This window comes from Bos javanicus, chromosome 2 (genome assembly GCF_032452875.1).
Source record: "Bos javanicus breed banteng chromosome 2, ARS-OSU_banteng_1.0, whole genome shotgun sequence".
Taxonomy (NCBI): Eukaryota; Metazoa; Chordata; class Mammalia; order Artiodactyla; family Bovidae; genus Bos; species Bos javanicus.
This window is the reverse complement of record NC_083869.1, coordinates 111994424-112130842: the sequence shown is the minus strand read 5'-3', so window position 1 is coordinate 112130842 and position 136419 is coordinate 111994424. Positions and strand designations below refer to the sequence as shown.

Here is a 136419-nt window from a genome sequence, read left to right as displayed (position 1 = left end):
AATATGCTATCTAGGTTGGTCATAACTTTCCTTGCAAGGAGTAAACAAGCTCTGAGCTAATATGTATACTCCTCTTTTTGCCTGGAAGTGTAGTTTAATGCAAGAGAACTATGTGGGCAAATGTTCAGTGATTACATATGGAAGCAGTGGTAAATGTGGAAAACTCCCTATTCCAAGAAAAATGATTTCCTGTGTTGCTTATGGGGGGCTCAGATAAGCAAATAACTCCACTGCCAAGGGCTGAGATGGGTGACACCATTTATAAAAGGATTCAGAGAAGGGAGACAGGAATAGGGGACAAACATTCTATTCATGAATTTGTTAGTCATTGGAACTAATGAGATTTGGGTGCCATTTTGTTTTAAGTTTTTAAAAATTTTTGGCTGCCCTCTGCGGTAGGTAGGGTCTTAGTTCACCAACCAGAAATCGAACCCTGTCCCCTGCATTGGAAGCACAGAGTCTTAATCATTGGACTGCAGAGAGAAGTCTCTCCATTTGTCTCTTGTTCAGTCACTAAGCCATGTCTGATTCTTTGCGACCCTATGGACTGCAGCATGCCCGGCCTCCCTGTGCCCCACCATCTCCCGGAGTTTGCCCAAGTTCATGTCCATTGCACTGATGATGCCATCCAACCATCTCATCCTCGGTTGCCCTCTTCTCCTTCTGCCTTCAATATTTCCCAGCATCAGGGTCTTTTCCAATAAGTTGGCTCTTCACATCAGGTGGCCAAAGTACTGGAGCTTCAGCTTCAGCATCAGTCCTTCCAATGAGTCTTCAGGGTTGATTTCTGTTAAGATTGACTGTTTTCATCTCGTTGCTGTCTGGGGACTCTCAAGAGTCTTCTCCAGCACCACAGTTCTAAAGTATCAATTCTTTGGCATTCTGCCTTGTTTATAGTCCAGCTGTCTCAACCGCATGTGACTGGAAAGACCATAACCTCGACTATACGCACCTTTGTCAGCAAAATGATCTCTTTGCTTTTTAACACATTGTCTAGGTTTGTCATAGCTTTCCTGCCAACAAGCAATCTTCTAATTTCCTGGCTGAAATCACCATCTGAAGTGATTTTAGAGCCCAAGAAGAGGAAAACTGTCACTGCTTCCACATTTTCCCTTTCAATAGAAAGCCATGAAGTGATGGGATTGGATGCCCATGATCTTAGCTTTTTTAACATTTAGTTTTAAGCTGGCTTTTTTCACTCTCCTCCTTCACCTTTATCAATAGTTTCTTTAATTCCTGTTTGCTTTCTGCCATTAGAGTGGTATCATCTGCATATCTGAGGTTGTTGATATTTCTCCTGGTAATCTTGATTCCAGCTTATAACTCATCCAGCCCAGCATTTCTCATGATGTGCTCTGCATATAAGTTAAATAAACAGGGTGTCAGTAAACAGCCTTGTTGTATTCCTTTCTCTGTTCTGGACCAGTCAGTTGTTCCATACAAGATTCTAACTATTGTTTCTTGACCCGCATACAGGTTGCTCAGGAGACAGGTAACATAGTCTGTTATTCCCATCTCTTTAAGAGTTTTCCACAGTTTGTTATGATCCACACAGTCCAGCTCCAGGGCCAACTCAGGGGCCCAGGCACCCCTCACCAGGTCCCAGACCAACTATTGCTTGCCCAAGGGCACCATGAACAAGGTGTACATGAACATGCCCATGAACGTCATGCTCAACTCCCAGCAAGCCAAATCGTGCCCCATCAGGGGCAGTACCTGCCTTCCCGCTTCGCAGGGTACACCATGCAGCCAGACTCAGTGCCCATCACCCCGGTGCCCCTGTTCCTGGACGGGCTGCAGACGGGCTACCAGCAGATCCAGGCTCCTTTCCCTCACACTAACGGCAAACAGAAGATGTACCCAGTGGTGACCATTTAACACAGAGTGTGGCCAGGGTCCTGGACAGAAAGAGGCAATCGAGAACTATGGGCTTGGGAAGGATTCCAGCCTGGAAGTCTGTACTTGTCAGTGTTGTTTATGGCATGGTTCTGTCAGATGGCTTCATTTTCACCCAAACTGTATGAAAACATCTTTCTCCAAATGAGTGTTTCTAGATATGTTTAGGGCTTCTCTGGTAACTCAGCTGGTAAAGAATCTGCCTGCAATGCAGGAGATACCGGTTTGATTCCTGGGTTGGGAAGATCCCCTGGAGAAGGGATAGGCTACCCACTCCAGTATTCTTGGGCTTTCTGGTGGCTCAGATGATAAAGAATCTGCCTGCAATGTGGAAGACCTGGGTTCAACCCCTGGGTTGGGAAGAACCCCTGGAGGAAGGCAAGACAACCCACTCTAATATTCTTGCCTGGGGAATCACCACGGACAGAGGATCCCAGTGGGCTACAATCCATGGGGTCACAAAGAGTTGGACACGACTGAGTGACTAAGCACAGCCCAACACACAGCCAAAGGCTATAGCATAGTCAATGAAATAGAGGTATATGTTTTTCTGGAATTCCCTTGTTTTCTCTATGTTCCAGTCAGTGTTGGCAATTTGATCTTTGGTTCCTCTGTTTTTTCCAAACCCAGATTGGATGTCTGGAAGTTCTTGGTTCACATAGTGCTGTAGCCTAGAATGCAAAATTTTGAGCATGACCTTAGGAGCATGGGAGATGAATGCGATTGTCCGGTGGCTTGAACATTCTTTAAATACTGCCCTTCTTGCGAATTGGGGTGAGGACTGACTCTTTCCAGTCCTGTGGCCACTGCTGGATTTTCCAAATTTGCTCACCTATTGAGTGTAGCACTTTGATAGGGTCATCTTTTAGGATTTTATATAGCTCTGCTAGAATTCCATTGCCTCCACTAGCTTTATTGATAGCAGTGCTTCCTAAGGCCCATTTTGTTTAGAAAGGTAAAAGAAGTAAGGTTTTTTAAAAATAAAATTCTAGCTCTACCAGAGTCCTCAAGGCCTGCCTCACTTGGGACCAAGATATTCTCCAACTGATTTTGGACACACACAGCAGAAAATGTCATTGAGCAGTAGCAGGGAGCAAGATTTTAGTTCCCAGACCAGGAATCCTAAACCATTAGACCACAGAGGCCAGCAGCTAGGGTCTGGATCCCTAGTCCATGCCTGCCTTGTCAAGAAAGAATTCAGTCGAGGAAGCAGAAGGTAAGGAGAAAAGGAAGAAGTATATTGGTAAAGAAAAGTACATGCAGAAAGATCCACAGGCGGACTCAGAGAGACAGTCACGCCTTTGGGAAGTTTAACTCCTTTATATTGTTCTGTCCCTAAATCGTGTCCGACTCTGTGCAACCTCAAGGATTGCAACTCGCCAGGCTCCTCTGTCCTCCATTATCTCCCGGAGTTCGCTCAAATGCATGTCCATTGAGTTGGTGAGGCTATCTAACCATCTCATCCTTTGCAACCCCTTCTCTTTTTGCCTTCAGTCTTTCTCAGTATCAGGATATTTTCCAATGAGTCAGCTCTTTGCATCAGGGGCTCAAAGTATTCAGTTCAGTTCAGTTCAGTTGCTCAGTCGTGTCCGACTCTTTGTGACCCGATGAATCGCAGCACACCAGGCCTCCCTGTCCATCACCAACTCCCGGAGTTCACTCAGACTCACGTCCATCGAGTCAGTGATGCCATCCAGCCATCTCATCCTCTGTCCTCCCCTTCTCCTCCTGCCCCCAATCCCTCCCAGCATCAGAGTCTTTTCCAATGAGTCAACTCTTTGCATGAGGTGGCCAAAGTACTGGAGTTTCAGCTTTAGCATCATTCCTTCCAAAGAAATCCCAGGGTTGATCTCCTTCAGAATGGACTGGTTGGATCTCCTTGCAGTCCAAGGGACTCTCAAGAGTTTTCTCCAACACCACAGTTCAAAAGCATCAATTCTTCGGCGCTCAGCCTTCTTCACAGTCCAACTCTCACATCCATACATGACCACAGGAAAAACCATAGCCTTGACTAGACGGACCTTTGTTGGCAAAGTAATGTCTCTGTTTTCAATGTGCTATCTAGGTGGGTCATAACTTTCCTTCCAAGGAGTAAGCGTCTTTTAATTTCATGGCTGCAGTCACCATCTGCAGTGATTTTGGAGCCCAGAAAAATAAAGTCTGACACTGTTTCCACTGTTTCTACTGTTTCCCCATCTATTTCCCATGAAGTGGTGGGACCGGATGCCATGATCTTCATTTTCTGAATGTTGAGCTTTAAGCCAACTTTTTCACTCTCCACTTTCACTTTCATCAAGAGGCTTTTGAGTTCCTCTTCACTTTCTGCCATAAGGGTGGTGTCATCTGCATATCTGAGGTTATTGATATTTCTCCTGGCAATCTTGATTCCAGCTTGTGCTTCTTCCAGCCCAGCGTTTCTCATGATGTACTCTGCATATAAGTTTAATAAGCAGGGTGACAATATACAGCCTTGACGTACTCCTTTTCCTATTTGGAACCAGTCTGTTGTTTCATGTCCAGTTCTAACTGTTGCTTCCTGACCTGTATACAAATTTCTCAAGAGGCAGGTCAGGTGGTCTGGTATTCCCATCTCTTTCAGAATTTTCCACAGTTTATTGTGATCCACACAGTCAAAGGCTTTGGCATAGTCAATAAAGCAGACATAGATGTTTTTCTGGAACTCTATTGCTTTTTCCATGATCCAGCAGATGTTGGCAATTTGATTTCTGGTTCCTCTGCCTTTTCTAAAACCAGCTTGAACATCTGGAAGTTCACGGTTCACGTATTGCTGAAGCCTGGCTTGGAGAATTTTGAGCATTACTTTACTAGCATGTGAGATGAATGCAATTGTGCAATAGTTTGAGCATTCTTTGGCATTGCCTTTCTTTGGGATTGGAATGAAAACTGACCTTTTCCAGTCCTGTGGCCACTGCTGAGTTTTCCAAATTTGCTGGCATATTGAGTGCAGCACTTTCACAGCATCATCTTTCAGGATTTGAAATAGCTCAACTGGAATTCCATCACCTCCACTAGCTTTGTTTGTAGTGATGCTTTCTAAGGCCCACTTGATTTTACATTCAAGGATGTCTGGCTCTAGATGAGTGATCACACCATCGTGATTATCTGGGTCATGAAGATCTTTTTTGTACAGTTTTTCTGTGTATTCTTGCCACCTCTTCTTAATATCTTCTGTTTCTGTTAGGTCCATACAATTTCTGTCCTTTATCGAGCCCATCTTTGCATGAAATGTTCCCTTGGTATCTCTAATTTTCTTGAAGAGATCTCTAGTCTTTCCCATTCTGTTGTTTTCCTCTATTTCTTTGCATTGATTGCTGAGGAAGGCTTTCTTATCTCTTCTTGCTAGTCTTTGGAACTCTGCATTCAGATGCTTATATCTTTCCTTTTCTCCTTTGCTTTTCACTTCTCTTCTTTTCACAGCTATTTGTAAGGCCTCCCCAGATAGCCATTTTGCTTTTTTGCATTTCTTTTCCATGGGGATGGTCTTGATCCCTGTCTCCTGTACAGTGTCACGAACCTCATTCCATAGTTCATCAGGCACTCTATCTATCAGATCTAGGCCCTTAAATCTATTTCTCACTTCCACTGTATAATCATAAGGGTTTTGATTTAGGTCATACCTGAATGGTCTAGTGGTTTTCCCTACTTTCTTCAATTTCAGTCTGAATTTGGCAATAAGGAGTTCATAATCTGAGCCACAGTCAGCTCCTGGTCTTGTTTTTGTTGACTGTATAGAGCTTCTCCATCTTTGGTTGCAAAGAATATAATCAATCTGATTTTGGTGTTGACCATCTGGTGATGTCCATGTGTAGAGTCTTCTCTTGTGTTGTTGGAAGAGGGTGTTTGCTATGACCAGTGCATTCTCTTGGCAAAACTCTATTAGTCTTTGCCCTGCTTCATTCCGTATTCCAAGGCCAAATTTGCCTGTTACTCCAGGTGTTTCTTGACTTCCTACTTTTGCATTCCAGTCCACTATAACGAAAAGGACATCTTTTTTTGGGTGTTAGTTCTAAAAGGTCTTGTAGGTCTTCATAGAACCGTTCAACTTCAGCTTCTTCAGTGTTACTGGTTGGGGCATAGACTTGGATTACTGTGATATTGAATGGTTTGCCTTGGAAATGAACAGAGATCATTTTGTCATTTTTGGGATTGCATCCAAGTACTGCATTTCAGACTCTTTTGTTGACCATGATGGCTAATGCATTTCTTCTGAGCGATTCCTGCCCACAGTAGTAGATATAATGGTCACCTGAGTTAAATTCACCCATTGCAGTCCATTTGAGTTCGCTGATTCCTAGAAGGTCGATGTTCACTCTTGCCATCTCTTGTTTGACCACTTCCAATTTGCCTTGATTCATGGACCTGACATTCCAGGTTCCTATGCAATATTGCTCTTTACAGCATCGGACCTTGCTTCTATCACCCGTCACATCCACAGCTCGGTATTGTTTTGCTTTGGCTCCATCCCTTCATTCTTTCTGGAGTTATTTCTCCACTGATCTCCAGTAGCATATTGGGCACCTCCTGACCTGGGGAGTTTCTCTTTCAGTATCCTATCATTTTGCCTTTTCATACTGTTCATGGGGTTTTCAAGGCAAGAATACTGAAGTGGTTTGCCATTCCCTTCTTCAGTGGACCACATTCTGTCAGATCTCTCCACCATGACCCACCCGTCTTGGGTTGCCCCACGGGCATTGCTTAGTTTCATTGAGTTAGACAAGGCTGTGGTCCTAGTGTGATTAGATTGACTAGTTTTCTGTGAGTATGGTTTCAGTGTGTCTACCCTCTGATGCCCTCTTGCAACACCTACCATCTTACTTGGGTTTCTCTTACCTTGGACGTGGGGTATCTCTTCACGGCTGCTCCAGCAAAGTGCAGCCATTGCTCCTTACCTTGGACGAGGGGTATCTCCTCACCGCCGTCTTTCCTGACCTTCAACGTGGGATAGCTCCTCTAGGCCCTCCTGCACCCGCACAGCCATGGCTCCTTGGATGTGGGGTTGCTCCTCCCGGCTGCCACCCCTGCCCCTGGCGAGGGGTAGCTCCTCCTGGCCGCTGCCCCTGGCCTCCAGTGTTGGGGCGTGGGGTAGCTCCTCCCGTCGGCAACAGTCCCTCCAATGAAGACTCAGAGTTGATTTCTTTTAGGATTGACTGGTTGGATCTCCTTGCAGTCCAAGGGACTCTCAAGAGTCTTCTCCAACACCACAGTTCAAAAGCATCAATCCTTTGGCACTCAGCCTTCCTTATTGTTCAACTCTCACACCCATACATGATTACTGGAAAACCATAGCTTTGACTACATGGACCTTTGTTGACAAAGTTTCTGCTTTTTAACATGCTCCCTAGGTTTGTCATAGCTTTCCTTCCAAGAAGCAAGCATCTTTTAATTTCATGGCTGCGGTATATGGGGACAGTTTCTTGGGTCTTTGTCTTCCTTTAGGCCAATCATCTTGTTCTGTCCCCCTCTGGCTAATTTGTCTTAAGATACTCTCATGAGCAGAGCACTCACTCCTCAGCCAAGATGGATCTTGACGGGAAGGCTTCTGGGAGGAGCAAGCCTGGCATTATTCTGACTTTTGACCCCAAAGAGACTTTCTAGCATGTGTAGTGTCTCCCTTGCCCCAAGAAGTGGGGGGAGGGAGAGTGGTGATCCCTTAATCGTTTACTCAAACAGGGTTTTTTCCCTCTTTGTTCTTGCCTTGACTGTTATCTTAAGGTGTTTACAGGAGACAAAGACTGTCTACCCTGTTTCTGTTGTTATTTCTATTTTGAAATGCAAACAGGAGGCTGATGGTAAATGCGTTACCTGGAGCCCTCCTATCTCCCCTCTCAGAAAAAGCAAACAGGAGTCTAATTGTAAAAATTCAGCCTGAAGCTCAGGTCTTGGTGTCCCATGAGATGCAAACAGGAGGCCAGTTGTAAAAGTGGAACCTGGAGGATCTCCTGCCTGACAAATGCTCTGCTCCCTGGTGTGCTCCAGCTCCACCTGCCTCCCTTCTGTCCCTCCAAGCACTCATCTGTTCTCTCCCTTCCCCTTTACCTGGCAGGTCCCCTTTCAGCCCACAGGTTAAATGTCTCTTCATCAGAGAGTCTCTCCTTTTATTCCTCTTCTAGGTAGATTCCCCATTACACTCTGGTCTCTGATTTTATCCATCATAGAACTTATCACAATTTCCAGTGATAATGTTTTTGCTGGTATACTGGTTACTTTCCATTCTCTACTAGATTATGATCCACTGGGATGCTGTCTCTTTCATCCAATGAGGCTTATGCACCTAACTCAGTGCCCAGCACATAGTCAAGTCGCTCTGTCGTGTCTGACTCTTGGCGACCCCATGGACTGCAGCCTACCAGGCTCCTCCGTCCTGGAATTTTCCAGGCAAGAGTACTGGAGTGGGGTGTCATTGCCTTCTCCAACTAGTAGGGGCAAAGTACAGGATAGTACAATTGGGCTTAGCAAAGAAAGGAATGGTGGCGTATTGATGTGGTGCTTGTGAATAAGGAAGTGACTCTGGGGCCTTCACAAGCTGTGAGGTCTCTAATCATTTATGTTAGAAAGTGAGGGGTAGTTTCTACCTTGCCTTTGGAGTGCTCTTGAGGAGAGCCTCCTATATGGAGCATTCCAGACAGAAGTGAACTGAAAAATAACTGCCTTTGTGTGTGGATGCCAGGACAGAGGGCAAACTCAGAACTCCAAATTTTCTACTGGTCTTGGGGGACAGAAAGTTTGAATGAGATCTTTGTTTTTGCCTAAGAAATAAATCACAAACTTTTAGTATCAACAAGAACTGTTTTTTTTTTTTTTTTAATTTATTGGCTGCACTGCACAGCCTGTGGGATCTTAGCTTCTTGACCAAGGATCAAACCTGCTCTGCCTGCATTGGCAGCACGAAGTATTAGCCATTGGATGCTCAGTCATGTCTGACTCTTTGTGACCCCATGAACTTGTAGCCTGCTGGGCTCCTCTGTCCATGAGGATTCTCCAGGCAGGAATACTGGAGTGGATTGCCATGCCCTCCTCCAGGGCATTTTCCCAACCCAGGGGTGGAACTCAGGTCTCTCGCATTGCAGGAGGATTCTTTACCATCTGAGCCACCAGGGAAGCCCAGGGAAGTCCCCCAAACAGTTAATTTTTTTGAAGCACCCTGATGCTGGGAAAGATTGAAGGCAGGAGGAGAAGGGGACAACAGAGGATGAGATGGTTGGATGGCATCACCGACTCAATGGACATGGGTTTGGATAGACTCCAGCAGTTGGTGATGGACAGGAAGGCCTGGCGTGTTGTGGTTCATGGGGTTGCAAAGAGTCAGACACGACTGAGCGACTGAACTAAGCTGAACTGAATTATGTACCAGGGGCTTCCCAGGTGGCTCAGGGGTAAAGAATTGCCTGCCAATGCAGAAGACATATGAGAGTTGGGTTCAGTCCCTGGGACAGGAAGATCCCCTGGAGGAGGAAATGGCAATCCCATTCCAGTATTCTCTACCATCTGAACCACCAGGGAAGCAGTCAATCCCAAAGGAAATCAACCCTAAATATTCATTGGAAGGACTGCTGCTAAAGCTGAAGCACCAATACTTTGGCCACCTGATGTGACGAGCCAACTTTCTGGAAAAGACCCTGATTCTGGGAAAGATTGAGGGCAGGAGGCGAAGGGGGTGACAGAGGATGAGATGGTTAGATAACATCACTGACTGAATGGACATGAATTTGAGCAATTTCCGGGAGAGAGTGAAGGACAGGGAAGCCTGGTGTGCTGTAGTACGTGGGATCTCAAGGAGTCACAATTTAGTGACTGAACAACAACTGGTATTTTTGCCTGGAAAATTCCATAGACAGGTGAACCTGGTGTGCCAAAGTTCATAGGGTCCCTGAGAGTCGGACACGGCTTAGTGATTGAAACAGCAACAACTATGTACCAGGCACCACACTAGATATTTTTCAGGTACGATTATTGTGGTTCATGGTCACAACAAGACTGAATTGTATGTTGATGTTATATCTCCATTTACAGATGAGGAAACCGAGGCACAGAGAAGCTAGGCAATCAGTCCAAGGTGGCAGAGCTAGTGTGTGGTGAGACCAGGACTGAAATCAAAGCCTGTAGTAGAATCTGAGCCCTCACTCTAAGCCCTGGAACAGAGATCCTGAGACTGCGTTTCTCTAGGCAGGGGAGAAGTAGCATGGGCTCTTCTCACTTCTGTGCCACCAAAATTTGGAGTTCAGTGGCTCTAGTGAGCAGGGCCAGAGTTCTCACAGCTTCCCACTGCAGGACCTTTCTCATGGGTTTGAGTTCACCCTTCCCATCCTTGGGACTCTGACCCATGTTTAAGGTAGAGACTGCATACCTCAGTCTGAAGAAGGGTATGAATGATGTGTGCAGGACTGGGAAGCCTCTTCAGAATTGTGGTTGAGGGCTTCCCCATGGTCCAGTGGTTAAGATTCTGAGTTTTCAACACAAGGGGTGCAGGTTCAATCCCTGGTTGGGGAACTAAGATCCCACGTGCCATGTGGCATGGCAAAACAAAACACAGAATTGTCCTCTAATGCACTGGAAGGTTTGGAGTTGGGGATGAAGGGGACAAGACTAAAGAAAGGCTCAAGTCTGGATAAAACACGTGCTGGGGGCTGAAAGATCACCTTAGTGGAAAGATGATGGTCTTAGAAGCCACAGTTACCCAAATCTGAACCCCAGCTCTATCTGCACTTTACCACTGAGGGGATGTTAACAATTTTTCATCATTCTGAGCCTCAGTTTCCTCATGTACAAAGGAGAGATAACAGCATACACAATATCTGGAGCAATCTCAGTACTTTTCAAAATGTGTGACCAGGGTGGAAACAAAATGAAATAAGTGTGACCAGAGAGGAAATGAGTAGCCAAAGAGGAAAAGCATGTGGTTTAAGAAAATAGATAAAGAAGGGACTGAGCCTGCATAGAAAACCTCACCACTGAATGAATTCCGGCTAGTTGTTTGCTTCACCCAAGTCTTAAAATCCTAGATCAAAAGGGCAGTATGTTTATATTAAAGACAAAATTAACAGCCATTATCTAGTACCTACTAACACTATTTTTAGAGTACTGACCCATAATAGAAAAAAGCCAAGTGATTGACAAGGGCATAATTTCCAAAATGTACAAACAGTTCACACAAATCAACAAGAGCAGCAGCAGCAACAAAAACATCCCAATCAAGAAATGAGCAAAAGACTTGAATAGACATTTCTCCAAAGAAGACATACAGTTGGCCAATAGGCAGGTGAAAAGATACTCAACTTTGCTAACTATTAGAGAAATATAAATAAAAACTACAATGAGGTATCACCTCACATCATTCAGAATGGTTATCACTAAAAACCTACAAATAATAAACGTTGGAGAAGGTATGGAGAAAAAGGAACATTCCTATATTGTTGGTGGGGATGTAAATTGGTGTAGCCACTATGTAAAACAAAATCTAAATGTATAATCCTGAAATCCCATTTCTGGGCATACATCTAGAGGAAACTCTTATTCAAAAGGATACATGTACCCCAGTGTTTATTGCAGCACTGTTTACAATAGCCAAGACATGGAAGGAACCTAAATGTTAATCAACAGATGAATGGATAAGAAGATGCGGTATACATAAACAATGGAATACTACTCAGCCATATAAAAGAATGAAATAATGCCATTTGCAGCAGCATGGACGGACTTAGAGATTATCGTACTAAGTGAAGTAAGTCAGATAAAGACAAATATCATATGATATCACTTTTATGTGGAATCAAAAATGTGATACAAATGAACTTATTTCCAATGAACTTATTTGCAAAACGGAAATAGACTCACGAACATAGAAAACACACTATGAGAAAGCAGTGGAGGGATGAACTAGGAATTTGTAACGAACAGATACACACCAGTATATATAAAATAGTTAAACAACAAGGTCCTACTATATAGCACAGAGAACGACGTTCACTATCCTATAACAAGCCATAAAGGAAAAGAGTATGAGAAACGTAAATTCCCTGGTGGTCCAGTGGTTAGGACTCTATGCTTTTACTGCTGAAAGCCTGGGTTCAATCCCTGGTCAGGGAACAATATCCCACAAGCTGTGAGGCACTGCCAAAAATGAAAAAAGAATACACACACACACACACACACACACACACACACAATGAATCACTTTGCTGTATACCAGAAATTAACACAACATTGTCAATCAATTATACTTCAATAAAAATGCAATTATAAACATATAACCCATATCAATGGATAACTGTATTAGATAAGGCAATACATTTAAACTCTTCCACTGATATCACAGTAAGCAGTTAGTAAATGTTAATTATTATTATTATTTAAAAAATCCAGCATGTAATTAAGTATTTTGATGGCATAACATTATAAGGACAGAAATTATAAGGCAGAAAACCTGATCTCTTTTAACAAAGGAGGGAAAGCATTCTCTCACAAGTTCCTAAATGCAACAGACAGTGAGCTGACATTTTCTTAGGTGATCATCTCCCCTGTGCATTGACATCACTGACCCTAAACACTCTTGAGACCATGTGATCACCCAAGTCCTGCTTGTGTGTGCAGACTGTTACTCTGCCTATTGCTTGAGTTTTGTGTGAAAGTCAAGTGTGGCTTGCACTGCTGGGGACAAGCTGGCTGGAGACACGGAGCTACCATTCCATCCCACTCAGCTCTTTCCATGGCTTTGAAATATGCTTAAAAAAATTTTTTTTTTTCTGTGAAACATGCTTTTAAGAAGGCACATCAGACTTTGGAAAAGGTGTTTTGATCAGTAAGGAAATAAGTCAGCTTTTAAATAAAGTTAATGCTGGACTTCCCTGGTGGTACACTAGTTGAGGGGCTCCCCCATTGCTCAGCAATAAAGAATCGCCTGCAATTCAGGAGATGCAGGAGATGAAGGAAACTTGGATTTGCTCCCTAGGTTGGGAAGATCCCCTGGAGGAATGCGTGGCAACCTGCTCCAGTATTCTTGCCAGGAAAATCTCATGGACAGAGGAGCCTGGTGGGCTATGGTCCACGGGGTCACAAAGAGTTGGACACAGCTAAAGTGATTGAGCATGCACGCACAGTGCTTGAGAGTCTGCCTGCCAGTGCTGGGGACAGGAGTTTGATTCCCTGGTCTAGGAGGATTCTACATGCCCTGGGACAATTAAGCCCATGGCATGTAGACATGCCCTGGGACAATTAAGCCATGCAACAACTACTGCAGCCTGCATTCTAGAACCCGTGCTCCAGAACAAGAGAAGCCACTGCAACGAGAAGCCTAGGCAGCAACGAAGACTCAGCCCAGCCAGAAATAAAAAATAAATAAATTAATTAAAAAAGATAAAGTTAACACTAATTAAATTAACTACTACTAGTAGCAGCAACTGTAATTATTGAGTGTGAACTTTTTAATCCTATGCTCAGTCACTCAGCTATGTCCACCTCTTTGTGACCCCATGGTCTATAGCCAGTGTCTTTAGTGAAAGTGAAAGTCACTCATTCGTGTCCGATTCTTTGTGACCCGATGGACCATAGCCTGCCAGGCTCCTCTGTTCATGGAATTCTCCAGGCAAGAATACTGGAGTGGGTACCCATTCCCTTTGTTCCAGGGGATTTTCCCAACCCAGGGATTGAACCCAGGTCTCCTGCATTGCAGATGGATTCTTTACCATCTGAGCCACCAGGGAATCCTAATTTCCTATGAATCCCTGGAGGCATGACAATGGTTATCTCCATTTTGGAGATGAGGAAATAGAGGTGCAGTGAGGTTAAGCATCTTGCCCAAATTCACCTGGTCTGCACTTAGGGCATCTGATTGCAGAAACTCCTCCTCCGTAAGACAATCCTAGCACATTTCCCTGGGCCATGTTAACTCTCCACTCTTTCCCTGTCCCTACTCACTTGAGGACTAGGTGATTCTGACTCTTCATCACCCTTCCCACTCCCTGCCTTGGATTTTGAAATCATTGGCTTTGAGGTTCAATCCCTTGCCCAACATATACATGGATCTAATGATTCTGAAGGCATGCTCATCCTACACATGACCATAGGATTACCTGGGGAGTTAGACTAAATCCTACAAAACCAAAGGTTGTTGCTTATCAGGAACATCAGGACTAAGGATTCTGCAGTGATATGAAATTTAAATATCAACCATGGAGTCCAGTATATTTCACAGGAGACCGGCAATGATGATGGGCTTCCCTGTTAGCTCAGATGGTAAAGAATCCACCTGCAATGAAGGAGACCTGGGTTCAATCCCTGGGTCTGGAAGATCCTCTGAAGGGAATGGCAACCCAATCCAATATTCTTGCCCGGAGAATTCCATGGACAGAGGAGCCTGGTGGGTTACAATCCATGGGGTTGCAAAGATTCGGTCATGACTGAGTGACTAACACTTGCACTTGGCAATGATGATACCACTGTGGCATTAAGCTTCAGTGAAGGCCCCTCCTCCCCAGTTATAAATCTGCCCCCAAACAACATATCTATGCCTTAGGCAACTCATCAGCATCACCAGTGGATATCGTGAGTGGCCACAAGAGCTTCCTGGAGCATGGCAATCGTTTGAGCATTCAGAATTCCAAAGTAGGGTGGGAATAAGTAAGGAGAAAATGGTGGCATAAGTCAGACAAAAGTGCAGTGCTGTTGTCAGGAATTATGCCAATCCTTTGAAACCAAGGCAAGTCTCTGAACATGACTGGAGGATCAAAGGACAGCTCTCAAGGAATTGTTTCAAAGGCTCTTGAGCTTAGTTGGCATCCATTACACTGACATATTCTGCACTTTTAATCGTAATTGTAACTGCCAGCCAATGTCAAGTTGTATCCGCATTCCATTTTCTTTTCTCCTTCAGTGAAGCAGTGATAACCATCAGCCTACTTTAGTTGAAGTATCTTGTATTTGACCAGATTAACAAGATGAGAAACCCAGGAACTACTCCTCCCATTCCATTTATTTTTACTTTAGTTAGCCTTTAACCAAATTACCATTATGATTAGAAAAAAAGAATAACCTTATTCATTTCCTGACAAATCTTCTTTGATGACATTAGTAAGTCATTTATTCCAAAGATTCCAAAGTCAGATTCCAAAGATTACTTTTAAGAATTCAATAGCTATCAGGAAGCATTTTGCTTAATCTCTCACACACACACACAAATGCATACTTTGTACCTTTTTTCTTTTCTAAAGACAATCTGGAAGTTACAGTGTGATAAAGAAACATTTGAATAGTATTAATCAATAGATATTAATATATCATTTGGTTAAGTACCATTAAACCTCTGAGGCAGAGATGCAGGTAACCACAGGGATATTTTCCTCATTCTTTAATAAGTTCACATTCTCAGGGATTTGCAATGTCTGCACGAATCCTTCAGTATGTCAAGATGGGATGTTAGAGCAGCCCACTCTTAGTGATATGCACGTAGCTATGCTTTTAAAGCCCATTTGTGGTCTCTAGAGAAAATAGATGTAATTAACTCATGGAGGGACCAATAGGGCTTGGCAGTCCAAGACTTTCCCCGAAGAGGGAGGAGCCTACTCAAAGTACCCCCACCAAGAACTTGTAGGGGTGACGGTGAACCTACAGCATCTGACTTTCTGGCTTTCCCATCTTCCTCAAGGATCTGTCCCAACCTCACCACAGCTCTGGCTCTGGAGTTCACACCCTCTTTCTATAAATCCCTACGGCATGAAAAACATGTTGGAAACACACTTATACAGAAATGGAAACAACTTGAAAGTTTGTGTACTGCTTTCTCAGTAATCAATAAAAGACATTACCTGAAGGAACTGCTTGTGGAAACTTTGTTTTCATTGGAATATGTGTGTGTGTGTGTATGCACATGTGTGTTAATTCACATGCATGTCAGTAAATTAAATCACATTCACACACTGAATTTCTTGGCCAAGTTACAAGTTTCTCTTCAGATCTCAAAAAAGACACTTACGGTCCCACTTGATTGGGCATCCAGTTTGAACAACTCCTTCTGGCAGCATGTCCTTATGCCTTGCAGCCAAATACCTTTTCAAGTTTATCTCTTTCAAGGACAGCTTTGTTGCAGCCACACGCTGCTAACCTTTTCCACTGCTCCCCCTCCTGACATCCTTGCCCCTGCTATAAAAACATCAATAGATTCTTGTTGTCTAAAACTGAAACAGGAATTATTTGACTGACATTGTGCTGTGCTGTGCTTAGTCATGCCCGACTCTTTGCAACCCCATGGACTGTAGCTTGCCAGGCTCCTCTGTCATGGGTATTCTCCAGGCAAGAATGCTGGAGTGGGTTGCCATGCCCTCCTCCAGAAGATCTTCCCAACCAAGGGATCGAATCCAGGTCTCCTGCATTGCAGACAGATTCTTTAGCAGCTGAGCTACCAGGGAAGCCCTTGACTGACATTAGTGCCCTTCAAAAATTGGTGCAAAACCACACTAGCGGCTTTGAAACACTATCTTAATTCACACCACATCTCAGCTAAACTTGGAAGTGAGTGTGAAAATGAGAGAGGTCCAGACACTGACTTGGGTAAGTTAATGCTGTTTTCTCAGTAGCATCTGACTCTTTGTGATCCCATGGACTGTAGCCTGCCAAGCTCCTCCATCCATGGGATTCTCCAGGTGAGAATATTGGAGTGGGCTGCCATTCCCTTCAGGGGATCTTCCTGACTCAGGGATTGAAACTGTGTCTCTTAACTCTCCTGCATTGGCAGGTGGGTTCTTTACCACTAGCATCATCTGGGAGACCCCAACCTTGTTTAAACTGAACTTTTATTTTATTTATATATTTATTTATTTTAGACTGCTTGGGATCTTGGTTGCTGCAAGTAGGCTTTCTCTAGTTGCAGGGAATGGGGGCTACTCTGTAGTTGTGATGTGCGAGAGCTTTTCATTGCAGTGGCTTCTCTTATTGCAGAGCAGGGGCTCTAGAGTGAGAGCTTCAGTGGTTGTGGAACAAGGGGTTAGTGGCCCTTCAGCACATGGGATCTTCTTGGACCAGGACTGTGTTTGCCACATTGACAGGTGGATTCTTAACCACTGGACCACCAGGAAAGTTCTGAAATTTATTCTTAATTCAAGAGTTACCTGGGGTGTTTTTTACTGGTGGGAATGTAGACCAGTATAAACTGGGACACTCTTTTTTGATGGATATATAGAGAGAGGCTTCAAAAGGTTTATTCTTTTGAAAAATAGTTTGAATTTTATGAATTTATCCTGATGTAACCAGAAACTTGGAGAAAAATTGTATGTACAAGGTTTCCATTGTAATATTCATAAGAAGTGGAAACAATCTCAGTATTTAGTTGTAAGGACTTAGATTTCTAGAATTTCATGACGGGTTTCTTATAAGGGACTAGAACATGAATAGCTCAAGAATGGACTATTAAGTATTATGTATTTTTCATTAATTTTTTTTTTTTTTGGCCCTGTCTTGTGGCATGTAGGATCTAAGTTCCCAGACCAAGGATCCAACCCATGGTCCGTGCAGTAGAAGGGCAGAGTCCTAATCACTGGACCAGCAGAGAATTCCCTGTGTATGTGTGTGTCTAACTAGAAGTTGATATTGAGAGATTCTCACAAAATAATGTTACATAAAAATGTATTACCAAGCTTCCTGGTTGAAGCTTGCATCATCTCTCACTTGAAACATTGTAAAGACCACTTAAGTCTCTTTGAATCCTCTTTTGTCTGCCGCCCATGCGGCTGTCCAAACCACAGCAAGTGGGATTGTTAATAAACATCTTTAAGCCACAATTTTGGCCCTTGTCTACTTGCAAGCCTTCAATGGCTTCTCATTTCTTGATTTCATATGCTGCATCTTTAATCCCGCCTCCGAGGCCCTGCGTGTGCTCAAGCTTCTTTGTCCAGTGCTCTGAAGCTCCATCGGCTCCAGGACCCTGCGCGCTGTTTCTTCCGTTCAGCTGCTTCCTTCACGCTGGCTTCTGCTACAGGCCTCAGGCCTCATCTTATACCTCCCTTCCTCTGAGAAACCTTTCCTGACTCATTTACTCCCTGAATCATCTTACCCAGCCAAACGGTGACAACCAAACTGGTTCAGGTAACTGCAAAATTCAGGCTTGATCTGAGACTCAAAAAGTGTCATGAGGACCTGATTATCGTCTTGTCTCTTGGCCCCCATTTCTTTGGTGATGGCTTCAAAGAGATGTTCCTTCTTCATGGTGCTAAGATGGCTGCAATGGCTCCAGCTTCCTCCTTGAACTTCAAATCTAGTGGGAAAAGTGGATATACTTCTCCAAGAGGATTCCAATTAATACCCCAGAATTCAGTCTTGATGGCTTGGGTTACTTAACTCCAAGCATATGCCTGTTCCAGGACCAATCACTGTCTCTGTTGGGGAAAAACACTCTGATCTGCCAGGATGCTCTCGGGCCATGTGCTACTCCTGAAGCGAAGAGTTATGTGTATGTTGGGTCTCCAAACCAAAACTGGGATTTCAGGCAGCAGGGAGAATGGATCCTGGAGAGAAAAGTAAATGTCTGTCAGGATTTCTAACGTGTTTGCATAGCACTTTTTCTTTTTGATAATTATATACTAATGTATGTTATTTAAAAAAAATTATCTTCCCTATAGCACTGCATACTCATCTTGAGAGGGACCATTCATATCTTTCCCCCTGCCTCACTGTTCTATGCCCAAAGGCCAACACAATTCTTGGCACAAAGCAGATGCTCAATTAATATTTGTTCAGTAACTGTTGCCCTCAGCCCCCAAAAAAGCCCCAAACAAGAAAACAATCAGTAGAATATAAAAGAGTACATATGGTAGGATTCTCATTTTTGTTTTAAAAACTAAATTTTGCTCTGTCCTCTATGCCTGTAAAATGCAAATCTAACAGGAAATACACCAACTATAACAGTGGTCATTTCTTTTTAAAAAAAAAATTAATTAATTAATGCATTGTACATTGGCTGTGCTGGGTCTTCGTTGTTGCTCAAGGGCTTTCTCTAGTTGCAGTGAGCAGTGGCTATTCTCTAGTTGCTGCTCTAGTTGCTATTCTCATTGCAGTGGCTTTTCTTGTTGGAGAGCATGGGCTCTAGGGTGTGCAGACTTCAGTAGTTGTGGCGTGCAGGCTTAGTTGCCCTGCTGCAGGTGGGATCTTCCTGGACCAGGGATCGAACCCATGTCTCCTGCATTAGCAGGCGTATTCTTAACCACTGAATCACCAGGGAAGTTCCAACAGTGTTTATTTCTTGATGGTAAGATTAGGAATGAGGCTTTAGAATAACACTCTCCTATATTTTCCAAACCTACAGTGAACCTATATTATTTTTTAACTGAAAACGTTTTGAAAATATTCTTTAGAGATACATTGGATAAGGTTCTTTTATTTGGAATAAAACTGTCCAGTTTTGAAAAGAGAAGAAGTTTTCTAAAAACATAAGGTCACAAGTTTCCCCATGACAAGGTGAATTCCTAGACAATTCAGAGGGGATTACTGGGGATGTTGATTGCTTAAGACACTAATAGGAACACACTGAAGAACAGCGGGGCTTTAGTCAAATGCATGCTGCCATGGAGGAATTGCACAGGCTGGCTTTGAAGCTGGCTTCTTCTTTGTTCCTTCTATATTGTAAAACTAGCAGTTTGACTTTTCTCAATTTCCAGACAGTCAGTATTCTCGTTTATGGACTATCAGTGTTTTACTTTATTATCATGTCCTTGATTTGTAACGCCACCCCCTTCCTCTTCTGTGAACCTCATGGTGGCTTTTGTATTCTCTGTTCTTTCTGTTAATGTGCAGTTATAGAGTCATCTGAGAAGTGAAACTCACAAATCGAGTTGATCTAATACCAGGGCTTTGTGCACAGAATTACACGAATCAGCTCACAGACGACCTGATCTGAATCATGTGTCACGTACCATGCTTTCTGGCTTCTGCTTATGACAGCAGATTTAGAATCAAAGGCACTTTCAGGACCATCTCCCCAGTAAAGCATCTTGATTTACAGGGCCTCTGGGTACTCCCTGGGATTGGCCTTCTTAATAGTAGACCTGCTGTGAAGGTCAAAAGGGAGCAAAGATGGGCTAGGGAAGTCAAGACTCAAAAATGCATGCTATTCCACTACGACCCATGGGTGTTCTGAATAAACATTGTTTATTCCCCAGTGTGTGTCCTGTGTGGCTCTACCAGGTATGAGGCTTCAGTAGGAATCAACTTGAACCTCAGTGCCTTGATTCCAGGCTCAGTTCTGCCTCTGATTAGCTGTCTGTGCTTGGTTTGATCTCAATGCCTCTGAGATTCAGGCTCTCATCTGTACAGTGGGCAAAGAACTCCTTCTTTTGGAGGCTGTTTGAGGGCCAGATAAGACCACTTATGTAAAGTGTCCAGCCCCAAGAGTGATTTAGGGTGTGGAGGGAAGAACATTAGTGAGAAATAGCCCAGGAGAGCATCCTCTGCCCCTCTCAGCAAGGTCATGTGGGAAGACAGACAAAGGATGCTCTGATTCTCAAACCAAACTTTTCCTAGTCTGGGCCACATAGTAAGGGAATTTTCTTCTGCTTTTATCTTTTACTTAACTGTCATGACAAGAGCATCAAGATTTCTTTAGCTTTAAGCCTCACCTTTAGCATTCCCATCTCTTTCCAATGGCAACAATATCCTTAAAGCAGAAGCTTTGCAGAATGGGCAAGGTGAATGGGACAGGGGTGAGCCCTGAAGTCAGATAGCAAGCAGGAGGCACAAAGTTTAGACTGAAGCCCAAAATGCCCAAGATAGGAAGAAAATGAACCTTGGGGGTAGATTTTGCTTAGAAAACAGCTCTTCTAAATTTACAGTAAATTGCAGATCCTCTGTCAGGAGGCAAACTCATCCCATAGCCTGGGGTTTAATTATTTCTTAAATAATCCTCTTCTAGAGTACTCGGAGAAGGCAATGGCACCCCACTCCAGTACTCTTGCCTAGAAAATCCCATGGACGGAGGAGCCTCGTAGGCTGCAGTCCATGGGGTCACTAAGCGCTGGACATGACTGAGCGACTTCACTTTCACTTTTCACTTTCATGAATTGGAGAAGGAAATGGCAACCCACTCCAGTGTTCTTGCCTGGAAAATCCCAGGGACGGGAGAACCTGGTGGGCTACTGTCTATGGGGTCACACAGAGTCGAACACGACTGAAGCGACTTAGCAGCAGAGTACTCTGGGCAGATGCCACCACACCAGGGGTGGAAGCCATCAGGACAAGGAGGCAGTGAGCTTGTTGAGAATTTCCAGGTTTGAAACTGTAATCTTGGGGGTTTTAGTAAACGAGTTGCCTTAAGGTAGGAAAGACCCATTGCCTCTTGCTCACCTTTTGACCTCCTCTCACTTAACTCCAGCCACAGAGGTTTTCTTTGAGATCTTTGAGAAGGACAATCCTTTTTTTTTCCCCTTCTTTTCTTCAGTGCACTGACATCTCACCTCCACATCTCATGTCACCTCCCTGGGGGAAGCCTTCCCAGGTGCCCCAGCTAAATAACTGTAGCTTCCCCTGTTCCTGTCCAGCAACCTGTACTCATCTTCTTGGTAATGTTCTCACCTACTTAGTATTCATTACTTTGTAATGATTTATTTACTTGTTTATTATTTGTTGAGCCAAAACAGATTATAAGCTTCCGAAGAAAGTATCTTGCTGGTTCCCAGCTGGATCCCCTAGTCTCCTTGTGTAGGGCTCTGATTAATGTGGCTTCAACAATGCATGGACGTGGCTTGCTGTTTTTCAGTTGCTAAGCCACGTCTGACTCTTTGCAAACCCATGAACTGAAGCACACCCAGCTTTCCTGTCCTTCACTACCTCCTGGAGTTTGCTCAAACTCATATCCACTAAGACAGTGATGCCATCCAACCATCTCATCCTCTGTTGCCCCTTCTCTTCCTGCCCCGAATCTTTCCCAGCATCAGAGTCTTTTCCAATGACTTGGCTCTTCACACCAGATAGCTAAAGCATTGGAGCTTCAGCATGAGTTCTTCATGAATATACAGAGTTGATTTCCTTTAGGGTAAACTGTTTGATCTCCTTGCTGTCCAAGAGATTCCCAAGAGTCTTCTCCAGCACCACAGTTTGAAAGCATCAATTCTTTAGTGCTCAGCCTTCTTTAAGGTCCAACTCTCATATCCCTATATGACTGCTGGAAAAATCATAGGTTTGACTGTGGGACCTTTGTTGGCAAAGCAATGTCTCTGCTTTTTAATACGATGTCAAGGTTTGTCATAGCTTTTCTTCCAAGGAGCAAGCGCATGAGGGATATGGAGCTTATATCTCCAGGTTACCTGGGCTGGATCACACCGTACAAGGCAGATCTGAGGATTTTTACCAGTTTTGATTTCCAGAAACCACTCAGGCAAAGGTTCTTAACCTTTTCAGGGTCACAGATCTCTTTAGGTATTTGGTAAAACCAACCGACTCAACCAAAAGAACATAAAAATGCACTCAAAAACACGACGTACAACTTAGGGTTTGGAGACTTCTAACGCCCCAGGTGGCAACTTCAGGCTTAAGAAAAACCAAGGGGAGAAGAAGAAAGATTAGGAAGTCCACGCCGGAGTCTTAGGAGAAAGTTCTTAAAATCGGGTCTGCTTAAAATGACCTATGTTCTTGGATTGTACACACACATACACACACATACGAAGAAAAAAAACAACTCGGTGGCAAGAGATCGCTTCTGGTTCCGGCTCTACCAAATGCTTCCTCCCTTACGTGGTTCAGGAGAAGACAACCAGTGACACTTCCCGCCGCAAGTGTCTGGGGAAATCTCTTAGCCAGGTCTGTTCAACGTTTGCGGAATGAATGAAATCACATTCACGGCGCGGGTGAATCAGAAGAGTAGTTTCTTTCGCGCTCCCCGCGCAGGGTTCCTCAGTGCGGAACCCGCAGAGCCCTTGGTGCTCCGCGCACCGCAGGTCGGGCCGGATGCCGAGGTCTGCGCGCAGGTGTATTCGCACCTAGGGCCGCCCGCGCGGCGCGGAGCGGGGCGGAGCCAGCTGAGGCGGGGCGGGGCCATCGGAGGCGGGGCGGGGCCATCGGAGGCGAGGTGGGGCGGGAGGAGAGAGGAGAAAGAAGGGAGTCGGGAAACTGGGAGGAGAGGGGGGAGAAAGGAGGGTGAGAAGTGATGAGGAAAGGGGAAGAGCAGGAGGAGGGAGAGGAGGAGGGGAAGGAGGGAGGTGCGGCGGGTTGGGGGAGGAAGTGCGGTAGGGAGGGAGCAGGACGAGCGGGAGGGGAGGGAGAGCTGCGGCGGGGGGCGGAGTCTGCAAACTTTCGCTTCGAGGGCATTGTGGGAAGCAGCCATGGTCTGATGTGGGCGCCTCACCTGTCAGCCGCGCCGGCTCCAGCGCTCGCGTCTCGCCTTCGCGTCCCCCGCGCTCGTCCCTCGCCGACCGGGGACGGCGGCGGCCCGGCCACCATGGTGAGTGCGGGAGAGCTGGGCGGCGGCGCGGACCCCAGCGGGTGTGTGCGGGCGCCCTCCCCAAGCACCTGCCGCGCCGGGCCGGGCTAAGGGAGCAGCCTGGTCGCGCCGCGCGGTCCCCCACCCCGCCATCCCGACCCCGGCCCGGGACACCAGGGACTCCAGCTCGGGTCCCTCGCGGCCACGGGGCGCCGCTGCTTCATTCATTCGACCGTTTTTGCTGAGTGCTTAGTCTGTGCCAGGCGCGGTGCCAGGCGGCGGAGACGTCGTGGGGACCCGGTGGAGCCCTGGCTGTTGGCGGCTTATCTTGTAGGAGGAGGATGTGGAAGGAGGGAGATGAGTAATAGACCAGTAAAATCGAGATAACTTCCGAGAGTAAGTGCTGTGAAGTCTCAAGTACAACCGGATGCAGGGATGGAGAGGCAGCTATAAAAGAGGGGCAGGAAGCGAAGGCCTCCTTGAGGAGGTGACATCTGAGCTGTTGGAAGTCCTAGGGGGGCATTGCAGGTAGTGGGAGCAGAGAGAGCAAAGGCCAGAGAGGAGGAACCCTTGCTTCTAGTGGGACAGGTAGTCAGGTACCAGATAAGACATCCTCATAAGCCCAGTTAAGGAGTTTGGATTTTATTCCAACCGAGTGGAAGGGGACCAGTGATCCAGGTGAGAGACCTGGTTGCAGTTGATGGAAGCAATAGCTTCAAGCACCTCTCGATCTTGCCTTATGTCAGGGTAGTTTTTTTTTTTTTTGAGTATGCGGTGGCCTGAACAGCACTGAGTTCCACTTCCCCAGGTGAGCTCACTTCCCAAATCAAAGGAGGAACAAAAGTGACCACACTCTGCACTTGAGTACCCGCTGCAGGTGGAGCAGGAAGGCCCCGAGGGTTACAAAAGTTGATGGACAAGGAGGGCAGCGGAGTGCTGAGCTCCTGGTCCAGAAGATCACAGATGGTGGTTTCTAGGTTTGGCTGCATAGACTGGAGGTGCTATTGTTGTTTGTTGAGGGTTCCTTGTAAATACAGCATGGTGCAAAAAGGAACCTGTAAATAATGGAGCAACTCTTCTGGCTTGCTCAGGTTTCCCAAGGAACACAGTGACGTATGTGCAGCACACTGCATCGTTTGCCTCATGAAGAATGGAATGAGGCCCTGGAGTTTGTGATCTGCAAAAATCTTCCATCCAGAAAGCTGGTACAAGTTCTGGACAACACTTACAGTGGAGTTTTATTTTTTCTTGCTGGTGTCAATGATGAGTTGATCAAAAATGTGCAGTTTCCCTAGTTTTTCATCAGACCTTGCCCAATGGGAGATATTGATGTTTTTGAGTACTTGTGATAACCAACTCTACCTTCTACCTTCATGATCTCAGTTCTTGCAACAAGCAACCAAATGAAAGTATTATGCTCTTTGCATTTTACCTGCTCTGGCCTGTCCCAGCAACATGGCCTTGGATCATGCCTTGACCTCTCTATGCCAGTTTGCTCATTTATAAAGTAGAGATAATAACTGATTCTAACTCATAAGGCAGTGGTTCTCAAAGTTTGGTCTGGGTACACTTAGGAGTCCCCAAGGTTTTTTAGAGTCCAGAAGGCCAAAACTCTTTTCATAATAACACAAAGGTATTATTTACCTTTTACACGTTCATTCCTACATGAGTATACATGATGTTTTCTTAAGGTTAACCTGACCTGGGAGAGTGCAGCAGAGTGAATGCAAAAGCAGTAGACCAGTCCAGCTGTCTTCTATTGAGCCAGACTTTAAGGAAATTTGCCAAAATGTAAAACAATGCCAATCTCCCCTTTTTTTTTCCTTTGGAAAATATTGTTACTGTTCATATAAGAGTTTCTGTTAATGTGTAACAGGTTGATTATAGTTTTTAAGTGAATTAATAAGTATCTAAATTTTTTCTGTACTTAAATTCACAATACAGTAAACATCAATACAACTTAAACAAAAAGTCTTTGGGGCTGAATTTTAAAAAATATATATATACATGTTTTGCTTTGTTGTTTCATTTAATTAATACCTTATTTTTATTATTTGGGGCTGAGTTTTTAAGAGTGAAAAGAGTCCCAGGCAGGTTCTGTGCATGAATGCAAGTGAAAGCTGGTAGACCAGCTTTGCCCATTGTAAGTGCTCAGTGACTGTCACTTCTATCTTTTATTACTGTCATGTGGCAGAGAAGCATAAGTGGCCCTCCCCTTTGCCCAGCATCTCTAGGCTTTTTAGTGAGGATTGCTTTGTTTTTCTTCTGCTTCGTTCCTGACTCTTGCTGCTAGGAAACTGGAAGATGCCAACATCATCCCGCTGGTACCTACACACAGAAAATGGTCCTTCGTTCCACTGGGCCAGTGATCTAGATTTCAAGGGCAGAAGTTTCATACACTTTGCATCTAGGGGCAGTGCTTATAGGTGGGTAGTTCTGTTTGCATCAACTTTGTACGTTTGTACCCTGCCTTTGTTTTAGAAATCTCTATCTTGGGAAATAAAGCTAGGGTTATTGTGTTTTCAGAGATCCCCACTGGCTGTGAGCCCAGTGCACTTAAACACTTAACTGGGGAGAATTTACTATTGCATGGTTGCCAGTGTTGATGGAAGAAGGAGGATTTTAAAACTTTGCTCCTTTATGTATTTGTTTTCCCTTGGACAGAGGAGCCTGATGGGCTATCGTCCATGGGGTCACAAAGAGTTGGACATGACTTAGACCACCACCATCACCAAGCAGATATCAGTGAGGATTTACAGGGTGAAGTTTGAAAGGCTTTGGGAACACCCTTAATAAAAATGCATGTGGACTTTGTTTTATGTAGTCATCATGCTTCTGAAAAGTTGAGGTAACTTTTAACATCACATTGTGAACAAAATTGGGAAATTACCCATTGAAAGAATCTCGTGGTGACCCTTTTTGAAACATCAGTAAGCACCTTCTTGTGTTGCAATTCCAATTCTCATAATATATGTTATTATCTAAAGTAAAATAGACTTATGTTAAAAAAAAGTCAAGGATTTTTTTATGTGATTTTGTTCTTTGACTTGAGAGAGATTCCTTCCCAAACTGAACTGTAAAATTATTCCTTTATCAGAATTCATGTTTGAATCAGCATAAGTCCTTCCTTTTCCTAAATAGGGTAATTCCAAGCTTCCATGTGCATCATAATCTCGTTGTATTACAGAGAAATGGGAACAGTGAAAAGGAGTTGCCAAGAGTAAGGGTGGAGATATCTAACTCTGAACCTGGAGACCCTGCTGTGAGTCCCTCTCCCTACCCGATGTATCATTTTTATTGTCTCAGGTTTAAATAAATTGTAACTAGCATGTATTGTTGTTTTGGTTGGTGGTACATATCTACAATGGAATATTTCTCAGCCACTAAAAGGAATGAAATTACATCATTTCATTCCTTTGGCATGGACTAACGGCATATACATTCCATGGAATTCTCCAGGCCAGAATACTGGACTGGGTAGCCTTTCCCTTCTCCAGGAGATCTTCCCAACCTAGGGATTGAACCTAGGTCTCCTGCATTGCAGGCAGATTCTTTACCAGCTGAGCCACAAGGGAAGCCCAAGAATACTGGAGTGGGTAGCCTGTCCCTTCTCCAGGGGATCTTCCCAACCCAGGAATTGAACTGAGGTCTCCTGCATTGCAGGCGGATTCTTTACCAACTGACCGATGACGGAAGCCATAGCTTTACAGCACTGTAAAGCAACTATCAGTTTAGTTCAGTTGCTCAGTCGTATCCTACTCTTTGTGACCTTGTAGACTGCAGCACGCCAGGCTTCCCTGTCCATCACCAACTCCCAGAGCTTGCTCAAACTCATGTCTATCGAGTTGGTGATGCCATACAACCATCTCATCCTCTGTCATCCCCTTCTCCTCCTGCCTTCAGTCTTTCCCAGCATCAGGGTCTTTTCCAAGGAGTCAGGTCTTTGCATCAGGTGGCCAAAGTATTGGAGTTTCAGCTTCAGCATCAGTCCTTCCAGTGAATATTCAGGACTGATTTCCTTTAGGATTGACTGGTTGGATCTCCTTGCAGTCCAAGGGACTCTCAAGAGTCTTCTCCAACACCACAGTTCAAAAGCATTCTTCAGTGCTCAGCTTTCTTTATAGTCCAACTCTCACATCCATACATGACCACTGGAAAAACCATAGCTTTGACTAGACGGACCTTTGTCAGCAAAGTAATGTCTCTGCATTTTAATATACTCGCTAGGTTTGTCATACCTTTTCTTCCAAGGAGCAAGCACCTTCTAATTTCATGGCTGCAGTCACCATCTGCAGTGATTTTGGAGCCCAAGAAAATAAAGTCTCTCACTGTTTCCATTGTTTCCCCATCTGTTTGCCCTGAAGTGATGGGACCAGATGCCATGATCTTTGTTTTTTGAATGTTATAATGTTTGAGTTATAAACCAACTTTTTCACTTTCCTCTTTCACTTGCATCAAGAGGCTCTTTAGTTTTTCTTCACTTTCTGCCATAAGAGTGGTGTCATCTGCATATCTGAGGTTATTGATATTTCTCCCAGCAATCTTGATTCTAGCCTGTGCTTCCTCCAGCCCGGCATTTCTCAAGATGTACTCTGAATATAAGTTAAATAAACAGGGTGACAATATACAGCCTTGATGTACTCCTTTCCGGATTTGGAACCAGTCTATTGTTCCATGTCGGGTTCTAACTGTTGCTTCTTGACCTGCATACAGATTTCTCAGGAGGCAGGTCAGGTGGTCTTGTATTCCCATCTCTTGAAGAATTTTCCACAGTTTGTTGTGATCCACACAGTCAAAGGTTTTGGCGTAGTCAATAAAGCAGAGGTAGATGTTTTTCTGATATTCTCTTGCTTTTTCTATGATCCAGCAGATGTTGGCAATTTGATCTCTGGTTCCGCTGCCTTTTCTAAATCCAGCTTGAATATCTGGAAGTTCAGGGTTCATATACTTTTGAAGCCTGGCTTGGAGAATTTTGAGCATTACTTTGCCAGCATGTGAGATGAGTGCAATTGTGCGGTATTTGAGCATTCTTTGGTGTTGCCTTTCTTTAGGATTGGAGTGAAAATTGACCTTTTCCAGTCCTGTGGCCACTGCTGAGTTTTCCAAATTTGCTAGCATATTGAGTGCAGCAGTTTCACAGCATCATCTTTTAGGATTTGTAATAGCTTAACTGGAATTCCATCACCTCCAGTAGCTTTGTTTGTAGTGATGCTTCCTAAGGCCCACTTGACTTCGCATTCTAGAATGTCTGGCTCTAGGTGAGTGATCACACCATTGTGGTTATCTGGGTATGAAGATCTTTTTTGTGTAGTTCTTCTGTGGATTCTTGCCACCTTTTCTTAATATCTTCTGCTTCTGCTAGGTCCATACAAAAAAAAAAGGCAAAAAAAAAAAAAAGCTTTTTACATCTAAATAAAATTCCAATTTGAAGGTGAGGAAGCCTCTTAACAGTAATGACCGCACTCCTCTGAGTGTGATCTGACTGCTGGCAAGTACCTACTGTGGGTAGAGGGCTTGGGAATAGACACTCTGTGATGTTCTGTTTTCCCAAGAGGGTTCATCTACAATAGGCCCTTCTCATGTGTCTCCCAGCAACACCAATGAGACTTGTGTTTACCCCTCACTGGGATTGTTACTTCTGAATTCCCATGACTGGTTTTGTGACAAATACTGTCAACAGCTTACAATTTTTGTGTGGTATTTTATTAAAAACAGAGGGAAGGAAATGGTCAGCTGATTGTGTATTTGTCGCAAATACACAGCTGCTTTTAACATCTGTCCTTTCAGGTTCCATGAATTATTTTATTACAGATTAAGACATAAGGATAAAATAACCCCTAACACAAGTAAAGAAACCTCCTGTGGAAACTTCCCTGGCGGTCCAGTGGTTATAACCCTGTGCTCCCTGTGCTGGGGAAATAGGTTCAATATCTGGTTGGGTAACTAAGATCCTACATGGAAATAAAAAAAAAAAAAAAAAAAAAGAATCCTCCTGAGTCCTCAAAGATTAGCATTCCTTGACATCTCTATAAATCGTTCCTTCAATTTTATTTTCTCGTTACTACGCAGAGATTCTCCCGGTGAGCTGAGGCTTCCCTGAGGTTCCTTCTTTCCTGGAGTCTATCTTTGCGTCTCTGACAGTCTCCCTTTCTGGTGTATCTAGTTTTACTCTGATGGAATTCTTTCCCCAGGAGAAATTCCCTTTCCACGGTGTGAAGCCCCCAAATCCTGTGATGTTAAAGAATGCACACAGAGATCAGAGGCAGACGCCCCTAAAATCCTCTCTGAAGTGTACTGAGCTGTCTTGCCAGCATTCTGAGTAGCTAGAGAAAATGAACTTCTTGCTAACATGGAATAACTTAAGAATTTTAACAGTGGAAAGGGGGTACTGAAAATTGTTTCGATTAGAAATGAAATGCGGCTGACCATTATGAGGAAGCTGGCCTTCAAAAAATCTCCCACAAAGTCCAAAGTCTGAAAACTTCCCAACAGGAAGAACTGGGTTCTAGCTCTCTCTAAATGGTTTTTGAAAACTGCCTGGGGAAAAAGAATATGAGCACTCATGAGTCCCTCAGTGTGATAGAGTATAGACCTATATTATATTCAGTCGAGAACACAGGCGTGTGGGATTCTGTGTTTTATGTCCTTGTATCTTCTCTAGCAGGGCTTCTGGGCTGGTAAGAATGGTGGGTGTGTGGCAAGGTTCAGCGGGCAGTGAGATGCTCCAGGAGTCTTCCTTCCATGCAGGGCCTATTGAGGAGGAACTAAAGTCACATGTGGTCTGCAAACTGTGGTGCGTCTGCCCTTTGTATAACCACCCTTGTCAAGGGGGGGACTTCTAGAGATAAAAACAATCCATCCAGCTCATTGTAGATTAAAAGATTTTTTTTTTTGCATTAAAACATCAATGTATTTGGGTCCAAGATACAAAATTCACATAAACTTTAAAAATAAAACCCTAAGAGATAGCTTGTTTCTGACTAGTTTGTTGTTGTTCAGTCACTAAGTCATGTCTGACTCCTTACAACCTCATGAACTGCAGCTTGCTAGGCTACCCTGTCCTTCACTATCTCCTGGAGTTTGCTCAAACTCATGTCTGCTGAGTTGATGGTGTTATCTAAGGATTTCATTCTCTGCTTCCCCCTTCTCCTCCTCTCCTTAGTCTTTCCCAGAATCAGGATCTTTTCCAATGATGAGTCAGCTCTTTGCATCAGGTGGCCAGAGTATTGAAGCTTCAGTTGCTTAAGGCTAACCCTCCAGGTCTCACACACCTACCTGCCTTTTCTGCTATTACAGTTATTTGGGAAGAGAAATTTGAGACAGTGTTCTAAGGCAGATGTCTGAAACATCTTTTCTGTAAAGGGCCAGACTGTAAGTATTTCAGGCTTTCTGGGCCCTATATAGTCTCTGTCCCTATTACCCAGCCCTTCTGTTGCAGAGTGAAAGCAGCCATGGACAAGAGGCAAATGGCTTTGATTGTGTTTTAATAAAGCTTTATTTACCAAAGCAGGTGGGAGAGCCAGAATTGGCCTGGAGGCTGTGGTTTGATCTGTAGACTCACGTCCTACCTCAGGTTCCATTAATTCACTCATGTGTGTAGTTTCCCTTTTTGGGACTGCACTGCAAGACGTGCAGAACTTCCCCAACCAGGGATTGAACTCGTGTACTCTGCCTTGGAAGCACAGAGTCTTAATTACTGGACCACCAAGAAAGTTCATTCATGTGTATATTTGACAAATATATTGAACACCTGCCCTACGACAAGCAATGTTTCAGGCAGGACTAGCTATGTAATTTTTGGTGTGTGTGTGCGTGCCAATTCACTCATTCTTGTCTGACTCTTTGTGGCCCTTTGGTCTGTAGCCCACCAGATTCCTCTGTCCTTGGGGATTCTCCATGCCAGAATACTGGAGTGGGTTGCCATGCTTTTCGCCAAGGGATCTTCCTGACCCAGGGATCAAACCTGCATCTCATGTCTCCTGCTTTGGCAGGCAGGTTCTTTACCACTGGCGCCACTTGGGAAGCCCATAATTTGTGGCACTCAGTGAAAAATGAAAATGTGGGAGCCCTTGTTCAGAATTTATTGGAAATTTCAAGATGATGTCTGCAGAGCATTAAATCAAGGATGGTGCCTTTGTGAACCTATGGCCCCAGTGTCCACAGAAACCAGCCCTGGATCTGGGCCACAGAAGTTCTATTGAATAACCCGGAAACTCTCCTGGAGGCCACTTTCTGGGTAGGGTGGTGGGTGAGGGGAGTTCTGTAAGCTTTTTTAATATATATTTTATATCAAGCACACAGAAGAGAGTTATACTCCCAAAGCATTTGTTCGTCATCATCTCATTTTTACTTCGTGAAAGTTGTAGGTGTTTCCCAGGCAGGTGGCGCAGGGACCCTAGCAGTGTTGGTTTTGGTGGCTCCGTCACATCCTGCCACCCTGTCCCTTCTTGTCCTGAGGTGGTGGGGCCGTTCGTCCAGCTGCCTCACACTGCGCTTGGTCACTTCCTGTACACGTTCTGGCTGGATGGAGAGTTCAGAGCCATATCTGTGCCCCCGCATCTGCTGTAGATTAAATCCTCAGGTTAGTGCTTCTACTACTGATGTCACGTTTGCATGCCCGTGGAGCCCTGGGCGCAGGATGCCATGTCTTCTCTAGCCCCTCCCAGTTCTGCCTGATTGTTAGGTGTAGTGTCACTTGTCAGCTTAGATCCTGTACATTATTTCCCCATTTGTGTGAAATCAGGACACACATATGCCTACATACAAATAGCAAACTTCCAGAAGAGTATGCTAGAGACACTGATTGTTTTGGGGAAGAACTTTTAGCATCTGGTGTTGAAAAAGATTCCCTTTTTATTGTGTTCTGTTAGATCCTTTAGTTTTTTTATATTTGAATGTAATACCTTTTAAATTATATGAAATGTGACTTCAAAAATATTTCCATTTATATTACTTCTTCAGCAAAACTCTATTTTTCCCTGTGTTTTATAACTTCTTAAGCTTGGGTGTGTCTGGAATTGGGATGGAAGCAGAATAAGTTTCCTTAAAATACACACACATGGACACAGATGCATATACACACACATACATGTACACACACATGCGTGCACACACCCAGACACTTTGTTCTTTTCTCTTTAAGTTGGGCTCTTGGCCAGGCTTCCAGGACCCCTCTTTTTACCTTGCATTTGAAGGAGAATTGAGAATAGCTGAGGGGAAAAAAAGTGATCCAGCTTTCTCACTGAAATGACTCTGAAAGCTTCTGGTAATAAGATAAAATATTTCCAGTCACTTCAGCAGACGGAAGCATTAAAGCACAGATATGTTTGTCTGATGGTCTCGGGTTGGCCTTGGTGGAACGTTCTAGCAAGATTGAGAAGTCTTGTCTCTGAAAGAGTCAGGAAGGATTAGTCGAGGCTGGAACCAGATTCAGATGATCAGGGGATAGTTCAGCCCCCAGTTTTAGTGTCTGCTGCCCATTCACAGCTTCCCTTGGCTTCCTTAAATATCAGGGCAGCAACTTTTCCTTATGCAGGTGAAGCTGCTTTAGGCCTGAAATAGATAAACGTTCAAGTGTCAGAACTTCCTTGGGCTTATATACATGTTGAGCTACACGTTCCTGTGGGGGTGACATGCATACAGCGTTTCAGGAAGGCTGTCTGCATTCAGTTCTGAAGGCAGGTGTGGGACATGGGTGTGATGTGGTTGGAGGAGAATGTGCTGAGGCACCCAGCCTTGGACCCGTGTGTGCAGGCTTCGTAATCTGGGTTGCTGTGCTCTTTGCTGTTGTAACTGGGCCCACTTCCTAAATTTCCCTGAAGATTGAGTGAGCCAGTCCAATCCTGGCACACATTCCATCAGTGGTAACCAGGATATTTTTAAAAGAAATAGGAAAAAGCTAAGGAAACACTTAAAAATAGATTGCAGAGACTGGGGAGGTGGGAGAAGGTAAGGGCTGTGCGTGTGCGCGTGCTTAGTCGCTTCAGTCATGTCCAACTCTTTGCGCCCCTGTGGACAGTAGCCTGCCCAGGCCCTCTGTCTGTGGGATTCTCCAGGCAAGAATACTGGCTACTGGAGTGGGTTGCCATACCCTTCTCCAGGGGATCTTCCTGATCCAGGGATTGGACTTGGCGTCTGTTATGTCTCCTGCATTGGCAGGCAGGTTCTTTACCACTAGCGCCATCTGGGAACCCTTGAAGGTAAGAGTCACTGTACAATGATATCATATTAAAAATGTGGTTCTAAACTCAGTGTAGGACTTCCCTGGTGGTCCAGTGGTTAAGACTCTGCCTTTCAATGCAAGGGACGAAGGTTCGATTCCTGGTCAGGGAACTAAGCCTGCATGCCACAGCTACTGAGATGGCACTCCACAACCAGAGAGAAGCCCATGTACCACAACTAAGACTCGACACCACCAAAAATAAGTAAATAAAAAACAAACAAACAAAAACTCAGTGTATGTGTCTGAAATAAGTACTTGCCCTCAGTTTCTTTGTAAGAAGACAAGTTCTCGATTCTAAGTGCCCTGAGTATGAGTCCTACCTTTATAAGTGTGTTTGGCCTCAAGGTTTGGATACCTTAAGAATTCAGAAAATCGAGCCTGTGTTGACAATCTTTGCCAAAACTAAAGGGAAAGAGGGAGGCTTGACTGTATAACAAAGCAGGTCTGTCTCTCAGATTGAACCCAAACTTTTAAAAAATATGATGGTTGTACCATCTCTTAAATTTTGTTCACAACTGTCCACATGATTGTCAAGGTAGAAAGGCCCTGGGGACAGACTTTTAATGAGTGCTGAGTAGGCTGCAGCAGGAAGAAAAAAGATGGTCCTTAATAAACGTTTAAGTGGTCATTACCATGCAGGGCGCTGAGTTTAGCATAATGATAGCCTTCTGAACAAAGTTGTTCCTGACCACAAAAAAATTCACATTAAGCAAGATCAAATAAGCATCACTATGAAATATGAATAGGGTCCCAAGTTGTTAATGTTTCATTCAACTTCAAAGTCATATTGAAAATTGCTTGGACGTTCTCCTCCCTGTTCCTAGGATCTTTTTTCTCCTTGAATGATTTGAAACAGAACCAAAGGCCTGTCTGCCTATCCGAGAGACTTCAGGAGAGAATCTAATTAGGAACATATTGACTGTAAGACAAAATTTAACTACTGATAGGTATTGTTGATAGACGCTAAGTTGATTACTCTGTCAAGAGGAAATGATAAATGAGAAAAGAATACATGAATCACTTTTCAGAGTTTTTTTTTTTTTTTCTTCTTTGTCTGTTAATCCTTGTGTTCTTAACTGGGGAGGTTATTAGAAAAGAAAACCCCGCCAGTATCTGTTTCTTGATTCCAAGAAACTTGTGGTGTTGGGAAGAAATTTCTTGCGTGCATAGCAAACCTAGATGAGTATGCTGCTGCTGCTGCTGCTGCTAAGTCGCTTCAGTCATGTCTGACTCTGTGCGACCCCAGAGACGGCAGCCCACCAGGCTCCCCTGTCCCTGGGATTCTCCAGGCAAGAACACTGGAGTAGGTTGCCATGTCCTTCTCCGATCCATGAAAGTGAAAAGTGAAAGTGAAGTCACTCAGCCGTGTCCGACTCCCAGTGACCCCATGGACTGCAGCCTACCAGGCCCCTCTGTCCATGGGATTTGCCAGGCAAAAGTACTGGAGTGGGTTGCCATTGCCTTCTCTGAAATGAGTATGGGAATATATAATTAAGCTCTAAAGTATGTCATTCAGATTACATAATTGCTGCAGGAATTCTGTGGAGGAGGACAGGGGAGGGGCTCATGGGAGAGACAGGTGTGGGGCTGAGGCTGGAAAAGCAGGTGACCCTGCCATTAGCTTTTCAGGAAGACTGCATATCTGGTATATATGTGAGTGGGAAAGGGTTAATAAGGAGACAACACAGAAAGGTAGTATTAGGAAATTGAAGTCCTGGAGGAGGGCTTGCTGAAGGTCTGCCACAACAAACTGGTTTCTTATTGATTGTCCCATCTCTAACTCTGCCCTCTAGTCACCCCTGCTAAGAAATTCTTTATCCAGTATTATCAGAATGACGTTTCTCATGTAGGGACTTTCCAGAAAACGAAAATGGATGAACTTTTTATTTTAGAGTTAAAAAAAATATCTTCCTTAGGTGTTTAAGGAAATGGGTCAAAAGTAGCTTGAGGCTTGTCCAGAGTCAGGAGGAACCTCACTTCACTTAACTGCATGGTTTTGGAGGTGACTTGCCTTCTTAGCAGACAAGAAACAATGTTACTGAAGTTGCAAGTGTGTTGCAAGGGATGTGTGTATATGTATTAATATTTTGTCTCTGAATAGGCTAGTGTCCTTGTGTATCTCTGAGAACCCATCTGCTGTTACCTTTCTTCATTACTTTAATGAATGTTTTGAAAATGAAAGCTTATTTTCTTTAACTTTTTATTTTGTATTGGAGTATAGCCTATGAACAATGTTGTGATAGTTTCAGATGAACAGAGAAGGGACTCAGCCATACATATACATGTATCCACTCTCCCCCAAACTCCCCTTCCATCCAAGCTGCTGCATAACTTTGATTAGAGTTCCATGTACTATACAGTAGGTCCTTGTTAGTTATTCATTTTAAATATAGCAGCATGAATTTGTCAATCAGCGATATGTGAACCGTGAACTTCCTGATGTTCAAGCTGGTTTTAGAAAAGGCAGAGGAACCAGAGATCAAATTGCCAACATCCACTGGATTGTAGAAAAAGCAAGAGAGTTCCAGAAAAACATCTATTTCTGCTTTATTGACTATGCCAAAGCCTTTGACTGTGTGGATCACAATAAACTGTGGAAAATTCTGAAAGAGATGGGAATACCAGACCACCTGATCTGCCTCTTGAGAAATTTGTATGCAGGTCAGGAAGCAACAGTTAGAACTGGACGTGGAACAATAGACTGGTTCCAAATAGGAAAAGGAGTACGTCAAGGCTGTATATTGTCACCCTGCTTATTTAACTTATATGCAGAGTACATCATGAGAAATGCTGGGCTGGAAGAAGCACAAGCTGGAATCAAGATTGCCGGGAGAAATATCAATAACCTCAGATGTGCAGATGACACCACCCTTATGGCAGAAAGTGAAGAGGAACTCAAAAGCCTCTTGATGAAAGTGAAAGAGAAGAGTGAAAAAGTTGGCTTAAAACTCAACATTCAGAAAATGAAGATCATGGCATCTGGTCCCCCCACTTCATGGGAAATAGATGGGGAAACAGTGGAAACAGTGTCAGACTTTATTTTTCTGGGCTCCAAAATCACTGCAGATGGTGACTGCAGCCATGAAATTAAAAGACGCTTACTCCTTGGAAGGAAAGTTATGAACAACCTAGATAGCATATTCAAAAGCAGAGACATTACTTTGCCAACAAAGGTCTGTCTAATCAAGGCTATGGTTTTTCCAGTGGTCATGTATGGATGTGAGAGTTGGACTGTGAAGAAGGCTGAGCGCCGAAGAATTGATGCTTTTGAACTGTGGTGTTGGAGAAGACTCTTGAGAGTCCCTTGGACTGCAAGGAGATCCAACCAGTCCATTCTAAAGGAGATCAACCCTGGGATTTCTTTGGAAGGAATGATGCTAAAGCTGAAACTCCAGTACTTTGGCCACCTGATGCGAAGAGCTGACTCATTGGAAAAGACTCTGATACTGGGAGGGATTGGGGGCGAGGAGAGGGGACGACAGAGGATGAGATGGCTGGATGGCATCACTGACTCGATGGACGTGAGTCTGAGTGAACTCCGGGAGTTGGTGATGGACAGGGAGGCCTGGTGTGCTGCGATTCATGGGGTCGCAAAGAGTCAGACACGACTGAGCAACTGATCTGATCTGATCTGAAACTCCCTAACTATCCCTCCCCCCTTCACCCACAACCATAAGTTAGTTCTCTAAGTCTGTGAGTCTCTTTCTGTTTTGTAAGTTCATTTGTATCATTTATTGTTAGATTCCACATATAAGGGATATCATACAATATTTCTCCTTCTCTGACTTAACTTCACTCAGTATGGCAATCTCTAGGGCCATCCATGTTGCTGCAAATGGTATTATTTCATGCTTTTTAATGGCTGAGTAATATTCCATTGTATATACGTACCACATCTTTTTTTCATAGAAGCATTAGGCAAACATCACTAGAAAGACAGAAGAGCGTGGTGCTTCGAAGGACTGTTGGGACTGGAAGATAAGGGACTTTGGTTCCTGTACCCAGCCTTGCGAATAACCATGACCTTTATTTACCAGATTACCTAACTCTTTGGAGACAGTTCTCAGCTGTTACATGAGGTGAGCATGGGCCTGAGAAAGAATCTTAAAAATCCTTTCTGGCTCTCACAGTTTGTATCGAGCTACAAGATAATTGTTTGTCTCCCCAAACCCAGTATACATTATTTTCTGCATGTGTCAGATTCAGAAGCAAGGCTGGCCTTATTCTAAATCGTTGATCCATATGTTCTTATGTTGCTGATGATCAGGATCTGGGCTTGTCTTAAGTGCAGCCCGCAGGTGGGGTTGTCATGTACCATGAAGGTGCAGCAGCTGTACCAACAGAGTTCATGTCACTGTATATGGAGTCATTGCACTGCTGGCCCATCAGTTTATGTGTGTGTTTTAGGAACAGGAGTAAGTGCAGTTTGGGCTTCAATCAAGTCAAGTGTGAAAGAAACACAGCATTATTATTTTGCTATAGGTACATATTTACTGAATACCAACTGTGTCCTATACTTGGAATTGGAGATGATTAAGAGAGAAGAGACAGAAATGATTATGCATCTGATTCCACAGGGAGGGAAAATGTATAAATAAAGCAAGTTGCATGCTACCCTGAAGTATGGATTTCTTTTAAGAATGTTGAAAATAGAGATGTAGTCGGGAAAGGACAAAGTACATGGGGAAGTGTAAATTTTATGGGCGATTCTGAAAAGGTGTTATAGGCTTGGTTTGGTGAAGAGTGTGTTTCAGGCATTGGGAAAGGAGGAGCTGGGGTGTGAGAAGGATCCTAATAAGATGTGTTTCAGTTCCTGAAAGCAGATTGGTGCGGCTGCCTGTGGGATTGGGTGTGGGGCACACACACGCACACATACTGAAATCTCCTAGAAACCTACTCCCTTAGAAAAAGTGGACGCATTTGGTGGAGAATGTTGAATGACAGAGAAGATTTGCTTCCTGTCATTTGTCAGGAGGACAATCCAGAAAGGTCTGGCTTTTTTTTGTTGTTGTTGTTGTTCAGAAAGATTTTAAAGTGAAATATAAAGTTTTATGTTCATTTTCTTTCATATGAGGTAAATTGAACACCCACGCCCATATCTCAGAAAAATTTGAATCTATCTTTTGTAATTTTTTTCACTTCCTCTGTATTGAGATGAACCTCCTGATCATGAGCTTCGTTGTTGGAACAATGTCAAATTGCTGTAAATTTTTTTTTTTGAAATATAACTGACATATAATAATATATTAGTTTTAAGTCTATAGCATAATGATTCAGTATATGTATAAACTGTGAAATGATCACTGCAATAAGTCTAGTTAACATCCGTGGTCATTTTTTAAGGAAAAACTATAATAATCATTATATTTTTAGCAAATATTTATAGCATGAATGCTTCCATAATATACTTCCAACTTAGAATTATATTCTGTGCTAGAGTCTTGGGTATGGAAGCTAAAAATTGGGCCTTGAAAGAGTGACCAAAAAAAAAAAAAAAGACACAAATTCTTATGGGGTTACACAGAGTCGGACACGACTGAAGTGACTTAGCAGCAGCAGTAGCAAGATAAGAAAATGGAAATGGAAAAGAACTTTTCTTTACAAAGCATCTTTTTTCTTTCTAATTTTTTTGAGGTATAATAGACCAAAGCACCTTGGGGTGGTATTTTTTTTGTAACATGCTTGAAAGATCTATAATTAAACATCAGTTTTACCACCAACTGCCATATTTATTTATGGGTGCCAGAGACTTTATAGTTTATTTTGTTGTGATACATTGCTAAAATTAGGTTAGATTTCTGAATTTGAAGTAACTACTTAAAATGTTGGACAAGGGAAAGAAATGAGAAAATAGAGTGTGCTTTTCTTTCATTGCCTATTTCTCTACCAGGTGATGTAAAGAATGGTTATTTCTTGCAAAAGTGACCCCCAAATATCTTTTGCATCCTCCCCTAAAAAAATTTCATGCTATTTGGTAGATCTAATGAAAAAAGAAACAAGTGTTCAAAATTGAAGATGTTAAGTCCATCTTCAGCCCTCTCTAATGGGCACATGACTAATTGCTATGACCCTAAGATGGGCCAGGCCAGCCCTGGGTGTGGTGTGGTGTTCCCTGAGCTGTGTAGGGAGCTGGAAACCACCAGGTAAAGAACAGGTGTACTCTAGCAATGCATATTTATTTATTAATACTGCCCACCCTTACTCACATCACATTATAAGAATAGAAAAAGGCCCTAAATATAATGAGATTTGAGCAGAAGGCCAGATTCACTATCATTGTAATTAGCCCTGAAATTACTCTGTTGGCAATTAAAATAGATGTAAACTATTTCCCTGTGACTGAATCTGTGACCATTAAATAATGTCTCAAAGCAGCTGATGGTTTTTAGAGTTTTCTGGGATAAGAATCCTTTCAAAAATCTGCTAAAATTTCTGGACTTTTTCCTTAGAGTGATGCTCATAAATCCAAAATATATTTTTAGGAAGTCTATCAGTACCCCTTTCTCTTCCAGATTATCCCTAGACGTAGGACATTTCTTGTCAAGCTATAGAGTTCTATGTGAATTCAATACCTAGCTCTGCCATCTATAGCTTGATCACTCCAGGAAAGTCTTCTAAGTGTCAGCAATGTAATTTATTATTATGATTATTATTATTGTCTTCAATGTTGGTACATCACCTTGGTATGTGAATTAATGCATATAAACGTGCCCAGCATTTTGCCTGCCATGCAGTGGGCCATTTTTACCGATAAATAAAATTGTCATGTAGAATACTGCACTCATATTAGTTGGTCAGCAGGTTCGTGTCTCCTTGGAGGAAAGACTCCCAGGTAAGTTAGAAGATGATCAGAAGATTTTGTGGGGATCTTAGGACTGGAGTAGCAAGAGTTGGAGCACCAGTGCCAGTGTCTCCAGTGTCATCTGACTCATAGCTCTTGCATCTGTCTCCCCTTGAGGTAAAGAAGTCAGCAGCAGACACTCAAAGAGGCCAGATGAGACACCTTTGCTCCTGGAGACGTGTTCACAAATTCTTCCAAGTTGTCTTCTTTTTTTGAGGCCTGTAAACAGGCGCTGCTGTGAAGAGAGCCTTCTTTAGGCAGGCTACTGTAGAGAAGATCCTGGAGCCACGTTCTAGTTGTCATTCCAACCATGTCGTCCTCTGACCATACCACAGTTATGTTGACTGGAACGTGTCTTCTGCAGAGGAGTAATCACGCTGCCTATGGGCTATTTTAATTGCCAAGTTGGGGGATTGCATGTAGTCATTTGTGAGCAGTCTGCAGTACTGTGGATTCTAGTGTCATGCATCTATTTAACAGAGACTCCAAAGACTTGTGCAATGTAACAGCAGTCCTGTCTCCACTGTACATATATGTAGATTGCCTTCAATTGTGTGGATGATGGGAAGACCTTAGGCTCTACAGTCAGGTCTGGGTTGGAATCCCTGTTGTTTACTATCCTTAGCGCTCAGTCGTTAACGTAGGTATTATGGCACGTCTATCCATGGCCTTAGATGAACTCTCACTGTCTGTTCACTGCTGGTGATTATCTCGATTGTGATGGCTTGTGGCTGCTCACATTTCCTGCTTCTCTTAGCAACGCTGCATGTTCATGCCTGGCGTTGCCCAAAAAAGGGCCATTGGATCTGTTGATGTGCTCTGACAAATGACCAGCTGAAGTAATTTTTTCAAATGTGTGAGAATGGAAAAAAAATCATCCACTCTCTGTCATGGAGATTTATCATAGAATATATTACTTACAGGGCTTCCCAGGTAGCACTAGTGTTAAAGAACTGCCTGCCAATGCAGGGACACAAAAGACGCAGGTTTGATCCCTGGGTTGGGAAGATCCCCTGGAGGAGGGCACGGCAACCCTCTCCAGTATTCTCACCTGCAGAATCCCGTGGACAGAGGAGTCTGGCGAGCTGCAGTCCATAGGGTCACAAAGAGTCTGACACTACTGAAGCCACTTAGAATGCATGTACACATATTACTTACATCCTAATTTAAGCGATTAACCTAGCTCATGACAAAGTTCATTGTGGTGATATTATGTTCTATGGAATGTGGAGTAATGTATAGATAAAAATGGTTTATGTACTTGGGTTATTTGCCGTGGAATTTTGAGCATTTTAGATTTTAGTTGACAAGGACCCATTGCCTTAGTTTTTCTTACAAGGTTCAAATGCTAGGTTGGTTTTACAATATATGCAACATTCATCTTAGGTTCATTTCTACCTCAGTCCTTAGGAATTTGAAGTTAGTTCATAAACTAGGAGGGAAAGTGATTGTTACCTGTGAATCAGACCCTAAAGAATCATTACTTGAATCTGTCTAAAATTTAACCCAGTCTCTTTGTTTCCTTTTGGATTATACCCAAAATCAATCTGGGATGGTTTCTCCAAGAATTAGTTCCTTCAGACTCTTCCTGTCAAAAACAATGTGTCCTATCCTGGAGGCCATGGCTGGAATTTACCAACCAAGGAGAACCAATGACTGTTACAGTGCAAAAGAGTCTCATAAGTTTTGCAGAACTCATGGTTCTAGAAAACCATAGGTTCTGGTTTATAGAACACTGATACTGACTTTCAGAATCAATGGTATTGTTCTAACTCTGTCTATCCTATTGGTAGAATGAATTAAAAGTACAAAACTCTGAGTCAAAAGCCAAATCTCATTCTTTTAAAATAAAGATCAGGTCTGTTATTATTGTCAGCCTGGTATCTCCTCTACAGCCTTAGGACCCTTATAATTTTTTCGTTTAGTGTATGAGCCTCGTTTTGATTGAAGTATAACTACATTTGAAACATGAAACTATATATTTTGCAAATGGTGGTTGTTTCCATGATCAGTGAGAATTTTGTTTGTAATATTTGGTAGGGTCATTGGAAAACCAGAGGGTTGCCATGCATGCCCTCCTCCAGGGGATTTCCCTGACCCAGGGATTGAACCTGCATCTCCTGCATTGCAAGTGGATTCTTTACCACTAAGCCACCTGGGCTTCCCCCAGTATTTCGTAGTGTCATTGGAAAATCAGCCCTGGCCACATGCCCCTGATTATTGTGGCTAGAGAGAGGCCAGGGATGGTTTAAATGTTACCTTACAAATAGATTCAGTTTCAGAATTAGGTGATGTCTGAGAAGCAGAAAGCCCAGCCTTTTGTTATTTTTGCCTCTTTGTTAGCAAACTCCGTTCTGATGGGTGTGGTCTCTGCTCCTAGGCTGTGGACTAAACAGTGCAGAACAGAAAACGAGTCACAGGGAGCAGCTGCTTCCCATTGTTAATGGACGAAAGAAGGAACAGAGTGTGAGACACTGAGTGATGCCAACCATGTACACCGTGGTCTTGTCTCTGATTTTTCTTTGACTTGCTCAGCACAGTCTTGCTCACAATGAGAGTCACAAAGGGTCAGAGCCTGGGGGACAGAGAGGGCATGAAGCCCAGGCCACTTCCATATTCTAAAGCCACTGGCATGTGACAAAATGAAAGTGTCCAAACAAGGCTATAAATATTGTGGCACTCTTTCAAGCCTTATGCTTAACAAGATAATACATGCAGTGTTCATAAAATGTTGTGCACTTTCACTGTGCCATTTGCAAAGTATTTTAAGAATTTGTAAAAATGTATTGATTCACTGTGTATGCCAGGATCTTGAACTGGTCGTGGGACACAGGCTTATAGCCATACAAAGAATGTCTCTATCTTTCAGCCTCACTGGGGTTTTTCTGTGGCAGCCTGAGTGATGCGTGATTCTAAATCTGAGATGCTTTGTGGTGTGAGGCCCGCCCCTTCCTTCTCACCCTTTCATCAGTGGAGCTTCCTCTGAGTCTGAGGTTGATTTGTCTATCTTTGCATCCAACACATCGGCACGCGAAGTATCCATATTTTGGAAAATGGCTTGTAGGAATGATGCAGGGACTGTGTCAGAGTGGGCTTAGCCAGGCTATGTACTCCAAACAAGGCTATAGAAGGTAAAAATATTCAGAGTCAGGGATTTGCTGCCAGTCTGCTGGCTTCCAAGCCCAATATCACCTGTAGCTGTGTGACCTTGGACACGTTTCTTAACCTCTCTTGTCTCTCAGTTACCCCAACTTAGGAAGTAGAAAATACCTTTCTCTGTGTTCATTGTGGAAATTAAATGATGTAAAATACTTAGCACAGGCGTGACTGGCAGAAATGATATTCCAAATTATGCAAAATGGTAATAAATTCCTATTTGTTATATTACCCATTTTTCTTCCCAAGACTTTAGTTTATTTGTTCTCTTGCTCTTGGGCTCAGGCAGGTGATGAAGGCCTGTGAATATACCATGTAGAGATGCTGTGCTCCATCTCTAGGCATCAGTTTAAAAAAACAGGCTTTGGAAGTCATAGAAAAGTCACTCAAGTAAAGCTTCATGGAGTTCTCTGAAGCCTCCAGACTCTCTTTAACCAGAGTTGTTCAGATTTTGCTTTTTACTCTGTAATTAACTTTTATTTAGATTCAAGTTTTCCATGTTTAAGAAAAATCTCTCAGGGCAAGGGAACCAAAATTTACTACACCTCCCTCACAGCAGATAAACAATGGCTCACACATCGACATGCATAAATGGGGAGGACTTTGACCAATGAATGTGGTATCTGTGTTACTCTAATATTTGGTTTCTGAGAAATATGTAAAAAATGCTTTATGACTGCTGATTTGAGAATCATCCTCTGTATCCCATTATTTTAAAGAATGTGTGGTTATCTTTGTCTTGTGTGATAAATGGCTAGTGTCAGATGTTTAGAGGTGAAAAATACCTTAGAAGTTATTGCAGGTCCAATACCCCAGAGATGCTGGCCAACTTGCCAGTCATATAGAACTGGTTTTTGGAGAAAATCTGGACTCAAAACCACATGGTAGGCCACAACACCATATTGCTTTTCCTAAGGTTGTTATTTTACTGCTGCTGCTGCTGCTAACTTGCTTATTTTACTGGGTCAGTAGTAAATAGAGAATATAAACAGTGTGAGACTTTATTTTTTGGGCTCCAAAATCACTGCAGATGGTGACTGCAGCCATGAAATTAAAAGACGCTTACTCCTTGGAAGAAAAGTTATGAACAACCTAGATAGCATATTCAAAAGCAGAGACATTACTTTGCCAACAAAGGTCCGTCTAGTCAAGGCTATGGTTTTTCCAGGGGTCATGTATGGATGTGAGAGTTGGACTGTGAAGAAAGCTGAGAGCTGAAGAATTGATGCTTTTTAACTGTGGTGTTGGAGAAGACTCTTGAGAGTCCCTTGGACTGCAAGGAGATCCAACCAGTCCATTCTGAAGGAGATCAACCCTGGGATTTCTTTGGAGGGGATGATGCTGAAGCTGAAACTCCAGTACTTTGGCCACCTCATGTGAAGAGTTGACTCATTGGAAAAGACTCTGATGCTAGGAGGGATTGGGGGCAGGAGGAGAAGGGGACGACAGAGGATGAGATGGCTGGATGGCATCACTGACTCAATGGACGTGAGTCTGAGTGAACTCCGGGAGTTGGTGATGGACAGGGAGGCCTGGCGTGCTGCAATTCATGGGGTCGCAAAGAGTCGGACATGACTGAGCGACTGAATTGACTGACTGAACTGAAGCTACTTATACACAGGAGACATGGGTTTGATGCCTGGGTTGGGAAGATCTCTTGGAGGAGAAAATGGCAACCCACTCTAGTATTCTTGTCTGAAAAATTCCATGGACAGAGGAGCCTGGTGGGCTACAGTTCATGGGGTGCTAAGAGTTGGACATGATTTAGTGACTGAGCACACACATATACAGCTTTATGACACCTGAAAACTACTAGATCATATATTCTTAATTTCTACAGCTTATATTCAAGGGACCCTAAGACATAAACATGATTCTCACATTCCAAATAATCACTAAACTGAAAAGCCCCAGCATTTACAATTGTATATAGATGGAAGTGTTTTTGGATGAGGCCAAAAACAGCTCTAGAGGAAGGTGGACAAAGAGCTTGAATAGACATTTCTCCAAAGAAGATATCCAAATGACCAATAAGCACACTATCACAGTGCTCACAATCACAGTTCATTCAGTTCAGTTCAGTCGCTCAGTCGTGTCCGACTCTTTGCGACCCCATGAATCGCAGCACACCAGGCCTCCCTGTCCATCACCAACTCCGAGAATTCACCTAAACTCATGTCCATTGAGTCAGTGATGCCATCCAGCCATCTCATTCTCTGTCGTCCCCTTCTCCTCCTGCCCCCAATCCCTCCCAGCATCAGAGTCTTTCCCAATGAGTCAACTCTTCGCAAAGTATTGGAGTTTCAGCTTTAGCATCAGTCCTTCCAAAGAACACCCAGGACTGATCTCCTTTAGAATGGACTGGTTGGATCTTCTTGCAGTCCAAGGGACTCTAAAGAGTCTTCTCCAACACCACAGTTCAAAAGCATCAATTCTTTGGTGCTCAGCCTTCTTCACAGTCCAACTTTCACATCCATACATGACCACTGGAAAAGCCATAGCCTTGACTAGATGGACCTTTGTTGGCAAAGTAATGTCTCTGCTTTTCAATATGCTATCTAGGTTGGTCATAACTTTCCTTTCAAGGTGTAAGCGTCTTTTAATATTATGGCTGCAATCACCATCTTCAGTGATTTTGGGACCCCAAAAAATAAAGTCTGACACTGTTTCCTCTGTTTCCCCATCTATTTCCCATGAAGTGATGGGACCAGATGCCATGGTCTTCAGTTCAGTTGCTCAGTCGTGTCCAACTCTTTGTGACCCCATGAATCGCAGCACGCCAGGCCTCCCTGTCCATCACCATCTCTCAGAGTTCACTCAAACTCACGTCCATGGAGTCGGTGATGCCATCCAGCCATCTCATCCTCTGTTGTCCCCTTTTCCTCCTGCCCCCAATCCCTCCCAGCATCAGAGTCTTTTCCAATGAGTCAACTCTTCACATGAGGTGGCCAAAGTACTGGAGTTTCAGCTTTAGCATCAGCCATGATCTTAGTTTTATGCAAATCCAAAGCACAATGAGATAGTATTCAATACCCATTAGAATGGCTATTTTTGTTTAATCCAATGACAGATTTTTTTTTAAGTAGAATCAATGAACAAGTGAAATTGTGTACAATGTAATCCCCAAGGATTTACCCATCAGGAGGCTACAAGAGAGATTCATCCACATCAGATGGGCAAGAAAATTTCTGAACTTGCTGCCCTGTTTTAAAGGAGATTCAAAGGCCAACAAGACTACACAGAAGTTTCTAAAGCTTGCTGAAGGGAGAGTTAGCAGAAGAGGTGGAGTCCCGAAAAGAATAAAAGTTAGAATGACTACTATTTTTTTTTACAATCAGAAAATAAGTATTGGTGAAGATGTGGATAAATTGGAACTCTTGTGTACTGCTTAGAGGAATGTAAAATGATGTGGCTGCTATGAAAATAGTATGATGGTTCCTCAAAATATTAAACATAGAATTACCATATTATTAACCAATTCTGTTTCTGAGTGTGTACCCCAAAGAATTGAAAGCAGAGACTTGAAGAGATATTTGTATACTGTCTTCATAACAACATTATTCACAAATGGCCTAAAGGGGAAAGCAACCCAGGTGTCCATCCGTGGATGAATGGATAAGATGGACTATTTATATGTAGTGGAATGTTATTCAGACTTAAAAAGGAAGGAAATTCTGACATGTTTCAACATGGGTGAACCTTGAAGACATTACGTGAAGTAAAAGAAGCCAGTCACAAAAATTATAGTACTGTGTAATTTCATTTTTAAGAAATACCTAGAGTGGTCAAATCCATAGAGACATAAAGTAGAATGGTGTTTGCTAGGGGTTAGGGAAAGAAAGAGTGAGGAGGTATTGTTTAATGAGTGCAGAATTTCCTTTGCGGAAGATGAAAAAAGTTCTAGAGCTGGATGGTGGTGATGGTTCCACAACTTTATGGGTGCCTTTAATAATACTGAACTGTTCACTGAAAAATGGTTACAATGACAATTTTCCATGTGGTTTTTTTACATAAAAGTTTAAAAAAACCTTAACAATGGAGCCAAAATTTAAACCACAGTAAAAAGATAATGTACTTCTGGAAAGAATATTGCAGTCAATGGGTCTGTAAGGGAGGGATCTTAAAGGGTTTTAGGATTTAATTATCACGAGTTTGTACCCATCACTAAGGATTTGTTGAATGTTTCTGTAAAGTATATATATATATATTTTAAATTCAGGACCACATCTTTGCATTTAGGCAAGTAGGCATTACATTACATGATGTGCTGTTTCAAGAAAGGAAAATAATACTGCTTCTTTGGGTCAGGTGCAAACTTAAGAGTAGTGCATGGGATTGGGGTGGGGTCAGGTATCATTTATTTTTCCCTCTGTCATAAATTAAGCTATTTAACCTAAATTTTCACTGCCCCAGCTGCATTTTGCTTTGGTCAAAAGACAACTGTGTTTGTCAACAGCTTAACAGCTTTGTGACTTTGGGCTGAGGCATTTTCTATAAAACTGACTACCTATTAGATTTTGTCCAAAATTCTATCCTGTTTTAGCCTTTTGTGAACTCTCCTGTCTATTACTTTGGGATTTTAAATAAATACACAGATTTTAAAAATTTTGCTGTCTGCTCATGATCCATATAGATCTTTTCTAATTTACATAAACAAAATTCCTCCAAGGTTCATTTTGAATGAACTATAGGAAACCCTGTGGACTCAGTTATTAGCCCTGACTTGAGAAAGGCCATGGTTGAAGATGTAAAGGTCTCCTGATTTTAGAAGGTGTTCTGTGACATCATTCTTAGTATTACTGATAGAAGCATTATTGGGAAAGCTGTTATGCAGCCCTTGATGCTAGAGCTGATGAAGTCAGTTATTCACTCATTCTGCACCTAGTGGACATGGCTGCTGTTCTGTGACTTGAAGGAAACATGGGAAAAATTCTAAGGAGAACAGAAAGGGACGGATGATGACAAAGGCTTGGATCCTCATACTGAATTTAGTGGCTTGTAAATTAAAACTTAAGTTCTTCCAGGAAAACAAAAAAGTAAGATGGCTACCTCTAGTAATGGCTTTAAGAAAACCCTTAAATTTCATCCTCACCTACAGCTTCAAGGGTCCTTAGGTAGAGGCTTGTTTTCTGCTTTTGTACCTTGGTAATTCTTACAATCTTAAGTGCTCAGCCCAGTCTACTTTTGTGTTGTCAAGACATTTCTTTTGGCTATTATTTTGTTTTCTGATTGTTTATTATCTCTGCCTTATTTTCTGGGAGGAGGGTAATGTTGAATATTTTGGAAGAACAGATATTAGGTAGCCAGTCAGAAAGTTAAATGTTCATTTCTTTATTTGAAATTCAACTAAATGTTAAGTCCCCATGGCAGTTACTTTATGACTGTTAGCCTTACCAATAAATGGGCCAAGGGAGATTTTTTTTTTGACTTTGCTGTGATGGATCATTACATCTTTTTTTTCTTTTTATAATTACATTTACAGGAAGGAAAATTCATAGTGTTTTCATGTTGCTTTTAGTGTATTGTCCTAGAATTATCTATCATAGATTGACACCAAATGTACTTGTATGCTTTATTTCCAGAAAAAGTTAATCCCACAGGCAAAATCTGCTATTAAATGTGACACAGAGATGGATTTAGACATAGTTCAAAACCCATCAGTATTCTAAATGTTAATCTTCTAAATTCTTACAGTTTCATTGTAAGTTAATTAGGTAATTACATTTTACGTGTTATGTTTTCTTTTTTGGTATTATGGAACTACTATTAAGTAAATCTGTGCTTTGGCTTCACACAAGAATTGATTTGCCAAGGAACTTCATCCATTCATTCAGATGGTATTTATTTGCCAAGGAACTTCATCCATTCATTCAGATGGTATTTCTTGAGGACCTCAGTTCAGTTCAGTCACTCAGTCATGTCCAATTCTTTGCCACCCCATGGACTGCAGCATGTCAGGCTTCCCTGTCCATCACCAACTCCCGGAGTTTACTCAGACTCACGTCCATTGAGTTGGTGATGCCATCCAACCATCATATCCTCTGTCATCCCCTTCTCCTCCTGCCTTCAATCTTTCCCAGCATCAGGGTCTTTTCCAATGAGTCAGTTTTTCCCATCAGGTGGGCAGAGTATTGGAGTTTCAGCTGTAGCATAAGTCCTTCCAATGAATATTCAGGACTGATCTCCTTTAGGATGGACTGGTTGGATCTCCTTGCAGTCCAAGGGACTCTCATGAGTCTTCTCCAGCACCACAGTTCAAAAGCATCAGTTCTTTGGAGCTCAGCTTCCTTTATAGCCCAACTCTCACATACATACATGGCTACTGGAAAAACCATAGCCTTGACTAGATGGACCTTTGTTAGCAAAGTAATATCTCTGCTTTTTAATATGATGTCTAGGTTGGTCATAGTTTTTCTTCCAAGGAGCAAGTGTCTTCTAATTTCATGACTGCAGTCACCATCTGCAGTGATTTTGGAGCCCAAGAAAATGAAGTCTCTCACTGTTTCCATTGTTTCCCCATCTATTTGCCATGAAGTGATGGGACCAGATGCCGTGATCTCATAGTTTTCTGAATGTTGAGTTTTAAGGCAGCTTTTTCACTCTCCTATTTTACTTTCATCAGGAGGCTCTTTAGTTGTTCTTCACTTTCTGCCATAAGGGTGGTATGGCATATCTCAGATATCTGCATATCTGAAGTTATTGATATTTCTCCCAGCAATCTTGAGGACCTACTATGTGCTATTCCAGAACCTACTATGTACTATTCCAGAACCTTCTGGTGTTGAGAGAGCTACTATATTCTATGTTTTCCTAGGAATAACTTAAATTTTAAAAAATTTTGACTAATACATAATTATTATAGAAAAATTGGGAAAAAATGTAGAAACGTAAAGAAGAAAATAAAAACTACCTGAAATGATGCCTTTGGAAAATCGTTGCAATGTTGTTTATACTATTACTTTTTTCTTCAAATATTATAAAAAGTAAACGTGAGCAATATTTCAGCATATATATATAAATATTTGCATTTATTTTGAGTACTGAAAGTATAAGGTTAACTTTCAAAAGTAAGAAAAGTAAAAGGGAGAATCTAAATGATATAAAATGATATGCAGTAAAATGATATAAAAACAGCTGAGTGATATAAATGGTATAAGCATACTCAGTTAAATAATATGAAAATAAACATATGGAAAAAGAATTCTTCATTTATGTGAAAAACTGAAATATGACTATGAATTTCACAAGCTATGCATTTTGCCTTTACTGGTGTGGTTACCAGGGGATTATCTGGGTTATTTGGGTTTGGCACTGTCAGCAGTGAAAGCATTCGCTCAGTTGGAACCTGTCTGGTTTCTTTTTAACTTGGCAGGCATACCTGCTAGAGAGCTGTGCAGTTTTTCTAGTGTTTATACTCAAGTCTGTCTTTATTTTTATTTCTTTAGAACTTAAAAGTTTGACATTCTTTCTCTGTCTCTCATTTGGTAAAATCTCTACTTAGTACAGAACCAACTCGCCTGGAACCTGGATTCTATACTCGATCAGTCAGTGTTAGGAATGGAGATTTCTGGTCTACTCGGAGTAGTGAAGGCACAGAAGGTATTCAAATTTAATCTCAGATTCATCATCACTTGTAAAAGTCTGGAAAAAAATAATAAATTGTTGTGTGTACTACTTGGGGAAAATAAAGCAAAAGACACAAAAGTTCTCTAAGGTGTCGAAACTAAATAGGTTGAGGTATAGCCTGTGAGAAACCAAAATACATTTTCTTAGAAATATAAGTGGTCAGATGTGGTTCTGAATGACAATGAGGTATTAGCCTATACTTGTTAAAGTAATTTGGAATGGTATTGGATACACATCTAAAAGTATCTAGTGAATCACTTACCAAGCAGAATGAATTCTGAGACTAATTTTGTCTTGACACCAGAAATCTAGCACTGGATATTGTAAATATAAAGGTACAATATTCAGAATTGTTTTGGAAGACTGTCCATCAACATAATGGTAAAACTGTAATGGTAACTATTTCCTACTTCCTATGCCCCACTGATGGGTTTAAAGGCTTCTGTTCAACATTGGCCTTTTCTTTGCTGGCCATCAGAGGTCTTTCTGTACTTGTTTCTCCAGGAATGTTTTCTCACAGGTTTGTTTTCCTTGGCTTATTGTTGTACATGTATGAGCTTAAATCCTGAATAATTTCAGCTGTTAGTTTAAGGTGGTTTTCAACTAACTAGAAATGGAGTGTTCATTCTCTACAGCACTGCTGCAAAATTAAGTCTTCTCCTTATTCAGTATTCAAGATGGACATACAAGCACAATTTTCAGATTTTACCATTAATATCCTTCCTTTCGAAACTCACCTTCTTTTCATTTCCTTCAGAAGATTCTAGTCTTTTCCAGCTTCTCCTAGTTTGGAATTAGTGACCTGGAAAACTGGAGGAAAAGGGATTATGGTACTGGCAAGCAGGCATGCTCACTTGAAAGTGCATTGTGGAGATAATTAGTGGTTCCATCTCTGTGTTGACAGCAGAGATCTGCAGCCGCTAATTTGGATGTGTGCACCCACTAATTTGGATTTGGGATGTGTGCCTAGCCACTGGCTACTCTGTCATGCCAGAGTCATGGGTGGAACCTAAATTAGGAGCATGAATCTAGGCATCAATTGGGAGATTCTCTGTGTCTAGCTTTACCTGGCTTGTGTCACACATTGTTTTTTTGTTAAAGGGCCATTATCCAGCCTATGGAAAAGGGAAGATGCAGGGTGGGTTGGGAAAAAAATTCAACATTCTACTTGAGTTTGAATAGATATCCTTACACTACACATTTGTGCGGTCCATTCCACCTTTCAAAAGTCAGGAAAATTTTGCTCATTCTAAAGTATTTTTTGGATACTTAATTTTCACACCAAAGATAATCAGTGACCTGCCATCCTGGGACTTTTAAGAACAATTTTCCTTGAGTCTATTCTATTACCTTTACCCTCATGCTTAGGTGCCATGCTTTTAGGATAGAACTCATTAATTATTGTATGAAGTAAAAACATTTACATATGGAATTCTGTGCAGTAACATTTAGTGACACTATAAACTTGCACCACAGTCTGTAATTTTTGCCTCCTCTTGATCTTCTTGGATGTAAATTAAAAAGCATAACTGGTTGCATTTAGCTTTGAATAAAGGTTTAACTTTCTGAAAGAGGAAGACTGATGAATGAATTTATGACCTGTTCAAAGATAGAAGATCTTGGAGTTTGGTTGGATTGTCTTCACTGAGAACTAGTGGTTTACAAAGAGAAAAACCTTGACTGCTGATAGATGTGTTTGTTTGCATTTGACAGTATCATTGCAGTTTAAAGTTACTCTAAATGGGGTTCAAGCAGTCATAGAAAATGGTTTGTCTGAACTATCAACTGATATAGAAATTTTAACTGATGGAAATGTTTAGACTTTAACAAAATTTAAGTAGATTGCAGTAATTGGAAAACTATCTTACTTTGATTCCATCTTATACTGGTTTATATAGCCAAGGATGTAGATGCTTATTTACTGCAGTTTCATCTATAAAAATGCTTAGTTGTTCAAATATATTTCTGGATTATGTAGTGTGCAGAAAGATTTTTTGTTTTGTTGTTTTTTAGAACTGTGATGGCGGAGAGGACTCAAAACTTCAGAAAAAATGCTTCTTGCCTAAACTAGTGATGGTACTCAACAGTTTACCTGACACTGAGTTTCAAAGAATAAAATAGTTTGCCTTTGTTGCATTTGAGATTAGTGTGGTTTGGGGCTAAAATTGTGTAAGTGGTACTGTTTTTTAACTAGTTTGCATATTGCCTAAGAATGTAATTTGTAATTTTAGAAATTGCTTTTAAAAAATAGGATTCATTAATGGGAATCAGAAAGGGAAAATTATCATTAGTAATTTTTACATTGTGTTTTATGAGAAAATACTTTTATTTGTTTATGTTAAAAACTTTGAAATGGTTAAAACAATCTAGAAAATAAATCACTATTTTTTCTTTTTACATGTTAATGTTAATTAGGTTACAAATGGGAGGGGAGAGTGGAAATGTGTATATATGGCTGAGTCCCTTCACTATTCACCTGAAATTATCACAGCATTCTTAATCAGCTATACCCAATACAAAATAAAACATTTCAAAAAAAATAATATTAATTGGGACCGTCTGTATAAACATCTGGGCTTCCCTGATAGCTCAGTTGGTAAAGAATCCTCTTGCAGTGAAGGAGACCCCAGTTCGATTCCTGGGTCAGGAAGATCCTCTGGAGAGGGATAGGCTACCCACTCCAGTAATCTTGGGCTTCCCTTGTGACTTAGCTGGTAAAGAATCTGCCTGCAATGTGGGAGACCTGGGTTTGATCCCTGGGCTGAGAAGATCCCCTGGAGAAGGGAAAGGCCAGTATTCTGGCCTGGGGAATTCCATGGACTATACAGTCCATGGGGTCACAAAGAGTCAGACACAACTGAGTGACTTTCACCCACTCACATATAAGCATCACAGATTACATGGTTTATTATTGGGATGTGGTTCATTATTGTAAAATTCTGAGATACTCCCAGTCGACGTAGTGTTATTATTTTTTTTCCTGAGTTATTTTGAAATGCTCTTCTAACGTGAGTCCAGAATTTTAAAAGAAATAGATACACAGCACAAGGGCTGTAACTAACGCTATCTTGCTGTCCAACTCAGACAGCATGCTAGGCCTCCCTGCCCTTCACCTACTCCTGGAGTTTCCTCAACTCATGCCCACTGAGTTGTTGATGCCATCCAACCATTTCATTCTCTGTCACCCTTTTATCCTCCTGCCCTGAATCTTTCCCAGCCTCAGGGTTTTTTCCAATGAGTCTGCTCTTCACATCAGGTGGCCAAAAGTATTGGAGCTTTAGCTCCTTCCAGTGAATATTCAGGGTTGATTTCCTTTACGATTGACTGGTTTGATCTCCTCATAGTCCAGGGGGCTCTCAAGAGTCTTCTCCAACATCACTGTTGAAAAGCATCAGTTCTTTAGTGCTCAGCCTTTATGCTCCAGTTCTCACTACTGGAAAAACCATGGCTTTGACTATACAGACCTTTGTCGTCAAAATGATGTCTCTGCTTTTTAATATGCTGTCTAGGTTTGTCACAGCTTTTCTAGATATTCAGGAAATACTTGCTGAATTAATACATGAAAAAAGGAGAGAAAGGAAGAAAGGTAAAATTCTATGCATTTTCAGTAAGAAATCAAGCCCAGCAGGCACAGCTGTACCTTCTTTCTCTCCTTTCTTGACATTCTTCTCTCTACCTCTAGAAACAGGGACTTCCTTGCCAATACAGGCACTGTTTTAGTTATCACCTCAAAAGAAATAACGGCCTTTTCTCTCAGTAATGTTGTAGACCCTTGACAGAGCTCTAAGGGAGTTTTTTCCAAGTTCAAGGTCCTCACTGCTCCCCATTTATATGAGAAGCGATAAGGGCCCATGTTTGATCTAACTTAATTGCATAGATAGGTTCAGATGATCTTTTTCTGCTAGCGAGAAGCTTCCAGTATAATAAACTTCTCTTAATACTTTCTTCACTTACTTTGATGTCACTGCTGTGATATGTTTAGTAGTAGAGTGACTCAGAGTGATTCAGTGGTAAAGGCATTATTATCTTCGGTTGAATGTTTATTTCTCTTATTTTAATTTCTATAAGCACAGGCCTTTTGACCTTACCTGCTCATTTTAAAAGTTGTTCCAGAAAAAAAAGTAGCTTCCCAGGTGGCTCTAGTGGTAAAGAATTTACCTGCCAGTGCAAGAGATGAAAGAGGCAGGAGATCAATCCCTGGGTTGGGAAGATCCCCTGGAGTAGGAAGTACAGCCACTCCAGTATTCTTGCCAGGAAAATTCCACAGACAGAGGAGCCTGGTGAGCTGCAGTCCATAGGACTGCAGAGAGTCAGACAGGACTAAGCACAAACACAGAGACACAAAGAAAAAAATTTGTTACAGAAGCGTTGGTATCAGATAGGGCAGGGAGAGCTTCAGGGTCTACCTTCTGGTCACAAAGATGGTCGATACCATATTGACTTCAAAAGTGGGCAGATCCAGCCTCACTGGTGCCAGTGTCTGTATCTTTGCTGTCTTCTCACGGGGTGATGTTGCAGAGCAATTTAAAAAGTGGGTATCAAAGATATATATATATATATATCTCCACATAATATAGGCAAAGATGAATACAGAGAGATAGAATCAGGAAAGGAATATGTCTATATTATATAGATACTGTCTTAAAAAATAATAAAACTACTGTAAAAATCTTTATACCAATACATTTTTTTACTTAAAAAAAAAAAAGTGGGCTCTAGAATGAAAACCCAACTTTGGAACCTTCTTGCTGCTTAACCCAAAGCAAGGTACATGACTCTGTTGGACCTCGGTTTCCTTATCAATCAAGTGAGGGTAATAATAGTATCTACATCTTACAGTTTTAATGAAGGGTAAATGAGGTGATGTGATGTGCTTAGTGTGGTGTTGGCACATTTTTCAACATGTTAGTCATTATAAGTGGGTCTCTGGCATTAGTATAAGATTTGACTGTCATTATTTACATAAGCGGAAAAAAAAAAGTAGTGGTTTTAGCTTTGCTGGATAAAAGTGGTTTTAAGGTGCCAAGTGCAAAGAGCCTTGGGCTGAGGAGGTGGTTTTCAACACTGCTTCTTCTTAACTATGCAACTGAGGGTCCAGTCACCGGCAATCTGTGTTAAAATGAGATTTGTACCAAATCACCTCTGTTATCCTTCCTAATGTTACTACATTACTTCCTGATGTCATTTTGTGAGTCTAGGAATGAGTGGTGGTTTCATTTTAAATACCTCACTGGGATAGACACTGAATAAATATTTGCTAAGCTGATTGGAATCTGCTGACTTTATCTCTGGAATATAGACAATTTGGTTTTATGATTTTGTATTGTAACTGACATGGAAAACAATGGTGGTGATTTGAGGGTTTTTTTTTTTTTTTAAGACATAAAATTAAAAGCCAGAGACAAGTTTTGTACTAGGGCTATTGGTAGAAAGTATCACACACTGAGTGGCTTAAATGATAGAAATAGATAGTTTCAGTTTTGGAGGCTGAAAGTACAAAATCAAGGTTTCAATAGGGCTGGTTGCTCCTGGGGATTCTGAGATATTGGGGCTTCTCTCGCAGCTCCTGGCACTTTGCTGCCAAGCTTCTGTGTTCCTTGGCCTCTGCTGCATCGCCTCACTCTCTGCCTTTATCTTCACACAGTGTTCTTTCCGTATGCATATCTTGTCCAAATTTCCCTTTTTTATTATTTTTTGGCCATGTGATGTGGCATGTGGGATCTTGGCTTCCTGACCAGGGATCGAACCCATGCCCATTGCAGTGGAAGCGCAGAGCCTTAACCACTTTACTGTCATGGAAGTCTCCAAATTTCCCTTTTTTTGTAATGAAACCTGTCATATTGATAGGTTAGGGGCCCACCCTGCTCTCGTATGATCTTAACTTACTATTACGTCTTCAGTGACCAAGGTCCCATTCTGGGGTACTGGAGTTAGGACTTTAGCATATGAATCTTAGGGTGAGGCAAATCCAGCCCCTCACAGGCTGCTTGTCCTGTCCTTTTCATATAACTAACCATCTCTCCATCCTCCTTTCCTCATAAACTGTATTGTGAGATGCAGGTGGATGGATAACAATTTTATTTATTTATTTCTAACACCAAAACCATTTCGTTTTGGGGTGTAGCCGATTAACAATGTTGTGGTAGTTTCAGGTGAACAGCAAAGGGACTCAGCCACACGTATACATGTATCTATTCTCCCCCAAACTCCCCTCCCATCCAGGCTGGCACATAACATTGAGCAGGGGTCCATGTACTATACAATAGGTCCTTGTTGGTTATCTGTTTTAAATATAGCAGTGTGTACATGACCTTCCCACAGTCCTTAATATCCTTTCCCCCCAGCAACCATAAGTTCCTTTTCTAAGTCATAACAGACAATTTTTGGAGCATCTTTAAAGCTTTACATAAATGACTGCTAGCTAATTCTCAGCAGTTGAACTTTTAATATGTGGATTACTCATGACTTTTATTTCCATCTTATTTCCTTCTTTTTATTTTTTCTCTTACCGTTCCTCTTACTCTCCTCTTCCTCTTTCCTCCTCACCCAATTCACCTAATTTTCCTTTTTCACTGAACATTTCACTATAAATAGATAGTTCCACCACCAGATGGTGTGCAAGAATTGAGAAAGGATTTGAAACACACTGGCCAGTGTAACAGCTTTTCAACATTTTATCTCAGGAAGAAGGTTGACATAATAAGCCAAAAATGAGGTTGTGTAGATTTTGCTTCTCTATATACACTTTTTCTCTTCCTGTATTTGTGGGAACAGAACCTGAGCTGGAAATCTTGAGGGCAAGAATATTTAAAAATTTGGTGAGTAAGAGTTCATAGGTCACTGATCTGAGAAGAGTTTCAACAATAATATTAGACTGAAAGGTGGAAGCCGGCTCTGAGGTCCGAGGTCTACTTCCTCAAATAGATTCCAAAACCACAAAAAAGGGGGAAATCAGCCCATGAGTGCCATGGGCTTCCCAGGTAGCTCAGTGGTAACGAATCTGCCTGCCAATGCAGGAGCTGCAGGAGACTCAGGTTTGATCCCTGGATTGGGAAAATCCCCTGGAGAAGGAAATGGCAACCCATTCCAGTGTTCTTGCCTGGGAAATCCTATGGACAGAGGAGCTTGGTGGGCCACAGTCCATGGGGTTACAAAGACTAGGATATGACTGAGTGACTGAGCATGCACATTGAGTGCAATAAAGCTATAAATGGCATTCATGAAGTGAGGGGCTTCAACTGTCACCTAATTCAGCAGTTTCAAATGAGGCCTGCAGCCCAAATGCAGCTCATGACCACAGCCACTCACAATGTGCTTGGTTTGACTTGCACAGGTTTTGTTGCCATTATCCCTATTAATTGCCAATATTAAAATAATCCCAGTATTTCACATAATCATCTAGGTTTCAGGCTTCTTTTGGGAAAAAAAAAATTTGAAGACCTGGCAATACTGGCTGAATGTTTTTCTTGGCAAAACCTTACTATGGCTGAGTTGAAGCTGTCCCTTCAGTTGGAACTTGTGATTTCCAGTTTGATTTTGTGTCTTCATTCTCCTGTTGAATTACACTGAACTTTCACCCTTGTTGAAAATATTGCCTGCCTCTGCCCAGCCCATGAAAGGTATTTGGATACCTGACCCAGCTCTCCTGTTTCTTAGATGAAGAGATGAGGCTCAGAGAGGGGAGCTGGCAGCTGATTCAGTGCCATACCTGTCCTCGATTTCCCCCATGAAAGAGAAACTGGTGGTTAAAGAGTGAGTGTGACCCACCAGAGACAAGTGATGTGGTTCAAGCAAAGAGTCAGGAGGGAAGGTGAAAGCGTGACTTGCTCTTACTCAACTATAGAAAAAGAAACTGGAGCCACATGCACACACAAGTGAAAAAATGAGGAACCCCAAGTAAACGCCTTACAGGGAACTTGGATAGAATTCATAAATACATGATCAGAACACCACTGGTCAGGTATCAAAAGGAAGAAAGGAACTCTAAAGAACTTACACATTTGGGCTGTCTATGGAAGAAATTCATTGTTTAAGCATTAGGAAGGCGATTGATGAGCCTGGGTGATTGAGAAGGCAAGATAGAGAGTTATCCATTAATTAATATTATCCAAAGAAACAGCAGACTGCCTTTCTGGGTACCTACGAAATGACTGTCACAGACACTTTCCATCAGAACATGGGAAAAGTGATGGAGGAGATGTGGAATGATTCCAAAGGCAGAAGTGGGGAGTTTTTTGCTTGCCTCAGTGAAGATAAATGGGACTGTAAGTGGGTGGGGCTGACTCCCCATGATTCCTTAGCCATAGCAAGTATTTACTGAGAGCTTACTCTGTGCTAAGCTCCTCACTAAAAGATAGTATCCTCTAACATTACTGATGTCATTTACTGTTGTCATCCCTGGTTCGTAGATGAAGAGACTGAGAAACAGAGAGATCAGGTAACTTTTACAAATGATGGAACCGGGATGCAAATACAAACTCTCAAGCTGCCTATCACCAGAATCTTCCCACTTAACAACCAACCTGCTCTACTGCCCCTGGCCCTGGCCAAGGTTGTGACCTGGCCTAGTGATAAATACCCCTCATGTCCTGAGTCTAATTTGAGTTGTGTTGTTGAGTCGCTAAGTTGTGTCTGACTCTTTGTGATCCCGTGGACTGAGGCACACCAAGCTTCCCTGTCCCTCTCTCCCAGAGTTTGCTCAAACTCATGTTCACTGACTCAGTGATGCCATCCCACCATCCCATCCTCTGTCACCCCCTTCTCTCCTTGCCCTCAGTCTTTCCCAGCATCAGGGTCTTTTCCAGTGAGTCAGCTTCCACATCAGGTGGCCAAAGTATTGGAGCTTCAGCTTCAGCATAAGTCCTTCCAATGAATATTCAGTGTTAATTTCCTTTAGGATTGACTGGTTTGATCTCTTGCTGCTCAAGGGACTCTCAAGAGTCTCCTCTGGCACCACCGTTCAAAAGCACCAATTTTTTGGCACTCAACCTTCTTTATGGCCCAACCTTCACATCTGTACATTACTGCTGGATGTGAGAGTTGACCTAGTGGTAAATGTGGGCTTCTCTGGTGGTTCAGTGCTAAAGAATCCACCTGCCAATGCAGAAGACATGAGTTTGACCCCTAGGTCAGGAAGATCCCCTAAAAGAAAATGAAAAACCCACTCCAGTATTCTTGCCTGAAAAATCCCAGAGGACATTTGCGACCACGGGGTCGCAAAGAGTCAGACATGAATGAGTGACTGAGCACAAACATGTACACACAGTGGTAAATGCACAGCATGTCCTGGATCAAGTCTGAAACAATGGTGGAGGTAACACAGTTTTGACTAGATGGCATATAATGAGTTTGATAAAACTATAAAATTTAAATTTCCAGGGAATTCCCTGGTGGTCCAGTGGTTATGATTTGGTACTTTCATGGATAGGGGGCTTTGATCCTTGGTCAGGTAACTAAGATCTTGCAAGTTCTGTGACATGGCCCAAGCAAACAAACAAACCACTTCCAGCATGCAACTAGTTAGTTTCAAAGGGTCACTAAGGTAGAAAACTGGCCAGTTGTCAATGAACCTTTGTCCTAAAAACATGGGTATCTGACTTCTGGGAAACTTTGGTCTGACACATCTTCTTTTTCTACCTGGAGTGTGCTGGTAAAATAAAGGTAGATCAGTTCAGTTCAGTCGCTCAGTCGTGTCCTACTCTTTGCGACCCCGTGGACTGCAGCATGCCAGGCTTCCCTGTCCATCACCAACTCCCGGAGTTTACTCAAACTCATGTCCATTGAGTCGGTGATGCCATCCAACCATCTCATCCTCTGTCATTCCCTCCTCTCACCTTCAATCTTTCCCAGCATCAGGGTCTTTTCAAATAAGTCAGCTCTTCCCATCAGATGGCCAAAGTATTGGAATTTCAGCTTCAACATCAATCCTTCCAATGAATATTCAGGACTGATTTCCTTTAGGATGGACTGGTGGGATCTCCTTGCAGTCAAAGAACTCTCGAGTCTTCTCCAACACCACAGTTCAAAGGCATCAGTTCTTCAATGCTCAGCTTTCCTTATAGTCCAGCTCTCACATCCATACATGACTACTGGAAAAACCATAGCCTTGACTAGACGGATCTTTGTAGGCAAAGTAATGTCTCTACTTTTTAATATGCTGTCTAGGTTGGTCATAATTTTCCTTCCAGGGAGTAAGTGTCTTTTAATTTCATGGCCGCAGTCACCATCTGCAGTGATTTTGGAGCCCCCCAAAAATAAAGTCTGCCACTGTTTCCTTTATTTCCCCATCTATTTACCATGAAGTGATGGGACTAGATGCCATGATCTTAGTTTTCTGAATGTTGAATTTTAAGCCAACTTTTTCACTCTCCTCTTTCACTTTCAAGAGACTCTCTAGTTCTTCACTCTCTGCCTAAGAGTGTGCATTCTGCATATCTGAGGTTACTGATATTTCTCCCGGCAATCTTGATTACAGCTTGTGCTTCATCCAGCCAAGGTAGATCACTGGTAATTTGCTTTACCTTTTTACCAAGAAGGCAGCTTGGTTTGTGGAAGAGAGAACTGGAGCTCAATGAGAAAGTGAGTAAATGAGGCTGACGAAGAAGCAGTGGATAGTCTGTCTTTCTATTTTCTGGAAACCCCTCCAATAGATCAAAGGGAGATGCCTGAGAGGCAGCAGTCCTAGGGGGTTGGTCTTGTCATATTTAGAGAAGGCTTAGAGGAAGGAAATCGGGGCTAGTTGTTTTGTTTTAATTTATTTGGCCTCGTCAGGTCTTAGTTGCAGCATGCAGAATCTTCTTTGCCTCACGTGGGATCTTACGCTGTGGCTCACGGACTCTCTAGTTGTGGTGTGCAGGCTCCAGAGCATGGCTCAGTAGTTGCACTCAGGCTTAGTTGCTCCATGGCAGGTGGGATCTTAGTTCCCTGACTAGAGATTGAACCCATGTCCATTGCAACAGAAGGCAGATTCTCAACCACTGGCCACCAGGAAAGTCCCCAGGCACATTGTTAAAAGGATCATTCTTACTTGCAGATATAAAGTTGGGCCCTGAAGAAATGAGTGCCCAGACCAGTCGTGTGTAACATTTGTGTAACTGATCTAGCAGAGAGAACAGAGCAGCTGGAGCTCTTGGTGTATAAATGCTATTAAATTCTTCTGGCCAGAGAACTATTAAATCGGTCAGGATAAGCAGCCAGAAGATTGGGCAAAAAGCAAGCGATAGTTCAGTTTACTGAATCTGGAGAAATATCATCCCAGTTTCAAGCTCATGATGCTCAACAAAACCCCAAACCACAGTGTTCTCCAGTCCTTGTAGAAAACTCAGTTCCCTACTCAGAATATTAAGACAGAGCTAGTTGCCATTTCGCAAAATTCAATAGTTCCACCTATATTTACTGAGTCCTTGTTATGAGCAAAATGTGGAGTTAAACATCATTCAGGAAAAAAAAAATGCAAAATGGTAAGAGAACTGAGAAACCGATAGTATGAAAAGAAGCTTCAGAGGAGAATGTCTTTGCTCCACAGAGAAAAGCTCGGGGTGGGTGGGTGTGTGTGTGTGTATAGGGAATTGTTAGTACATGAAGAATAGCACAGAATCTCCAAAAAATTTCGTCTGTCCTCTCTTTTTAAAAATTATGTTAGAAGGACTTTCCTGGTGGTTCAGTGGTTAAGAATCCACCTTCAAATGTGGGGGATGTGGGTTTGATCCCTGGTCCTGGAAGATTGTGCATGCTGTGGGGCAACTAAGCCCCTGTGCCACAACTCGAGAGCCTGTGAGCCACTGCAGCTAAGACCCAAGGCAAGCCCCAAATAAATAAATATAAAAAATATATTAAAAAGTTGTATTAGGAAGAGTAGCATTCTGGTCAAATGTTATGTGCTTGAAGTAAAATCAGGATGTAGAATATATTATTCTACCTGGAAGCTAGTAAACTAATGGCACTCTTACTCATGAAGTTGAAAAATAAAACTGCATCAGATAAAATCAAATGAAAGCTCATAAATGATAGTTACAACAGTTAATATATTTATGGATGTTTCCCCTCAAGCTTAGAGTTTAATATTGGGAGAGGGGAAGATATCCCAGAATATGTTTTTAATGTCACTGTTAAATATATGTAATCTACCATCCCTTATTTATTGATTTTTAATTCCATTAAAAATTTTAAATATAGATAATATATGTGCATATTTTAAAAAATCTACTTGGGTAGATCTACTTTATAATGAAACACAGCAACTCTTCTTCTTTGCTATGTTCTTCTCCTAGAGGAATTAGTTTCAATAATTGCAGCCTTTCCTTTGGTGACAACCCACTCCAGTATTCTTGCCTGGAAAACTCCATGGACAGAGGAGCCTGGTATAGTACATGGGGTTGCAAAGAGACACGACTGAGCAACCAAGCAGTTTGGGTATTTCCATCTATATTTCTAAATAATATGCTTATGCTGGCGTTTTCCTACTCATAATTCTTTACATTATCTCCTGACTAATGGTAACTGAGCATGTACTTCTCTTCTGCTCACACACATACTCCCTCATTTCTCTTTCTCCCAAAGTAGTTTTAAAAACTAGGATTATGATTTCTTGCTTGTATCATTTCTTTTTCTGAAGTTGTTAAGTATGTTTTCCACTGTCTGGTTTTCTATATAGCTATCATTATTTTTCCCCCCAGTCATCTGACAGATCTTTCAGATGACTATTGATATTTTTTTCCAACTATAAAAAGGAATGAAATGATCTATACATTCTATCACTCCCTTCCCCACCTCTTCCTCCAGCCTCCACCACTTCCATCCGAAATGGTCGCTTTCTTGATCTGGTATGTGGCTGTCGTTCTGGTCTTTCCTTTCACCACCATTTTGCTTTGGGGTCCCTGTACTCTAGGTTCTTGTTGTTCAGTCGCCCAGTCATGTCCCAGTCTTTTCGACCTCATGGACGGCAGCACTCCAGGCTTCCCAGTCCCTCACCGTCTCCTGGAGTTTGCCCAAGTTCATGTCCATTGCATCGGTGATGCCATTCAGCCATCGCATCCTCTGATGCCTCAAGAATACTGGAGTGGGTTGCTATACCCTCTTCCAGGGGATCTTCCTGACTCAGGGATCAAACCTATGTCTCTTATGGGTCCTGCATTGGCAGGCAGGCTCTTTACCACTGTGCCACCTGGGAAGCCCGTACTCTAGGTAACCATATCTAACTCTCTCCTACACTTTGCTGAGAGACATCTTCCAGTGGCTTCTTAAGGAAGATATTTGTTCTTGAGTTCTCAGTTGTGTTTGACTCTTTTGCAACTCCATGGACTGTAGCCTGCCAGGTTCTTCTGTCCATGGGGTTTCCCAGGAAAAGATACTGTTAGTGAATCGCCATTTTCTTATCCAGGGGATCTTCCCTACCCAAGGATGGAACCTGTGTCTCCTGCATTGGCAGGCAGATTTCTTTACCACTGAGCTGCCAGGGAAGCTGGATGCAAATTTCTTCTTTATTTTTCTCTTCATTTTTAGTCTATGCAAGGGTGAAAAGTCAAAGGTCTCTTCCTCTCTTTCACTGAGTTGATAATTTGGTTGGATGTAGACATCTAGTCTTCCAACAGCTGCAGGTGAGGAGTCCTATGCTCTTTGATTGCTTATCTGTTGAGTGTGAACTTTTTGTCCTCCCGGAATCTCTTAAGCTATTCTCCTTATCATAAGAGTTCTTTCATGCAATGTCCTTTTAAAATTCTTTGTGCTGGGCACATGATGAGCCTATCTAATCTGACATCTCATCTTGTTAGACCTAGGACAGTTTTTGAATTCTTTCTTTGATATTTTCTCCCATTATCTCTGTTTTAGCTCTCTGAATTTTGCATCTTCTGGGTTGACTCCTCAATAGTTTTGTCTTTTCCTCTAATTTTCCTTCTGTTTTTCTGTTTGTTCTTATTTCTCGGAGAGTCCTTTGGCTTTATTTTGGTTATCGTACTTTTTAATTCACAAGAGTTTTTTTTCTTGTCTCTTTTCCTCCATAGAACCCTGCTTTTGTTTTACTGATCTAGGAACTCCATCTTCTTTGAACTCTCTGAGCATACTCATGTCTGTGTGTGTGTGTGTGTAACAGTTTGTCCTGTTCCGTGCTTTCTTACTGTATCCACTACTTACTTTTTTTTTCTATTTTTTCTTTTCAGTCTCTTTCTTTGACATTAGAGACTATTCTCAGATGTCAGGAAATCCTTGGTCTCTACTCATATTTAAAAGTGGGTGCTAAGATGCTAATGGGCTTCCCTCATAGCTCAGTCAGTAAAGAATCTGCCTGCAATGTGGGAGACCCAGCTTCAATTCCTGGGTTGGGAGATCTCCTGGAGAAGGAAATGGCAAGCCACCCCAGTATTCTTGCCTGGAAAACCCCATGGACAGAGGAGCCTGGCGAACTCCAGTCCATGGGGTCACAAGAGTCGGACACGACTGAGCGACTAAACCACCACCACGAGATGCTAATAGACAGTTCTGGGGGCATAGTCAGGTGGCCCGGGAGGCTCTGTTGTTAGTACCTAGAGATCTTTTCTCTGCCATTAAGTGTCTTCAGGGAGGAATCATTCAGTTTCCTAATTAATAATGAGCTTTTTTATACTACAGGGTTTGGTGGTAGAGGCAAGGAACATGGTTCTCACTTGATGAAGATGTATATATAGCTTTGCAGCTCTGAATTATGTTTAAGATCCAGGAGGGTTGCAGATGTCTGTAAATATTTCTTTTTGTGGACTTACTTGTGTAAGTCCCCTGAGAGGTAACGTAAGCCTTAAGTAAAGAAGAAGTGTGTGTGTGTGTGCATGCGCATGTGCTCAGTTGTATCCAACTCTTCGTGACCCCATGGAACCTGCCAGACTCTTCTGTCCATTAAGTTTTCCAGGCAAAAATTCTGGAGTGGGTTGCCATCCTCCAGAGGATCTTCCTGACCCAGGAATTGAACCTGCATTTTCTCCATTGGCAGGCAGATTCTTGACCACTCGGCCACCTGGGAAGAAATATGGCTTTGCACAAATTTGAGCTTCTCAGGTTGGGTAAGTCAAGCCTTGTTGGCATTGCCAGCTGCTTGCTACCCGTTACTGACTGAGCCAAGAGTTGCCCCCGCTGCCTGGACTCCACTTAATTTCTGTAGCCTTGAGTAAAGCAGCTGGGAACTTACTGTGGGGTGTGTGTATATGCATGTGTGCTGTGTGCGCACACATGCATGAGTGTTCTCACTTAACTGTAACCCCCAGGAACGCCACAGGTCGTCCATGCCAACCACTCTGTAGGTAGACCTTTAGCCAGTGTCCCTGTTTTTAGAACTTTGCGGGGCCATGGTACCCCCAAGTGCTGCTCTCAGGCTTTCTCTGCTTTCCTCTTGGGAATCTACCTCTTAAGCTACAATTTTCCTTAATTTGCCAAGTTAGTTATTAGTCTTCTATCTCCTTCCATCTTCCAAAGAATTGTTGAAATCTCTTGGCTGCTATCACATCTCCTGCCATTCTCCTGGCCTTTGAGGGTTAATGTATTAAAGAAATTTTGCTATTGTCATTTTAGTGGCATTTTGGGAGATAGAAGAGGTAAGGGCTTCCCTGGTAGCTTAGTCTGTAAAAAATCCACCTGCAGTGCAAGAGACCCAGGTTTGATCCCTTTGTCAGGAAGATCCCCTGGAGAAGGAAATGCCTACCCACTCCAGTATTCTTACCTAGAGAATCCCATGGACAGAGGAGGCTGGTGGGATACCGTCCACGGGGTCACAAGAGTTAGACACGACTTAGTGACTAAACCACCAACCACCACCAGAGGATATTAAGGCCTGTGGTTTAATTCAATATGTTTACTTTTTTTTTTTTAGACTCTTTGTCATGATTAAAAGCTGTTCAAGGTAAAGAAGATAAAGAAGTTTTATGTTGTAGTTTCATGGTGCACATAGCAGGTACTCAGTAAATATGTATTGAGTAAATAAATAATCTGTACTTCAAGGTCTCTGAAATACAATTAATTTAGCTGCCAATGTGATTTCCTCTCAAATCATCTCAGGTTAACCTTGAATGAGGGAGGGAGATCTTGATGAAGCCAGATGCCTACCAGAGGCCAGAGCAGTTGGCCCAGATATAAGAAGTCAGCCTTGCTCATCACACTGCATTGGATTTTAGGGTTATTTCTGGAGTTGGCATTTCCCAAAAGAGGATTACCAGTCAGCCTCTCATTACTCCCTTCTTCTCAGCAATGTTATTGAAACAAAATGCCTGGGTGTTGTTTTCTGAAGTCAGATGAAGTTTGTTCATGACGTCAACTTGAATTTAAGTCGACTCTGTGTATATTAGGAAAAAAAAACTTTCCAATTGCCTTTTTTTTTCATACTCTTTAAGCTAATGCTAATCAAAAATGGTATTTGATTAATCTCTTGAAACGTATTATCCAAATATGCTTTGAATGACTAAGTAGATAAATTGGATAACATTAATTGCTGCTGCTGCTGCTGCCGCTAAGTCGCCTCAGTCGTATCCAACTCTGTGTGACCCCATAGACGGCAGCCCACCAGGCTCCCCTGTCCCTGGGATTCTCCAGACAAGAACACTGGAGTGGGTTGCCATTTCCTTCTCCAATGCATGAAAGTGAAAAGTGAAAGTGAAGTCGCTCAGTCGTGTCCGACTCTTAGCGGCCCCATGGACTGCAGCCCACCAGGCTCCTCTGTCCATGGGATTTTCCAGGCAAGAGTACTGGAGTGGGGTGCCATCGCTTTCTCCAACATTAATTGCTAGAGGCAATGAACTTCCATGAGTCACTACAATTCGTTCCACCAGTTTTCTCATGCTACTTTGGTCAGTTTGAGATGTTAACAGATACCAGACACCACAACACAAGCTAATTTTTCCTCAGAGCAGAACCTGAGAGAATGAAATCTTTCAACACTGTTTTAATCAATGCAATGATTGGATAAACTTGAATCTATTTGTTGCTTCTTTTGAATCTGAAACGCATTTTTATATTTAAAATGACTTCATGAATGTGGGTATTATGTTCTTGATCATCGTTTCTCTTTGAATTCATTGTTAGAATGAAAAAGAGTTCTTTGTTTATTTTCTACCTTGTTGATCCGTTTAAGAAGGCAGGCACTTGATCTTGAGAGAAGGTTGTAAGAGAACTAGAAAGTAATCCACAATTAAACTCAGCAATAATTCCAGCTTCTCACTGGAACTTTGGGCATTGATCTGAGCTCTTTAAATTAAAAGTGACATTTATCTGTGAAGTAGTCCTGGAGGAATTGTAACTGATAGTTTTGAAATCTGGTAATAGAACCAATAAGAAGACATGAAACCAGGTAATTTCTTCTGGAAGGAAAAGACTCCAGATACACTTTAAAGCCTGTCTTCAAATACATGGAGAATTACTTATTATTTCAAGGATAGTGATATATTGTCTTTTAATATGCTCTGTGGATAAAATCAGGGAAAATCGGTTTAAATTGTAACAGAAGAGATTTAGGTTACATGGGAAAAAGAAAATGTTCTGACAGAAAATGCAAAGTCAACACCCAGAAAATATGTGAATTTCATTTCTCTAGCAAAGATCTGACCATTCACTTGAAATAGGATTGAATAGTCTTATCTACTGGTGATAATCCAAAGCTGAACCTTGTTCTCAAGATCCTGAGGTTTTATTATTCTATTCCCATTCAATTTTGTACTTTTAGAATGTCACTTTTATGATGATCTCTTCTTAGAAGTTAAAAATATCTTTCTCTCAATATGATTCTTAGAAAGTAGTAGTAGTTTCATTATGGAATTATCTATACCTGCACTGATAGTGAAATGGGTGTTTAAGAAAATGCTGTGTTCTAACTAGATGCTTAAAATTCCAGACTGAGGGTGATTTTTCTTAAAATGTCTAGATGAGCAGGACTTTATAACTTGCTTTCTATTCATTTTTTTGGTCTTGGTTTTTCAAGACCTTGTTATAAGGTCTTGTTTTTTTTTTTCCAAGAAAGAATATAACTTATTAAGAAGACCTCAAATTCTATAAGTTGGGGGTAGGGGATGCCCTGAAGAAAGAGCCTGTTTTTTTTTGATCTTCAGGTATCTCCACCTGCTGAGTTTGTATGACATATGACATATGCTGTGACATTCAGAGCCAAATCTCTTTAATAAAAAGAGTTGAATATTTGTAAAGTTTGACAATTTTAATTATTTTGGTTCCTAGTATATATCATTCCCTCCATGACACAATTAGCCTCAATAATGAATTTTATTTTGTAAAAAAACAAAAACCGCAAAATAAATTATGATTCTGGAATTGATCTTTTCATACTGTAGACTGAGAAAACTTAATCTCTTATAAAATGAAGATCAGATCATCTGAAAATTTCTGAAAAACAAATCTTTGATACCCGCCAGGTTCCACAGTACGTTTCTACATATCACAGTCTTCTATTCATTTAAAACTTTTAAAATTCACTGAAATGGGAACATGCATTTCAAATACACATTTTGAAACTTAATTGAAAATAAAATCAGGCTTCTCCCTGATGTGGTCAACACTATCTAAATTGTTAAATATTTATTGTGATGCCAAAGATAATTTGATTCTAAATGTCTCAGCCAAATAATCCTCAAAGAACTTACATTTGAAACTTAGTTTGAGAAAGGTGCCAAGAACACCCAATGGAGAAAGGACAGTTTCTTTAGTAAATGGTTAGGAAAACTAACATCCACATACAGAAGAATGAAATTGGACCCTCTTCTCACTTCACATACAACAACCAACTTAGAATGGTCTTAAAAGTCTTAAATGTAAGGCCTGAAACTGTTAAACTGTAAAACTACTAGAAGAAAACATACAGAAAATATTTCTTGACATTGACATTGGTTTGGCCAATGATATTTTGGATATGACTCTAAAAGCATAGGCAACAGAGGCAAAAATAGGCAAATGGGATTGCATCAAACTCTGTACAAAGCCTCTGCACAGCAAATGAGACAACAAAGTAAAGAGACAACTTATGGGATGGAAGAAAATCTTTACAAATCGTACATCTGTTAAGAGGTTAATACCTCCAATCTGCAAGGAATTCAAACCAGTCAATAGCAAGGAAAAAATAACCTGATTAAAAAATGGGCAGAGGACTTGAAGAGACATACTTCCAAAGGAGATATGTAGATGTCAACTAGGTATATGAAAAGATGCTCAATATCACTAATCATTAGGGAAATGTCAATCAAAAGAACAATGAGATATCACCTTATATCTGTTAGAATGGCTGTTATCAAAATGACAAGAGATGAGAAGTGTTGGTGAGGGTGTGAAGAAAGGGGAGCCCTTGCACACAGCTGGTGGGAATGTCCATTGGTACAGCCATCATGAAAAATAGTGTGGAGGTCCTAGAGTATGATAGTTACTTCTAGGTATAGTTCCGAGGGAAATGCCACATCTGGCTATGTTTGTAATGGAAAGGCGATCAGTTTCTCAAAGAGGTAACTGCACCCCCATGTTCATTGCAGCATTATTGACCGTAGCCCAAATATGGAATCAACCTGTGTCCATTGTCAAATGAATGGGTAAAGAAAGTATGGTGTGTGTATATGCATACATACATACATATACATACAATGGAATATTATTCTGCCTTGCAAAAGAAGAAAATCCTGTAATTTGTAACAACATGGGTGAACCTAGAAGACATCATGTTAAGTGAAATAAGCCAGGCACAGAAAGACAGATACTGCATGGGGTTACTTATATGTGGAATCTAGAAACATCAAACTCATAGAAGCAGAGAGTAGAACAGTAGTTGCAAGGATTGGGGAGGTGGGAGAAATGGAGAGATGATATATCTGTATAATGAGTTTGTGACTCATAAAATGAATTAAGAGAACCTATCTCTCTCCTGTAGTATAAATAAGCTATGTTTGCACTGTATACATTTCTTTGTTCTTTTTGGGTTAAATGTCATTTCCAGATGGGATAGTTTTCATACTGTAAATATTTTTCCTCTTTTCCAACTTATAATCCTTTGAAAACCCTGCTGCTTAATTTTAATATCTATGGTAGAATGATTTATCTGTCCAAATTCCATTTATTTTCTGTCCTTTATTTATTCTAGATACATTTCATATTGCTCTTCAGTCGACAAGGGAAGTTACGGCTGCAGAAATGGTATACTACTCTCCCTGACAAGGAAAGGAAAAAGATCACGCGCGAAATTGTTCAGATTATTCTTTCCCGTGGTCAGAGAACAAGCAGTTTTGTTGACTGGAAGGAGCTAAAACTTGTTTATAAAAGGTGTGAGTAACTTTTTGAGAACTGAATTTCTCATTACTGTTTGGTTTGTTTAATCCTAAGCATTTTAGATTGCAACACCAATTCCATCATTTACTGTAACCGTTGAAGGCTGAAGCCCAAATGTTTGTACCAGTAGACTAAACAGAAGAGAACTCTCACTTATTGAATGGTTTTCCATGTACTAGGATGGATTCTAGATACTTATTTAAGATAATTTATGTGTTGATAAGGTATGCATACATTCAAGAAATATCTTCTGGGCATCTATTATATTTCCAACACTATTCCAATGACTGTAGATGCAGTAGAGAATGACAGAGCATTCCTGGTCTCTTGGAACATATTCACCTATTAAGTAAACAAAACAGTTTCAGTTAGTAACATGCTATAGAAAAAAAGGTTAATGCAGAAGAAAGATGAGAAGCTCTTTGTTATTCACATTTGCAGATGAGGAAACTGAAGTTACAGAAAATTTAAGTAAGTAATCTAATTAATCCCCAGTTGCAATAATTCAATGGTAACTGGCAGAAAAATCCAGATTTTTTTTTCTGACTTTAAAGCCTTTATATCTTCTCATTGCTGCACCTGGTTGCCATGGCATGACCATACTAGAAAGGGACCTCAATTTCTAGATCAGGAAACTGAGGCCTTGAGAGGTTAAGTTATTTGCCCATAAAGACCCAGATAACTGATGCCTAAGCCAGGATCAGAACATAATTGATCTGACCCTGCAGAAGCAAAATGCACATTAGAAGGGCTCTCATAAGGGATGTTTACAAAATCAGAAGGGGAAAGACAAGGGTAACATTGAAGGCTATATTTAATGGAGTAAATTACCAGTAAGTGCCTGGGCAAAGCTTCTTCTGCTGGGCCCTGTGTCAAAGCTTCTCATATGAGCATCATGAGAGATGTAAGTGAAGGCACCTTACAGTAATAAGCATCCCAGGGATGGAAAGGCAAAAGGGAATACTTGCTTCTCTCTGCCTGCTGGTTTTTACAACTTTGGGTTCCGTTGTGATTTAAACTGTTACATGAAGAATAGACTTCAGCAGTTTCCTCAACAGCTACTGTGTACAGCTACTGGATGAACAACAGTGAACAAGGCAGACTCAGTACTTGCCTTTGGGAAGCCACTGATTTGGTCGGAGAGAGACAGGCCATGAAACACAGAATGAATGCTGCTAGACACTCTTTGGGGGAAGGGGAGGCACAGCAATGCATGACAGGGGCATCCAAGGCAAGGACATCCACGCTCAGAGCTACAGGAGAAGTAGGAGTGAGCCCCATGAATGGGGAGGGGAGGAGTATTCTAGGCAGAAGAAACACACATGGGAGGGAGGACCTGACAAGCTGAGGATGGGATATACTGTAGTACAGTGTGAGGTGAGAGGGTGGGCAATGTGGGCCCCTGGGCCCCTTGGTCAGGGGTTTGGACTTTAGACAGGACAACTCACCATCCAAAGAAGCATGAACAGACCCCGGTTAAAGGACTCTGTCCCCTGATCACAGCACCTCAAGGTACAGTTTCGTTGAGGATCTTTCACATAATGAACAGAAATGATCCAGTCACCACCGTGTTTTTTCTATATGCTGCTTTACATTTTGGGAGGGTATTGAATGTGGTGAATGATGTTTCCCTTTTGAATGTGAACAGGGAGACTGCCTGGAGAGGAGGAGGTCACTGCATATTCATAGGAAAAACCATTGTCAGGTTGTGTAATGTGTCATCCTATTTTACGTTATCTTTTTTTTTTTTCCTTTTCAAGGTATGCTAGTTTATATTTTTGCTGTGCAGTAGAAAATCAGGACAATGAGCTCTTGACCCTAGAGATTGTGCATCGTTATGTGGAGTTGCTGGACAAATACTTTGGAAATGTAAGTGGTGTCCTGGTATTTAGAATGAGTTGGTCTCCACCCCAACTTTGACTTCAGTTCTAAGTCTGTCATCACATTTCTTCTCTCTCTCTGTCAAGTCTAAGGTATGAACTGTGCTTGTACCAAGGACCAGAAGGCTTTCCCTACTTCCCATAATTCTTAGTAAATGGAAGGTCCAAAGCTTATCAGAAGCAGGTGGCGTGTGTATCTCCAGGCCCGAGCCACAACTAGACACCTTGCTTTCATGAACTAGAATTTAGTTGTGAAGGATTCCTTAATATTTTGTCCCTTCATCTCCATGGACTATCTTCTCTTTTCTGTTATGACTTTTTAATCCCCTCTCTGGTTTCTTTTTTGGGGGGGCTTCCCTGGTAGCTCAGATGGTAAAGAATCTGCCTACAATGTAGGAGACCTGGATTCAATCCCTGAGTCGGGAAGATCCTCTGGAAGGAAATGGCAACCCACTCTAGTATTCTTGCTTAGAGAATTCCACGGACAGAGGAGCCTGGGGCCTGGTGTGCTACAGTTTGTGGGGTCACAAAGACTTGGACACGATACACACGCTGCTTTATTTCACTAAACACCCAAGTGTTTTTTAATATTGTTTGTATGTATTGAAAGAAGACCAGAATCCTTTCCCTTCACATTGCTATCCAGCCTCCATGCATTTACCTCCTAGTAACATACTCTCAGAGCTGCCCTTATGCCAGAACTTGTTTGCTTTGTGGCAGCTGATGGCTTGACTTCACTTTTACTCCTCCAAGGAAATCTTAGTGGTCAACGCCAGTGATGATTCTTTACTCTTCACCTGCCTTCACGTCTCTGCAGCCCTGCACCCTTGCTCATCACAACCCTGTCTTTAAATCAGCTCCTCTTTATCTCACCCTGACCCTGAGTTCTGCTGACTCTCAACATATGTTTCTCAAGACCCCAACTTGATTTCTTCCCCACCTCCCTCCCTCCTCCTGCCTTTGAAATGCCCTCTTGGCTGTTTTTCCTCTCCTGTGTGTTTACCAGACTTTCTGTCCTGGAAACCCATCACCATGTGACTCTTCCTCACTTTGCTGGTGACGGTCTTCACTGGGCTTCTTCGTGGTCATCTCAGCCTTAATGTGACAAGGACTAAAATCGTCTTCTGAAAACCTCTTCAGTCTTGTGATTAGCATTATTATGTCCCAGGATCTTTCAGTGCAAAAGGACAGTGTTTCTTACATCTTTCTCCACTCTTTAGTTAAGTCTCCCTCCGTCTATTCAAATTGAACTGAAACTTATCTCCTTGTTTCACTCTCACTGGTATTACAGTTTTGCTTTTTTTTTTTTAACCCTCCTCTCTACCCCTTTCTGTTTCTGGGCTCATCTCTGCTTCCCTTTTCTGGCTTGTTCATTATCACCATCCTTCCAAGGCACAGATCTCAGATGACATGCCTGCTCAGTCACTCTCCTCCAGCTTTAATGGATAAAATTCAAATTTCTTAGCCCTGCATTTTCTTGTTCTGCACATCGATCCCAGACCCACTTCTCCAACCTTCTCACTTTTCTGTCTTTTTATCCGTGGCATATCCAGTGCTCCAGCAACATGGAACAGCCTTGTATTATCCTCAACTTGTACAGCATTTGCCTGACATCAGATTGCGAGTCTCCAGAGATCATGACCAGGGACTTACGTGTTTGTTTTTTCCAACACTTGGAACCAGCTCTGGGCCAAGTTATAGCAAATGTTCTGGAAACTTTTTATTTAGTTCGCAGTCTCAAGAAATGAATTAGTGGACTAGGAAAATGTGTCCTTCTCAGTAATACTCTCTTCCCCACTCCCTTGTTCACTGAAGATTTTTAAGTACTGTTAGGAGAATTTGCTTCCATAAGAGTTTTCTGTAGTGTATTCTATATAACGGAATGAATAGCATTAGAGGTACTGGTTAAGGTTTTATAAGATTTGTTGCAACAGTTTTCACAAAGATGAGTACTTGGAAGTTTTCCAGATTAATTTGCCCTCCCTCCCTTCCTTTCTGTCTATGATTCTTCCTTTTTTTTTTTTTCCTTTGTAAATGATGTTATAAGACCTAAATATTGCTTCAGAAATTTCAGTTTGTTGGTCAGTGTTTAGAAGTGATAAGACAGACCATTTTTCTTTTGCTCTCTCCTGGTTCACCAAGTTTATTTTCATTTTTTAAAGAGATATTTCCAAGTATTTAATGACATGTTTTCAAACTTGAGTTTATTTAATTTTGTGCTTTCAGTTATTCAAATGAATTCTGACATCGCGGTACTTTCTTTTGAAATAAACTGCCGACTTGGCCTTTTGCAAGAGAGTTCTCCTGAGGCTCAGAGTTTCCCATAACCTGCCTTCTCCCCCTCATTTCTGCACTGTGGTGTGACCTGTTGTGTTTTCTTAGATGTATCCAACAGTGATAATGTGAATTGGGATTGAATCTCAATCTTATTTGACCAAATATCAGATATTTCAGAACACGTTGCTTTCTCAAGGGAATTTGAATCACCTTCACTTATTCTAAACCCAGTTAAAGGATAAGCAGAATCAGAATGCATTCCAATTTCTCTGACATTAATTTTTCATTCTATTTTGGCATACCTTTAGAAGCCCTGTCTTTGTCATGGACCAAAATTTAATGCACTAAAAAAATTCAATGAATCTTTCATTAAGCTAAGAGCAGCTTAAGGCTCTGTGCCCAGTAGGTGTTTGGTTTTTATTAATTAACTGTGATGAATAAACCCAGCAATACTGAGTCTCATGACATCATCTCAGGTGTAATATATTTCTCTTTGGTCTTCTTTTCCTCTGTGTTAATACTGAAGGTTTCTTTGAATTTTACCCTTACACTCTCCCAGAAAAATACCTGTACTGAGCTTCTCATAACCCTAGAAAATATTACCTTCCTGTGACAGATGAATCAAAATCTCAGGCTACTTATTTAAGTTATGTATTTTTTTTTTCTTTTAGCACTTTTCAATTCCCAGGAGATTTATAGGGATTAACTAGTTAATCTTTTGGTCTTCCTTAAGTAGCATGAAGCCCAATTTATAGAAGCTAAGCGGCAATGCCTCTTAGGGTCAAGAGATAAGGGTCAGATTGAGGATTTAGACACCTGCCAGTTTCCCATTATGGGCTGCCACATGAGATTTTACTGATGGTGTGGATGTTGCTGTCCCAGAGAGGTTTGATCTTGATTTAGGGAGTTTTCCTGTTGTCAGCAGAGGGATGCTATATGTCCTCCTGGACCCTCGTGTCAGCCGGCTCTCTCAACCAGACCCATAATTTGGCTCATCATTGATTCACAGATAAGAAAAATGATATGCACAAAGTTTAATAGAAATATTTACTTTGCTAAAGCTCATGGGGGCTATTGTGAGGATCAGAGCTATAGTGTAATTGACAGTACTTTGTAAACTGTCAGTTGCTGTGTCCTCTATACTTGGCATTATTGTTTTATATATGCACTTATGTACTGGCTGTATGTAGCTTGAACTTTTTGTATTTTCTTTAGAACAGAATTCAGTAAAGGAAGGTCCTTCTTAGAGTCTATCCAAAAGGATTTAATTATTGATACTCTCCCTACATCATGTGTTCTGCTATAATGGAAGTCCCTCAAGCCAAATTACAGGAAAATCATAGTCAAGCACAAGGCTAGGGGATCAAAGATAACATTAAATGACCACTGCTTCTTCCTTTTATAAGCTTTCTTCCAGAATACAGAGACATGAAAAAAATGAGAAAAGATAAGGAAAGGGGCTCATGTGTTTATTAACACAGAAGCCATGTACTTTTGCATAAAATGGAGGGCACTCATTTGAGCATCAAGGGTGTATTTCTGATATAGTGGGGCAGCACCCTGAAGGTAGAATTAGAAGTAATGTCTGAGTAATTAGATAGTAGCTGAAAAAATCTGCATTAGATCTTAAGTTCTCGTCTTACTCTCAGGTACAATAACCCTTTGGGGTTAGATTCAAAGAATTGCGAATAGTATTTTGGAATTGCTGTATATCAGTCTTGCTCATTTGTAACATTCTTTCTAAGGCGGATAGAACTTGTGCAGCACATCACAAGTTCCCTTATGATCTGGAACTAGTAACTGTATAATCAAAGTGTGCATGTATGTGTGTACATGGGTGTTGTGAGTATCTGGCTTTGCCTGTCACCTGACCTTATCCCATCCCTTGCAACTTGGTGCACTAAATTAATTGCCTTGTGGCTGCTGGTGAGGTCAATAGCCTTGGGGATAGTTGCTGCTCGGAGAGTGGAGAGTGCGGTATGAGATGTTCCCAGAGGACTTGCATTAGTATCTGTCAAGTTCACTTCACAGGATTCTGGTTGCTGGTTTCTCCTAATGAGGTTCCTGTCTGTCCTCGACTCCTGGTCTACACCTGCCTTGAACTCTGGGGTTCCCCAGCTCTTGCTACTGTAACTCCTGACCTCCCGCCTCTTCTGACCTCTGGTAACTGCTTACTTCTTGTACCTTCTTTGATGTGCATGAATGTCTAATCTATGGTGCTTTCTTCCTGTTTATCTATATTGTTTAAAATTGTAATTTTTTATGTATCCTAGATGTATACAGTTTTTTAAGTAAAAAAAAAAAATGGGATTGCATTATGCATATTATTCTGCAACTTTCTGTCATTCCTCTTACTAGCCTGTCTTAGAAACTGTTTCCATGCCTATCCATGGAAATCTACTTTACTCTTTCCAACTTGAACATAGAATTTCCATGGTATATAATACAATACCAAGTAGGGGTAGACCATACTTTATTTAAGCAATTCTATTATGGCTGTACTTTGAGTTGCTTCCAGTTGTTATTACAAATGATGCTACTGTCATCCTTATTGTTAATACATATTATTGTGCATTAGTTTGGGTATAGCATAGGAATAAATTCTTTTATTGGGTCAAAGAATTATTGGGTCAAAGGATTTGTACTTTTGAAATTGATGGACACTACAATTTGAGCCTTCAAAATGGCTTGTAAAGTTTATAAATCCCACCAACAGTGAGTGTGAGTTTGTTTATCCATACACTTAACAGCAATGGGTATTCTCTCTTCATAATAGTCAGATGGTCATTAATTCAGTTTGCATTTTTCTGATAACTAGTGAGGCTGTGTGTGTCATTGGATGTGTATTGGCCTTTTCCATTTCTTGCCTTGTCTATTAATTGCTTCTTGACAGCCTTTATTTGATTTTTTATGCTGTGGTATTTATCTTAGGGATCTGCAAGAATTCTTTCTATATCTTGGGCTTTCCTTGTGGCTCAGCTGGTAAAGAATCTGCCTACAAGGCAGGAAACCTGGGTTTGATCCCTGGGTTGGGAAGATCCCCTGGAGAAGGGAAAGGCTACCCACTTGAGTATTCTGGCCTGGAGAGTTCCATGGACTGTATAGTCCATGGGGTCTCAAAGAGTCAGACACAACTGAGCAACTTTTACTTCACTTTCTATATCTTGGATAGTGTACTTCCCTTTCTATTATGTATGCTGTAAATATTATCCCCAGTCCAGGGCTCTACTTTTAACCTATACTCTGATCTTTCCACATTTTTGCCTGAGAAACTTGGTTCCATTGTCATTCAAATTCCTGGAGTAAAATTGTTCTAGAAATAAAAGAATAGGTTTATAAGCTGAAAACATGTACTTTTGTAATGCCATCTTTTTTCTGATGGTTGTTCTTAAGAGGAAACCCTAACGGTCTGGGGAAATCCTAGATTATAGTATTATGTCCCAGGGAACAGATTCTCATTTTAAACTATACATATATGCATATATATATATATATATATATATATATATATATATGTTTGTGTATATGTGTCGAAAGACAGAGAGAGGGAAAGAGACAAAGAGTCAGACCCTGTAGGGAGAGGGAACTTAGATGTGTGTGTTACACACACACAGTTGTTGATTTCTTTTTTCTTTTTCTTTTGTTGGGCCACACCATGTGGCATGTGGGATTGTCCCCAACCAAAGATGGAACCTGGCCCCCTGCACTGGGAGTGTGGAGTCTTAACCACTGGACCAGGGAAGTCCCACACTTGTTGAATTGATGATATTTTCTAACGAATGAAGAGACCATAATGTTTGCAGATTAGTTAGGTTAATTTATCTGAGCTGGCCATATATTATAGTGATTTTGTACTTATTTGTTCTTATGCTTCTAGGTTCAGATGGAGAGTCTGCAAGTTTATTGACCTAAAGCATAAATATATAGAGCAATTTGTTAAAATATTGATATCCGTTTTATGTAAAGTCATAAAAATCGGAGGACTGTAGATCTGGGAAGCCATTAGTCCCCAGCAGCATAAAAGCAAGGCCTGTATCATGGCTGATTCATTCATTCATGCTGCAGACATTTATTGCATCCTACTATGTGCCAGGTTCCAGAGACACAAGGATGACTAAGGCAAGATCTATGCCTGAGCTCACAGGACAAGGGGAAGTGATTGATAAGTAAGTGTATACTCAGTCACACAAGATGTAAGAGAGAACATACAGGAAGTGATGCAAAAACCTCAAAGGGAGAAATGAGGATTTGGGGGAATCATTTTACTCATAACTTTTGAATTTGTCTTTGGAAAATGAGCTTGATTTTGTCAGCAGAATAAAGAAAAGGACATTTAGAGAATGTTCCAGGAATTTCTGGAATGTGCAAAGAGCAAAGGCAGGAAAGAACAGGGTGAGTTTGTAGAATGCGTAGCTGTAGCATGGGGTGGGTGCCAGCACAGGAAGCCAGCGAGCAAGCCCCAGGCCATGCTGAGCAATTCAGACTGTCCTGGACAGAAGACCTCACACAGGAAAGGATCCAGATGAGCACTTTAGCAAAACATTAGTGGTCGTTGGCCTCTTGTGGGCACAGACACCACCGAGAAGGTCACTCCTTCTAGGATGCACTCTCTTGTGTCCTAAGCATGAGATAGTACAGGTCTGAGCAACAGCAGTGAAAATATGCAAGAATGGAAGGGTTATGAGCTTATGTACAAGATGGAATCCATAGGAGTTGGTGATCAAATTGAGAGGGATGAGACCAAGGGAGGGAGAAAAGGGAGAGGGAGGGGGAATGGAATAAATGTAGAATAAATGAGATTGAGCTGCTAGATAGAGGTTGCAGCTACTAAGCAAAGTAGGGACTAAAGGGAAAGGAATATGCTTGACTTCAGTTTGGGATTCAGAGACTTGGATGGAGGAATATGGAGGAAGAGATGTCTGGTTAGTGGGTAAAGATACTGGAGGAGCACTGCTGAGAGAGATCAGGCCCAGGCATCTCAGTTTGCTGTTACCTGCATGCAAGACACAGCTGCAGAGGGTCAATGAAATCATCCAGGAGAATGTATGTGTCCCAAAGAGGCTCTCTTGAGAAACATTAGTCTTTAAGAGGAAAGCAGGTCCCTAGGATGTGAGCATCAGAGAAGGCAATTGGACCCCACTCCAGTACTCTTGCCTGGAAAATCCCACGGACAGAGGAGCCTGGCAGGCTGCAGTCCATGGGGTCGCGAAGAGTCGTACACGACTGCGCTACTTCCCTTTCACTTTTCACTTTCATGCATTGGAGAAGGAAATGGCAACCCACTCCAGTGTTCTTGCCTGGAGAATCCCAGGGACGGGGGAGTCTGGTGGGCTGCCATCTATGGGGTCGCACAGAGTCGGACACGACTGAAGCGACTTAGCAGCAGCAGCAGCAGGATAGAGTTTTTTTGCTTTGTCTGTTGATGTGTCTCAAGCATTTTTAAATACTTTTTAAATGAATGCAAGGTTCAGGGAGAGATAAATCATCCAAGGAGCCTGGAAAGAATCCTCAGAGATGGAGGAGGAAAGCAGGCATTGAGTCGTATTGGCAGCATCAGGCAGCCATCAAGAGGAGATTTTCAAGCAGGGGATTGGCGAAGTGTATCAGTGCTGTTGAGCAGTGAAGGTGAGAGAGGCCTGAAAGCTTTCGGTGAGCAGACATTCTGGAGGGTATGGAAAGGGAGAGTTGAGGACTATGTGGGAAGGGAAACGGTAGGGATGGGGCCTCGCTGGCTGGCTGGTGGAAGCATTGGAAGTGAGCCTTATTTGGATTATGCTCTTGCTACTTGCTACGTGTAACCAAATCTATCAGCCTCTGCATTGGTCTGTGACAGTGGCAGTGGTTCTCCACGTGTGGTCCCCACACCAGCGTCATTAGCCTCACTTGGGCTCCCGTTAGACATTTAGTCTCTCAGGCTTTAACCTACTGAATCGGAAACTCCAGAGGTGGGGCCTAGTAGTGTGTGTTGCAGTGAGCATTCTGGGTGATTGGGTCACACTCTGAAGTTTGAGAACCACTTTTTTGAGACATAGTTTTGAGAAAAATTAGCACAATTGAGCTAATTTGCCTCTGAAGAATGAGCTTCTGAGAGTTCTAAAGCTAGGAGCCAAACTTACAGACCAGTGATCAGGAGCAACGAAATTGCCCTCATGACTGAAGTCAGCGAGGACTCAGCTTTTATCTGTGCTGATGGAAGGATGAACTGAGCAGCTCCCCACCTCGACTGAGCCTCGAATTTCTTGTTGTGACATTAAACAGTATTATCTGTGGACATGCTCTGCTTTAATAGAATGTGGTTTTACTTTTTTTTCAGGGCTCGGATTCCCCTAGTTCTGCTTTTCTGGCCTTAAAAATACCATCTGATGTTTTTATCTTTGGTGTGCCACATGGGTGTCACCGTTGCAAAGCTTGAATCCCTGGCACATGTTTCCCCTGATACTGCTGCAAGTTTATCAACACATTTGCTTTTGTCTTACCAGGTCTGTGAGCTAGATATTATCTTTAATTTTGAAAAGGCTTATTTTATCCTGGATGAGTTTATCATCGGTGGAGAAATTCAGGAAACATCCAAGAAATCTGCTGTCAAAGCCATTGAGGATTCTGATATGTTACAGGAGGTCAGTACACCTTTTCTCATGCCCTGGGAAAAGACGGTAGTGGCGGCGATGTATTAGCTGACACTTACTGTCTACTTTGTGCTGGGTATAGTTTCTAGGTAAGTCACATGTATTAACTTATTTAATTATCACTGCAATTCTAAGAGGTATATTGTTACCCACTTTTATTTATTTATTTTTTTGGCTCTGCCACAGCTTGTGGGATCTTAGTTCCCTGACCAGGCATCACAATGTAGGCACTCAGCAGTGAGACCACAGAGTTCTAACCATTGGACCAGTAGGAAATTCTCTAGCCTCATTTTAAAGATGAATAAGCTGAGACACAGAGAAGTTTAATGATTGCTCAATGTCACAGAGCTAGTAATCGTGGAATAGAGATTTGAACCCAGGCACTTGGGCTCCAGAGTCTTTGCTTTTCATGTTCGATCTTATCAGTGAGGATCCCTCCCTCTCAAAAAGATATTAAATACTTGGTGCTATTCTTTTCAAGAATAATTTTATGGGAGGTATAAAAAGACTTGCATTAAAATACCCGTGTTGCCCTGGGAAAGAAGAATAACATCGTTATTCTATTTGCCAAGGTTACTAGAGCTTTATTACTGGAAGTGGCATTTATCATTTTAATTAAAATTTCCTACCTTCCTGGAGAGGCTGTGTGTGTGTGTTCCTATTTGCATAAATAAATTGGGAATTCTGTAGCTTGCTGTCAAGGAATAAATGGGCCCTGAAGCATCCATTTGGTTATGCTCCTGACTCTGTGATACTTATATAAAATACTATGGGGCTTTTCTTATAGATCCAGTCTGGATTTCCATCATCCCTAATAAGGGAACTTATCTACATTAGCCCACAGTCACTATGAGAAAAGAGTGCTTCACCGCACTGACCTTTGCCCTCCCAAATGAGATGATCTGCCTAACCCCTGATCCAGCATACCTTTGAGGGCCTGGCTTCCATGCCTGCTCTGCCACGTCTAGGTTCTTCTTCTCACAGCATCGTTGAGTCTATCTGTCTTTCTGTTTTCATGACAGCGGGTCACAACATCTTAGAGCACTACAAAGTATCTTTTAGAAATTGGCGGTAAAGCCATTCTTGCTGCTGTTTGAAAATAAGAGCCTGCTTGAGTTAGTAAAACAACATTAGGAATGACTTCCAAATAACGGTTTTGGCACATCTTTGAGCTGATGACTTGCTCCTGCCCATCCAGGGAACCAGTCCTCAGGTGAATGGATGAGAAAGATACAGGGTACCCCTGAGCCTCTCTGCTTGCCTATTAGGAACCTGCTGCATTTATTTCTAGATGTGTTATCACCTCAAAAAATGCATTTAAACTTTCTGATGTTCATTTGGCTTTCCCCAAATGCCACAGGAAGGGTATTTTACAAGGTACTTGAGAAATCACTGGTTTGGAAATTCCACAGAACAACCTTTCTTAAAATATGCCAGGGAGTTATTTATAATTCTGTCCTCAGGGCCCTTACTGTGGAATCACCTTATAAGAGAAACAGGCATTTAACAAGGTCTTTGGAACTTCAGTAATTAAAGCCTCTTGAATTAGGGCCAAGATACCCCTAGGTTATTTTGAGTTTCCCCTCCATAGGAAATAGTTTTAAAGGGCTTGCAGGTTGTATGGTGCTTCTTGTTCCAGTTAAATCTGGGAAGCAGGGAATGTCTGCTATTTCAAGAGAGAGACCCTTCACAATGAAACATTGATTGGTTGTTCATATCCCTGGTTATTGAGTGGAAGGTCTTGATAGGTAGGTCTCAGGGGGCCCCCCATTTAGCCAGCTTGTGAGCAGGGAGTATCACGACTGTCCTCTAAAACTCTCAATGAATTAGCAACACCTGCCAAATAGAAACAGAGTCACCAGTGTTCTCTTGGGATCTGGTACTTCAGCTAAGTCCATGAACATTTGAGGAGCTGGTTGAAAAATTGACTGTGTATGTATGGTTTGCTTTGTGTATCTGGTCAGAGTCACTGAGCATGAATAGACACATGTAATATAATTGGATAAAGAGAAAAAATTATTGCTTTCTTTTTTCCCTGTCTTTTGGACCTAAGCATGTATTTGTACTTGCTGATGTCTAAGGGAGGCCTTTGTAATATTCCTTTTACTTTTAGTACAACTGAACATCTCAAAGTAGCCCTGGACTTTTCCCTGACCCCTACCCAATAAAAGTTTTTTAGAATAAAAAGACTGTCTTTTTGTTTTTAGTGAGAAAATGCATAGTCTTAAACCTCTAAATTCTCAAAGCTTATTCTGAGTGTACTGGGGCTAGACATTGAAAATATGGAATGATGGAAGAGATTAACTGGTTGGGATGACTTTAGAGGTACCTTATTTTGAAGGTACCTGTAGACACTGGTACAAAATGATTAGAAGAAAAAGGACACTCTGAAAGGAAGAAGATGATATTGTTGTTCAGTCACTAAGTTGTATCTGACTCTGCAACCTCATGGACTGTAGCATGCCAGGCACCTCTGTCTTCCACTCTCTGCCAGAGTTTGTTCAAAATCATGTTGATTGAGTCAGTGATGCTATCTGACCATTTCATCCTCTGCCACTCGCTTCTTCTTTTGCCTGCAGTCTTTCCCAGCATCAGGGTCTTTTCCAATGAGTTGGTTCTTTGCATTGGGTGGCCAAAGTGTTGGAGCTTCAGTTTTAGCATCAGTCCTTCGGTGAGTATTCAGGGTTCATTTCCTTTAGGATTGACTGGTGTGATCTCCTTGCTATTCAAGGTACTCTCAAAAGTCTTCTCCAGCACCACAATTCAAAAGCATCAATTCTTTGGTGCTCAGCCTTCTTTATGGTTCATCTCTCAGCTCCATATATGACTAATGGAAAAACCACAGATTTGACTATACAGACCTTTGTCAACAAAGTGATGCCTCTGCTTTTTAATACACTGATCCTCAAACACAGAGGTTGGTGCTCTTGGGATCACCAGTGGGGGTGACAAACATGTTCTGAGCACAGAATTAGAAAGCAAGTTAAGAAGGGAGGGTCAAAGGGTACCTCCTTAGGTCAAGCAATGAGATACCATGTATGTGTAGGTTGGGATTCATGAGAACTGACTAGGTATAATCCAACACTGTCTCCCTGAAAAGCACAAACAAAAAGCAGCTAAACCAAACCATAATACAATAAAATGTAGATTCCTAGTGCTGAATGCACAAGAGGCACTGCTGTGCGGGATAGATAGCTGGAGTCCCATGATACCCTAGTCCTTGTGAAAGGCCAGGGCAGAGCTCTTTAAGCTTATGTGGCCTAAAAGTCTATTCCAACTTTTAAAGGGACAAGCTCCAGAAAATACCAACCACATATGTCATTGGCTTAAGTAACTTGAGTAGCAGCAAAGCTAGAGTTCTAAAGGGCAGCCAGTCTTTAGCAGATTGATTCCCTCAGTGGTGTGAATCAGTGCCAGTAACTAGAGACCAGTGAATTGTGAGGCCAGTGAAGTGACAACTCCAGGGCGTTTCCTGGGCCAGGCCCCTTCCAAGGCTGCAAGCTCCTATGGTCACATTTGCAAAGGTAAGGTATCTTAGCTGCAATGACTTTGTGGCCATTTAATGAATATGTAAGCTATTATAGAAGTGTGTCAGGCATTTAATTGATGAAACCCATATGCTTTTGTGACTTTTAAACATTTTTTAGAAAATTTATGATCCACTCCCATTTTTTCTCATTCTAATTAAACTTTATACCCAACTCTGTATTTGTAATTTTGTGTACTTTTTTATTTTAAAATTTTTATTTATTTTTAATATTTATTTATTTAACTAATTAATTTATTTTAATTGGAGGACAATTACTTTGCATATTGAGGTGGTTTTTGCCATACACCGACATAAATCAGCCTCAGGTGCACATGTGTCCCCCATCCTGAACCCCCCTCCTGTGTCCCTCCCACCCCATCCCTCTGGGTTGTCCCAGGGCACTGGCTTTGAGTGCCCTGCTTCGTGCATGCACTGGTCATCTATTTTACATATGGTAATATACATGTTTCAATGCTAACCTCTCAAATCATCTCACCCTCACCTTCTCCCTCAGAGCCCAAAAGTCTGTTCTTTACATCTGTGTCTCTTCTAATATTTATTTTTATTTGTTTGTTTATCTTCCTGTGCGGGGGTGTTAGTTGCGGCCTGTGGGATTTAGTTACTTGACCAGGGATTGAATCTGGGCCCCCTACATTGGGAGCACAGACTCTTAGCCACTGGACCGCCAGGGAAGTGCCTGCATACCTAGTTAAATGTTATAAACTCTAGGTGCCAAGAGACAGTCAGGGCTCCTGGCCAATGTGATAGCCCAGGTTTAAAGGCATGGACAATATCTTGGACTTCCCTTTTGGTCCAGTGGTTAAGACTACATGCTCCCAATGCATGGGGCGCGAGTTTGATCCCTGGTTGGGGATCTGAGGTCCCCCAAGTCACACAAGGCATAGCCCCCCACCCCTCCTGAAGAAAGATATGGGCAATAGCTATAAGAGGAGATACAGGGCAGAGGTCTTAAGGTGTGGGCTTGCTCATCCAGGAGGTGTAATAACTTTGTAAGAAAGTGGATGATGACATGTGAGTATTTTCAGCAGAGGGGGACTGGAATTCTAAATAGAGCTGGTGGAAACAAGAAACCTGATTTCTAAGCCTACTATCCTCTGAGCAATCTTGCTTAGCCACGGTTTGGTCTGTTTGGCCCTTGCTGGTGGATGTCTTCACCGGCAGGTGCGTGTGAATCGCGTCCCCTGGAGTTCAAGCTTAAGACCAGGTTGAACATTACTGATTGTATGTGATTTACACAGAAGCAGTAGGGGTATTACCTAAGGCTGGCCCCTTGAGTTCTCTGACTGATTCAACCCAGAGGTCACTGTGTTGTATAAGTATATGTTTATAACAGGGACAGAGTGGAAGAGGAAGCCCATCCATCATGCATAATAAACGGTTTGCAACATCAATGTAATTTTTAACTCTGCCTGTAACTGTGAATCCATTTAAACTTTTTTTTTTAAGTACTGGGAAAGAATTATGGTCTTGTGGCATGTTAGCAAACTTGGTAAGTGATGAGGAGGATGAAGAAACATAATTTGTATACTTTGGAGGATAGCCTTTTCAAAATACATGGAAGAAATTTAAAGTATTATGGTCTGTTTATCCTTTATGTCTTGGAAATAAAATACTCTGTATCTGTAATGATACATATGGCTTACCCAGTGGCTCAGCAGTAAAGAATCTTCCTGCAGTGCAGGAGATGCAGCAGGAGCCGTGGGTTCAATCCCTTGGCCAGAAAGATCCTCTGGAGAAAGAAATGGCAACCCAGTCCAGTATTCTTGCCTGGGAAATCTCACGTACAGAGAAGCCTGGCTGGCTACAATCCATGGGTTCACAAAGACTCAGATATGACTTAGCAACTAAACAACAATGATATGTATGTCATACAAATACCATTCAGATTTCTCTCATACCTGTTCCTGGAAGTGGTCGTCATGGTCATTTTAGCAGGTGCATTTTTCTGAAGTCAACAGTGATAGCTTGGCAGCTGCTGCTTAAGCATTTCTCTTATTAGGCATTGATTTTACAGTCAAACTTAGCTTTTCCTCTGTTGAAAGTTATTTAATTCCAGCCATAGAGATGTGTATATAAATTACACTCAAACTTTGAACCACTTTTCTTGATTAGAATGCAAATATTTATGACCATATACACTTCCCAAAACTTCTTTTTGAAAATTACCTGGCCATCCAGTGGTAGGACTCTGCCCTTTCACTGCTGTGGGCTTGGGTTCAGCTCCTGGTGATGGAAGTAAGATCCAACAAACTGTGAGGTATGGTCAAAAAAACCCCAAAACACACACAAACGAACAAACAAAAGCTTCTTTTCACCAGTGGCATAATAAATTAGTAGAAGAATGAAGTGATTTTCAAAATTTTCAGTCTCCTGCAGGATGTGGTTTAAGGGGGAATCATTTTAATCTATTGTTCTCTTTCAGACAATGGAAGAATACATGAACAAGCCCACCTTTTAACCACACATCTACTTGAAAACCTCAAGTGCTACGTGTTATGAACCTGTAAATAAGCAGTGCCTTGAATTTAGACGACAGAGCCTCTGGCACCATGCCAAAAATAGCTTAAAAGGGATTTTTTGTTCACTAGCAAAAATTAAAGTTGTTTGACATAATATATTTATCATTATTCATATCTGTATTATACTGTATATGACTGCTTGGATGTTAAAAAACTGCTTCATAGTTCAATAGACTGAATGTTTGCAGTGCTTTAACTCCATGTCATATTTTTGAGCAAATTTAAATAAATTTGTTGCAGAGTGTTTTGTTGCATTTGATCCTCTTCTGACAGGATGAAAACTGTATTATAATCCATGATTTTAAGTGTAAAGTATATCTTGTAATACTTTTTCTAAATGTTTAGCTTTTTAAATTGTGTAGTGATTCACATGTTAATAGTTCAGAGTTCATACATGATGTTAGACATTTTTAATACACTTAGTGCTGTCACTTCAATCCAGATACAGAGTATCTGATTTTGATGTCCTGAAGTCATTAATTTTTCAGGGCTGGAATTAAGGAAAACAACCAAAGATAGTATAGGACTTGAGTGCTTTTGTTATTGTTGTTTTAAATTTTATTTTATTTTTAATTGGAAGATAATGACTGAACTTAAATGTTTTTGATGCCTTAGAAGCTGCTATCTAGGCGAGGTTTTAATTTTACCTTTTAATTGAATATGAGGGGCATTCCAATAAGGTTGTGTTTTCTACAAGCTCTATGTATTTATTAAGATTTTGATACATCTGAAAATAAAGTGTCTATAACTTCCCTTGTCATAAATAGTGTAATAAAGATTAATAACGGTAGCAATAATAATTATTAATACTGCTATTTTAATTATCTTTTATGTTACAAGTACCCTTAGTTGCTTGAGATATTTTTGTTTCCAGTATGTTTTCATGTATATCTAATATATTTGAAGACTTACTGTTTATTAGGCTTGCTTGGAACATTGAATATTATTGTTGCCTGAGTAGTATGTGCCTTTCTCCTTTTTCTTTCCTCATCTCCCAAAGGAAGTACTTGCTGCTGCCTATTATTATTGTGACTATGTCACACTCATGCTTCCTGAAATGAAAGTTCTATATAACCAGGTAATAAAAGTGATCAGACCCTCCAGGGAGAACTAACTTCTACTGTTCTGTCTTGGTGCCCTGTTTTGATGTCTTACCTGTGCATTTTCAGTGTCCGTTTGAGGTCAGATATCATCATGTTGCAGTGGTTAGGGACCCTCTAGAGTTCTTCCTAAGAGAATAGTGTGCTTGCTGTTGGAGAATCGAACATGAGAGAAAAATGTCCTCTTTAATTGATCTTGCTAGACATACTTAGGGTAAAATGGCTGGAGAAGAGTGGAAGAACATGAGTAAAAATGGAGCAACTCCAAAATAGAACCATCATAAAAAAGAAATAACTCAGATTAGTCTATGAAGAAATTATAAGACTTTTAATATCTGACACTTCCTCAGCTTAATCATGTATTTACAAGTAGGGCATCAGATTGAAGTTTGTCATTTTTCACCACTTTTGGATGAAGGTATTGATTGAACCTCACTCTCAAATGTAACATATACACTGGAGAAGTCTGTATTAGACACTGTCTGACTGTAGATGGGCCTCCTCAAACTTCATGTCTGCAGCACACACGGAACGTGAACATAACAATATGGCACTCTGGGGTAAATCTGAGGGATCCTGGGTACGTCTTACATGGACCTTGGTGAAAATAATCATGTTTTCTTTACATCATTTAATGTAATAAAACTACTAAGGGAAAGGAAAGATAATAAATATTAAACTTGTATAAAACTTCCAAATAAATTTTTTTTAAGTTTTTTAATGAGGAATTGGAGTGTGTTTTTATGAATATATATTTTTTAAAATCAGATTTTATGTCTGAAATTGCTATTCATACTTTCTAGTGAAGTCCTTATAACCTCTTCATTTTCTGTGTAATCACCACCAAGGAGAAACTTCATAAGCACGTGACAGCAAACGAGAGAAGAGAATTTATTGTTCTGCACCCACTGGCTTTCTTCTCACCATTCACCTACATTTTGATAATTTGATCTTTTTATGTGTGGTAAATCATTCTTTAAACTACTAACTCCTTTTCTTTTATTAGCAAATGTAAAGTTGACATTTCTTATGACCAGTCAAGTGAATTTTTAATTCACACTTTTTCCCACATCAAGTCTCCTAAAATAATAAAAAGCTTTTCCCTCAAACATACACACATGTTGTTCTTCTACATCTAATAATTCATCTTTAGGATTTGTATTACAGTATCCATGAAACATCATTCATGAACTCTGTTTAGCTTTACTTTTCTGTTGTAATTAATCAATAAACTTTATTGGTAAATGTTTTAATTTCTTTTCCACATGGTCCCTGCAATTTTACATTAAGTTCATTAGATCCTCTGGAATGTAAGTAAGCAAGCCAATTATTTGCAAAGGGAGGGTCAATAAATTTTTTTCAATCCTTATTTTAACTCTTGAAAAAATCCTGACCTTCAACCATGTTCTGTGGTATTCAATGGTGATAATCTATTTTGTCACATAAAGCTAAAACTAGAAAGAACTGTAATAACCAGGGCCAAATTAGATTGACTTTTTGATAGTACTACTTGATAATGGAATTCAAGCCAGCTATTTAATACGGAATTCAGATGTACTTTTACTTTTGATCAGTTCTTTGTGAATAAACTCACATATTGACTGAATCCAACTGACTTAATCTCCTTGCGTCTCTGTTGTCCAGTGCATAACTTACACTGTGTTTCCATCACAACTTACTTGTTTCAAAGTGTTAATTTACTATTACTTTTTCACTTCCACTTTGATTTGCTGCTGCTGCTGCTAAGTCGCTTCAGTTGTGTCCGACTCTTCCACGTGTGCGACCACCTGCAGCCTACCAGGCTCCTCCATCCATGGGATTTTCCAGGTAAGAGTACGGGAATGGGGTGCCGTTGCCTTCTCCATTTGATTTGCTACTTTACAGAATAAGTAATGTAAGCATATCTCTTCAGAGCTTACTAGCACAGTTCCTAATAACAATAGATTAATATGAGATGATATGTTTATGATTTAACTATCTTCTAGATTAGACCAAATTGTTTTCATGTCTGTGGCATGTCCTCTGTTTAACTAATAGTATTATTCAAAAGTGGTAATTTTTCCTCATTCCTTTGGAAAATATTAAGTGTTTCCATGGAGGTTGTCTGCAATTCTGTGAGTTAATGTGGGCTTTTGTAGTTGGTAGCATGATCTTAAAACTAACTTTATGAGCTACACCTGATATCGCTAATTTTGAAAAGAACTGTGCTTCTTATTTTATTCTTATTTAAAATGTGAATCTTGCATATAGTGGATGTTTAGTAGAAAGATGCCAGCATGTTTACTTGATAATAATTTGAAGTAAAGAAAACATTTAAGCTGAAGAAGAGGAAGAATTATGGGAACTCTCAGTTGCAAGTGTAAGATAATTCTCATACTGCTTTATTAGTGATTTGAACTATTTTATGCAGTTTTCTTGAGGGAGAGAAATCTGTTGAATTTATGGAGCCTCCAGTTTTAAAAAACATTTTTACTCTGTTGTGGAAAAATATCTGTGAAATTTGAGACTATGTAAATGTGAAGAAAAATAATGGACTTATAAGAGGTTTATGGTCAAAAATTAAGTTTTAAAAATAATTTAGGCTTTTATACTTTTAAGAATGACACAAAAATAAATTTTAAAATTATAAAAATGTAATTTTGAAAATGAGTGCAGTCAATATTGGAAGCAGTAAAATATTAATTTCCATTTAATAAAAAAACTAAAAATGTTTTAAAAGTATAAATATTACTTTCACTTATGTGTGTATGTGTGTTAGTTGCTCAGTTGTGTCCAACTCTTTGTGACCCCATGGACTGTAGCTCTCCAGGCTTCTCTGTCCATGGAATTCTCCAGGCAAAAATACTGGAGTGGGTTGCCAGTCCCTTCTCCAGGGGGTCTTCCTGACCCAGGGATTGAACCCGGGTCTCCCACATTGTGGGCAAATTCTTTACCATCTGAGCCACCAGGGAAGCCTTATGTAGGATAAAATAATTTTGGAGAATCTGTACATGATGATTATGTTTTCATGTTTTTAAAAATAAGCAGTTTTATTTCTTGAAGTGTATTTTTAATGATCTTTTACTGAGTCAGTTCAGCTAATTATAATATTAAAGCTAAAAGTGAAACAATGGATGTGCAAGTGAATAAACAAAGGCACATAATAAGAAAAATAAAATCAATTATGTTCTACTTAAAATATCTAATCTTATATGATGATAATGGTGAAGAAAATGTGTACATATTTCCTCTATTAGTTGAATACTTCATTAAAAATGTAAGAGCAGACAGCAAATTAAGTTGCAAGAAAATTTAAATTTTTACCTACATGCAAAGAAGCTCAAAAATGACAAATCATAAACTAAAAATCAGACTCATTCAGGGTGTGTTACCTGTGCTTATATTTTATTTACACCCTCTCTGCTCTCTGTGCTTTCTGTATTCAAAATCTTACAAGCATAATTACTGAATTTTTCTGAGGCAGCCATCCAAATGCTATTCAAATATAAGTTAAACTTTTGTGAACTTTTGAATTGATGGAAATAATTGCTTATTCTTTCTAAAATTTCTGTATATGATTTTCATCTATCAGTCTCTCCGAGCAAACAAGTGGGCCATCGCTCACTGCTAAGGATGTTCTGAGCCATAAGACTAAGTGTCTTGATTATGTTTAGAGCATCAAAATGGACTAGGAATTGGGAGCTTTCATACCTATTCTGAATGTACCACTGACAAAGTTCATGAACTCTTTGAAATGGATGGAATGTCAGAATTAGATGGGATTGTGGAACTGAGCTAGTCTAAACCATTCACTATACAGAAGAGGAAAGAATAATCATTACATTGACATCTATGCTTTGATTAGGTCCCAGTGCTAGTCATTTGCTTAATTAAACCTTGTCTTGATCAAAGATCTTAAACTTCATGAAAGTATTTGATGAGTTTGTTTCCTGGTATGAAATAAAAGCCTAATGACATTCAAGCATGTTTTTCACCCTTTTAAATGATACAAGTGAAGTATATTGAGTGCACTTTAGATAAAGCATGCCATTATAGGAGCAGAAAGAAGGGCAACTCTTGGAATACAGATAAAGAGTGAATCACCAAGGTTGTGTTGTTGAATTTTGGAGGTGGAATATCTTATGTGTTTTAGGGGAGAGAAGAGAACAGAAGTGCAATACATTTTGTGGCTAATGTGAATAAAAGAGATTAATAATCTAGAAAAATCACTGAATTATGTGACATTTCCTGCTTTCAGTTAAAGTTTGTCATTTCAACCTTTTTTATAGCTAACTATGAAATAAAAGGAGAAGGCAATGGCACCCCACTCCAGTACTCTTGCCTGGAAAATTCCATGGGCGGAGGAGCCTGGTAGGCTGCAGTCCATGGGGTCGCACAGAGTCGGACATGACTGAGTGACTTCACCTTCACCCATGCACTGGAGAAGGAAATGGCAACCCACTCCAGTGTTCTTGACTGGAGAATCCCAGGGACGGTGGAGCCTGGTGGGCTGCCGTCTATGGGGTCTCACAGAGTTAGACAGGACTGAAGCCACTTAGCAGCAGCAGCAGCAACAGCATGAAATAAAACCTTCCATTTGGATCTGAGTCAAGGACCAGTGCTGGATGAAATCAAAACACTGCTTGGAAAATATGGTCAAGACAAGATGTTCATTTACCAAATCATTTCGTGTTTCCTCCTGGGCTTACTGCTAGACTTCACTTCCCACCCTTCTTGAAGTTTGATTTCTCCATAATGGAATCATAACCAGTGGCATGTGGGTCCAAGTAACATATGCCCTAGTGCAGGTCTGGCTATTGAAACACTCCCAAGTGTAACCCTCCATTCTCTCATCTTTCCCGGTTTATAGCTGAAGGAAAATACGCCAGAATACAGAGAAGGCAAAGCCCTGAGGTGGAAGGAACCTAAAAAAGTTTTGTTTGGAAAGCCAACCAAGCAGGAACAGTCACACTGGACTGTTATGTGTGATGGAAATAAACTTCTCTGATGTTAAGTCCCTGAACTCTTCAGTTCAGTTGAGTCGCTCAGTCGTGTCCGACTCTTTGCGACCCCATGAATCGCAGCACGCCAGGCCTCCCTGTCCATCACCAACTCCCAGAGTTCACTTAGACTCACATCCACCGAGTCAGTGATGCCATCTCATCCTCTGTCGTCCCCTTCTCCTCCTGCCGCCAATCCCTCCCAGCATCAGAGTCTTTTCCAATGAGTCAACTCTTCAAATGAGGTGGCCAAAGTACTGGAGTTTCAGCTTCAGCATCATTCCCTCCAAAGAAATTCCAGGGCTGATCTCCTTTAGAATGGACTGGTTGGATCTCCTTGCAGTCCAAGGGACTCTCAAGAGTCTTCTCCAACACCACAGTTCAAAAGCATCAATTCTTCGGTGCTCAACCTTCTTCACAGTCCAACTCTCACATCCATACCTGACCACAGGAAAAACCATAGCCTTGACTAGACTGACCTTTGTTGGCAAAGTAATGTCTCTGCTTTTGAATATGCTATCTAGGTTGGACATAAATTTCCTTCCAAGGAGTAAGCGTCTTTTAATTTCATGGCTGCAGTCACCATCTGCAGTGATTTTGGAGCCCCCCAAAATAAAGTCTGACACTGTTTCCACTGTTTCCCCATCTATTTCCCATGAAGTGATGGGACCGGATGCCATGATCTTCGTTTTCTGAACTCTTATGCTTGTTTATTACAGCAGTGAGCCTACCCTAATACATGAAACAATTGTGGGCTACCATCAGCAGGGTCAGGATTTGTATAATCAAGGTTATCTTCAGAGAGTGGAAAAGTATAGCACCTTTTAGAGTTACACACACAATTAATGTACACACAATATGTAGAAGAAGTAATCAGGTAATAAATCTGATTGAGAGAGTAGTCTGCCAAGAAGTAGAAACAGTATTACCATCCACTCAACATGTCAGCTTTGCAAATTGGGTGCCACAGGCTACCCTGAGCCTGCATACAAATTTTGTTTGGCCCTCACTGTATAATGGAATCAATTGTGTGATTTCATATAAAAATTAGATTTCCCTTTTTTTTTGCTTTGCTTTGCTTGGAAAATTGTAAGAACTGGCCACATAGGGAGGGCCTGCATGTCTGCATTCAGGAATCAGCAGAAGGTGGGGGAAGTGCACTGCAGACTTCCACAGTCCCCATTGTTATACCTGCCTAACCTCACTGATGGTACATGGGCTTGCCACCCTGTACTAAATGTTTACTCTGCTTCAGTGGTTGCTGATGCAACTTCTTACTCTGACTTTTAAGACCTTCCATGATCTGACTTCCAAGTCACGCATCCCACCCTTCCACAGGTTGATGTGTTACTCTTCTTGGCTATTGCTTGTTCTGCTGTTTCCTTTTACTGGAAATGTTATTTACTCCATCTCCCTATGTCCAGGTTCTTTAGTACCCAACTCAAGTGTCACTTTCATGACTCCTGTCTTATTCCAGCCTACCTTCCTCTGAAAATTAGAAGATGAAATTAAAAGATGCTTGCTCCTTGGAAGAAAAGCCATGACAAACCTAGCCAGCATATTAAAAAGCAGAGATATCAGTTTATTGACAAAGGTACATGTAGTCAAAGCTATGGTCTTTCCAATAGTCATGTATGGATGTGAGAGTTGAATGATAAAGAAACCAGAGTGGTGAAGAATTGACGCTTTTGAACTATGGTGTTGGAGAAGACTTTTGAGAGTCCCTTCGACTGCAAGGAGATCCAACCATTCAATCCTAAAGGAAATCAGTCCTGAATATTCATTGGAAGGACCGATGCTAAAGCTGAAGCTCCAATACTTAGGCTACCTGATGCGAAGAACTGACTCATTGGAAAAGACCCTGATGCTGGAAAGATTGAATGCAGGAGGAGAAGGGGATGACAGAGGATGAGATAGTTGGATGGCATCACCAACTTGATGGACATGAGTTTAAGTAAACTCCGGGAGTTGTTGATGGACAGGAAGGCCTGGCGTGCTGCAGTCCATGGGGTCGCAAAGACCTGGACACGACTGAGCAACTGAACTTCCTCCTCTAAAACCCCTTTGTTTTATAATTGTGCCTCCCAGGATGCTTATCATTTTTAGTATAATAGTATAAATATTTATGGACTGGACCTATCACTTTCAGCTATGAACAGTCCTTGCGAGCTGGGTGTGTGTGTGTGTGTTTATGTTTGTGTGAAAGAGAGACAGAGAAGATTGCTTTTCTGAATCTCCTAAAGGGCCTATTAAAGACTTACAGTCACTGACACAGTTTCTCATACAGATATCCCTCACTTTTCAAAAGTTTGCTTTACACCACTTAGCTTTTACAAAAGACCTTTATTAGTTCCTGTTGTTGATATCCAAAATGAATCTGAAGAGGATTTTCAATTTTACAAAAAAGGCAAAAAACAAAAATAGGCTACTGTGTGTGTTTCGTGGGGAGCTGCTTCCCAGGTGGCACTAGTGGTAAAAAACCTGCCTGTCAATGCAGGAGACTTAAAAAAAGAGTTTGATTCGATCCCTGGTTTGGGAAGATCCCCGGAGGAGGGCACAGCAACCCACTCCAGTATTCTTGTCTGGAGAATCCCTTGGACAGAAGAGCCTGGCAAGCTACAGTCCATAGGCTTGCAGAGTCAGACACGACTGAATCGACTTAGCACACAGGCATGCATGTGTGTTTCCCGGGAAGCTGCTACAGAGGCAGCAGGCACCCAGAGTGGTGCCACAAAGCTCCTTCTGCGGAGCTACACGCAGCATCTCAGCATCAAGCTGCCATAGCTTTGAACTGTGTGTTTAAGTACCTGTGCTTTATCTCCGTTTATTTATGCATCTGTGAGCAACATGTGTCCTGAGGTAATTGCTTCTCTGCATTTATGCCATTATGGCTTACAAAAACTTTCATAAGACACCCTGCTTTTGCATAATGGAAGAAACCTATAGTTATCAAACCAGAACCTGAGACCTCCCCTTTAAGAAAGTATATTTTTCAGCAGTTCCCTGGTGGCCCAGTGGTTAGGACTCAGCGCTTTCACTATCATGATTCCCAGTTTGATCCTGGTTGGGGAAATAAGGTTCCACAAGCTACACAGTATGGCCAAAAAATAAAATAAAAAGAATTTTCTTAACACTTCCAGATGGGAATGTTTTTGAAGAATCTTAAGAGAATCATTAGGCCAGCAAGCAGTCTGCTCATTTCTAGAGTATGTCACCAGAATAGTTCATTTTTCATCAAGAGAGTTTATACTATCTCTTGTTTGTCTTGGTACAGTTCACTACAATTCTTGATACTATTCAGAAATAGCATTAAATTACTGTATTTCTGAAGGACAGTAGAGTCCCCAAACTTCGGGTGACACTCTGTTTCCGCTTTGTCTGCAGAAGGTGCCCAGATGCTTATCAGTGCCTGTTACTGTTGTTCAGTTGCTAAGTCATGTCCGACTCTTTGCGATCCCATGGACTGCAGCATGCCAGACTTCCTTATCCTTCACTGTCTCTAGCAGCTTGGTCAAATTCATGTCCATTGAGTTGGTGATGCTGTCTAACCATCTCATCCTCTGCTACCCCTCTTCTCCTTTTGCCTTCAGTCTTTCCCAGCATCAGGATCTTTTCCAATGAGTCACCTCTTTTCATCAGGTGACCAAAGTCTTGAAACTTCAGCTTCAGCATCAATCCTTCCAATGAATATTCAGGGTTGATTTCCTTTAGGATTGACTGATTTGACCTCCTTGCTGTCCAAGGGAATCTCAAGAGTCTTCTCAAGAGTTTGAGAGTATCAATTCCTTGGTGTTCAGCCTTCTTTATGGTCCTGACACACAGTAAAATATCAATAAATGTTTGCTAAATGAAATTGGATGACAAAAAGCTAAATTCAATATGGCAGCTAATTGGCTGCACTTGTCCCTGTGATAATAGTAAAGTGACCAAGGTTAAAGCTGAGTACTTGGTGGTGGTACCATAATGGTATGTTTAGTTTCTTGGGAAAGAGGAAACAAGGAAAGAACACAAGTGATTTGGGACCAGAAGTTAACCTATTACACTTCCAGGTCAGTCTTAATTCAATACATTTTGTGTGAGTGACTGAACTTTTTTATATTGACGTCATTCATCTGAGTTGTAAACCCATTGTCAGCTCTTACCAGCAACATGAGAGAATCTAATGGTTTATAGATGTGATTGTACAAAGAACAGCCTCCTCAAATATATATATTTAACTTCTATACAAAGATATGCACTTGTTGTGTTTTTAATTGTGTCACATAGACTATGTATGACTCTGCTATGTGATTATTACAGAGGTTGGCTTTTTTGTTAGAATAGAACTTCCCTTTCTGATTTTTTTTTTCTAACTCCTGGAATAGAAAACAGTGATATGCTAGATCCCCTCCATCTCTTCAGCTTTCCTTTGTCCTCTGCTACAAAAAATGAGTTGACTAGATTTTTAGATACCATGTGAGATCTGTGCTAATGCAACTGATGTGAAAACAAAGCTATGAGGACACATAATGGAAACAGAAAAACACCTTCCAAAGAAGCTTGCTGTAGCAGAAGGTGGTATTTGCCTTGGTAATGATAGCTACCAATAAATTACGTTTCACAGTAGACTTAGCTAAGACATAACTCATAAGGGACCAGAAAGGCAATTTCTTTTAAAAATTTAGGACAGATGAGTAGGGAAGGAAGTAAAGACAGCATAAAAGAGAATAGGTTATTTCGTGCTGGTAACTGTAAATGTTGTCCATTTATTGATTTTTTCATCTCATGCTCTTGTTAATAAATTGAAAAGTAGTAAAATAAGAATTAGAATGAGCATAAATTCTAAAGGAAGTCTGAGAGCCAAACAGGATTATCTTTTATGAGTGCCATGACATAAAAAGGTTGGGAAACTGCCATAAACTACCTAGTAAAAACTAGCCTTACAAACTTGACCTTACAGAGAAGACTTAGAAAAGAAACCTTATTAATATGACAGTCTGGAAACCCCCAAAGCTTGAAGCTCTTCAGTCTCTAATACATGCGCCTGACCCTTAACCTGAATACCCTAGAAAGCTCTTTCCTGCCTTGAGAGCATCCTGCTCACCGTTGACCTGGCAATTCTCGGGCACCATCTGGGCCCCAGTTCAGGTGTCAGCTCCTGTGAAACTGCCTGCATCGTCCCTCCCCAGCATTAATGGGTGACATCAGAGGCTACAGGAACAGAGAACACTGTGGCTCAGAGATACGTGACCACACGTGGACAAAAGGGTACATCGAACTCAAGATTGCGAGTGTCTTCAGGGCAGATATAGCTACTTACTCTTTGTTCCATAAGTAAATACATTTGAACTTCAGGTGGAAGTTAAGGTTAAAACTCTGTTCAGGGGGTTCCCACTGAATCCATGAGGATTTAGGCTCCTACTGTTTCCCTTTTTAAAAATAATTTTTTAAAAAAAGATTTCTAAAAATGTATTATTTGACTGCAACAGTCTTATCTGTGGCATGTAGAATCTTCATTGTGGTGAGTGGAATCTAGCTCCCTGACCAGGGAACCCAGGCCCCCTGCACTGCGAGCAGTCTTAACTGCTGGACCACCAGCAAAGTCCCCCTATTGTCATATTTTATTCCTTAATGTTGTAGATAAATTCATTTGAGAAGATCTTTCTCTCTTTTTCTCATGACTTGTACAGAAAGGGTTAACTCAGCAGGTCTGCATTGCTCAAACCCTGCACATTCTAAATAAAAGCCCGCCTCCAGAGCTGGCTGGCTCTAGGGAGAAAACCTCTGAGCCTTGGGAATGTTCTGCCTGATAAGAGTGTTTTTCATGCCTGAGGGCTGGGCCATGCAACTACAGCATGACAGTTTATCCTGACAATGGGAGTGATGGGAAACACCTGTCTTTTTTTGAACACTGGGGCTCATGTACCCTTTCTATTTATTTTTAAGTTTTTATTTATTTAGTTTTGGTTGCGCTGAGTCTTCGTTGCTGTGAATGGGCTTTCTCTAGCTGCAGGGAGCGGGGGCTACTCTTCGTTTCAGTGGCTTCGCTTGCTGCAGAGCACAGGCTCTAGGTGTACAGGTTTCAGTAGCTTCAGCACACAGGCTCAGTAGTTGTGGTGCATGGGCTTAGTTGTTCCATGGCACGTGGAATCTTCCTGGACCAGGCATCGAACCCGTGTCCCCTGCATTGGTAGGTGGATTCTTATCCAGTGTGCCACCAGGGAAGTCCTAAAAGCCTGTCTTTTTACTTTGGGTTGGGGAACATCCCTGACTGACAACACTTAGCAGGTGTTGTGCCCATCTTTGCTGGGAGAATTAAAGGTATTCCCGTGTGACATCATCAAGTGGGACACATAGGCTGCACCTGGTTTCTCCTGGGCTTTGCCCCACATGCCTCTTCCCTTTGCTGATTTTGTTTTCTGTCCTTTTACAGCCATAAACTGTAACTGTCACTTTCACAGCTTCTGATCCTTGGGAGTCCTAGTGAAGCATCCAGCCTGAGCGTGGTCTTGGGGACCTCAGATAACAAGCTTATTCAGATGCTATGACTTAGGAGTATAGTCAAAGCTATAGTTTTTCCAGTAATCATGTATAGATGTGAGAGTTGAACCATAAAGAAAGCTGAGTGCTGAAGAATTGATGCTTTTCTCTTGAGTTCAAGAGTCCCTTAAACTGCAAGGAGATCCAACCAGTCCATCCTAAAGGAGATCAGCCCTGAATATTCACTGGAAAGACTGATGCTGAAGCTGAAGCTCTAATACTTTGGCCACCTGATGCAAAGAGCTGACTCACTGGGAAAGACCCTGAGGAGAAGGGGCAACAGAGGATGAGGTGGTTGGATGGCATCACTGACTCAATGGATATGAGTCTGAGCAAACTCCAGGAGGTAGCGAAGGACAGGGAAGCCTGGCATGCTGCAGTCCATGGGGTCACAAAGAGTTGTACGTGATTGAGCGACTGAACTGAACTGATTGAAAACAAATCATTATGGAAATCAGGAAGGGGAGAGTCTAGGAAGGTGTTTTGGGGATGGAGAGGAGGTGGGGTCATTCCTCTTTGCTGGGATTACATGATCAAAGCTAGAGATGACATGGCTGGGGAAAAACTCTCAGCTCTGTTTTTCCTTCTTAAAATTTTTATTTCTTTATTTGTTATATTTGGCTACACTGGGTCTTTGCTGTGCGAGGACTTTCTCCATTTGCAGCAAGCCGGGGCTGCTCTCTAGCTGTGGTGCATGGGCTTCTTGTGGTGGTGGCTTCTCTTGTAGTGGAGCACAGGATCTAGAAAGCGTGGGCTTCAATAGTTGGGGCTCGCAGGCTTAGCTGCCCTGAGGCATGTGGAATCTTCCAGGAGCAGGGATTGAACCTGTGACCCCTGCTTTGGCAGGCAGATTCTTAACCACTGTACCACCAGGGAAGTCCAGTTCTGTTTCTTCTGACATTAAAAATATCTCCATGTTCTCAAGGGATGAGATAAGCAAAAGGTAAGTATATATAAAACGGACAGTTTGGGTGACTTGAAGTTCTAACTCTGCCTCTATCAGCCTTGCTGGGACTGGTCCCTTAGGGAAATCAGGAAAGGCAGACCTGCATGGGAGCAAGGGGAGGGTCCCTTTCTCAGCTCTTTGAGACCCCATGGACTGTAGCCTACCAGGCTTCTCCCTCCATGGGATTCTTCAGGCAAGAGTACTGGAGTGGGTTGCCATTTCCTTCTCCAGGGGATCTTCCTGACCCAGGGATCGAACCCGGGTCTCCCGCATTCCAGGCAGACGCTTTAACCTCTGAGCCACCAGGGAAGCCCTTCTCAGCTTTAAGGCCAAGTTAATCTCTTTACATAGTCCACTTTCTAAACTCTTGACATTAGCACCTAGAATCTCTGAGTTGATCAATAAGGTACCCAAGGTCTTATTTGGATGTGGAACTTTGGGATTCAGATCCTGATGCTGTTACCTGCCAGTTGTGTGACTTTGACAGGTATGTTACACCAGCCTCAGCATCCCATCTATGCTCAGGACAGGGCGTGGAACCCTAAAAGTGCTCCATCAATGCTGGTCTTGGTTTTTCTTCTGGATTATCTTTAGGGAGGAAATAGATGGGCCCCAGGCTGAGCAGCTGAAATATGTCCTGTGGACAGAGACTCTAAGATGAAGATAATGGCAAGAACAAAGAGGAACTGAGTCCTGCCCAGGTAAGAGATAAAGAGATCACATATTTCTCATCGTGGGAAACTTTATTTTCAAGGTCAAGGAGAACTTCATATGTACATGTGCACAGAAAATGTCGCTGCAGGCCAAGAAGGGAAGGAGTGCCACCCCATAATATGTGGTGTCAACCTATCCATAGTCCTCTATGCTGGAATCCAATCCATCTTGCACACATACACAGGGAAGGACCCTGAATTATACCACGTATGGACTCAGAATCAGGCAAAGCAAGATGGTTGGCCAGAGGGAAACTAGAAGACATCCCCTATATAAGTGACTTAAACTACCACAAGGGCAGGGCTCTGTCTGAACCCACCCATATGTATCTATCCACCTGTACTGTTTTTCCTCCTAATAAACACCTTACTTGTTTCACTACTTTCTGTCTCTGTTGAAATTCATTTATACATAGCAGACAAGCTAGGGCCTTGTCACCAGCCATTGGCTTGAGCTTGTGGTCTAGTGGTAAAGTCCAGTGCCACAGCCTGGCTTCAATCTCTGGTCAGGGAACTGAGATCCTGCTTCAGGCTTCTGACAGTTGAGGGCCCCAAGATCAGTGGAAACAATGGAAATAGTGGGAGACTTTATTTTGGGGGGTTTCAAAATCACTGCAGATGGTGACTGCAGCCATGAAATTAAAAGATGCTTGCTCCTTGGAAGAAAAGCTATGACCAACCCAGACAGCATATTAAAAAGCAGAGACATTACTTTGCCAACAAAGGTCCATCAAAGCTATGGTTTTTCCAGTAGTCATGTATGTGAGAGTTGGACTATAAAGAAAGCTGAATGCCGAATAATGGGTGCTTTTGAATTGTGGTGTTAGAGAAGACTCTTGAGAGTTCCATAGACTGCAAGGAGATCCAACCAGTCAATTTTAAAGGAAATTAGTCCTGAATATTCACTGGAAGGACTGATGCTGAAGCTGAAGCTCCAGTGCTTTGTCCACCTGATGCAAACTGACTCATTGGAAAAGACCCTGATGTTGGGAAAGACTGAAGGCAGGAAGAGAGGGGGATAACAGAGGATGAGATGGTTGGATGGCATTACTGACTCAATGGACATGAGTTTGAGTAAGCTCCGGGAGTTGGAGATGGACAGGGAAGCCTGGTGTGCTGCAGTCCATGGGGTCGCAAAGAGTCAGACATGACTGAGAGACAGAACTGAACTGAGATTAATCTGATAAACAGCAGACAGGCTGTCCCAACTTTGATGTTGGGGGAGAAGGTTTATTTTGCCTAAATAGCTTCAAGAAGAAAACTAGAGCATCCTGTAAGTTGATTGCAGAAACTGCACTTGAACACAGGGCTTCCCGGCTCAGTGGCAATGAACCCGGCTGCCAGTGCAGGAGATGCAAGATGCACAGGTGAGGCAGGACGATCCCTTGGAGGAGGGCATGGCAACCCACTCCAGTAATCTTGCCTGGAGAATCCCATGCCCAGAGGAGCCTGATGGGCTACAGTCCTTGGGGTTGCAAAGAGTCAGATACAGTTGAGTGACTGAGCACACACAGTTCCTACATATTGAATTCAAGGAAGAGGATTCCTTTAAGGCAGACGTGGTGGTCTTTCTCCTCCCCTTTTCCCCACAGGCTCCTTTCTGAACTCCTGCCTGCTGTCGTGATGGAAGCTGCAGGCCTGCCGCTGGCCAGGACGAATTTCTTGCTTCACTGGACAAAGCAAGCGTGAGATTAATATCACCCCTGAGGCCAAGAGGATAAATTTGACTCAAGATGAACCTTAATCATAGGCAAACTCTAGGTTTAAAACAGTCTCTTCCTTTGACATATTCTGGATAATTCCCAAATGAAAATCTAATTTTTACACAGCTTCAAAAGGCCACGGGCTAGTCATGGAGTGTAACATCCTCAGTGCACTGAGGGTCTGATATGACATGGCACCGTCCGTGATTTGGCTAGGTTGCCTCTCCACAATACAGTTCAAAGGATGGCAGAAGGAGGCGTTTTATTTCTCTGGGGCCATGGGCTCCACTTCCAAACTCTTAAAAGTTGTAGTAAAATGGAAATGATAAGAATTTCTGGCATTTCTTTAATGAAAATATAAGTGATATTTAGCAAAAAACCCAAAACTGAGAATAATGCCCAGTGTTGGATAGCATGCGTAAACAGCACACATGCTGAAGAAGCATTTGTTGGTGCGTGTAAATAGCATTATAATGACCCTATCCTTTGGCCGAGGAATTCTGAGAATGTAATGCAGGGTTGACCATGAACTAAATTCAATCTGAGGACCGGTTTTGTATAACCACCCAGTTAAGGATGGATGTACACATTTGAAAGATTACACATTAAAAGAGGAAAGAGAAGAAAAAGGAGGAGGAAGACTGCATGCCCCACCAAGCCTAAAATTTTTGCTATCTGAACCTTCCACAGCAAATTTGGCTACTTCTACCAACAAAGGTTCGTCTAGTCAAGGCTATGGTTTTTCCTGTGGTCATGTATGGATGTGAGAGTTGGACTGTGAAGAAGGCTGAGTGCCGAAGAATTGATGCTTTTGAACTGTGGTGTTGGAGAAGACTCTTGAGAGTCCCTTGGACTGCAAGGAGATCCAACCAGTCCATTCTGAAGGAGATCTTTGGAAGGGATTTCATTGGAAGGACTGATGCTAAAGCTGAAACTCCAGTACTTTGGCCACCTGATGCGAAGAGTTGACTCATTGGAAAAGACTCTGACACTGGGAGGGGTTGGGGCAAGAAGAGAAGGGGACGACAGAGGATGAGATGCCTGGATGGCATCACTGACTCGATGGACGTGAGTCTGAGTGAACTTAGGGAGTTGGTGATGGACAGGGAGGCCTGGCATGCTGCGATTCATGGGGTCACAAAGAGTCGGACATGACTGAGAGACTGAACTGAACTGAACAATATGAAATATCAAAATGAGCAAAGATAATTTTGGCAATAGTTTTGCAGAAGTTCAAAAGATTAGGACCAATCTAAATGCTCAGGATAGGGGAATGGTTATGTTTTAATAGCGATTAAGTATTGTTGTTGTTGTTCAGTTGATGAGTTATGTTGACTTTTTGTGACCCCATGGACTGCAGCATGCCAGTGTCCCTGTCCATCACCATCTCCTGGAGCTTGCTCAAACTCATGTCCATTGAGTCGGTGATGCCATCCAACCATCTCACACTCTGTCACCCCCTTCTCCTCATGCCCTCAAATCTTTCCCAGAATGAGGGTCTTTTCCAATGAGTTGGCTCTTTGCATCAGGTGGGCAAAATATTGAGTTATTAAATATTAATATTAAAGATTAAGCATTGGGCTGTCAAGTATTGGGGTTGGCCAAAAAATTCATTTGGGGTTTCCATCCCATCTTATGGAAAAATCCAAGCGAACTTTTTGACTAACCCAATAATTCACGTGGGTGTATTTTATGACCACTAAAGTGACAGCTAGTGAGGGTTACAGGTCCGTGACTGTGAATTTTGTCCATCTTTCAGACAAAATTGCATGGCTCACATACCTCTTCCCACTCTTCAGTGCTCAAAGCAGATGTTGGATAAACTGCATATTTAAAAAATTGATGATGAAATTAAGGAAGAGACCCTGGCAGTTCAGGACATTCTGTGCTTCTTTGTCTTTTAAGGAAGCTTCTCCTTTTCCTGGCTGCCTGCAGGACCCCTTTCTCCACACTCTGCAGAGTATGCTGTGGGTGGGTGGGATTCTTATGCTCCTTAATTGATTTATGTCATTTTGAAAACTGATGCTGTAAGGCATGTCACACATATCTCATTTCTTGTGACTTTTGTGGTTATTTCTGTAAAAGTCTGGCTTCAGAGCCTCACCCGGGAATATAATCATGGTCATATTTGTTTTGTTGAAAAAATCAGATATAGTTTACATTGTTTGCCCTTTTTCAGGGAAGGAGACAATGTTGACTGTTTCAGTCTCTCCAATGAAGAATTGGAGAGTGAATTTTTAACCCAGGTTCTGTGCCAGTGATATCTTTGGGATTGAGCAAAGCGCAGATACGTTACCACCTCTTTGTTACCCTAAACCCTGCCATGTTCCCTGGTGCCTGTAAAATAATGTCCAAATTCTCTGTCATGCCTGAGGTCTTGTCCGTCTCCCCACCTAAGTTACTGCAGTAACCACCCCCATGTAACCCAACACGTGATGTTGTTGCTAAGTCATGCCTGACTCTTTGCCACCCCCTGGACCGTAGCCTGCCAGGCTCCTCTGTCCATGGGATTTCCTAGGCAAGAATCCTGGAGTGGGTTGCCATTTCCTTCTCCAGGGGATCTTCCCGACCCAGGGGCTGAACCTGCATCTCCTTCATTGGCAGGTACAGGCAGGAGGATTTTTTTTTACTGCTGAGCCACCAGGGAAACCCAACATGTGTGACAGCCTCTGGTTTACTTCTGCAATTTTGCAAGTATGGTATATGTAAATACCTATGCGTCATCTCCTCAGAGCGTCCTTTGTTGACCATTCCAGTTAAGCCCCAATCTATCTCTTTCCCCCTTAACGCTTTCTTTCCCATATCCCTGTCTTTATTATAATTGAAAAGCTTTTAAATAAGTTTAAGGTAGACTTATTTTCAGCAAGTGACTTTCTCAGTAGATAGTGAATTGCAGATTTGAAGATGGAACCCACATCTTGGGACAGATTCCTAGTTCAGTGCTGAAGTTAGACCAGAATTCCTTATTCAATGTCATGTTTAGACTAGAGTTCCTTATTCAAGGTCATAATTAAATATTTAATATGAATTTGAATCTTAGCTCTGCCACTTATTCTCAGTGGGACCTTGGGTTCTCAATTTTTTTCATCAGTGGAACTGAGGAGGAGAAAAATCCCTCTTTTCATTTAAGACTTTTGTGGGAATTGAATGAAGTAAAGCTTCTAGGAGCTTGGTTCAATGTCTGAGGTTTAGAAAGACCTCAATAAATGTCAGCTAACCCTGATAGCTCTGTTGGTAAAGAATCTGCCTGCAATGCAGGAGACCCTGGTTCAATTCCTGGGTCAGGAAGATCCACTGGAGAAGGGATAGGCTACCCACTCCAGTATTCTTGGTCTTGGGCTTTCCTTGCGGCTCAGCTGGTAAAGAATCCACCTGCAGTGCAGGAGATCTGGGTTTGATCCCTGGGTTGGGAAGATCCCCTGGAGAAGGGAAAGGCTACCCACTCCAGTATTCTGGCCTGGAGAATTCCATGGACTCTATGGTCCATGGGGTTGCAAATAGTCAGACACGACTGAGTGACTTTCACTTCACTTCAATTAAAACCAGTTACTTCCCCGGTGGCACTAGTGGTAAAGAACCCGCCTGCTAATGCAGGAGATGCAAGAGATGCAGGTTTGATTCCTGGGTCCAGAAGATCCCCTGGAGGAGGGCATGACAACCCACTTCAGTATTCTTGCCTGGAGAATTCCATGGATAGAGGAGTCTGGCGGGGTACAGTCCGTAGGGTCACAAAGAGTGGGACACGACGGAAGTGACTGAGCGTAAACTCAGGTACAGGTACTTGAATGAGTGGAATTGAGCTATTGTGACAGACCCTCTTCTGAGACATCCACACCACAGTCAGAAAGTAAATTGATCCAGGATGCTGGTGAGTGGGTAGATGCTAAATGCATTGAAGAACTCTGCCAAAGAAACAGCTGAGTGAAAGGCCAAATTCCTGGCTCACAGTATTTTTAAAAATGGATTCCTGTCTATTCCTGGTTTGGACAAGAATGCACTCAGAACAGAAAAATGGAAGTTTGACATGAAGAGGAGGGCCAAGGGAAGACTGTGCTTTTGTTTTTCAGGTGCTTCGAAGCCTGCACAGGGCCCTCTGTGGACAGGCCCTCTGCACAGGCCCTAGGGCAAGAGAAATCGTGGTGGGTTCAAGCTAAACCTGGGCAACCCCGAAAAACGTACCATTCACCGAAGGGCTCATCTCCAACTCCTCTCTACAAAGACCTGCTTGGAGCTCCTCCTTGCTCCCTACCTTCTCCAAGGGGCCTCTCCTGCTCTAGCAGAGGTACCCTGCCATAGTGCCGAGTGACCCATTTCTGTTCTGTTGGCAAATCCATGCAAACATCCCAGTCATCTAAGCAGTTCTTGGCCCTAAGAGGCCCTGCCTCAGCTCAGGTAGGATGTGCCTAGCTGAAGATCTGGGGAGTGACACAGAGCCACAAGCCCACAGTCACAAAGTTTGTCCTGAGCCAAGCCTGAGCTTTTCTCCCTCTCTGTCGACCTGTGCTCAATCTTTACTCTGTATTCTCTCTTCTCTGTTGTTGTTCCCTAGCTTTAAAAAAATATATTTATTTATTTATTTATTTTTGATGGCCCTGGGTCTTCGTTGCTGCACACAGGTTGTTCTCTAGTTACAATGAGCAGGGCTACGTTTAGTTGCAGTGTGGGGGCTTCTCACTGTGGTGGCTTGTCTCGTTGCAGAGCACAGGCTCTAGATGTATGGGCTTCAGTAGCTGCAGCACGCAGGCTCAGGACTTGTGGTACATGGATTTAGTTGCCCCATGACATGTGGAATCTTCCTGGAGCAGGGATTAAATCTGTCCCCTGCACTGGCAGGCAGATTCTTCAACTATGAACCACCAGGGAAGTCCTTGCTGTCCCCTAGCTCTTAGAGGTGGAATGTCCACCTCTGATCTCGGGCTCTGTTTGCATTCTTCTCTCAGTCATGTGTGGCTCCAGAGCCTTCCTGGTAGGTGACCTCCTGGACTTGACCTCAGAGTCCTCTGAATAATTCCTTCCGACAGTCTGAAGGCTGAGATTGGACCTCGCCACAGCCACTTCCCCCGGCTTAGTTGCTCTGCCACATGAGAGATTTTCCTGGACCAGCGATGCACTGGCCTACAAGGCAGGGGATTCTTTTTTTTTTTTTTTTCATTTTCACTGAGAACTTCATTGAAGTTTTGTTCCATTACCTTCTGCCATTTTTTCAGGCAACATCATAATTCTGTCTTCCCAAAACTTTCTATCTTTTTGGGCAAAGAACTCTTCTAGGTGATTTTTACAGTCTTCCAGGGAAGGCAGGCAGATTCTTAACCACTAGACCACCAGGGAAGTTCAAGAGTATGCTTTACTGGAGTGGGTAGCCTTTCCCTTCTCCAGGGGAATCTTCCCAACCCAGGGATCGAACCCAGATCTCCTGCACTTCAGGCAGATTGTTTACCATCTGAGCCACTAGGGAAGCCCCACAGGAAGGCAGGCAGATTCTTAACTGCTGGACCACAAGGGAAATCCAGGAGCATGCTTAGCTTTCAAAGAAACTGCAAGATTGTCTTCCAGACTGTATCACTTAGCATTCCCACCAGCAGTGAATGAGAGTTTCTGTTGCTTCACACCTTTGCCAGCATTTTGGACTGCCAGCGATTGCCTCTGTTGCAAAGAGGAAGTTGAGACTCAGACAGGTGAAGTAGTTCCACAGAGTCTATAGAGACAGGGTTTAATCCCTGACCCAGAGTCTGCTCGATGTGGACTCCATGATCCCACTAGCAATCTAGGGTGAGGAACACACCTCTTGTTGTCTAATCTGCTTGTGTCCCCTGTCAGAATGGCAGGAGAGGAGCAATGTCACCTCTCTGGACAACTGTCCAGAAGGGCTAAGAAGGAAACCCACTCTCTGTTGCTGTGGGGCTGACCGGGGAGTCTAGCCTTCATAATCTACCCCTCTACTTTGTTCATCCCTCTCCCTTACCTCCAGCCCACCTCTAAGATCTGTCAGGTGTCTCTTCCAAAGATTTTAAAAAATTCAGACTATTTTTGTCACCTCTGCCTTTACTACCCTAGTTCAAGCCACCAGAGATTTAAAAAACAAATTATATACTTTGTAAAGGTTACTTTCCATTTATAGTTAATACAAAATGTTGACTGTAGTCCGCATGTTGTACAACATATCCTTGAGCCTATCTTACACCCAACAGCCTATACCTCCCCCTCCCCAACCCCTTCCTTCCTTGCCCCCCTGATAACCACTAGTTTATTCTCTGTATCTGTGAGTCTGTTCAGCTACCAAAATTTGCTGCCAGGATATCATAAAGGTCCTTTAGCTGGTCACTTCCATTCTTTCTTTACTACAGTTCATCCTGTAACAACAAGAGTGATCTTTTAGAAATAATAAACACATCATGGCATGTCTGTTCTCAAAAGCCTCCAAAAGCTTCCCATCACATGTTAAACCAAGTTCAGATACTTCATCTTCATCTGCATGAACCTGGCTCCTGCCAGACCTCTGCTTTCAGGTCACTCTCGCCTTTGGTTTACTGGGGCCATGCAGGTTTTCACTCCTGATTTGTGATGGAGCCCAGCCAAGATCAGCAGACTCATCTAGCTAAGCCCCTGGACATGTGGGAAGCACAAGCTCAGTGTTGTACTCCACAGAGGTTTCACACTTGCTTTTTATAGGCACCATTTGGCTATAAAGAGCCAATTATCTGTTATTGTATTACTACAACACAGGGAACAGAGCCAATATTTTATAATAACTATAAATAGAGTATAACCTTTAAATAGTGTGAATCACTATACTGTGTACCTGTAACTTATGTAAAATTGTAATCAATTATACTTCAATTAAAAAAAGAGAATGTAAAAAAAATGAGTCCATTGTCTGGCTTCCTCACTTTACTGATTTGTATTTGAATGTCTCCTACTCAAAGTGGCTGTTCCTGACTTTCCATTTCTTTATTTTTTATTGCAATTTTTAGCAAAATATATTTTGTTTTATTTGTCTTATTACTTTCTATTTCTTCAGAAATTCTTTCTATTTCCTTACTTTGCTTTAGTTTCTTCTAGGAGTTATCAGTATCTAAAGTGATAGTATATATTCATTATCTGCTTATTTACTGTCAGTCTCTTTCAATAAACTACCTGAGAGCAGGGATTTTGTCTTATTCATTACTGTATCCCCAAGGTCTGTAACAGTGCTCGTGTAGATCAGAGGCTCAATGAACTTAGTTTTTAATTTTTAAAGATTTATTTATTTCATTTTTGACAATCTTTGTTGTGGTGTGCAGGCTTTCTCTTGTGGCAAGCGGGGGCTATTTTTCTAGTTGAGGTGCACGGGCTTCTCATTGCAGTGGCTTCTTCCGTTGCAGAGCACCAGCTCTAAAGTGTGGGATCAGTAGTTACGGCTCATGGGCTTAGTTGCTTGTGGAATAAGAGATCTTTGTGGACTAGGGATCGAACAGGTGTCCCCTGCATTGCAAGGTGCATTCTTAACCACTGGATCACCAGGGAAGCCCTTGATAAATATTTGTTGAATAAAGGTCTGATATTAAATTCTTTCCCTCTCAACCTATGTGTTACCTTCAGGGAGCCTTCTCTGATTCCGCCTACTCAATGGTGATGTGTACTCAGACCTGGTACTTCTTCCGTCTCCAGAATTTCCCTGGCTTAGCACTTTCATGCTGCTTGTCTCTTTATCTGTATTCATCTTTAGACAATAAGTTTCTGGAGACAGGGGCTCAGTGCTGCTTGTTCTTTTATCCCTAGGGTTTAACACAAAGTCTTTGAATATTGTGCTAGGTGCTAAATATTTTCTGAAGTTATGGGTCTCAGCACACAGCTTGTTCTGGGATGAATAAATTTATCTATTGTGCTAAGGGAAGAAGCAAATAGAGGGAAAAATACCCCAAAGAGGAGAATAACATTTCCTTATGCTCACTTGTTTTCTTTGTATAGGATTTATTTTATGAAAATTGAAAAATTTACTTTTAGTTGACTGAACTGTCTACCCACAGATGATTTAAAATTGTCCCTGAAGAGGGAATGACGCAGAAAAACAAGAATAACTGGTGTTGATGTGTGAATTATACCCTTCAAAGACACTCAGCAGCCTGCGTTATCAGTTACACCAGGCTCCTCTTCCTTATTGTATTTATGACGTGAACTTGGATTCAGAAGACTAAATAAAGCTTCAGGAGCCCCAGGCACTTCATAGGAGACATTGCCAAGAGTTTATCTCATGGTTTCTTTCCATCTAGCTCCCATTTGAGCCTGTCCCTTTTAATCTGGTTTAACTGGATAAACCAGGAACAAGAAATGTTTTATTACAGATAAACTTATTTAAGGTTAAAAAGTACCTCCACCTGTGACTCACAGTGCAGAACATATTCAAAGCTGGTTTTGTTTTTGTCGCTCTTTTCCTGCCCTTTCTTCCTTTTCCCATTTCTTCTCTCCCTCTCTCTCTTTCTCTCTCTTCTTTCATTCTTCCTCTTCCCCTCTCTCCTTCCTTCCTCCCTCCCTCTGTCCTTTCCCGCCATCCCTCCCTCCCTGCCTCTCTTCTTCCCACCTTTCCTTTCTTCCCTCCCTACCTCCCTCTTTTTCTCTCTTTCTTCCTTTTCCTCCTTCTCTTTTTCTTACCTCCCTTCCTCCTCCTGAAGCCTCACTAAAGAGTAGAAATATATCCACAACGGTAATTAGATCGCTCGACAGGGAGGTTGCTAACTCATTGAGGTCCATGGTGAAGTCAGTCCCTATTCCAAAGGACAACTTGTAAGAGCAAGTCTGTGCTGCCTTGGAAGAGTCCAAAGCTTTTATTTAGTTTGGGGAAAAGGTCCAAGGTCATGGTGTGAAGATGTGATCTATCCTATTGTTTTCTAAGGAGAAAGACCACAATGAATTATAGACATGAGTAGCTAATAGAGTCATGAATTATTCATACTTGTGCACAATTACCACTTTTTAACGCAAGACTGAGAATGTGTGTGCTTAGTTTCTCAGTTGTGTCCGACTGTTTGCAACACTTTGATCCCCACCAGGATCCTCTGTCCATGGGATTTTTTTAGGACAGACTGAGAATATGGGTAACTAAAGGAGTTGAAATGAAACTCTCATCCTTCTTAGTTATATCTGGCTGGGAGAGCAGACAACAGAATCCATTGAGATGGTTAGCATAGTGCCTACTACCCAGGGAGTGCTCAGTGGATGCTAGCTGCAATTATTTTGTTGTTGTTGCTATTGCTACTGAGTTCTTAGTATATCTATTCTAGAAGCTTTGTATTCATGCACTTATAACAATCTTACTAAGTATATATTCATATCATTTCCATTTTCCATTTGAGGAAATGAAGAGAGAGCAAAAGATCACACTGGTAGGTAAGTGGTGAAGTCAGATTATCCTCATCACAAACATCATCACAACCTTTGTTACTTACACCTGCCTTCGGGTACTATGTATGAAGGAGGATTCTTGCATAGCTATTACACAGGATAGGGCTTTTATTTGAGAGGATTTTAACACAAGATTTATTCAAACTATAAAGCAAGTATAAATTTATTTAGTATAAGTTTATTATAAATTTAGTATAAATTTATTACTGAGACCTTGGAAAAGAAAAAATTAATTTAAAAAAAGAAAATGAATCCTGCTTATTACCTATTCTAACAAGAAGACCTGGATTATTCTCCTATTTCTGGCTTCAAGCCAATTCCAAAATAACATATTTACACCATTCTCAAGGATCTTTTCTATAAATGGTAGCTTTCTTCTTATATAAAGTACTCCTACATCACTTATTATTTTACAACATCATACGACTTAATGATTGCATTACAATTTATCTGTGTACATTTATTTCTACTAGACTGCCTCTTCCAGAAAAAAAACAAAACAACATTCCTTGAGGGCAGCCCTCTTGTCTCATCATCTTTTCATCCTTTGCTCAGTGTCCGATACATAGTAGGTACTCAGCAAATATTATTACTGACTGACTTAAACACACACAGAATCACAAGGATATACTCTAATTTGTCCTCTAAGCTTTTCACAAAAAGACCTCAAAGACTTATAAAATGCAGAGATGTTGATCATCCTGCTATTCCAAAGAACAGCACACTAGTCTACAACATCGATGACATTGTGCCCACTGGAGTTAGATAAGCTGGAATTACCAACTAGCTTAGCCATCTTCAGTTCAGTTCAGTTGCTCAGTTGTGTCTAACTCTTTGTGATCCCATGGACTGCAGCATGCCACACTTCCCTGTCCATTACCAACTCCTGGAGCTTTCTTAAACTCACGTCCATCCAGTTGTTGATGCCTTCCAACCATCTCGTCCTCTGTCATCCCCTTCTCCTCCTGCCTTCAATCTTTCCCAGCATCAGGGTGTTTTCCAGTGAGTCAGTTCTTTGCATCAGGTGGCCAAAGTATTGGAGCTTTAGCTTCAGCATCAGTCCTTCCAATGAATATTCAGGACTGATTTCCTTTAGGATGGACTGGTTGGATCTCCTTGCAGTCCAAGGGACTCTCAAGAGTCTTCTCCAACACCACAGTTCAAAAGCATCAATTCTTTGGTGCTCAGCTTTCTTTATATTCCAACTTTCACATTCATACGTGACTATTGGAAAAACCATAGCTTTGACTAGATGGACCTTTGTTGGCAAAGTAATGTCTCTGCTTTTTAATATGCTGTCTAGGTTGGTCATAGCTTTTCTTCCAAGGAGCAAGTGTCTTTTAATTTCATGGCTGCAGTCACCACTTGCAATGGCTTTGGAACCCAAGAAAATAAAGTCAGTCACTGTTTCCACTGTTTCCCCATCTATTCGCCATGAAATGATGGGACCGGATGCCATAATCTTAGTTTTCTGAATGTTGAGTTTTAAGCCAGGTTTTTGACTCTCCTCTTTCACTTTCATCAAGAGGCTGTTTACCTCTTCTTCACTTTCTGCCATAAGGGTGGTGTCATCTGCATATCTGAGGTCATTGATATTTCTCCCAGAAGTCTTGATTCCAGCTTGTGCTTCTTCCAGCCCAGCGTTTCTCATGATGTACTGCACATAAGTTAAATAAGCAGGGTGACGATATACAGCCTTGATGTACTCCTTTCCCATTTTGGAACCAGTCCTTTGTTCCATGTCCAGATCTAATTGTTGCTTCTTGACCTGCATACAGATTTCTCAGGAGGCAGGTCAGGTGGTCTGTTATCAGCCACCTTACTAAGACACATGTGAGCCAGTGGGTGGGAAAGAACTCTGATTTCTGGTATCAGTAATAGTATTAGTTAGGATTCAGCCATTAAAACAGATATCAGTCATTTTAGCAGAGAAAATGTAATATAAAGAATTGCTCAAACAGGAAGGGAGGTTGAAAAGGCTAAAATTGAATCTTGATGTATCACAGAGGAAGTTGGCACTCTTAGCAAACAGAGGAAAGATGCTGGAGTTATTAGAAACTCGAATCTTGAAGGAGAAATGAATAATCCAGAGCCTGGCCTGGGTCTCTGACAAGTTTTAGAACTTGGACAGGGGCTGTGGTCCTGCAGAGTTACTGACATTCAGACCTTCCTCTGAAAGAATGAGAGAAATAACAATAGGAAGCATTGTTGGACATAAAATGAGGTTTCATACAAGGGTGTTGGAACATCAGTTTATACTTACCGTGTTGAGAAATTTATTCAGCTTGATCTATTTTAGGAATGGGATGAAGAAGTAAATGTATGAGATGAGATAACATTCAAGAAGATGTAGGATATATTTCAAGCAGATATAGCTCACTTTTATTTCACATTAGAATCAATGTCGGCAGAGATGCAATGTCTACAGAAAACAAGCAGAAAGTCAATAGAAATACAGTCACTGATTCCTGGAGCTGAGAGGCAGCAGTTCTCAAGAAGTAAAGCATTACTCATGCTATTAAACCTTGAGATTTTATATATATATATATTTGTCTGTATCAGGTCTTAGTTGCAGATGTGGGATCTTTGTTGTGGCACTCAGGTTTCTCTCTAGTTGTGGTATGAGGGTGGGTTCCGTAGATGTGGCATGAGGGCTTAGCTGCCCTGAGGCATGTAGGATCTTAGTTCCCTGACCAAGGATTAAAACCAAGTCCCCTGCATTGCAAGGTGAATTCTTAACCACTGGACTACAAGGCAAGTCCTAAACCTTGAGATTTTTATTACACTATCACATACTGAGTTCTACAGAGTTAAAACCAAAGTGCCATATGACGCCTGCTGCTGCTAAGTCACTTCAGTTGTGTCCGACTCTGTGCGACCCCATAGACAGCAGCCCACCAGGCTCCCCGTCCCTGGGATTCTCCAGGCAAGAACACTGGAGTGGGTTGCCATTTCCTTCTCCAATGCATGAAAGTGAAAAGTGAAAGGGAAGTCTCTCAGTCACGTCCGACTCCTAGCGACCTCATGGACTGCAGCCCACCAGGCTCCTCCATCCATGGGATTCTCCAGGCAAAAGTACTGGAGTGGGGTGTCATTGCCTTCTCCGATATGATGCCTACACTTATCCATACTTCATTTTGAGCCTGCTTCTTCCCTAAAGATCCCCTATAGGAGGATATGGCAAACCACTCTAGTATTCTTGCCTGGAGAATTGCATGGACAGAGGAGCCTGGTGGGCTACAGTCCATGGTGTCGCAGAGTCAGACAACGACTGAGCAACTAACACTTCTCCCCTAAAACTCTCCAGTATAATGACCATGAACCACCTGCCTTTATCTGATCTCTAATAATCATGTATGATGCTCCTTTTTTTCTCTAGTAGATGCCAAATGTTTGGATCTCTTTAGGGTGACCTTCTGGAACTGCTTCAGTTTCTTGACACAAATCCAAACTTGGGACATTCCAGACTGAATATGGAATACAAAGGGTTAGAGGCTACCATGTGGATGTTCCTCAGGAGTCCAGAAGACAGAATCTCAATGAGAGTGATAATAACAATACCCAGCACAGAAATGACCCCTCTAAAGAGAGGGGGAAAGGCAGAGAGTTTTGAGATAACATGAAGATGTAGAATTCAGAAGATACAGACTTACGTAAAGTTTAGACAAAGGAGTCAGAGGATAAGACTTGGTCATGGAACATATTAATTGGAAAGACTGATGCTGAAGCTGAAGCTCCAATAGTTTGGCCACATGATGGGAAGAGCTGATTCATTGGAAAAGACTCTGATGCTGGGAAAGATTAAAGGCAAAAGGAGAAGGGGACAGCAGAGGAAGAGATTTTTGGATAGCATTACCAACTCAGTGGACACGAATCTGACCAAACTCCGGGAGACAGTGAAGGACAAAGGAGCCTGGCATGATGCAGTCCATGGGATTGCCAAGAGTTGGACATGACTTAGTGACTGAACAACAACAGCAATGGTGGCTCTAGGCATTTCCTGAAGATCAGGGTTCCAATTTCAAGAGACCAAAATGTTATCCTTCCAGAAGGAAAGGGCAATTTATCAGCTTTCTGAAGCCTGTTAAGAGTATCTCTGTTTAACTCTTATCCAACATGCATCAGGCATCTACTTTTTGTTCTAATTCGCTTTCCTTAGCAGACTTATACTCTAGGAAGTGCCCTCCACTAGTGTCATAGTTCATAGCCTAGGTCCTTCTCTCATGATGTCAGCAATTGGTTTTCTGTTATTAATCGGTCCTGTGTACATTTGGATGATGATGTCACACTGAGGCCTAAGTTGGGGCAGGATTTAGCATCAAATTAATTAGGACTAGTCTCTCAAATCAATAGCATATATATGGATATGTTAAGAGGTCCCCAGAGTCCTTCTTACCCTGAATTATCTTTATTACCCACCTACTATAATACCTGAAATGCTGTTGGGTTCATGCCATTTCACTTTAGTTTCAGAGGTTACCATCATGTAATTATCATGCAATCTCATAAGTTCTTATTGGGGGAATCTTTAGTGCAAAGCATTGTGGTGATGGATGCTCTGAGTAAAAGAACAAAAGAAAAACTAAGATGATGATAAAGTGAGCTTATCTCTCTCAAGATCCACAAAGAGAACTGTAAGATATAATGAACAGTTAATATTATATAAAAAATGCTTAAAGGTGTGATAAGGACCTTTATGAAATAAAAATTCAGAGAATTAAGTGATCAGTGGGTCCTGGAACAAACAGACATATGACTTGAATTGAGACTTCAGAGGAAGACCAAGGAACCTACTAGATGTCATCAACAATTTAGGTTTAACTGATACCCAGTTTAACTAGACATCCAGTTTCCCTGGAAAGAAGAGAAAGATTTAGAATAGATTAGATGAAATAGATCAAATGACCCAGGAGATTGAACAGTAAAGCAAGCCTGGGCGGAAGGCCCCAGGACCGATGCCAAAGGGGGCTGAACTGTGACATGGCCAAAAATGTCCAAGGTCACATTTGTTTAACTTTTCTGACTCTTGTCAGAGCTTTGTTGAACTGTGACCCAGGGGTTACTCAGTGCACCTGAACCTCTGTTTGAATGAGTAAGTAGTGGAATGGCCCTATGCATAACCTGGTAAAGTCCTCGGCAATCATAAAGAAAAAGGTACACTAGAACTGATCACTTTTAACATGTAAGTGAAAGTTGCTCAGTCATGTCCGACTCTTTTGCTATCCTCCAGGCTAGAATACTGGAGTGGGTAAACCTTTCCCCTCTCCAGGGGATCTTCCCAACACAGGGAATGAACCCAGGTCTCTCACATTTCAGGCAGATTCTTTACTAGCTGAGCCACAAGGGAAGCCCAAGAATACTGGAGTGAGAAGCCTATCCCTTCTCCAGCAGATCTTCCTGACACAGGGGTCGAACCAGGGTCTCCTGTATTGCAGGTGGATTCTTTACCAATTGAGCTATCAGGGAAGCCCTTTAACATGTAAGTAAATGATTATATACTGCATATGTGTGTCCCTCCCACATTTATATGTTGATGCCCTAACCCTTAATGTAATGGTGTTTGGAGAGGGGCCTTTAAAAGGTCATTAGGCTTAGATGAGGTCATGATGGTGAACCCCCCGTGATGGGATTGGTGTCCTTATAAAAAGAGGAAGAGACAAGAGCTCCCTCTTTCTCTTTTTCTATCATGGGAGGATATAGCAAGAAGGCAGCCATCTGCAAACCAGGAAGAGGGTTGTGGTCAGATTCCAAATCTGCCAGCACTTTGATCTTGGATTTTCCAACTTCCAGAACTGTGAGAAATAAATGCCTGTTGCTTAAGCCACCAGGTTGGTAGTATTTGATATAGTAGCCTGAGCTAAGACCCAAATCAATACAAAACACAGAACGAAAGGGATTGCATTCTTTCAGCATTTTCCAAAGAGGAAAAAAAAAAAACCAAAACTCACAACAAAGCTTGGCTATCAGTTGACAGGAGGAAAAACTCCTGCTTTTGGTTTTCCAGTCACCTTGACAATGAAACTGGAGTTTTCACAGCTTCCACTTTCTTTGGGTTGAAATCATCACCGTCAGGCAGGGAGGGAGTAAGCTGTCATGACCCGCACAGACTCAGGGGGGCATCTGGGTCATTCGACCCAAGCCATTACCACTCTCTTCCGACTCTGAAAGGAACAGAGGCTTTGACGTCAGGGGCACATGAGTCATCCTTCCTCTTGGGGACTCTGGCTGAGATTCACAGGCCGCCTTTGCAGGAGCTGTTCTCTTAGTCATTCACAAAAAAGCATGCTGGAAAAGCTGAAGGGAAATGCTTGGACGAACAAGTGATTAAATTTCTATTTTCAAAGCAGAGAGCACACTTGCTTGCTCACAAAAGCAGTCTCATCCGTACCACGTGCCCTAAGGGCACAGTAAATACTTGTTGATTGACTGACAAAAGCATCTGCTGGGTTTTTGTAAATCCTGGTGTTGAAACTGAATTTTCAGATATGATTATGTGGTTGGAATACAGAGGTTTGTGCTTATTTACTCCTTAGAGCCATGGAATGTCACTCAGATTCAGAGGGTTTACATCAAGAAGTTAGTAACATCCCTGGCTCTGCTATCGTGAGCATTCTGAAAGGAAAAGGAACAAGGACTTTTCTGGAGCTTTATCTTCAGGCCACATTCAATGAGAGGAAAATGAACTGTGTTCTAAGGATTATTCTTTGTTTTGCTCCAAAGCCCTCATCAGTCTTTCAACCTATTTGAGAACATGTTAGGGCATAGAATAAAAATATCTTCTTACTTGCCAGCACTGTAGAGGGCGATCAAGAATGAATAAAAGGAAAGAGTGTTACTCCTAGATTCCTCCAGCCTGGGATAGGATGTATCATTATTACTTTGCTCCCATTTAACTGGTAGGGAATCTGAGACCCAGAAAGGGATGGTGAATTAGCCAATGATGCCTAGGAACTGTGGTCTAAGACTTCTTCTCTTCTTTACTCTCTTGGGAGATCTCCATGTTTTTCCTTAAAAAAAAAAAAAATATATATATATATATGTATATATATATTTATTTATTTATTTGGATGCATGGGTCTTAGTTACAGCATGGGGGGATCTTTTGTGGCTTGGGCTCAGTAGTTGTGGCACAAAGGAATCTTAGTTCCCTGACCAGGGATTGAGCACACATTCTCTGCATTGCAAGGTGAATTCTTAACCACTGGACCACCAGGGAAGTCCCTCCATGGCTTTAAATACCTTACATGTCAATGACGCTCACATTTGTTTGTCTAGCCCTAGGGTCAAACTGCATATACAACTTTGTGCTTTACATCTTTCCATGAAGACCTCATAGGTATTTCAGACTTCATATTCAAAATGAAACTCATACCTTTCCCCCCGAGACTTGATCTTTTCTTGTCTCCCTTTGAGGAATCACCATTTGTAGTTATTTAAGCCAAAAAAGTCTAGGTTTTTGGCTTAAATAGGTTCATAGGTTCATCATAGGTTCATAGGTTCAGTTCAGTTCAGTCTCTCAGTCGTGTCTGACTCTTTGTGACTCCATGGACTGCAGCATGCCAGGCCTCCCTGTCCATCACCAACTCCAGGAGTTTATTCAAACTCACGTCCATCGAGTTGGTGATGCCATCCAACCATCTTATCATAAGTAAGACTTTAAATTTCTACCTCTGTCCCTATCTCTCCATGTCCAGTGTCAGCATTCTAGTTTAAACTATGATCTCTCCTTACTGGGTTGACAGCATTAGCTCTGAACTGCTTTCTCTTCTTTGTCTCTTGATTCCTATAATCTATTCTCCAGTATGAAAGCTATTGTGAAACTCTGAAAATATTAATGAGATCTTATTCTGATTCTCGTTTTAAAATGTCTACTGGTTCTGCATTAATTTTCAGGTGACATTCAAACCTCCCATCATGGCAGGAGGGTCTTACATAATCTAGTTTATATCACTTCTCTTTCTCCTCTTGCTCTGGCCTCCTTGGTTGTGGCATTGAGTCGCTAGGTCATGTCCGACTCTGAACTAATGGACTGCACCATGACAGGCTCCCTTGTCCACCACTATCTTCTGGAGTTTGTTCAAATTTATGTCCATTAAGTCAGTGATGCAATCTAACATTCTCATCCTCAGCCTTTTTACTTTTGCTTTCAATCTTTCCTAGCATCAGTGTCTTTTCCAATGAGTCAGTTCTTTCATCTGGTGGCCAAAGTATTGGAATTTCAGCTTCAGCATCAGTCCTTCCAATGAATATTTAGGGTTGATTTCCTTCAGGACTGACTGGTTTAATCTCCTTGCTGTCCAAGGGATTATCAAGAGTCTTATCCAGAACCACAATTTGAAAGCATCAATTCTTGGGCACTCAGACTTCTTTATGATCTGACTTTCACATCTGTACATGACTACTGGAAAAACCATTTGTTGTTCAGTCATTCAGTTGTGTCCTACTCTTTTCAACCCCATGGACTGCTGCATGCCAGACTTCCTTGTCCTTCACTATCTCCCGGAGTTTACTCAAATCATGTCCATTGAGTCTGTGATACCTGATATCATCCAACCATCTCATTCTCTATCACGCCCTTCTCCTCCTGCCTTCAATCTTTCCTAGCATCAGGGTTTTTTTTTTTTTTTTCCAGTGAGTCACTTCTTTACATCAGGTGGCCAAAGAACTGGAGCTTTGGCTTCAGTATCAGTCCTTTCAAAGAATATTTAGGGTGGATTTCCTTTAGAATTGATTGGCTTGATCTCCTTGTTGTCCAGGGGATTCTCTAGCACCACGGTTTGAAAGCATCAATTCTTATGTGTTAAGCCTTCTTTATTGTCCAACTCTCACATATGTGTATGACAACTGGAAAAACCATAGCTTTGACTAGATGGACCTTTCTCAACAAAGTAATGTCTCTCCTTTTTAATATGCTGTCTAGGATTGTCATAGCTTTTCTTCCAAGGAGCAAGTGACTTTTAATTTCATGGCTGCAGTCACCATCTGCAGTGATTTTGGAGCCCTAGAAAATAAAATCTGTCACTGTTTCCACTTTTCCCCATGTTTGCTATGAAGTGATGGGACCAGATGCATAATCTGAGTTTTTTGAATATTGAGCTTTAAACCAGCTTTTTCACTCTCCTCTTTCACTTTCATCAAGAGTCTCTTTAGTTCCTCTTCACTTTCTGCCATTAGGGTGGTGTCATCTGCATATCTGAGGTTATTGGTAATTCTCCCAGCAATCTTGATTCCAGCTTGTGAGTCATCCAGGCTGGCATTTCACATGAGGTTCTCTGCATATAAGTTAAATAAGCAGGGTGACAATATACAGCCTTGGGATACTCCTTTCCCAATTTGAAATCAGTCCACTGTTCCATGTCCAGTTCTAACTGTTGCTTCTTGACCTGCCTACAGATTTCTCAGGAGGCAGGTAGCGTGGTCTGGTATTCCCATCTCTTTAAGAATTTTTCACAGTTTGCTGTGGTCCGTATAGTCAAAGGAGAAGGCAATGGCAACCCATTCCAGTACTCTTGCCTGGAAAATCCCATGGATGGAGGAGCCTGGTAGGCTGCAATCCATGGGGTCGCTAAGAGTCAGGCATGACTGAGCAACTTCACTTTCACTTTCACTTTTCACTTTCATGCATTGGAGAAGGAAATGGTGACCCACTCCAGTATTCTTGCCTGGAGAATCCCAGGGACAGAGAAGCCTAGTGGACTGCCATCTATGGGGTCGCACAGAGTTGGACATGACTGAAGCGACTTAGCAGTAGCAGCAGCAGTACAGTCAAAGGCTTTATTTAGCGTAGTCAGTGAAGCAGAAGTAGATTCTGACTTCCTTTAGCTCCTCCCATACACCAGTCTTGCCCTGCCTCTAGTCAGATGTGTTTGCTATTTTCTCCACTGGAATTCTTTTCTCTACTTTTTCACAGAGCTATCTCTTTTCCGTCTTTTAATTGTCAGTTCTAAGGCCCCTCCCTCAGGAAGTCATCTCTTCTAAAGCAAGGTTCCCCTGCCCACCCTTAATCCTTATTCACCACATCATTTGGTTTAATCCCTTTGAAAGACTAACCACAAATGGCAATTATCAAGCTTATTTATTTACTTGTTTATTGAATTTCTCTGGTCTCCCTGCCTCTTTCTAAGTAAGTTGTAAACTCTAGGTAAGCCAGTGCCTTGTCTGTCTTCAAGGAGACAAATGGAGCCCTCACATCCTAGAGGTAGATTTCTTGCGTTCTTAAATCTAGCTTTGCCACTTGCTAGGAGAAAATGTTTAACCTCTTTGTCCTCTGTTACTAAAATTATGGCTTCAAAAGTACTAATACTTGCCTCAAATTTTTTCTGAAGAACTCACTATTCTTAAGACAGCCTTTCCCAAGGGTATGTCCTCAGCAAATTTTAGCCGTCATCATTATCAATCACATACTTACGTAACATGCATTTGCTAAATGACCAATACATTAATTTTATGCATTCAAGGAAGACGTCTGCCATGTTACAGAACATAATTTATTTTTTGAAAAAATATTTACTTATTTATTTGGCTGTGCCATGTCTTAGTTGCAGCATGTGGGATCTAGCTGCCTAACCAGGGATAGAACCCAGGCCCCTTGCATTGGGAGTGTGGAGTCTTAGCCACTGGACCACCAGCGAAGTTCCCAGAGCAGAATTTAGAATACATATCAAAAGGGGTTCCTGTCTGGGGATTGAGAGTACATCCTCAATGTCATCCTCAGAAGGTGTTTGTTTAGAAGCGGGCTGAGAAAGCTGTAGCTGTGGAGAGAGGTGGGAGGCGGTGTGTGGAAATGGAATATGATAATAATAGAAGCTCGAGTTTATTTAGCACTTACTCTGTGTTAAGTACTGTCACTCATATTTCTATTTTTTTCCCTCAAAATGACTGATGAATTATTATGAAGTTACATTATGAAGCAATTCTTTTTAATTTCTATTTTTTGGCTATGCCACAGACAATGTGAGACCTTAGCTACCCAATCAGGAATTGAACCCACATGCCCTACACTGGAAGCATGGATTCTTAATCATTGGACCACCATGGAAGTCATGTGAGGCACTTTTTGTGGCTCAAACAAAACTTCCTCAGATGACAGAAGCTGTGGACAGTCCATTTTTCTGCCAGAATACTCCTCTCATCCTCTACCCCATGCCTTGGTTTTACCCATCTTGAATTCTCAACCTCATCTGACCCAGATGGAATGCTCCAGATCCTCCTATAATATGTACTCATCATGCCACCTACCTTTCCTTTCTTATATTCTTCATTGTTGTTGTTCAGTCATTCATTTGTGTCCCACTGTTTGTGACCCCACGGACTGCAGCATGCCAGGCCTCTGTGTCCTTCATTGTCTCCCAGAGCTTGCTCAAACTCATGTCCATTGAATGATGCCATCCAACCATCTCGTATAGCTAACGTTAATTTACATGATTGTTTAATTAATCTTCTTGACTCTATTCTCTACTTTGTGGGGTGAGGTCTCTGTCTTGTTTTTCTCACCATTTTATCTCCAGAGCCTGATACCCAGAGGTGTATCCTCCCCTCCTCCCCATGCTTGGCATGCAGGAAATACTGAATAAGTAAGAGGGTATCCATACCACAGCAGAATGAACCTCATCCTTAAAACTGACTGTGATTCTTCTTTGAAGACTGAAAAATGCAAAAGCCAGTTTTATTTGAATTGCATTTTGGTGCTTATCAGCTCCCACGCTTCTCATTTCCTTCCCAACTGAATTTAAGCCGAGATAATGATGAAAAACAAAATTTGTCTTCAGCTCTAAGAGAAAAGAGAAGTCACGGAAAGAAAGAAATTTAAGAGAGATAGCAGTGGGAAGTGAAAGATCAAACCAGGGCACTTTGTAGCATCTTTAAACTTTTATTCTATTGAGAATATTTAAGGAAAAAAAGAGAAATAATTGTATCTTCCTCTTTGCAACTAAAAAGTCACAATCTGACTCATACAGTTATCTGTACATTCATTATATTTTCTCTCGAAGAAATACTTTTCTTTAAAATTTTAAATGGCAGTAAGAGAAGTCAAAGAGTCAGACATGGCTGAGTGACTGAGCACACACATACAATGAGAGGTCGTGCTGAGAGCCTGAAATGTATAAATGAAAAAATATCACCAATTAACAGTATTTCTGAAGAGTTTGGCTCAACAACAACAACAGGAAATTCAGAAGAAAAGAATCATCAAATAGCAATGTTTTTTCCTTATCACTTTATAACAAAGGTCACTTAGTACTCTTTTATTTCCATTAAAATAAGGATAACTCTAATTCATTAAGAATCATACAAATGATTTTGATCATTCATGCCAGTGATTTTCACTAGGGCTGATGGAATTCAGGAAGAAAAAAGTATCACTGGATGCTGCTGCTGCTAAGTCACTTCAGTCGTGTCTGACTCTGTGCGACCCCATAGATGGCAGCCCACCAGGCTCCCCCATCCCTGGGATTCTCCAGACAAGAACACTGGAGTGGGTTGCCATTTCCTTCTCCAATGCATGAAAGTGAAAAGTGAAAGTGAAGTCACTCAGTCATGTCCGACTCTTAGCGACCCCATGGACTGCAGCCTACTAGGCTCCTCCATCCATGGGATTTTCCAGGCAAGAGTACTGGAGTGGGGTGCCATTGCCTTAGTATTGTCAAATATGGCAAAAATAGGGAAATGAGCAAAAGAAGCTTGTTTACTCACTCAAGTGATGGTTTATAAGGAGAAATGCTTCTGATTGAAGAGATTAGGTGGAACCTCTAGCAGAAGTTCAAAAGAAAACATGACAGGTTTGAATTCAAAGACAGTTCGAAGTAAGACATGGATCAAGTCTGATTATGAACATATATTTCAAATATAAAGCCAAATCTCTCATTTGGAATTTGAATTTTTACTAACATTTAACAAATTAATATTTTAAGCAGCAGTAAGATTTTCAGAAGGGCATATGAAAGTTATATTTGTCATTGGGATTAGATGTGAGAACAATAAACTGAAATTACATTATTGATGTGAGGGTTGGGCCATAAAGAATGTTGAGTGCCAAAGAATTGATGTTTTTGAATTATGCTGCTGGAGAAGAATCTTGCGAACCCCTTGTACTGCAAGGAGATCAAACCAAAGGAAATCAACCGTGAGTATTCACTGGGAGGACTGATAATGAAGCTGAAGCTCCAATACTTTGGCTACCTGATACAAAGAGCTAAATTGTTGGAAAAGACCCCAATGCTGGGAAAGATTGAAGGCAAAAGGAGAAGAGGGTGGCAGAGGATGAGTTGGTTAGATAGCATCACCAACTCAATGAACATCATGAATTTGAGCAAACTCCAGGAGCTAGTGGAGGACAGAGGAGCCTGGAGCGCTGCAGTCTATGGGGTTGCCAACAGTCAGACACAATTTAGCGACTGAACAGCAATAACAATTAGAATTCACCTTTTAGTTATTCAAAAGTTTTTTGTTCTTTTTATTTATTTTAATTTATGCAAGCAATTTAGAAATTTATCCTTCTGAACTCTATATTAATGAGTCAGTTTTGGAAAGCTATTTTCCTGCATAATTATCCATTTCACCTAGTTTTCCAAATGTATTTGTATAGAGGTCTGCAAGTTAATCTTATTTAAAAAATTCTTAAATTTCAATGATTATTTCCCCCAATGCATTAGTTTTGTATATTTGTATTTCCTTCCCAGTTAAGTTAGTTAGTGCTTTACTTAATTTGTTAATGTTTAAAGAAACTGATATCTTGTTTTACTAATTACATATGCTGTTTTTCTGTTACCTCTTTCATTAATTTCTGTTTTTATATTTATTCTTTCTTTCTTTATGCTATATTTTGGTTTACTTTGTTGCTGTGATGGTGGTGGATTTTTTTTTTTTTTTTTTTTACTTTTATGAGTTGGGAATTTAGCTTAACATGTTTTTTGTATTGATAAAGTATTTACGGCTTCAAATTTTCCTCAATTAACAGCTTTAAATATATACCACAGATTCTGAATTGTAGTGTTTCAACCAATTATAAAGATTCATATAGACAATGAGTCTTCTTTTGGCTTTGCTTACCTATATTTTTGTCTCTATATCAAAATCTCTTAAGCACTCAATTTTACTATTGTAATTCTTTAATTATATGGATTATAGTATTGATTTCATTATACAGATACTAAAGAGCTTAATAGATTTTTAGAGATTTTATGAATGATAAGTAGGTCTATTTGGTTATATCTTAGAGAGTAATAAATACCTGAGATACCTGAGTCAAAAATAATGCAATAACTTTTAGAAGTTCTGTTATTTTGATTGTGTAGCTCCTTGATAGAAGTGTTTTTCAGTTGAAAGCTTTTAAAACTAGTTTTTTATTTTGAAATGATTTTACATTTATGGAACCATTGCAAATATAATACAGAGTTCCCATATAGTCTTCAACCAGTTTGCCTGTTGTTAATATCTTATATTATTGTGGTACATCTGTCAAAACTAAGAACCAACATTGGTACGCTATGCTGTGAACTCTGAGGGGCTTCCTTATGACTCAGACAGTAAAGAATCTGCCTGCAATTCAGGAGACCTGGGTTCAGTCCCTGGGTTGGGAAGATCCTTGGAGAAGTGAATGGCTACTCACTCCAGTATTCTTGCCTACAGAATTCCATGGACAGAGGAGCCTGTTGGGCTACAGTCTTTTGGGTCACAAAAATTTGGACTCGACTGAAAACTGAGAAACAACATTGGTACACTATGCTGTGAATTAGACTCCAGACTTTATCTGGATTTTTCAGTTTTCCCATTAATGTTTTCTTTCTGTTCCAAGATTCAATCCAGGGTATCACACTGCATTTAGAAGTCATATCTCCTTAGTCTCCTCAGATCTGCAACAGTTAAATTGTAGCTTTCAAATTTCCAGGAGGAAGGAAGGGCCTTTTAGCTTTTTAAAAAATACATTATTAATATTTTTTTATTTTATTGCACTGTCATTTGAGTTATTTTTTTGTCTTAAGCAATTTACTATTATTTTCCTTGTGACCTAATATTTGATCACTTTTGTAAATACACTATGTGTTTTCTATTGTCAGCGTTAATGTTCAGTATGGGTCCATAAGAGCTATCTTATTAAATATGTTATTTAGGTCTTCTATATATTTATTGTCATTATGATTTATCTTCTACTGAGAGTGGAAGTCTCCTATTATTAGTATGTTTCTATTTCTCTTTGCATCCCCTATGGTTCTGCTTAATAAGGATTAATAAATGTAGTTTGTACCTTACTTAACATATTGATACTCAGCTGTCTGATATTTTTTGTGGATTTTAAAACTTGGTATTCATACGGACCTTTTATCTTTAATGAATTTTGGCTTGATTCTGTTTGAGACATCAAAATCTGAAGACTTGCTTTCTTACTATTTCCATATTCCTAGGATGTTTTTGCCCATTTCATTTTAAACTTCTGAGTCACTTTATTTTAGGTGTGTCTCTTGAATGCATCATGAAGTTAGGTCTTGCTCTGTGAGTATAATAGAGATTTATTTCTTTTAATAGCTGAGTTAAGATCATTCACATTTATTGATAGAGTTTTTGTGTTTTGTTTTAACATTTCCAAATTATTTTGTATTGTTTTCTGTCTTTATTTATGTGATGTGTTTTTTAAAATTTATCATTTGATATTTCTGATACTTTTATAGTTATCTTTTGGAAAGACCTAGATTTCTATGTTTTTTAATTTAATCTTCACTCTCTGGTTTGGGAGGTTTTATTTTTTTAAGATTTTATTTTTATATGTACCATTTTTAAAAAAGCCTTTATTGAGTTTGTTACAATATTGTTTCTGTTTTATGTTATTTTGGGGGGAGGGGCATTTGAGGCCTGTGGGATCTTAGTTCTCCAACCAGGGATTGAACCCCTGCATTGGAAGGAGAGGTCTTAACTACTCAACCATTATGGAAGTCCCCTGGTTTGGGAGTTTTTAATGGTATCCTTTGACATCCAGGCTTCCCTTGTGGCTCAGCTGGTAAAGAATCTCCCTGTAATGCTGGAGACCTGGGTTTGACCTCTGGGTTGACAAGATCCCCTGGAGAAGGGAGAGGCTACCCACTCCAGTATTCCAGCCTGGAGAATTCCCTGCACTCTATAGTTCATGGGGTTGCAAATAGTTGGGCATGACTGAATGACTTTCACTTTCACTTTGACATCTAGGAGCTTCCCTGGTGGTTTAGATGATAAAGAATCTGCCTGCAGTGCAGGAGACTCAGGTTTGATCTCTGAGTCAGGAAGATCCCCTGGAAAGATAATGGCAACCTACTCCAGTATCCTTGCATGGAGAATTCCATGGATGGAGGAGGCTTGTGGGCTACAGTCCATGGTTGCAAAGAGTTGGACATGACTGAGTAACCCTTTTGTTTTCACTTTGACACGCATTGATTTGACGCCCATTTTCACCAGTGAACTCATTCTGTCTTCCTCACCGATTAGTGGTCATGTGAGTTATTTCAATTTTTTGGCAGTTATGAATAAAGCTACTATAAACAACAAAAAAGTGCTGTCCAGGTAAAGATGGCAGAGCACAGTTATCACTTTTCACTGACCGCATCCAGCCTTTCTGCTAAACTTGTCCAGACTGAATACCCTTTGGCTGCTGTAGCTGGAGGAATCCCTTCAGTGAAAACTATAGCTGCAAATGGTATAGTATCAGCAACCGAGAAGAAACAGAAATCCATTCTGTAGGATGAGTGTTGAGAACACAGTGTGGAAGCAATGACCAAGCACTGAGGTTTGACGTGTGGTGGCATGAGCTCACATCGCTGAGTGCTGGTGCACAGAATTGGGAAACCAGCTCAGCCACACTATCTTGTTTCCTGAGAACCCACTGTCACAAGTCTGCTGGTACAGAGCATAACTTCTGTGATTCAAGGATACACTCAGCCGGGTGGTGTTCCTTCACTTGGAGGGTTTTCTTTTTTTTTGGTTGGAATGATGAGGGACGATCATATTTATTTCAGTCACATCCATCTAGGCCTTACTTTGCCTGGAAAGTCACATCAATGGGAAAGAACTATGTGACAGGGAAAACTTCTCCTTAAGAAAATATGTAACCAAGATCTGTAACTTGAAGGTGCCACCCGTACAGCCAAATTAAACCTAAAGGAAAGCTTGGAAGGGCAGAGGAGAGAAGATTACGTAGCAGCAGGAATCTGCAGTGAAGCCAGGCTTCCTAGTCTTACACCAGCTGAAGTTAAGAATTAGTTGGCTGCCATAGCATCAGAATAAAGTGACTGAAAAATCCAGAATTTCAGATGAGCTATCTACTGAAACATATTTAAAGTATACTTTGTTTCACCAACTTGTTGCATATTTATTTCTACATAATTCAGTGGACTGATTTTTTTAAGATGACACTTACAAATCATAATTGTTAAATTTAAAAAGTGTCCCACACCCTTTCATACCTCTGTTCTTTCCTCTATGATCTTCCTACTGGTTGGAGAATATGTCGGCCATGGTACGTGACTCAAAATTCAGCTCTGAAGGCAACTCATTTATGAATTTTTCCTGGAGTTCCCCAGACTGGGTTGGATGCCCCTCTTATACTCAGTCCTATAGCACATTTGAAGCCTTCCAGGTGGCTCATTGGGTAAAGAATCTGCCTGCCAATGCAGGAGACACAGGAAACTCGAGTTCAATCCCTGGGTTGGGAAGATCCCCTGGAGGAGGGTATGACAACCCACTCCAGTATTGTTGCCTGGAGAATCCCATGGATAGAGGAGCCTGGAAGGCTACAGTCCATGGGGACACAAGAGCCAAACATGACTAAGCAACAGAGCACATGCATAATAAATCTAAGTCACAAATTACTTTCCAGCTTTGTCTCTCACTATGGTCCGTCATACATTTATAGGTAGGTTTGCACAGTGAATAAGAGAGAGGGCTCTGATATAAAATGTTAGCATTAAAATTCTGGTTCTACTATTTCTAATTATGCGACCTTGGGCAATTTCCTAACTCTGAGTCTCATCCTTTGTAAGCAACATGGACATTTTAATATCACTCAACTCTAGATAAAATCAGGTATCATGATAATGAAGTAATTTGCTTAGTAAGTTGTCTCACACCAATTAGACATGCTGTACGCATTAGGTGTAATGTTATTACCATGCTGGAGGCTTCCCTGGTGGCTCAGTGGGAAAGAACCCACCTGCCAATCCAAGATAGGCAAGAGACTCCGGTTCGATCATGGGTTGGGAAGATCCCCTGGAGAAGGAAATGGCAACTCACTCTGGTATTCTTGCCTGAAACATCCCATGGACAGAGGATCCTGGCAGGCTACAACCCATGGATTGCAAGAGTTGGACATGACTGAATGACTGTGCATGCACATATCTCATGCTGGACTTTGCTTGATTTTCCTAAAGTTTGATTAAAGCCTGAAAGCTGCCGTAGAAGAGCTTTCTACCATGTTAAAAGTTCAACCTAGAATAAAGTCAATAGGAAGAAAGAAGTCAAGATATGTATAGTGGCATAGAAAAGAAGGTAATAGACTCAAGCTGTGAAAAATTACCTAAAATGGGTTAGCGCTCAGAGAGATAAGGCTTATTCTAATGGCAGGGAAAATATCAATCCGGTCAGAGAAGACATTTGCATCAGCATAGGAGTGGTATAGATGAGCACGTTGCCTAAAGATCTATTTCAAGTTTATCCTTAAAGAGGCTTTAGATTAGACTATATTGAGATTTATTTTAAGGAACTAAAAATGCTCAGAATTTATTTTATTTCATAAACCCAATTATAGATATTATATATTATATGCATTTTATGTTTCTGGCAAGAATACACAGGAGAACTGTACAAAAAAGATCTTCATGACCAACATAATCACGATGGTGTGATCACTCACCTAGAGACAGATATCCTGGAATGTGAAGTCAAGTGGGCCTTAGAAAGCATCACTTTAAACAAAGCTAGTGGAGGTGATGGAATTCCAGTTGAGTTATTTCAAATCCTGAAAGATGATGCTGTGAAAATGCTGCACTCAATATGCCAGCAAATTTGGAAAACTCAGCAGTGGCCACAGGACTGGAAAAGGTCAGTTTTCATTCCAATCCCCAAGAAAGGCAATGCCAAAGAATGCTCAAACTACCACACAATTGCACTCATCTCACATGCTAGTAAAGTAATGCTCAAAATTCTCCAAGCCAGGCTTCAGCAATACGTGAACCTTTAACTTCCAGATGTTCAAGCTGGTTTTAGAAAAGGCATTGGAACCAGAGATCAATTGTCAACATCCGCTGGATCATGGAAAAAGCTAGAGAGTTCCAGAAAAACATCTATTTCTGCTTTATTGACTATACCAAAGCCTTTGTGTGGATCACAATAAACTGTGGAAAATTCTGAAAGAGATGGGAATACCAGACCACCTGACCTGCCTCTTGAGAAGTTTGTATGCAGGTCAGGAAGCAACAGTTAGAACTGGACATGGACCAACAGACTGGTTCCAAATAGGAAAAGGAGTTCATCAAGGCTGTATATTGTCACCCTGCTTATTTAACTTCTATGCAGAGTACATCACGAGAAATGCTGGTCTGGAAGAAGCACAAGCTGGAATCAAGATTGCCAGGAGAAATATCAATAACCTCAGATATGCAGATGACATCACCCTTATGGCAGAAAGTGAAGAACTAAAGAGTCTCCTGATGAAAGTGAAAGAGGAGATTGAAAAAGTTGGCTTAAAGCTCAACATTCAGAAAACTAAGATCATGGCATCTGGTCCCATCACTTCATGGGAAATAGATGGGGAAACAGTGGAAACAGTGTCAGACTTTATTTTTCTGGGCTCCAAAATCACTGCAGATGGTGACTGCAGCCATGAAATTAAAAGATGCTTACTCCTTGGAAGGAAAGTTATGACCCACCTAGATAGCATATTCAAAAGCAGAGACACTACTTTGCCAACAAAGGTCCATCTAGTCAAGGCTATGGTTTTTCCTGTGGTCATGTATGGATGTGAGAGTTGGACTGTGAAGAAAGCTGAGGGCCGAAGAATTGATGCTTTTGAACTGTGGTGTTGGAGAAGACTCTTGAGAGCCCCTTGGACTGCAAGGAGATCCAACCAGTCCATTCTAAAGGAGATCAGCCTTGGGTGTTCTTTGGAGGGACTGATGCTAAAGCTGAAACTCCAAGACTTTGGCCACCTCATGCGAAGAGTTGACTCATTGGAAAAGACTCTGATGCTGGGAGGGATTGGGGGCAGGAGGAGAAGAGGACAACAGAGGATGAGATAGCTGGATGGCATCACCGACTCGATGGACATGAGTTTGAGTGAACTCTGGGAGTTGGTGATGGATAGGGAGGCCTGGCGTGCTGCGATTCATGGGGTTGCAAAGAGTTGGACACGACTGACTGACTGAACTGAACTGAAGGGAAAAAAGGTGATTCACATATTTTGATGAATTTTCTTTCTCCCTGTGCCAAGCATTTGTGAAATAAAATGATAGGATGGGATGATTACTAAGGCAGTCTATAGTCTTTTAAGATGACCTCTACCTCTGACATTCTATGACGTTTTTGAAAATTCTGCTTTCCTAAGAAGATTTTTATGATAGAGAAGGGATTGTAATATAGCAACAATCTTCTTAATGTGCATCCCTCAGTGGAGGGTCATTTAGAGTTTAATAGGATTAATTTGGCTGCCATGTTCAATTTTAGAAGGGATCTCTGTTCTTGTGCCAGCCAATATGGATCTTGACAGGCTAAAAGCTCAGATCCTGCCAGCTTCACTCAGGAGTGTGGCCCCTTAAGCTGTGACTCTGGCTGAAAGCTGCCTGCCGTGCTGGTGGCTGAGATGCTGAATAGATGGTTGGGTGAAACGCTCTATCCCAGGACTCTCGTAGGGAGCAATCTTCCTTGTTCTCCCCGCTATTCCAGCCCAGTCTCTGGGCCCTTCTTCCCAATATGTGAATAAGATAATCAGATTTAGAGGGGAACAGAGTTCCTCCACTACAGACCTCGTGCACACTTGAAAAGGAATTTCAGATAAAAGAAAGTTTATCTCAAAAAGCAATGTAAAGTTTTCTATTGTGGAGGCAGTCTTGACAGCCCCATAAATTCCCCTTTCCCTCTCTAACTCTTTCTGTATCTTCAGGCTCACACAGAAATAGTTTTCTGGGGCTTCCCCAGTAGTCCAGTGGTTAGGAATCTGCCTGCCAATGCAAGGGACATGGGTTTGATCCCTGGTCTTGCAAAATCCCACATGCTGCAGAGTAACTAAGATTGTGTGCCACAACTGCTGAAGCCCACACGCTCTAGAGCCCGAGAGCCGAAACTAGAGAAGGCCCACACTCAGCAACGAAGACCTAGAGCAGCAGTTTCTACTGGTGGTACTGGTGTTTTCAATAGCAGCCAGGTCTTATTTATTTGCGCCAGGTCTTAGGCATGTGGGATCTTTGCATGGCATGTGAACTCTCAGTTGTAGTATGTAGGATCATGTTTCCAAACCAGGGATGGAAGCCAGGCCCCCTGTATTGGGAGCACAGAGTCTTAGCTACTGGACCATCAGGGAAGTCCTCAGAAGATAACTTTAATGCTGAAATACAGATGCTGAGGTGTTGGTAGAGCATCCAGAACAAATATCTAGCTGGCAAGTGCAAAAACATGGAAAATATTTTTTTGTTGTTGTTTGCTTGCCTCTAGAAACTATGAAAAGATTCTGAATATGATTTTGATGACTTTATTTTAGATATTTTTACTCAAGATTTTAAATAGCATTGACATATAGTCTCATTCTTTTATCCAACAGTATTTGAATGCACTTTAAGCTTCAGTTCAGTCACACAGTCGAGTCCAACTTTTGCGACCCCATGGACTGCAGAATTCCAGGCTTCGCTGTCCATCACCAACTCCCAGAGCTTGCTCAAACTCATGTCCACTGAGTCTGTGATGCCATCCAACCATCTCATCCACTGTCATCTCCTTTTCCTCCTGCCTTCAATCTTTCCCAGCATCAGGGTCTTTTTCAGTGAGTCAGGTTTTCGCATCAAGTGGCCAAAGTATTGGAGTTTCGGCTTCAGCATCAATCCTTCCAATGAACACCTAGGACTGATCTCCTTTAGGATCGACTGGTCTGATATTGCAGTCCAAGGGACTCTAAAGAGTCTTCTCCAACACCACAGTTCCAAAGCATCAGTTCTTCAGTGCTCAGCTTTCATTATAGTTCAATTCTCCCCTTTCATACATGACTGCTGGAAAAGCCATAGCTTTGACTAGATGGACCTTTGCTGGTAAAGTAATGTCTCTGCTTTTTAATAAGCTGTCTAGGTTGGTCATGGCTTTTCTTCCAAGGAGCACGCCTTTTTTAATTTCATGGCTGCAGTCACCATCTGCAGTGATTTTGGAGCCCCCAAAAATAAAGTCTGTCACTGTTTCCATTGTTTCCCCATCTATTTGCCATGAAGTGATGGGAACAGAGCCCATGATCTTAATTTTTTGAATGTTGAGTTTCAAGCCAGCTTTTTCACTCTCCTCTTTCAGTTTCATCAAGAGGCTCTTTAGCTCCTCTTTGCTTTCTGCCATAAAGGTGATGTCATTTGCATATCTAATGTTACTGATATTTCTCTCTGCAATCTTGATTCCAGCTTTTGCTTCATCCACCCCAGGGTTTCTCATGATGTCCTCTGCATATAAGTTAAATAAACAGGGTGACAATATACAGCCTTGACATACTCCTTTCCCAATTTGGAACCAGTCCATTGTTCCATGTCTGGTTCTAACTATTGCTTCTTGACCTGAATATGGATTTCTCAGGATGCAGGTGTTCCCATCTCTTTAAGAATTTTCCAGTTTAT

General features: G+C 41.6%; 1 protein-coding gene and 1 pseudogene across 1 annotated transcript; both read left to right on the top strand.

Annotated features, from left to right (window-relative positions):
- Positions 1-23012: 23012 nt before the first annotated feature.
- On the top strand, positions 23013-90982 carry AP1S3 (adaptor related protein complex 1 subunit sigma 3). Its single transcript, XM_061386451.1, has 5 exons — positions 23013-23326; positions 71231-71409; positions 73176-73284; positions 82052-82189; positions 88171-90982. Exons 1-5 carry the CDS (start codon positions 23033-23035, stop codon positions 88204-88206), a joined length of 756 nt encoding a protein of 251 aa, XP_061242435.1. The 5' UTR covers positions 23013-23032; the 3' UTR covers positions 88207-90982.
- Positions 90983-130074: 39092 nt separating this feature from the next.
- Positions 130075-130852, top strand: LOC133256225 (proteasome subunit alpha type-2-like; annotated as a pseudogene).
- Positions 130853-136419: the final 5567 nt, after the last annotated feature.

What these genes read in the sequence shown, in the direction of transcription:
- AP1S3 (XM_061386451.1), top strand. Translation starts at nt 23,033, where the DNA reads ATGAGGAAAGGGGAAGAGCAGGAGGAGGGAGAGGAGGAGGGGAAGGAG. An exon ending in CTAAAACTTGTTTATAAAAG is followed by an intron (nt 71,410 to 73,175) that starts GTGTGAGTAACT and finishes TTCCTTTTCAAG; the next exon opens with GTATGCTAGTTTATATTTTT. An exon ending in TGGACAAATACTTTGGAAAT is followed by an intron (nt 73,285 to 82,051) that starts GTAAGTGGTGTC and finishes TTGTCTTACCAG; the next exon opens with GTCTGTGAGCTAGATATTAT.